Source organism: Chelonoidis abingdonii, chromosome 26 (assembly GCF_003597395.2).
Source record: "Chelonoidis abingdonii isolate Lonesome George chromosome 26, CheloAbing_2.0, whole genome shotgun sequence".
In the NCBI taxonomy this organism is placed as follows: domain Eukaryota; kingdom Metazoa; phylum Chordata; order Testudines; family Testudinidae; genus Chelonoidis; species Chelonoidis abingdonii.
In genome coordinates this window covers 13,264,342-13,403,935 of record NC_133794.1, presented here as the reverse complement: position 1 = coordinate 13,403,935, position 139,594 = coordinate 13,264,342, and the positions used below count along the sequence as shown (strand labels likewise).

The 139,594-nt window shown below is 49.9% G+C and overlaps 2 protein-coding genes across 6 annotated transcripts; one reads left to right on the top strand and one right to left on the bottom strand.

The window, feature by feature from the left end:
- Positions 1-22,222: 22,222 nt before the first annotated feature.
- TMEM106C (transmembrane protein 106C) lies at positions 22,223-40,446 on the top strand. Of its 4 annotated transcripts, none has more exons than XR_004374541.2 (9): positions 22,247-22,288; positions 23,025-23,233; positions 23,900-23,963; positions 25,477-25,636; positions 25,728-25,868; positions 27,984-28,033; positions 28,367-28,420; positions 29,733-29,987; positions 36,918-40,446. XR_004374541.2 is itself a non-coding variant. In XM_032786770.2 (8 exons), exons 2-8 carry the CDS (start codon positions 23,053-23,055, stop codon positions 29,893-29,895), a joined length of 813 nt encoding a protein of 270 aa, XP_032642661.1. In that variant the 5' UTR covers positions 22,223-22,272; positions 23,025-23,052; the 3' UTR covers positions 29,896-31,588. The 4 variants fall into 4 exon arrangements, 2 of the variants coding, with proteins under 2 accessions (XP_032642661.1, XP_032642659.1); XR_004374542.2 differs by having other exon boundaries at positions 36,915-36,954; XM_032786770.2 differs by lacking the exon at positions 36,918-40,446 and having other exon boundaries at positions 22,223-22,272; positions 29,733-31,588.
- On the bottom strand, positions 36,905-101,524 carry COL2A1 (collagen type II alpha 1 chain). Of its 2 annotated transcripts, XM_032786766.1 has the most exons (54): positions 101,262-101,524; positions 97,612-97,818; positions 96,093-96,109; positions 95,539-95,571; positions 95,371-95,403; positions 95,226-95,279; positions 94,436-94,528; positions 92,803-92,880; positions 91,939-91,983; positions 91,770-91,823; positions 87,574-87,627; positions 87,309-87,362; positions 86,492-86,545; positions 86,345-86,398; positions 84,443-84,487; positions 81,423-81,476; positions 74,962-75,006; positions 74,011-74,064; positions 71,879-71,977; positions 70,915-70,959; positions 70,512-70,610; positions 69,393-69,446; positions 68,014-68,121; positions 67,523-67,576; positions 66,649-66,747; positions 64,818-64,871; positions 63,222-63,320; positions 62,669-62,722; positions 61,966-62,019; positions 61,128-61,181; positions 60,406-60,459; positions 59,761-59,805; positions 58,463-58,561; positions 57,898-58,005; positions 57,081-57,134; positions 55,612-55,665; positions 54,082-54,135; positions 53,562-53,615; positions 53,283-53,390; positions 52,365-52,418; positions 51,602-51,655; positions 50,751-50,912; positions 50,543-50,650; positions 47,988-48,095; positions 47,361-47,414; positions 46,696-46,803; positions 44,762-44,815; positions 44,188-44,295; positions 43,467-43,520; positions 42,765-42,872; positions 41,736-42,024; positions 41,097-41,284; positions 38,733-38,975; positions 36,905-37,051 (listed from the first exon to the last, which is right to left on the bottom strand). In XM_032786766.1, exons 1-54 carry the CDS (start codon positions 101,353-101,355, stop codon positions 36,905-36,907), a joined length of 4,464 nt encoding a protein of 1,487 aa, XP_032642657.1. In that variant the 5' UTR covers positions 101,356-101,524. The 2 variants fall into 2 exon arrangements, with proteins under 2 accessions (XP_032642657.1, XP_032642658.1); XM_032786767.1 differs by lacking the exon at positions 97,612-97,818.
- Positions 101,525-139,594: the final 38,070 nt, after the last annotated feature.

Genomic DNA, 139,594 nt, shown 5'->3' with positions numbered 1-139,594 from the left:
CACAGGCAAGGCTCTGTGGTGTCAGAGCTGGGAAGTGGGACACTGAGGAAGGAAACTGGAATCACGCTGAAAGTTCACCCCAATAAACATCTAATTGTTTGCGCCTTTGGACTTCAGGTATTGTTGCTCTCTGTTCATGCGAGGAGGACCAGGGAAGTAAGAGGGTGAAGGAATAAGCCCCCTAACATCCTAAACCAACATAACAATTACATTGTTAAAGGTTACAAAAGTCATATATAGAAAACTATACCTGATCAAACAAGTCAGGGTTAGAAAGTTATACCTGAGGTAGAAAAGAAAACACAGAGAGAGACAGTGATCTCACCACTCCAGGAAGCTTGAACTGGTGGAGGTTCCCAGGTGATAGTGGTAGCTCAGGGTCCTGAGTGCTGGAGACAGGCAGAGTCCCCGGCACAATCAGTCAAGAGAAGATGAAGTCCCTATGGAACTGATGCAGAGTTTGGATCCAGGCATCAGAGCACTTACTGGAGAGTGGGTAGGGCTTTTTGTAGGGAAACAATAATGGTTCAAGGGAGAACACTAGATTTTTTTATGGGTAAACTGATGACTCCAGGGTTTTCCTTAGGCTAGACAATAGGAACTGATCATTCCTGGCCATGGGCGGTGTTCCATCAAGGGAGCGCACAATGTAATTAGGCAGCTTCCGTGTTTTGGATGTCAGTCAAGGATTCATTACTAGAGCTGGTCTGATAACTGCTGAGCTGGGTGTGTGCAGGCAGGTTCATTAACATCTGGATCAGAGATCCCCCATTATGCACTGCTTCCCTGCTTTTCTGGTCCCAGAGTTCCGTGCAGTTCTTGCCTTGGAATCTCTGTTCTCCATTCTGTGTGCTAATGGAGGTGCCTCCCTGGCCCATCTTCGATGCAGACGAGGCTGAGGAGTTGCCTTAATCCTATCACCCTTGTCAGGAGGGGTCTAGGTGTGTCTCCCACTGCCCTTCACTGCTCTCTGCAAGTTTTTTCTCTGATCGGTTTTGGTTCAAGCAGAGGCTGGGGGTGAGGGGTGTCCTTCATGAGTCAGACAGGCTGGATACTGCACCCTGGTTCCCCGAGAACACATTGCTGACTGCTATCAAGAGTGGAAGATAATCTTACCGTTCACCTCCCCCTCCTCAAGCAAAAGTCATTTTCAATATTGGCTATTAACACTGAAACCTCTGTTACTAATCCCACCGCTAACACCATGTTGTGTTGTTCTACTATGGTAGAAGAAAATAAGGTGAAAACTGCTTCCTTCCCAATTTGAAAGAACGTTGTACAGTGTCTCTGAACTCTGTCTCTCGCTGCACTCCTTCTGCAATGACTCTTCTTTCTTCTCTTTGCTCTGCTTCACCCACTCTGCCTACTTTGCGTGGGTGGAGGGCAGAAATAGCAGATGGCAAGAGCAACAGTTGCCATGTTCAGAGGCCTCTTGGTACTGATACTTGGACAATCTTCGGTTAAGCAGAGGCAGTGCATTGTCTCTGACAGGATTCAGGCACACCCCGTAGGGAAGACAGGAGGTTACAATTAAAATTCAGAAGAGCCAAGTCGAGGTCCCATTTTTAAGCATGATATAATTAAATTTACAAACAGCTAGTCATTTGGCAGTGTGGTCTAATGCACAAAGCACCAGACTGGGAGTTAGGAGATCTGGGATCTGTTCATGGCTCTCCTGGTGACCTTAGCCCCATCACTTCCCCATTCCATGCTTCGGTTTCCTCTCCCACCTTTTGCCTATTTAGATTGTCAGTTCTTTAAGGGAGGAACTGTCCCTCATGAAGTATATGTACAGCTCCCAACATACCAGAACCTCAATCGAGGCTGGAACCTCTGTGTGCTCCTTAATATAAAGAATAACTAATAATGTAAATATAAATAATAAGTAATAATGTATTAACTAATAAGCTTGAATGTTCAGTGACAACCTTAACTTGGAACTCACAAGCCTCTTTTTAAAGCATTGTAATCGTAACATTTTTTTTCACAGATGTTTTTGGAAATGGGAATAACTTTGAGTTTCCTGAACAGTTAGTAAAGGTTTTGTTTGGGAATTCACAGTGTTTTAGGTTATTGATGGTTAAGACTGATGCTCATCTATCTTACTTGCATTGGTTTCACAGCCATATTTCAGACGAGTTAGTCCACATTTACATCGGTGCATGTGAGATCACCTAAGTCTTTATAATAGGGTAGAGATTGGAACGCCACTTCAAATGATTCCCCTGATCTAAATTACATAGCTGAGCACAGAGATCCTCATTCATAGTACAATGCGCCTTGCTGCTATCGGGATCATAGAATCATAGAATATCAGGGTCGGAAGAGACCTCAGGGGGTCATCTAGTCCAACCCCATGCTCAAAGCAGGACCAACCCCAACTAAATCATCCCAGCCAGGGCTTTGTCAAGCTGAGCCTTAAAAACCTCTAAGGATGGAGATTCCACCACCTCCCTAGGTAACCCAGCAGATCTTTATCATCTTCCTGTATTTCATGTATTTAAATGCTTTCTAGCCCAGCTCCTGGGCTGCGTCTGAGCTTCAGTCATTGCAGCTTGAGGGAGCGGGGCAAAGAGAGTGGCAAAGGTACCCACAGAGGAACATGGCTGGGCTTTGTTCCTCCTCCGAAATATGACTTCTAATTCTAGATCCTACAATTTCCTTTTGGCAGCTTTCTGTCTTATTTGCTAACTTTAGTTTCGGGTTCCAGACATGGCTGAATTTCTTGTTCAAAATACTTATATTCTGGGAGGGAGTGGACATGGGGGAAATAACTGTGAAAGGCAAATTTGTCCAGACAACCTGCTTCTGTGCATCGTAAATTACACGTTGCCCGCTTATTCTCTGGGGACGATTTTTGTGGTGTCGTGCACCAAGTCAACAATATGCTTCCTACGGAACTGGGCCTGTCTTGGTTTTGTCTATTGTCTGAGCAGCAGAGAAATCCAGTGAACTCAGTTGTTGTATATCAAACAGAAGCAATTTTACCACTTAGAGCCTCTATCCATTTTCTTAAATCCTTGAGGCTTTTTTATTCTCCCAACCTTGTTATTTCCCATAGTGTTCTTTTGGGGGGATACTTTGTCCTCGGGAGATCGTTGCAATTTCCAGCTTGTTGCTCTCTGACGTCACCTGCTTCCTCTCTGTTGCTGGTGTAGCAGTGTGGTTACCTGCTCCTGCCCTTCGGGGCTTGAAACAGCCCAGGAGAGGGCTGTAGCTGGGGCAAGAAGCCTGGGCTGATTGGGGAAAGTAGCCATGCCCCAATCAGGTCCAGCTGGCACCTATAAGAGGCTGTGAGCTAGAAGCCCAAACACTCTCCCTCTGCCTGTAGAGGGAGAAGGGCCTGGCTGCAGGGAACTAGACAAGGTACCTGGAGTGGAGCAGGGCTGGGGAAAGGATGGGGAGCTGGAGAGCTCCTGCCTGGAAAGCCCCAGGCTGTGGCCTAGCATTAGGCCAAGAGGTACTGAGGGTTGCAGGGGCCAGCCCAGGGGTAGGCAAAGGCTGCAGGTCCAAACCCCTTTGCCAATGATGAGTGGCTGTTAGTGAACAGGGGCTAGATGGAGACTGGGCAGTAGCCGATACTGAGGCAAAGTGAGGATAGTGGGGTGGGGGTTCCCCTGGGAGGGGGAGACCCAGTTAAAGGGGCACTGGGGTCATGGGAGGGACATGGGGGCAAGTAGTTGGAAGGTGGATCACAGGCCTGCAGAGGCTGCTCTGGGCTGGATTGAGTTAATTCCCAGGATAACCAGCAGAAGGCACCGCAGAGGTGAGTCTGGCCTGTTTACACTGGTCTTTATTTAATCATGTTTGAAATCAGTGATTATTATTAAAAAGGTTTCCCCATAGCATTGTGAAAAATCTGCTGGACAAATGAGTCTCCTCTTGGAGCTAATAGCTAGAAGACTGTAAGTTCGTTGGGGAAGACAAAGTCTTTTTGTTCTGTATTTATACAGTGCTTAGTACAGAGGGATCCTGATCCACCAATGGGGCTTTGAAGTGTATTGCAATACAAATTACCGTATATACTCATTCATAAGCTGAATATTTTTGGTAAAAAAGTGATGTATCAAAGAGCGAGGGTCGGCTTATAAACAGGTCTACGCCAAAATTTGATGATTTTAAACTCTATGGAATCATTGAATTGAATATCTAATACATTGTAGTTTTGTTTACCTGGACCATCTGCAGGAATGGAGCCCCTCGGCTCCCTGTGGCTGCAGTTCGCCGCTTCCCACAGCTCCTATTGGCTGGGAACGGCAAACTGCGGCCACAGGGAACTGCGGGGCTCCATGCCTGCAGACGCTCCAAGTAAACAAAATGCCCCGCTAGTGACTTACCCTGACAGGCCGGGAGCCAAAGTTTGACAAACCCTGAAATATAGGGTCAGCTTATGAAAGGGTCATACAGTTTTTTTGCTGTTTTTACCTAACCATCTTATAGGTTAGGGGTTGGCTTATAGGGGTTGGCTTATAAACAAATAGGGGACTAATGAATATATGTTGGTTATTATGGGGAACCTCAGGGGAATTTTCAAAAGTGCCAGAAGGTACATCTACATTGAACAGAAAAACCTGTGGAGCAGAGCCTGGGTCAATTGATTCAGGCTCACAGGGCTCAGGCTGTGAGGCTAAAATTAGCAATTTAGATGTGTAGACGTGCCCACTTGGGCTGGAGCCTGGGCTCTGAGACATAGTGATGGGGGAGAATCTCAGAGCCCGGGCTCTGGCCCAAGCAGGCATGTATACACTGCTATTTTTGGCCTGAGCTCTGGAAGCCTGAGTCAGTTGACCTGGGCTCTGAGACTCAGTGTCACAGATTTTATTTTGCAGTGTAGACATACCCTAAGTGGTTTAGCATAAGTCAAAGGGATTTGTGATCCTAAATCATTAGGCACTTTTGAAAACCTCACCCTATGTCATTAAGGGCTTGATCCTGTGATGTGCTGAGTATGAATTTAGGCTGAGATTTTCAGCAGAGCCTAAAAGAGTGAGGTGCCCAAGTCAAAGGGAGATAGGTGGGTGAGATTTTCAAAAGTATTTAAGTGAGTTGGGCACCTAATTGCCATTGAAAGTTAATGGGAGTTAGGTGCCTAACACATGTAAGTGCTTTTGAAAACTGCACTGTGTGCCTAATCCCCTTTGAAAAACCCAGCCTTATGGGCAGGGAGGATAAAAATCAACACATCAAAAAATGTAAATCTTATTTTTTGTATTTCAATTAAATACAGCTTTATTTTTTAAAATAAACCTTTTAAAAATTAAATTTGAAATTGGCAACATTGTGGTAAGACCTAAACTTACCATAATCTATTAAAATAATTTAGATTAAATACAATTTTTACATAGTGTATGTTTGCTGCCAAGTTATAAAGAAAGTCAAGCCACAGAGCTGGTGGTAGTCACTGGCTAAGCACCTGGAACCAGAATTTCCTGACGTGCTAAACCAGCTTGTGAAATCAGTGGCCTCTGCTGAAGGTGCAGGGAAAATATTTTCTTAATTTCAGAGTATTCAACTACTTCAGTGCAATGACAAAGTTAAGAAACCACTTGGGGTTGAAAAGCAGGAAAGCTTGTTTTCCTTTTCCAATCTATGAATAAAAACTAGGCGTGAGAGGATGAGATCTACTAGTTCTAAAATACTGAAGGACATTGTGACCACAATTCACTAACTATAGATAATGCTGCCTCAGTTTAATACACTAGTCAATTTTATATGCAAAAGATTTTCTTATGTAGAAGGCATCCTTTGGTATCAAGATACCGTGTATGCACCCTTGACAGGAAAAGAATTCACTCAGTTGGTTTTATGGCAGCTGCGAATGTGGCTGAAGACACCCCCTTGAGCGAGACAATCTCTGCCGCATCCATCACATTTCACATGTTTCAACCCTTTTGGTTATGCCTTCTGCAAGCTCTTTTCTCCTCTGCTAAGCTGGACAGCTTCCTCTCATAACTCTGGAGACCTTTATTGAGCTCTTGTTTCTAAAGCCTGCAGTCTTGAGTGTGATCTTCCCATTTTTCCACATTCCACATCCATGTCCATTTCTTATGTATCAAGCATATTTTAATGTAGTTTTACTTGATAAAAAAAATTAAAATACTAGTTTTGTACATTTTAATTGAATTTGAATTTCAATCCAAATAGACTTGACACAAATCACAAGTAAAAAAGTTAATCCTCTAGTAAATAAAAAATGCATCCTTCACCATTTTCTCATAAATGTAAAAATTAAACATCTGAATAAATGTAAATGAAGATTATAATTGCTTAAATAAATGTGTACAGATATAGAATATCCTCCTGGTTAGCCAAAAGAAGTACCAAATTTAGTGAAGGCTATATTTAGTTCCAAAGGAACGTGTATTAATGGTTACCAACTGATGGGAATCAAATTGTTTTAAGAAAATAAAAATCACACATTAAAAACACAACTAAAACTGAAGATTTAAATTAAGGTTTCCTGTCTGCCTATTAATCATGATTAAAATTTGGTGATTTAACTCACTTTTGAAGTTAGTGGTGCCTGAAAAATTGTGGCTCTTTTTAACTTCAAAGAGAGCACGTTTTGAGTCATCGCCACTCAAAAAGCGTTTATCTGAAAGCAAATCTTGAAAAAATTCTTCTCTCTTACAGAATCACACAATTTTTCCTATGACTACTCCACCTCCCTATGAAAGTGTAGAAAAGGGATCAAAAATAAGCATTCTAGACTGAAATGTTCAAAGCTGCCTAAGGGACTGAGATGCCCAAATCTATCCATCTCTCTCTCTCTGTTTTATAGTGCCACCCATCACCATAGTGTCTGGGTACCTTCCATATAAAATCAGTGGCAATAGTATCTATTGGACTTCAAATTCCGTTAAAATGAATCACCATTGTGTGCCCCAAACCCCTCTGGCTGGCTTTGAAATGCCACCTACCATGGATATCTGGGTGGACTCTTAAGCTAATTCTGGAATCCACAGATCAATAATGAAAATTGCACCTGATGGATTTCACTTCTGTATAAGGATTATGCACTGCATGTTAAGCCTTCTTTTGAGAGCTGTGTCCGTTCCCACTGACATCAATGGGACAACTCCTGTAGACTCTATGGGAGTAGGTTAATTGGTGCATATGCCACCTCTCTGCACAAGAATGAATTTTGCCCTTAACTCTCCTAATCAATCAGTTTTGATCTGATATTCCCCCATGGTGAAACCTGCTGTACTAGCTGGGGGTTGCTGATAAACTTGATTCATCCATAGCTAATCAAAGATCACATGGGGGTTACAACAAGGACCTCTGTAATACTGAAAAAGAGAATTCAGTATTTCTCCTTTCACCAGTAAATTCAAAGAAGCTCTTGCTCTCCTCCCACTCAGCCTAGGCAAGGTCACCACGACCTGTTCTCAAGTCAAGTGGTTTCTTGAACTGTCGGTACCCTTGGTTTGCTGCAGCGACAGAGTTCATCTACAAACCACCTACCCATTAGCTTGTGTTTCCAGCCAGATGTGCATTGGGAATAAAAAAACCCTGCGTTTAAGGCTCTTTCACTCTGTGGAATCAGCCCCCATTCTATTGATTGTTGGCCAAGCATGTGAAGGCCTTTATGCTCAACTCTGTCTGTCTGCAACGTGATACGATTTGAATGCTGCATCAGATCAATGCCAAAATTCCAGGGAATGTTCTAGGCATCAGTGGCAAAAATGCTGCTAATATTTCTCCCCAAATAAGACAATCAAAAGGGAGAAGATGGGGGGGCATGTGGAGCCCCTATGTTTGATTAGCACAGCGACAGCTTCAAGAGCCTCTGCAGTTGTTTGTAGGCAAAACAACTGGTGGACGGCACCAATGGTTTCTCACGTAACAATATCCCTGCACATCCTCCTAACAGTATTTAACATGTTGATACACTGAATGATTTGCCTCCCAGATAGAAAAATAATGGGAGGAGATCTGGGGGTCAGGAGGAGAAGGGAGTGTGCACACAGCCCATGGGATGTAGGGGGGAGATTGGGGGGACCCTGGTATGAAAGGAGTGGTGGGAAAGGGGGCCCTAGCATGAGGGGATGGTAGAACCCTGGCAAGAGAAGGAAGTGGGGAATAGGGGGAATGAGGTTTCATACAGAGCCTCTGCCGCAGGGGAGCATGGGAAACCCTGGAATGGGGGAAATGGAGGCACACAGACACCTGGTATGTGGAGAAAGGTGGGAATGGGGAGTGGTCAAATGAGGCACACTGAATCCCTGGCAAGGAGAGAGATTGGGAGACCCTAGTAAGGGGGAGAGGAATGGGGGGTATGGAAGGGAAGATGGGAATGGGGGCGCACACAGAGCCCCTGTCATGGAGTGAAGGGGAGAATGTGGGACCCCTGGATTGGGCGGAATCATGGGGCACACAGAACCCCTGGTGTGGGAGATTAGGGGAACATGGTTTTGGTGAAGGTGATAACAGAGGTCACCTGGTATGGTGGGGGTGGAAATTGGAGTGCACACAGAGCTGCCGGAATGGGGGAAGAATTCCACTGTAGGATGTTATTAACCCAAGTTCCAAATCCACAGCCTTGCCTAAGCAGAAGTCAGAAAACGAGTCTGAAAGGAATGCGTGTTTACCTTAATTTGCATTTAAGCAGCAAACAGAATCATCAAGCTGGAAGGGAAAACAAAGAAAGCTCAAACAGGTGAAGAAAAGCCAGCAGGAAACCTCCTTCCACATAGACTCTCTGTCTCATGGTTCTCAGCTGGGATGGTTTCTCAAGAGAGGGACTGAAACTATAAAAAGGAGGGGCAAACAGCCCAAGACGCCCCCTGCCCATGGCATTCTCTGCACCCGAGAAGACAAAAAGAAACAGCAATTGGACTTTGCGAGGGGCGGGGGTGCTGACCTCAAGAGTTTGGTCAGTAACCAAGCAAGAAGCATGTGATGAAAATTTGTTACCTTTTTAGTTAGGCACTAGTCAGAGTTTCATCTTTATTTTTCTTGTAACCATTTCTGACTTGGCATGGGAGAAGTGGGAATGAGGGTGCATGTAGATCTATTGGCTTGGAGGGAAAATGGGGACCTGAGGATACGGGAAACGGGGAGTACACAGACCCCATGACAGGAAGGAGATTGGAGGGACGTGCAGGAAGTCCCTGAAATAGAGGGGGATGGGAGGCTGGCAGAGACCTTGTGGGGGGATGGAGGGATGCAAGGAGTGCCTGGTGTGTACAACAAGCTTGGCTGACAAGCTATGAAATGTGACCCCCCTAGTGGACTTGAGCATAGGTAGTGCTGGGAGGAATGAAAATGGCAGTCTATTTACTGGCAGTTCTGTTGAGGGTTCAGCTTAGGCTGGTGACTGCACATAGGAATTGCCAGCCCAGATCAGACCCCTGGTCCATCTGGCCCAGTCCTCTGTCTCTGACAGTGGCTTGAACTAGCTGCTGTCGAGGAAGCTGGAAGAGCTCCACAGCAGGGAGCTGTTACGAAGCTCTGCAGGTGAAATTCTCAGAGGGTCCACAACCCAGCTCCTAGGTGCTCCCATGACAATAAATACAATTTGCAGACATGGTTTTTGGTTCTCCTGTAAGTACCGGGAGGGAGAATTGTGCAGGGAAAACCAGGTAGGTGTAAAGTAACCAGCAGAGAAAATTTTAACCAGATGATCAGGAACCATTTTTTCAAATAGGAGAGGCTTCTAGGCAGTTGAATAGTTTCCCATAGGAAAGGGAGAAATTGGAAAGCCCATTGTTTGAGTGATTTAAAATGAGATAAGATAAAGTATTCCTATATATGTTGTAAGGAACAATCCTGCACTGTTCCTGATGGTTTTGCTAGCATAGCTAATAGGCAGCATGCAGTGGTGCGGGAACAATTTTTATAGTGGGGGTGCTGAAGATGGAAACCATGTATTTGGGTTGTTATTACTACTTCAAGCCAAGGGATGCAGCAGCACCCCTCATTCCAGCACCTATGGCAGCATGGTCCAGTGGATCAAACACAGGACTGGGACTCAGGACAGATATGCTCTATGCCTGACTGCCAATGTATGACTTTAGGTACAGGCAAGATGAAGTGACTTGCCCGTTTCCCCTTCTCTGGTTTGTCTATCTAGAGTGTATGTTCTCAGAACTTCTGACTGTGTCTGCCCAGCTCCTGACACATGAGGCCCTGATCTTGGTTGGTGCCTCTTGGTGTACTTAGAACATTAATAAGAATATACACTACTGGGAAACAGAGCTAGGCTACTGGCAATACCATAGGTATTAAGTAGCATTCCTGGGTCAGAGTCAGATAGGGACACACATGAGGTCCACAATGTACAGAGCCTAGAGGTACCCATTGCGAGAGTGAGCCATGCAATCTGATGCTGAAGGGCTCTGTGTTTGCTAGGTATAGCATTTCAAATACACGTGCACGTCCTCCGGCAGTTTCTGTTCCATGGACACATGGAGGACATGTACCAGCTGGGAAGACATGGCTGGGGCTTTGTTTTGTTGATGAGGTCACTTTGGAAAGCTAGTCAAGGAGACTTGGATAAGCTGCAATATTGCCAAGGCCAAGCATACAAAAATCATGAATCAGGCTCCCTCCCTTCCCCAAAATCACTAGACTTTTTAAAAAAATAAATGTTGGGTTCTTTTCATTTCTGTTCTGCCTTTGCAGCCTTTAGCTAGTGTTGAGTTCATGTCTTCCAGATTTTCTCTGCAACCATAAAGGCTAGAATTGTAATTTTTATACACTAAATGAAGGCTGAGACTCTCACCTGATCATATGACTCCAGGAGCTGGGACTTTAATAAAAACATCTGGGGGTGCTGCCACAATTGCTCTGAGACCGGCGATATGGGGAGGGCTGAGAACCGCCACCACAGATGCCCTGAGGCCTGCGTGGGAAGGGGGTGGCCTGCTGCTGAGGCTGGTGGGCCCAAAGGGCTCAAATCACAAGAGGGTGCAACCCAGAAGTTGTGTTCTGAGGTGACCCTAGTGTCTGAATTGGTCTGGTTGCAATGTGGCTGTGACTCAGGATGGGGTTCCCAGATTCTCAGCTGGCATAAATCAATCATTGAGTAAATTGAGCTATGCTCATTTACACTAACTGAGACTCTCAGTCTGTCTGTCTCCTGACAGAGTTTGTTTCTTTACAATTCTTCCTGGTCCTCTCCCTGGGCAGGTATCTCTTTTGCTACACCCATCTCGTCTGCTCTCTCCCCACACCACTCCGGTAATGGTGCATACACTCTTGGCACCATGTATAATGCAACAGCACAGGAAACTGGGTATTTAGAAGTATACGTCAAACCCCGGGACGGAAAAAAAAAAAAGGATCCCTATAACCAGCTGGGCAAAAGATAGAATTTTAAGATACACAATGACATCCACTCACCCGCACCAGATAGCTGTATTTATTTCTAGATTGAAGGAGTGCAGGAGCTTGATCTCTTCCATGAGCATCCAGATATAATATGGGGATAACATTGCCATTCTCTCATGCCTCATGAGATTGTGAAACTCACCAGAGGCAGGGACTGTCTCTCTTCGATGTGCTGGTGCACTCCTGGGTGGAGCATCAGTAGCAGGGTTTGAACTGCAGCCATCCGGATTCACAGCATGAGCCGCTAACCGCCTGAGTAACTTGCGCTAAGTTCAAGGCTTGTAGCATCTCACATCTGAATCGGTGGCCCAGTACACTACAAGGCAGCAGCGCCACATGAGGGCATGGATTGCAAGCCATCTATAATTTTAATAGAATCAAAGAATTATCAGGGGAGGGTTGGGGAAAGGAACCTCAGGAGGTTAATCTTTTAGTCAACCCCTGAGCGGACCAATCCCAACTATCATCCGCAGGCTTTGTCAAGCCTGACCTTAAAAACATCTATAGAAGGAATTGTACCACCTCCATAGGTAACCCACAGTCTTCGCCACATCATAGGAAAAGTTTTTCCTAATATCGCACCTAGACCTCCCCAACTGCAACTGAGACATTTGCTCCTTGTTCTGTCATCTGCTACCACTTGAGAACAGTCTAAATCATCCTCTTTGGAACCCCTTTCAGGTGAGTTGAAAAGCAGATATCAATCCCCACTCATCCTTCGCTTCTGCAGACTAAACGAATCCCAGTTCCCCAGCCTCTCCTCATAAGTCATGTGGCTCCAGACCCCTAAAACAATTTTTTTGCCGATGCTGGACCTTCCATATTCACTTCTCTGTAGTGGGGGCCCAAAACTGGACAACGGTACCCCAGAAATGGGCCTACCAATGTTGAATAGAGGGGGAATGATATGTCCTCAATCTGCTCGCATGCCCCTAACTTTGAAAATGCTGTTAGCCCTCTTGCAAAAAGGGCACACTGTTGACTCATATCCAGCTTCTCGTCCACTGTAACCCCTAGGTCCTCTTCTGCAGAACTGCTGCCTAGCCACTCAGTCCCTAGTCTGTAGCAGTGCATGGGATTCTTCCGTCCTAAGTGCAGGGCCTGTCTTTCCTATGGTAGCACAAGTTGGCTGCTACCACCATGGAAATAATAAAGAACATGCACTTAGAGAAGTAAGGTAGGGTTTCTACAGATGCAGCCGGGTTACGGAGGTCAGCACAAGGCACTTGAATCTAACTAGGAGACAAGAACAGCAACTTAAGGAGACTGTTTGTGATTAAAGGGCTGGGGGAGATTGGCTAAGTGGGGATGGATGGATAGTCCTGAGTGGGGAATTACCACTCTGCCCCCGCCAGCATGGGGACACCCCTGCCAGCATGACCTTGCCCATACAGTGTGTGGTAGATGCTGTTTTGAGAACAAAATGGGATCCTCCATCCGGCAAAAGCACCAGTAAGCTGTTCCTGGCGCCGAGCCCCACCGCTACAGCAGTCACCCGCCAACTGATCGAGAAAGGGACCAGGTTTTAAATCACAGAAACCAACAATGGTAAAATAAAAGGTTAATGACTTGATACCAGGCTGTATCTCAGGTAGTTGCTTTTAAAACTTTTGATAGTGTTACCTTTGGCCTAATGAAACATGACAGCTACTACCGTTACCACGGTTACACTAATGACTTGCAAACAGCCAGAGTAGAAATTGCAAGGGTGGCTGCTGTATATAAAACATAGGTGATCCCCCAGACTGCATCAGGCACTTGCTGGATTCCACCTGGTATAGTGCTGGGCACTGTTCCACAAGGAGAGACAATGTTGCTTGGAAGGGATAGATTCTGCTAATGCATAAGGCACTTATCAGGTTTACTGTGTATAGGGCCAGACACAGTCCAGGCCCAGAGATCACTGTGTGGACGGGAGTAATGTGGTGGTAGGTTCTGCAGTAGGTGCTGGGTTAGCCGGACATACCCTCGACAACAGCAGGGAATCTATAGCCTGGCAATACTTGGGTTGCGCAATGCATTTGTAACCCCATCTGGACCACTGTGTGCATGTAACTTGGCACGTTGTTCCAGACCGGATTACGATCATACTGACCTCTGGAACTGAAGCATGATTTTTATCTTAACCCAGTTCTCTGGAACTTAGCAGACTTCAGAGAGGAAAATTTGGGTTTATTTACAGTCTCCCATACACCAGCAGGGAGTGGCTTCCTAAATCCAGCACTTCTACTGGGTCCACCCCTCCCCTCCATTTATTCTACTATTTCTTTTGAGTTTTCTTCTGCAGCTGTTCTTTCTTTGCAAGGTAAACACAGACCCTTTCTCTGCTGTAATAATAACAATCATTAGCTCATTAATAATCCATTTATACTGAATTTTATGAAAACACCCACTTCTTGCTAAATGAAGTGTGCTTTTCATTTGAGCCTTTCCCTGCAGAGAAAATGTTCTTCTGGAAACTACACACCTTATGCCCGTAACCATTTTCAGTGAGCCTAAGGGAATTAGTCACCCAAAGCTTACTGAAAGCCTAAAAGTCCCTTAGAGTCTACTGAAAATGCCAACCTCTCTTTCTAGGTATGTAAAAGAAATAGCAGGTTGTGCAATGTAGCAATTAACACACACATTTTGCTCTAATACAAAACTTGTTTCCAGACATATGCACGTGATTGTTTTATGAACACCTTATATAGATTAGATCATTTGAGACCACTATTGGACACTGTGTCCAGTTCTAGTGACCACATTAGGTCTGGAAATCATGCCTTATAGTCAGAGTCTTAAGAAGCTTGATCTATTTACTTTATCCAAGACCAGGTTAAGAGGTGACTTGGTCACTGTCTACAAGTACCTCCATAGGCAAGAGATTTCTGATACCAGCTGGCTCTTTAATCTAGCAGATGAAGGCATAATGAGATCCAATGGTTGGATGCTGAAACTAGACAAAATCAGACTAGAAATGAGGTCCGGTATTTAACAATGAGGGTAATTAACCACTGGAACACAGTACCGAGGGATGTGGAGTCTCTAGCACTTGAAGTCTTTAAAGCAAAAGACTAGATGTCCATCTAATATATATGCTCTAGCTCAGACGGAAAATATGGGTTTGATGCAGAAGTTATTATAAACTTCTTGCAGCAGTTCTGTGTTTGTATTAGGATTGCCACGTGTCTAGTTTTTGACCAGAATGCCCAGTCAAAAAGGGACCTTGATGGGTCTGGTTAGCACTGCTGACTGGGCTGTTAAAAGTCTAGTTGGTAGCGCAGTGGGGCTAAGGCAGGCTCCCTGTCTGCTGTGGCTCCGTGCCGCTCCCGGAAGCATAGGGGCAGCTAGGGGGCTCCACACGCCGCCCCCGACCCAAGCTCCAGTTCTGCAACTCCCATTGGCTGGGAACTGAGGCCCATGGGAGCTGCGGGGGCGGCGCCTGTGGATGGGGCAGTGCGCAGAGCAGCCTGGCCATGCCTTCGTGTAGGAGCCAGAAGGGGGACATGCTGCTGCTTCCAGAAGCCGCTTGAGCTAAGCACTGCCCGGAGCCTGAACCCCTGACCTCCCCTCATGCCCCAACCCCCTGCCTCAGCCTTGATCCTCCTCCTGCCCTCCAAACCCCTTGATCCCAGCCCAAAGCACCCTCCTGCACCCCAAACCTCTCATCCCCAGCCCCACCCCAGAGCCCTCACCCCCAGCTGGAGCCCTCATCCCTTCCCGCACCCCAATCTCTTGCCTCAGCCCTGATCCCCTTCTCATACGCCAAACTCCTTGGCCCCAGCCTGAAGCCCGCCCCTACACGCCAAACCCCTCATCCTCAGCCCTACCCCAGAGTCTGCACCCCCAGCCAGACCCCTCCCCCATTGTCCAACCCCCTGTCCCAGCCCAGAGCCCCCTCCCACACTCCAAACCCCTCAGCCCCAGCCTGGAGCCCTCTCCTGTACCCCAAATTCCTCATCCCTGGCTCCACACCAGAGCCCACACCCCCAGCCAGAGCCCTCACCCCCACACATACACCCTAACCCCCTGCCCCAGCCCGGAGCCCCCTCTTGCACCCCAAACCCCTCACCCCTGCCACCCCCAGAGCCCGCACCCCCAGTCGGAGCCCTCACCTCCTCCTGAACCCCAAACCCCTGAGGCACCCCAGTGAAAATTAGAGAGTGAGGGTGGGAAGCGCAAGCAACAGAGGGAGGGGGGATGGAGTGGGTGGAGGTCAAGGCCTCGGCGAAGGGTTGGGGTAGGGGGATGAGGCAAGGCTTTCAGTTTTGTGCAAGTAGAAAGTTGGCAACCCTAGTCTGTACAGCCCCTAGCAAGATAGCATGATGGGACTTCTAAGCGCTATGGTAATACAAATAAATACTATTACTAATAATATAATATTGGGTAAGGTTTTTGGTCTGTATTCTACAGGAGGTCAGACTAGATGGTCAAAATGGTCTCTTTTGGCCTTAAAATCTATGAAATGGTGAATCTGTGCAGTTATACAGAGATAATATACATAATTTAATTGACTAATTTGGTAACATCTAGCCCAGTTAACCTGAGACTCTGGCTGGATTAGAACTCAGGTGCCAGGTCTTTTCTGTAACCCCAGATTAGCTGAACTTTTCATATAGAACCACCTGTGGAGGAAGCTCGAGCCATTGGTTAGAATGCTAACCTGGGACTCAGGACACTCAACACAGTTCCCTGTGTGACCTTTGGCAAGTCTCTCTGTCCCTCAGTTCCCCATATGAATACTAGCATGCCCTATCTCCCAGGGGCTCATGATGACACAGATAATAACGACTGAGGCACTCAGATACTTCTCTGGCTCCCATTATGTAACATCATAGATAGGGTATGACCTAGGACAACTACGAACCTGACGGCTTTAAACTTTGCTCCTAGCCTGCGTGCCGCTTGGTTAGCAGCTGGATCTGCTTTTCCACAGAAGCAGCAGTTTGCTCAAACGCATGTGCCATCTAGTGAATTTCTGGGCAACTGCAACGTACATGACCCACAGACATGCGAAACGCAGCAGGAAACTTAATTGTATCGCGGGAGCGCCAATTAAGATGGGTGCCCCATTGCGCTAAGCAGCGTACGAACACATAGTGAGAAAAAGTCCGTGCATCATAGAGCTTACAGTCTAAATAGATTCACATGGGGTCTGCACTTAAGAAGGTTGCTGAATCATACCCCCGATACAGCTGTGTCCACAAAAGCCCTAACATAGATGCAGTTATAATGGCAAAAACATTTTGTTTGCCTATAGTGCTTATTTCATTCGGGGATCTAATATACGCTACACTGGTTACACTTTTGCTGGTATAAACTGCATTTCTACGACAAGGCTTTGCTGGTGCAGCTCTGTTAGCAAACCCCTTCTATTGTAAGCAAGGCCTAACACACAGAGAGTGGGAGAAAGGAATTTGGGGTGCTACACTTTAGGGAAGGTGTGGATAAGCTGGAGAAAGGCCATAGAAGAGCAACAAGAATGATAAAGGGTTAAGGAAACCTGACTTATGAGCAGGGTTGTCCCTGGGGGGAGTGCGGGGCCCGAGACAAATCAGCCTCTATCGGCCCCTCCATAACAGATAAAAAATACAGATGAAATCTGGTTGCAGTGAATTTCAAGGGCAGCTGCAGGCTAAATATTGATCGCGCTCAGCTGTATAATTATAATGTAGTTCTATTATATTGTAGTTCTTATGTAGAATTATAATGAAGTTCATATAATTAAAAAAAATTCTCACCGTGAGGTTGCCCTGCTCCAGGACTGAGCTGTGCATGGACACTCTAGCTGGAAGTCAGTGTCTGAGCTGCCCTGCACCCCTGCAGGGAGCTCATGGGCCAGGACCCAGCAGGCCGGACCAGCCCCCTGCCCTGCACAGAAATAACCAGCCATGAAGGGGCCTCTGACAGGCTTCCGGAGCTGGGGCCTTCATGTGACCCTGTGCTGGCGGGCTGGGCCAGGGACCACAGGAGGGCAGCACTGACCACCACGAGATGCAGCTGGGAGGTCCCGGCCCGTGGGATGCTCCCGCCCAGCTGCGCTCCCCCTCTCCCCCAGCCCTGCACTCATCCCCCACCCCCCAGCACTACCTCCTGCCTCTGATTCTGCTGCCGCTGCAGCCCCCCCGTCTCTGGGGCAGTCGGCCACGACGATCACTGCCGCCTCCAATGTTGCGGGGCAAACTCTATTATACAGAGATATCATTTGATTTAGGCACTGATCCTGTAGCTGATGGTGCACTGTGGTTACTTAGATTGTGAGCTCTTTGGGGCAGGGACTCTCTTTCTGTTCTGTGTTTGTACAGCACCTAGCACAATGGAGTTGTGAGACATGACTGGGGCTCCTAGGTGCTTCCGTCATACAGCTAATAAATAATGTACAGTGCCTAGCACAATGGGATATCCTGGTCTGTTACTGGTGTCCAACATGCTCCCATAACACACCAACTAAATAATAATCATTTTTATGGGCACAGCAGACCACCCAAACCAGGCCAGCTGTAGAACAGGGGCCATAGACACATCAGATGGTGAATGTTATCACTCTGGCTTACATGTATTAAAAAAGTCTTTTCAATGTCCCTTATTAATAGTGTACAGTCAATATGTCCCCAAATAAGCAGGCTAGGAACTGAGGACAATTCTGAAGGCGCTGCCCTCTCAGTCCACCACCAATCTGCCACATAGATGGGGCTTCGTGTCTGTCATGGAAGTCACGGATTCCGTGACTTTCTGTGACTTCTGCAGGGGCCAAGGTGGCTGACCCCAGAGCCACCCAGGGCTGGCCTTACCATGAGGTGAACTGAGACGACCGCCTCAGGTGCCAGACTGTAGGGGGGGCGTGATTAGGATCCAGAGTGTAGAAAATTGTGTCTGCTGCTGGTGCATATGTATTCTCTCTGCTCTAGATGCACAGAGATGGTGGAGTGCTGTCCTGGAGGAAGGAGGGTACAGGAGACATAACAGACAAGCAGAAGAAAAGGTGAGAGGGAATAACACAAAGCAGCAGGAGCTGCAGGGAGAGAGAGGAGGAGGAGCCTCTTATGTACCTCTCCAGCATCCCCAGGAGCCTGGACAGATTAACACCAGCTTCTCAGGGAGCTTCCTGTTTCCTGCTGCTTCCCTGAACCCACTTGAGGAGAAAAGGCAGTCAACTGAAGTAACAGGAGCCAGTTAAGATGCTGATATCTTCCCTCACTCAGGCCCTGCTACCAGCCTGCTTATTTGTCCCTTCAATTGAGTGTTGAGAGCCACTGTAGCTGGCACAGAACACCAGTAATGAGTGAAAGAAGAAAACGTCCCTCCTGGGCAGCATTCAGAAGAAGAAAGAAAGAAAATGAAGCTTTTCTATCTAAGCAGGAAGGAGCTCTCCTGAGATACATAGACACAAATGTTCACGGTGAGCCTTCCGGCCCCAGTGAGGATGTGAGTGGTGAGGAGATGCCTGATCTTCCAGTTAGTAAGAGTGCAGGTGACCTGGCAGCTACTGCAGCTTCCATATCTCCATCTCAAATGGATGTAACCATGCACATTCCTGAAAAAAAGTGTAGATCAGAGAAGAGTGTGATGGAGGTGCAATAGCTATCCAAATGCCCCCTCATTCTTCTCTTCTGCAGACTAAATAATCCAAGTTCCCTCAGGCTCTCCTCATAAATCATGTGCTCCAGACCCCTAATCATTTGGTTGCCTTCTGCTGGACTCTTTCCAATTTTTCCACATCCTTGTAGTATGGGGCCCCAAACTGGACACAGTACTCCAGATGAGGCCTCACCAATGTTGAATAGAGGGAATGATCATGTTCCTCAATCTGCTGGCAATACTCCTCCTTATACAGCCCAAAATGCCGTTAGCCTTCTTGGCACAGGGCACACTGTTTGACTCATATTCAGTTCTCATCCACTGTAACCCCTAGGTCCTTTTCTGCAGAACTGCTGCCTAGCCACTTGGTCCCTAGTCTGTAGCAGTGCATGGAATTCTTCCATCCTAAGTGCAGGACTCTGCACTTGTCCTTGTTGAACCTCATCAGATTTCTTTTGGCCCAATCCTCTAATTTGTCTAGGTCTCTCTGTATCCTATCCCTATCTTGCAGCGTATCTACCACTCCTTCCAGTTTAGTGTCATCTGCAAACTTGCTGAGGGTGCAATCCACGCCATCCTCCAGATCAGTGGTCCCCAACCTTTTCCGAGTGGTGGGTGCCGGATGATGAGCCACTGAGGACCGTGACCGGTGAACAAGCATCTGCCAAAATGTCGCCGAGAAGCGGTGGCATCAAGAGGCGTCGCCGCCGAAAATCAGCGGCATTTCGGCAGCGGTCTGCTTTTCTGAAGTCCAGGGTCTGTATTCTGCTGCTCTCCTTTCTTCCTTTTTTCAGGATCCTGAACTCAACCATCTCAGCCTCCCAGGTTCCCATCCACTTTTGCTTCCCCTACTAATTTTTCCCTGTTTGCGAGCAGCAGGTAAAGACGAGCTCTGCCCCTAGTTGGTTCCACTAGCACTTGCACCAGGAAATTGTCCCCTACACTTTCCAAAAACTTCCTAGATTGTTTGTGCACTGCTGTATTGCATAGGCGCCGACTCCGTGGGTGCTCTGGGGCTGGAGCACCCACGGGGAGAAATTGGTGGGTGGATCCACCAGCAGCCAAGCTCTCCAACCCAGCTCACCTCACCTCCACCTCTGCCTCCTCCCTTCAGTGTGCCGCATCCCCACTTCTCCTCCCAGTCCAATAGGGGCAGGGAGGAGGTGGAGTTGGGGCAGGACTTTGGGGAAGGGGTTGGAATGGGGGCGGGGAAGGGGTGGAGTGGGAGCGGGGCCGGGGGTGGGTCAATCATCCACAGGCACCAGGAGAAGTTGGCGCCTATGCTATATTGCGGTCCCAGCAGATATTGGGGTGATTGAAGTCCCCCGTGAGAACCAGAGCCTGTGATCTAGTAACTTCTGTAAGTTGCCTGAAGAAAGGCTCGTCCACCTCTTCATATCCCTTAAAATAGTTATATCGGTATGAAAATTGTGCGTAGACCAGTATTCGATTCCTCATTTCTTAGTCTGCCCACGTATTCATCATTTTTCTCTGGTTTTCTTTACAACATCTGTGACGTAAACTGAATTCCCTGCTCACAGCTTTTTATGGGCGACAAGAAGCAGAATTGAAAAAGGCCCGTTTCCTGTCCCTGGTTTATTGAAGTTACTGATATTAACCTCAAGAGCCACCATAAAGGCAGGAAAACATCCTTTCAATCTAGATTATTGCTGCTACTGCAGCTCCAGTGAGTCAAACTTTGTGCGTTAACTGTGAGTGTGGGCAGAACCAAGAGAGAGTGATGGGAAACTATTACGCAATTCTGCAACCACAGAGTTTGTCGGAAAGTTCAGTACCTGCCACAGAATTGTGCAGCAAAATTTAAGCTTGCATTAAACGAACGTACACCCGCCCCATGAGGCCTGATTCTCCCCAGCCTTTCACCATGTGCAGTTTTCTATACCTGTGCAAGGTAAGGGTGTGTCTACCCTATGAGCCTATGACAGCCAAGCTCCACAGGTTACACCACCTCCCCACATGCCGTTAGCCACTCGAAAGCAGCCTTCTTCCATCAACATAGCCGCATCCACGCTGGGGTTTTTGTTGGTATATCTATGTCCATCAGGGATGTGCTGATGTAACTTTTTTGTGTAGACCAAACCTAAGGGTAAGGTGTTCTCACGATTTTCTGATTTGGCAGCATCTTACACTCTGCATAGGAATAAACTGCAAAACAGAACCAAGAAGAGCTGCTACTCTGAGGTACAAAAACCAGGGAGAACGGGGATGGTCCTGAGCCCATAAAATGGGGCAGCTGGCAGTGCTATTGGATAGCCTTGCAGATTTCCCAGGCTACCTACCTCATGAAAGAGATAGTCTTGGGAAAACCTGGACAGGTGACAACCCAAGGCCAGTCACTTCTGCACTGCCCAAATCAGAATGGTAGCATTTTCCACTGGTGAAATGGCTGCACCAGGTACTGCTTAACAGAGACTTGGGTCCATAAAAGATCTCCTTTCATTGCTACCTTGCACCTTGACCAGCCATTTACACCATTTAAAATGCTACCAAACCAGAATTTGCACTGGTGTAAATGACTATGTAAGGGGCGGGGTCAATGAACTGTGGTGGGGGTACAAAGCAGAGGAGGATCAGGCCAGGCTCTCCTGCATCTAGCAAACTCATTATGTTAACCCTGGAACCTAATGATGGTAACATGAATTTGCACTCTGCAACCACTATTAGCCGGACAAGTGGGCAGCAGGCAGCTGCAACCCAAGCCCCATCAGTGGGGAGGGCCCTTCGCGTCATAGCAACACCCTCACCACTCACTCGCCAGGGGCCCTTCTGTCGCCCAAACACAGACACACCCTGACTCCCCACAGGGCGCATGCGCAGGAAGACCCTAAGACCACAGGGAGAACACATGCGCAATCACATAGGCCCGGGAGGGAGGCGTCCCGTTTTGGCGCATGCGCAGTGAGAGCGGGGCAGGCTCAAGAGCATGCGTACTGAATGGGGGCCCCTCCCGCAAGATTTTTTTTTTAAGGGCGGAGTCTTCTATACGTGTGTCTCCTCCGCCTCTTGCCCTTCCGCATGCGCACTAGCAAGGATAAACCCGGGTGCGGCTCACCGTCACCGCGCGCTCTTACCTCACCATGGCCCCGCCCTTTTGTCGCGCGTGCGCAGTGTGGGTGCTAGGGGCGGAGAAGAACGGGGCGGGTCAATGGGAGGCGGAGTCTTCCCTCGCCCTCTGCCCCGCCTTTTCGCACTCTCTGCTCATGCGCAGTACGGCTGCCCCGCCTTGTGCCCGGAGGGGCGGAGCTTCCTTTAGCCGTGCACTCCGCCCACCTGCGCGCGTCGCGTTCGGAAGCGCAGTTGTAGGGAGCCGAGCTTGAGCTGGGCATGCGCAGTGCGGGGAGCGGGCTTGTCAGGGTGAGACTCCCGGCAGGTGCGAAGGGCCGCGCTGGGGCCCCTGAGGGGAGGGGGGCGAAGTGGGGTCGTCGTCCCTGGGGCGGGGGCTTTGTCCCTGCGGGGAGTTTGTGAGGGGAGTGGCCGCAGAGGGAGGCGGCTCGGTCCCTGAGGGGGAGAACGCGGGGAGGCGGGGTGTCCGTGGGAGGGGTGTGGGGTGGCCGCTGAGGGAGGAGGCTCGGTCCCTGCGGGGGCGGGGTGTCCGGGGGAGGGGTGTGGGGTGGCCACTGAGGGAGGAGGCTCGGTCCCTGCGGGGGCGGGGTGTCCGTGGGAGGGGTGTGGGGTGGCCACTGAGGCAGGGTGGCCTTGGGAGAAGGGAAGGAAGGGGTGGGGTGGTGGTTGGCCCTGGGGTTTCTGGTTTGATAGAAGCAGAGCGGTGGGGGGGTATCTCGCCTGGAGGTGGGGAGGTTTGGCCCTTTTTGGTGAGGGGGGGAGATATCTGTGGAGAGGAGGTACCTCTCTTGAAAGGGAGGGGGGTTATTTCTCTGGAGTGAGAGGGGTGAATGCCTCAGTGGGGGGGGAGCGCAGGTGGAGGAGGCATTTTTTGCGGGAGGGGGCATTTAAGGAGGGTTTTGGCCCTCAGTGTGGATAGGGGAGATGTATACCTCCTAGATGAAGAGCAGCTTGTCCCTCAGTGAAGGAGGGAGGGGATCAGACAGGCAGATCTAGAAATCCTATCTGATCACGAGCCGTGCTCTTCCCAACTTTCGTTCTAGGACAGCCAGCAACTCTTCATCTGTTGCCATGGGGTGTCTGTTCTCTCTCGGTGGTAATGTGTCTTCCAGGCAGAGAAGAGAGAATGATGAGGACTTGCTAGATAGCAGAGATCGTGAGGAAGACATTGCCAAGTTTCCATATGTTGAGTTCACAGGTCGGGACAGCATCACCTGCCCAACTTGCCAAGGCACTGGCTGTATTCCCACAGGTAAACCTATCTGTATTGCAACTTCAATCCCAAAGCATTTTACACATGGGCTGGAAACCTTCCTTTTTTAGGTAAAACTCTTATCTCAGGATCTGGTTCAAAAATTCCCTCTTTGATTTACAAATCTCTTCTAAAGTGTACTTGCTTGTTTCTCTTTCTGCTACTGTTTTAGTTTCTCCTGTTGTATAGAAAAAGTTATTGAATGAACTTTTTGTGTAGAAAATACTGTGCGGTGAATTAGGTTTGTACTCATCATATATCTCCTAACAAGTTCTCTTTTCAAAGCCTGGTCACTTCCCAAGACCAAAGCTCCTAAATAGTGTTTGAGAATCTTAAGGCACTGGACTAAGAAGAAAAGGTTTCTTGGACTAGATAGTCTCATCATGGGGCCATCAGTCCCATGGTGTTCTTTAACTGTTAAGTCAAGGAAGCAATGAGACTGTTTATCCAAACCCAGCCAGTTGGTAACAGTGATATTTGTATTGTCTGCTACAGTCTAGAAAAGAATGTTCCTTCTCATGTTGAGGGAGCACAATATTAAAATACATACCCAGAAACCCTTGGCAGCTTTTAGTCATTTCCAGTGCCCTCAGTTTTAGGGAGCTTAGTGCATAGTGACCTTGCAAATGGATGGAATTGACAAAGCTTTTTCCTTTTGTCTTCTAGAGCAGGTAAATGAGTTGGTGGCGCTAATACCATACAGTGACCAGAGGCTCCGTCCCCAGAGAACGTAAGTTCAGAGTAAAAGAGTCTAATGCATGTCCACTAATCTTTCTCATGAAGAATAAATGTGGCTGCTCCTCATTTGGTGGCTGGTTGTGCTGCCACAACTAAATATTGCACTGACTCTGCATTTCCTTCTGTGGTGCCTTCCATGCTTTAGTTTAATCTAAGATAATGCCATCAAACACTTCTTTAGCTGTCACTAAATATTTCCCATTAACTCTCACTCTTGGGGTGTGCATGAAAACCCCATAGCTTCATGCCTTTTACAATCTTAAAAGAAACTGGCTTATCAACATCAGAAGCACCAGACTGAAAACAGTAAAGGGGGGAAATGACTCTGAGTGCCATGTTTACATTTTTTGGTACACTCAATCCCTTTCTTTTTGGTAAAATGTCTCCAGTTTTTTATTTGAGCCATTTAGATACATTATCCAATTTAATTTTATTTGTCTAAGAATAGCACTTACTATTTGTGATGTTTCTCCAGGGAAGCTCAGGTGCATTGTCTGATAGCTGGGGGGAGTGGTTTATGTATAGCACTTGATATTTTTTCAGGGAATCCTTTGTTCTTTCAGTCTTTTTTTCGCCTTCTCCTGGTTTTTAGAGTGTTTTGGTACTGCTAGAACTTCATTAGTAACAGCTGGTGATTTAGTCCAGGTGTTGGCAACCTCTGGCACGCGGCTCGCCAGGGTAAGCACCCTGTGGGCCAGGCCACTTTGTTTGTCTGCCGCATCGGCAAGTTCAGCTGATCGCAGCTCCTACTGACCACGGTTCGCCATCCTAGGCCAATGGGGTGGCGGGAAGCCACGGTCAGCACATCCCTCAGCCCGCAGCACTTCCCGCCGCCCCTATTGGCTTGGGACGGTGAACCGCGGCCAGTGGGAGCCGCGGTCCACTGAACCTGCCAACGTGGCAGGTAAACAAACTGGCCTGGCCCGCCAGGGTGCTTACCCTGGTGAGCCGCATGCCAGAGGTTGCCGACCCCTGATCTAGTCTCTCATTGTATGGGAGGAAACCGTGGCCATTGGCTTTAAATAAACAAGCCAGGACTTGATGAGAGAGAGAGAGAGGTTGGTCCGATGGTTTGGGCACTAACCTAAGACTTGGGAGGACTGTGTTCATTTCCTTGCTCTGCCACATATGTTCTGTTTTGTCTTTGGGCATGTCACTTAGCATCTCTGCCTTGGTTCTCCAGATGGAAATGATAGCCCTGCACTATTTTACATCTTATAGGGGTGCTGTGAGGATAAATACATTAAAGATTGTGAGGTGCTCTGATGCTATGGTTATGGGGACCATACAAGTAGCTCAGATCTGTGGTTTCCTCAAGACCGCTCCAAAGACTTACTGGGTTACTGAGTCCCTCTGTGTCTTGGTTCATGCATACATAAAATGGGGATAATATGCTTCCTACCTTCCACGGAACCTTTTAAAATCAGTTCATGTTTGTAAATTGAGACTCCAGTCACAAGTGCAGTCTTAGGGCAAAGTGGGTAAAATGTTCATGTCTGTTGCAGGAAGCTCTATGTGCTGCTGTCTGTGCTGCTCTGCCTTCTGATATCAGGGCTGGTGATTTTCTTCCTGTTTCCACACTCGGTCCTTGTGGATGATGAGGGCATCAAAGGGGTTCAAGTTTGGTTCGACCAGAAAAACTCCATTGTCATTCTTGCAATCACGGTAAAGCTCTGTCTAATCCTTTGCCTGAGTGAGTTTGCTGCTGGACTCTGGAGGACTCGGATTCTGATGTCTTCTCTCTTTCTTGATACAGACCACTCTGAGGATCAGAAACTCCAATTTCTATTCAGTTGCAGTAACCAGCCTAGCCAGCCAGGTGCAGTACATGAACACTGTGGTTGGAACCCAACAGATTACCAATGTGTCCCGCATCCAGCCGCTGAGCGACAAACTGGTATTACAGCCTTTCTTGAGTATTGAACCATGCCCTACTGCTGGTAATACTGGGCTTTGGAAGTGACCCACAGCCAAATGACTTCAACGGAAAAAGTTAGATGACTTATGGCTGAGGCTCCTGTGCTAATGAGCGGGACCTTCTGTATGGAGAGAGACACCCTCCCTTCTTCCTTTCCTCCCAGCTCATACACTAACCAGATGGGACCCATAGCTACATTAGAATGCAAGTGATGAGATATCACTAGTGAAGCTTCACATCTCTGACCAGTTCCTTGTGTGGCTAAACACAGCCTGTACTGGAAATGGAGAATTGGGCTTGGACTAGACAAGAATAAAGATGTTAAGGCTAGCAGGAAAAGAACAAATCTAGCATCCTCTCCCTCCCCGTCTCGTCCCCCCTCTCCACCCAAAAAAGGCAGGATGAGTTAATAGGAATAAGTAGATAGGTAAGGTAAGGGTTAATTTTCTTTTACTGTAAAGGGGTTACACAGGGAACCAAACACCTGACCAGAGGACCAATCAGGAAACAGGATTTTCAAAAGGAAGGGTAGGAACCTCTGCAGGTTTTTGGCTTTTTTCTGTGTCTTTTTGTTTTCCTCGGCTGTGAGAAAACAAGCTTTTCTTCTAACTCCCTCTTCTTTCAAATCTTCACCTAAACATCTGTGAGTACAAAAAGGAAACAAAGTAATTCGGCTGTGAGGAGCTTTGTGTTGTATTTACAGGTGTGTTGATTTGCTGGGTCTTTTTGTTTTCCTCGGCTGTGAGAAAGCAAGCTTTTCTGCTAACCTCCTCTTCTTTCAAATCATCTCCTAAACATCTGTAAGTACAAAAAGGAAACAAAGTAATTCGGCTGTGATGAGCTTTGTGTTCCTTTGTACTCACACTTTGTAGGAAAATTTAGACGGAAATAGGAGTTAGCAGGAAAGCTGTTTGCTCCATTTCTGGGATAAACAAAAAAAGACCAAGAGTACACAATTCCCGCCCCTGACTTTTAAAAAATCCAGTTCTCTGATTGGTCCTCTGGTCAGGTGTTTGGTTCCCTTTGTTCACCCTTTACAGGCAAAAGAAAATTAACCCTTACCTTACCTATCTACTTATGACACTCTCCCTCCCCGTCCCGTCCCCCCTCTCCACCCAAAAAAGGCAGGATGAGTTAATAGGAATGAAGGGTCTACTACATATATTGATGAAAGAAGAAAATGCTGGATAGACACTGGGGAAGTTGATGGGTTTTAATGACTGAACTTTGAACTGTTTTTACAAGAGTTAACCAAGTAAGTTGGATGGGACGAGGTGAGTCTGGACAGTTTAGTCAAGAAGTAATTGGTAAGCGGTTATATTAAAATCTACAAGTCTTAGTGCTTGCCAAGTGATATGACAATTCCCCCTCCCCCCAGCCCCCCAAAAAAGCCAAAACAAAACAGTAAAAAAGAACCTGATGCAGCTTTTGGGACCACTATAAAGAAATGTTATGGTAATCTCCTTCTGTTTAGCTCTGGCAAGGCTGCATCTGGAATGTATTGTTGGGTTCCAGGGGAAAGATGCTGATAAACTGGAGAAATCCAAACAACCGAAATGCTTCTGGGGGTGAAAGAGGCTGACTTGGGAAGAAGGATTAAAAGAAACTGGTTTAAATGTCACTCATGGTGTGTTGGCTAACAAATATCTGAATGCTGTGAATGGCTAGAAGAGGGAAAAATTTATCTAAAGGGGTGAAATGAGAGTATAACTAGAAGTAATAGGATGAAACAAGGGAGAATCTAGGCTAGAAGGAGAACCTTCCTGACACTGAGATGTACAGACTAACCATCTACAGCACACCTGTAACCAAGTCAAGAGACTCAGTTTACAGCATTGTTGGGTCCTGCCCCACAACAAATTTCAGCTGTGGTATTTCTCTGTTTCCTAACTTGGTGATAGTTGTGTGGATTAGGCTTTGAATGGTGAAATAGATGCAAGGAGACTAGAGTCTCTTATAGCTGGATTGGACAAAGCACTGGAGAACATATTGTAGGGAATAACCTGACTTGGTTTAATACTGATGGTCACTAGCATCTCTAACTTCTGATTCATTATACTATTTGCTGAACATGTCTTCTCTTGTCCTTTTCAGGTGAATTTCACTGTGAAATCAGAGATGGGTGGACCTTTCTCCTATGTGTAGTAAGGATTATTTATTATTTATCTCTATATTTCGTGCAAAGAATCTGCTTAAATTGGATATCACTAAGTAAACAGATCTGACTCCTGCAGCTTTATTTAACGAGTTCTTGTTGGTCAGAAATACCAGACCTGATAGGTCATCTGTGCCACACTTTTTAAACATTAAAAAAATTGTTAAATTTTCTGGACAGTTCAGCCAGAGCAGCCCCAAAGCAAAAAGGGAGTTCCAGGATGCCCAAGAAATGTAAAAAATGCCTTTCTAAAGTTTTGTTATGAATCAAACTCTGTTTTAGTCTTTCTTCCAACATGTTTCTCTGTGTTGGTCTCTTACAGTTTCTTTTGCACATTACCCAAGGTCACGGTGCATAACATAGTGATCTTCATGAGGTATGTAATTCTTCTTATGCTCTATTGCACTGGAAATGGAATTGCAGTGACAAAATTACCTCCCTACTTAGACCTGAGTTCCTTCTGTTCTGCTGACACATTGGGCAGTCCACTTCCTTCACTGATTGTGGTCGCTTGCTAGTTGTGGTACTCCTTTCCAGATGTGCAGATTTGGTCATCAGGATTTGATGTCTTGAGATGTCAGCTTCCTTTTGGCCTTCACTGAGATCTGTCATACTTGCGTTTTGAGCTTCATTTTCACCTAACATCTTCAAGTTTTGGTTTAACAGGACTCTTTCGATTGCAGTAAGATTTTGCCTTAGTGGGTCACACACCCAACAGCAGGACCTTTCTCTTTAATCTGGGCTTGGGACTAGCACTGTTGCTAACAGCGTGAGAGTTAAAGCTGTAGCACTGCATACCAATTCCTTCCGGGAAGCATCCCAAGCTAGTTCCATGTATCTGGAAGTCTGGCCAGATGCTAGGAGATATGGCTGTGTAAAGTGTGGGTCACCCTCTGTAGGAGAGGATAGTTGGCGGAAGAACTGGGAGTGGGATGGCAAAGCAGGTGATGGTTGTATCAGAAGAAACTTTCAGTATTTATCATGCCGATTCCCATCACTGTGATCTAGGGGCCTAATCTCTAGCTCTGTTTTCATGAGTATTCTGATTGATTGCAGTAGGGCTAGCCAGGTGAATAAGGGCTACAGAGACAAGCCCTGGCTGCAGGCAAAGAAAAGCTGCGTAATGTGGAAGTTGGGTGGGCCTTTGATCATTTTTTCTCCTCTATTCCATTAGCAGCAGAGGGGAGGGCTATATGTGCCTATTCCTTGTGCCTTCTGTATAGCAGTGATTCCCATTTCAGTCTCAGTTTTTGGCATGGGAAGTTTGATTCCACTTTTAACTAGGGCACAGTCAGATGTGGATAGCTGCCTCTCTTTAAGAGTATGGTGATTGTATTTGCAGCAGGCTGCGGGCCCCAACAGCTGTGAAGAATGCAGAACAGTTAAAGCTTAGTTGCATAAATGTGAAAATCTGATATGCACCTAAGCAAATTCTGATGAAGAAAAATGTCCCACAAACTAACAAACATCCTTTATCTTGGTATCTCTATACCACAGTGATAAGTGCTGTATAAATGCCCAAGATAGTCATCAGTTTTTCAGGGGAAGGAGATTACTAAAAAGCAGAGCCACTCCTATTCCTGTCCTGATATTTTCATAATCTCTTCCCAGATTAGTGTCTTTACATTTAATAAGCCAATTAAATATTACTTGTCCTATCTGAGCTAAACTGAATCTCTCTCTTCCAGAACATCAGTGAAAATCTCATACATCGGCCATGTGACTCAGAGCTCCTTGGAAACATATCACTATGTAGATTGTGGTGCTAATTCCACAGCTGTCCAGGACCCTCGGCCTGTGTCCACCCCACCTACTCTAGATAGTGTAACCAAAGAGAGGAGGATACTCTGAAGACAACTGAGTCAACTAATACTTCTCTTTGGGAAGTGATCATGCAGACTGACTTTTATTATGAATTATGTACCTGTAAGCAGGATCATAAGGTAACTTTTAAATGGAATTAGAGGGATCGTTGATGTCTTTGGAGAAACTTGGGGTGAACAGGAGGTGTCTGAAATCATGTGGCACTTCATGTTAATGCATATGCATCTTGGCTGCACAGCTTACCTTTTGGGCAGTGATTTGAGAGCGTGTCCACTTGTGATCCAATCTGATCCTTCCCAAAACATGCTGAGTTCCCACCCACTTATAACTTTGACATCAATCTGGTATTTAGCTGTTGCAATGAATTTCTTAGAATTGAACCCAGAAGAATTCAAGGAACTGTTTTAAATATATCTTTCAATGGAAAGACTTAATGAAATTCAAAGAAGGCTTCAGACTCTCATTGCCTTGGGATAAATGCTGGGGATTGAATTTTGCTGCTGTTTGGTGGGCTCTGCTCTATTTTTTTTGTCCTTTCTGGACAAACATGGTATTTCAGTGAAACTTTTTGCCCCTCATTCTGCTTAGTGACAGCATACCATTAAAATGTTATGGCATTTTGTTAGTAGGATTTCTACGTGTAGTCATTCCAGGAGAGGTTTGCGCTCGTATTTATTCTCTGTAGCTGGAACTCGTGATGGATGCTGGAAGGGGAAATAATTGGAGCTAACCAGCATATGTTCTATTTGGGGTGGTGGTTTGTTTACTGACCAAGTTATCTGCGGATGTCCCTCTACAATGTATCAAAACCCTATTGTCTTAGCAATGGCTGTGTTTCAATAGGTTCACCGCTCTAAAGGAGTTGTACTGATTTCCTTGTATGGACCATATAGCTCTTGGGCCTTTTTCCTTCATGCAGTGTTTTGAAGTTACTGCTCTAGGTATATGTTGAAATTAAAGTTGTTGGGTGTCACTGAAGCTAGGGAACCTGTCACTGAGCAGTTTGATCTCTGTATTTGCTGCTTTCTTTTAGCAGGAAAACTTTGTACTGATTTGTAAGGGCCAATATTTTAGAATAGCATTTTTGTACTTCTGTATATTTTTGCCAAAGGAAGGGATTTAAAGATTACATATGCAGTATCCTTGTGTAGTTTTTCCAGACATTGGCTCACTTTTGCATGGGGATTTGGCTGAGTGCAGACTTGAACTGATTTCACTTAAGTTAATGAAAGTTGCCTGTCTCAAATGCTCATTTTAGTGATGCAGTTTGTATCTTAGGATGTATAATAGCCACTTAACCCTGGTACAGAAGGCTAAGCACAAGGTATTTTAGTTTTAAACTCCTTACTTCAAGTGATTCTGTAGGCTGCTTCAGAGCCAGACTCTTGCACACCATGATTTCAGGGCTCTTAAATTCACTGTAATTCAACTTAGCTTCCCCATTTCTTTTGGGCTAAATCAACTGGCATCTTTCTCTATCTTGCTTTAGAGGAAATAGCTATGCTAGTGGGGAGGAAAAACCAAACAGTCAGAATCTGAAAAGAAAACTGATAATATCTAACATGTTTCATTGAAGAAATCTTGTTTGTTCATGGTGTGAAGTAGAAAATGAACCTTATTTTAAGAAAATGTTACTATTGTATAGAATTGCACTTTACTGGCAGAATTTCTAGAACTGACTCTTGCTAGACAAATAAAACCTGAGATTATTTACCACTAAGTGTCATTTGAATGGAGTAGACCCTGACTCTTTTCATCTCCGGCATTTCTGCCCTGGACTTTGAATATGTTATACTGCAACTGGCCTGATGCACCCCTCTTAACTTCTTAGCTGGCTAATCCATGTATTATTAATTTGCAATACTTATTGACTTGTATTACGGTAGTATCTGGTGTCCCTAATCATGGATCAGTGCCCCAGCATGCCAGGACCTGTACAAACACACAGAGGGCTTAACATCTGCCTACTTTGGTGTTCTCACACCTTTCTCTGGAGCATCTAGTGTTGGTCCCTGCCAGAAATGGGATACTGTACTAGATGGACCTTGGCTGTGATCCAGTGTGGGAGTTCCTGTGTCCACATAGAGATGGTCTCTGCCTCAAAGAGTTTGCAATATAAGTACTCTAGCATCAAACGTTTTTTTCCTGGATAACATATCCCTTTAATCTGCATTTTGTCCCATTTCTCTGTATGGATCTTACCAAATGTACTAATGTGTTCTGTTCCCTTTGAATTGGTGAATGTTAGAGCCCAAACACTGAACTTCAGAGAACCATCTAAAATGCAGCAGAGTAAAAGCATTAACTTAAATATCATCCATTCTGGGGCAGCATGCAGTATGCCCTGCAGCTCAGGGGCAGTGTAAAGAAGGTACTGGGCATCCAGCTGTTAGGATACCACACTCTGTCTACAGCAGGAAGGGGGAGACTGTCATCCATTCCTGCCACCCACATCTTGAGTCATTGGAAGGCACCTCACAGATGCAGCAGGCTTCTTTCAAGGTCTCCCCTTACCGCATGGATATTTCAGATGTTGTGTGCTCTGAAGGGGGCAATGCATTCTGTGACTCACAACTAAAACCGTGCTTCATTTGTAATGAAAGAGGTGCTGGGGCACAAGCAATTTTTTTTACTTTCCTGACTGACGGGGCAAGCCCAGAGTTACCAGGGCTCAACCCTGGCAAACCCCTGCACAAATCTTAATTTATGTCTAATAATTAGGACTGTCAGTTAATTGCAGTTAACTCAAAAAAATTAATCTTGATTAATCACACTGTTATAAAATAGAATACCAATTGAAATTTACTAAATATTTTTGGATGTTTTTCTACATTCTCAATATTAATTTCTGTTACAAGACTGCTCACTTTATATTTTGTATTACGAATATATGCACTGTAAAAATGATAAAAGAAATTGTATTTTTCAATTCACCTCATACAAGTACTGAAGTGCCATCTCTGTATTGTGAAAGTGTGACTTACAAATGCAGATTTTTTTTTTTGGTTACATAACTGCACTCAAAGAAAACAGTATAAAACTTTAGAGCATACTAGTCCACTCAGTCCTACCTTATTCTGCCAATTGCTAAGACAAGATTGGTTACCGTTTGCAGGAGATAATGCTGTCTGCTTCTTGTTTACAATGTCACCTGAAAATGAGAACAGGCATTCGCATGGCACTTTTAGCAGACGTAACAAAGTATTTGTATGCCAAATATGCTAAACAGTCATGCTTTAGCCACCATTCCAGAGGGCATGTGTCCATGCTGATGATGGTTAAAAAAAAAAAAAAATAATGCGTCAATTAAATTTGACTGTACTTCTTGGGAGGAGAATTGTATGTCTCCTGCTCTGTTTTACCCACATGCTGCATATATTTCATGTTATAGCAGTCTCTGATGACCCAGCACATTTAAGAACACTTTCACAACAGATTTGACAAAAGGCAAAGAAGGTACCAATGTGAGATTTCTAAAAATAGCTACAGCACTTGACCCAAGGTTTAAGAATCTGAAGTGTTGTCCAAAATCGGAGAGGAACAAGGTATGGAGCATGCTTTTAGGAGTCTTACAAGAGCAACACTGATGTGGAAACTACAGAACCCAAACCACCAAAAAAGAGAATTAATCTTCTGCTGCTGGCATCTGACTCAAGTGATGGAAAATGAACATGCGTCAGTCTGGACTGCTTTGCATCGTTATCAAGCAGAACCAATCATCGGCATGGAAGCATGTCCTCTGGAATGGTGGTTGAAGCATGAAGGGACATATGAATCTTTAGTGCATCTGGTATGTAAATATCTTGCAACGCCGGCTACAACAGTAGCACGTGCACGCCTGTTCTCACTTTCAGGTGACGTTGGTTGTGATCGAACGACAATTCCCACTTCCTTGCTGACTGACTCTCTCTATCCCATACCCATGTTACACCTTCCAGCTGGAGAAACCCTTCCAGCTACAATCACGCTGTCCTTTTTCCTCAGGACCCTGATGGAGGCAAGCCAATAATTTTCACCCATTCTCAGTTGTGTACCTACTTGACCCTCACGGTATTGAGGAGTGCCAGTTCTGGGAATTATGCCTCCCAAAAATTGAGGACTGCATTTTCTTTCAGCTGAGCCAGTGGTTACAGACCATGCACTTGTGCAAGGCTAGAATCTGCATCTTGAAAATAAGCTCCATTCTTTTTATTCAGTTTGTGTGTCTCAAGATGAAAAGAACAAGGAAATTGAATGAAAAAAGCCCTAATTGTGAATTCAGCATAACAGATGAAGATTCAAAGGTGTGAGTAACAGGAAATTCCAAAGTTAACGATGATTTTAGTAGCATCATCTTGCCCCCATGTGGGGTAATTGGGGCTGATAAATGCCTACTGCCTGGGCCAAATTCTTCTCTCACTTAGTGTTGCTAAATCTCATGGTTTTTATCAGGAGAAACTCTTGAGTATTTCATGTTTTTTCTTCAAGCATCATTGGGCTTCAAATCAATAAGACTAGCTTAAGCCATGAGATCTTTTAAAAACAGTGAACTTTGGGTTCTTTTTCCTGTATTTGCCTTCTGGTTTCCAAACTTGGGGTTCAGCCTTTAAATTAACATGGGGACTACTTCATAGACCTGAGTTCTTTTCCTGGTTGTGCCCTATGCCTGGAGACCTTGGGCAAGTCATGTACCCTTTGTGCCTCTTTATCCTCATTTTTATGGATGTGGAAAGATGCTGACCTCCTTTGTAACTAACTACTCGTGAGGACATCTTATTACGCTTACTGGTTTCACTAGGAGCTGTTGCGCGTATTTTTTGTCTGGCTGTGCATGTGCATCTCCCTTGATTCCTTCAAACACATTGCAACCAGCATTTGTAAGTGTTGTACAGAGTGCTGCTGGGTAGTGGTTTCCCGCATGGGCCCATGCCAGAGTTATGAGTCCACATTAGAAGCATTTGCAAAGTGTCTCTCTTTAAAACATATATATAAATCTTCCAAGCTGGCTGTTTTAAATTAAATTCTTGTGACAACAAATTAAGGTTCTGATCCTGCAAGGATGTAGTCATCTATTTAACTTGACACAGGACTAGCTCTATTAACAGCTGTGCAGTATCACTAACCCCAACTATTCAACAATCATGAGTCTGGGCTCAAAAAATCATGGGACTTAATAAATTTGGAGGTTTTTATTTGCCTTCTGATTTTTTGAGCCTTTTGGTTTAATTTCAAGTTCTTCTGTACAACTGAGAGTTCTATGTAGTTTTAAAAAAAAGAAAATTGAGTTTCACGTAATGACTGGAGGCCAGGAGCTGGGCCTTTAAGAAAAAAAAAAAAAAAATTCATTAGATGTGTGATTAAAATCATGTGCAGGGACAGCACAATTATGCAGGATGGTTAAGCACAGGGGTAAAGCTGTGCAGAATGAGTAGATGTATTTTTGGAGGGGGCAGGGATTTCAGCTACAGAGATTTTTCTTCCAATTAGCAATTGCATTTTTTGGAAGGAAGCTTGTTTTAATTAAATCATGAAATGAGAGCCATTTTAGTTAAAATATTTTAATTAATTTTTTATTTGTGGTGTTTTGGTTTGTCATGAAAGATCCCAGATATGATAAAACATTATTTATCAAAGATTACATCATTGGGCAGCAATGAATACAAATAAAAACAAATTCAACACCGGTGTCTCTATTTTTTTAAGAGGAAAAGCATTCTATCTTTAGTGTGGGAAAAATCAGAGAGTGGAGTAGGGAGATGGGCTGAGGAAGACAGGGGAACAGAGTTGTTTCACAAATAGTGTGTGTGAACTCTCTACCATGCTTCAAATTGGTCTTGTAAAATACATTTTTTAAAAAAGTCTATTTTACATATATAAAGTAGTACATATTTTTTGATTGGTTTGTTCCAGTCTTCATGTCACCAAAGGGTCATTTGAAAGCAAGGCACTCTTGGGGGGGGGTGTGTGGAGAATTAGCAAGCAGTTTTAGGGGTCAATCCACATGCTTAGATTTGGAAATAAATCTTAAAGTTTCTTCTAAGTAGCTAGCGCCTAAGTCCTTATTACGGCAAATGTTTTCATGTATATCCCATTCATTTGACAGCTACTGCAATACCAAATGTGTAAGACTTAAGGAAGATGTAACAACATGTCAGATCAGAGCCGCTCTCGGCCTCCCTGGGCCATTACTAGGTTCCCCCGCCTGTCTTTAAGTATTCCCACTAAACCTGCCACAGACAAGAGGGAGCATGTGCCCAGAAGTCCCTTGATCAGCACCGTTACCTTGTAGAATTAGTGATTTCCCTTACAGAAATCTCATGGCTTCTGTGTTGTCTGTTCCTGTGATCAGTTTCAAGATTTTTTTTTTCCTTTTTAATTTTTTATTTTTTTATTTTTTTTTTCATATGAGGTAGCTTAAAACCAGGGAAGTTTGAGACTGGACCCTGAAACTTCCTTTATCTTGGTTTGAGGGGGGCAGAGGGGAGGTTAAACTGAGAAAGGGATGAAGGGAAAGCGTCAGAATGCTGGAACTTCCTATGGATAGAGACAAAAAATAAAACCTCAGATCAACTTGTACTTTCCAACAAAGTTTTTTTTTTATATCAATTGATGTTAAAAAATACAGACTTGTTTTACAATAATAGCACCATTTTTGTTGTATTATACACAGTACTCCTGCTGATGATATACACTGGGGGGAGAAGGATTGGTTATACCTGTACTTGGGACATCCATTTTGTAAGGAGGGGCCTTCACACCTGCCAGTTAGATTCCCACCTCCGTCTGACCCCACAAGAGGTCTTACAGGAAGACAATAAATAAATAACACTGTGACTTTATTTCACGGTCTGCCCAGTGATGGCTTTAGAAATAGATAATAGTCCAAAATGTAAGCGTGTGGATGTATGGCAATTGGGGGATTGATTCACCCATCAGTGCAGAAGTCATAAGTGATTGGAAAGTACTCAGGTCCTTGGGGTGGGTGGGGGGTTGGTTTGTTTTGGGCTTAATTAATGGAATTGGACTGGATTTTTTTTTAAAAAGTTTTTTTTTCTTTTTACAAAAAGCAGACTGGCCCAATGTCAACGCCAAACTCCTGATCGGCTCCACCAATGTCCATAGGTGCAACATCGATGATGGGCAGGCGCGAGGTCTTCTGTGATCGGTATTCAATGACTGTCTTGCCCCATTTGCCAGTGTGTTTCTGGGGGAGAGAATGAGACCAGGGATTACTAGATGCTGCAAATGCCATCAAAACTGGCCTCTCTGAAGAACAGATTCCCAGTCTGGGCTGGTTAGAATTTCACACGTGTGTTCTCAGGGGATGCCTATGCTATGGGGACTATCACCATGCCAGCATTACTCCATTGTGTAGATTCAGCGATTCCATGACCAGAAGGGACCATTGTGATAACAGGCGCTGACTTCCCCTCTGCCCTGTGGGTGCTCAACCCCCACCTTCCCACAGCTCCGCCCCTGCACTGCCCCCGCTCTGCCCCAATTCCACCCCTTCCCCAAAGTCCCCACCTTGCCTTTTTCCACCCCCTTCTCCACCTCATCCCCAAAGTGCACTGCATCCCCATTCCTCCCTCTCCCTCCCAGAAAGTCCAAACTCCTGCCAAACAGCTGTTAGGCGGTGGGCAGGAAGTGCTCAGAGGGAGGGGGAGTAGCGGGGATGTGGCGCGCTTGGGAGGGCGAGAGGAGGCGAGGTGGGGGCGAGGGGAGCTTGGCTGTCGGTGGGTGCAGAGCCCCTGCTAATTTTTCCCCGTGGATGCACCAGCCCTGCAGCACCCACAGAGTCAGTGCCTATGAATATAATAATCTGATCAGACCTCCTGTATAACAACACAGGCCCTAAAACTTCCCCCAAAGTAATTCCTAGAGCAGAGCTTCTAGAAAAACAGCCACTCTTGATTTAACAGTTGTCAGTGATGGAGAATCCACCACAACCTTTGGTAAGTTGTTCCAGTGATTAATTATCGTCACTGCTAAAAAGAGGTTTTATACTCACTACGGGAACAATGCCTCCCCAGATGCCAATAGCTAGGTCGATGAAAGCATTATTCTGATTAGCTGGCTGCATCTACCCTGGGGACTAGGTCAGCAAAGCTGCGGCACACAGGAGTGTGGATTTTTCACACCCCAAGTGCGAGAGCTATGTCAACCTGCATTTGAAGTGTAGGCCAGACTTCAGCATGGCACTGGGATAGTGCGAGATGCGCAGGGCTTGACACTTTCAAATGTTCACAGGAATAAACTTCAAGTGGGTTAGTTAAACTGCACTAATATCTGTCTTGACGCTTGGCTTCAGAATGAATTTATTTGAGCTTAATTCACTGTGGAACTGAATTACTCTTCCTCTGACCACAGCAATCGACAGTATAAAGTTGATACCGGCATAGCCTCCCAGCATAGATCAGTTTACGCTGAGAGGAGGAAGAGTTCTGCCGGTGTGGGGGCACCACCTCCCTGAACAATGTTAACTAACTGTGCTGACAAGCCCTCTCTGTTGGTGTAGCTGTGGCACTAGGGAGTGTTTTTTTCACACCCTGACTAATGCTGGTGTACGTTTTAAGTGTAGCTCAGGCCTATTACCCATGTTTAGCACAATGGGGCCCCAATCTCCAAGAGGGGAAATAGGTGCCATGAGGAAGGCCCATGTCTTAATCTCCCAGAAATTGAGGTGCACAAAATCACTGCTTTTGAAAATGCTGACGACCCTAAAAAACACCCTGTGCCTCAGTCTCCCCATGAAATGGGGATAGTGGCACTAGCTGATCAACCAACCTAGTTCATTGTGAGGATTAATTAGCTGATGTGTATAGAGCACTTTGCAGATGCCCTGTTATATAAACCCTAAGCATCAGTAACTTCCATCAGCTTACCGTGCAGCCATCCACCAAGGCACTGTATGTGAATCTGCTATTGCCCTCGGCTCTGATCTCCACGTCATTGGATCCCTGTATCAGGATGGCTTTCTTCAGGTTGCCGGAAACCTCGTCCATGTAGGCAATGCTGTTCTTGCAGTGGTAGGTGATGTTCTGGGAGCCTTCGGTGGACAGGAGGCGCAGGAAGGTCATCTGGATGTTGGCAGTGTTAGGGGCCAGGTTGTCATCTCCATAGCTAAACTGGAAGGACAGATCGAGATGGTTAGTGAGTCTGGGTAGCAATGGGCCTCGAATGTTAGCTAGGAAGGTAAAGGCAATCATGGAAGGCAATCTTAAATACATCTTCTAAGACAACCTCTTTTCCCATTGCCTTCCAAGTGTACTTGGGTGCCTAACTTCCTTGGGCTCCTGTGAAAACCCCACATGGTTAAAAAAATTCAAGAGGAATTTCAGAAAGTTGGCATGAACTGTAGAATCATCACCCTCATCCAACTGTTAACATCTTCTAAATTTCGAAGGCACCCCAGATCTAAAGGCCTTTGTGCTAAACAAGACTAAAAACTAAGTGTGGAAAAGTCAAGGTGTTCTTGTTCAGGGCCGGCTTTAGGCTGATTCGCCCGATTCCCCGGAATCGGGTCCTGCGCCTTAGGTGCCTTTTTAATGTTTTTTACTCACTCTGGTGGCAGTCCGCTCTGCCGGGGTCTTTGGGGCCCCACTACCCTGGCCAGAGCGCAGTGGCCCCACGACCACAGTTGGAGCTCTGGCTGGAGCACGGCAGCCCTGTGACCCCGGCCAGAGCGCGGCGGCCCCACTCTCCTGGCTGGAGCTTCGGCCAGAGCGCTGCAAGCCCTGTGGCCCTGCAACCACGACTGGAGCTCCAGCTGGAGTGCTGCAAGCCCCACGGCCCCGCAACCTGGCTGGAGCTCCGGCCAGAGCACTGCAAGCCCCGCGGCCCTGCGCTCCCGGCTGGAGTTCCAACCAGAGCACAGCAGCCCCACGGCCCCGCAACCCCAGCTGGAGCTCTGGTCGGAGTGCAGCAGTCCCGCAGCCCCAGCCAGAGCATGGCCAGCCCCTTGGCTCCCCTCCCCTAGCTGGCAATCGAAGTGCTGCTGAAGACTGGGCGCGCACCGCCCGGTGAGTACAAGCCCCGCCCCCAGGAATCAGGCTCCGCACTTGCTAGGCCCTGCTCTTGTTACTGAGATGGAAAAGGGTGTTTGGGTAGGGCAGAGTTCATTATAATATATGAGGTGTGATAGTTCTCAGAAGAAGCCAGGGAAAAGCAACACTCAAGTACAGTAAAAAGTTTCTATAAAAAAATTCCCCACGATCACGATCTCATTTTCTAATAGCGGAGATGCCCTATTGCCTCGTTTGGATACAAAGCACCAGCTTGTCAAAGGGATTTAGGTGCCTAGCTCCTACTGAAATACTTTTATTAATCTGGCCTGGCATGTTTTGCTACTACCTGGCATGCTCGAGATTGAGAAGAGATTATAAGAATTCTTATGTCTTTTGCAGATTTCACTCCACTTATGACACATCCCCTCTTTCCCAGGGTCAGTATGTCTGTTTACATCAGTGTGTGAGAGACATATTGACTTCTCAGGAGCAGATCCAATTTTGTCCAAGTTTTTTTTGGGGGGGGGGGGAAAGGGGGGGAAGAGAGTTTGAAATTTTGATTAAAATTTCCATTGAGGTTCAATGACATCAACCAGCTTGAGTCCTGAGCCTGTATTTTCAAAAAGGACTAGTAATTCCAGGGGGTTTTGTAGGGTGCCCAACTTGAGACATCTTAAAGAAAACTGATTTTCAGAGGGCGGTTGCTCAGTATTTCTTGAGAATCAGTCCTCTTTGGAGGGGTTTCATAGACTTATAGACTTTAAGGTCAGAAGGGACCATTCTGATCATCTAGTCTGATCCCCTGCACAATGCAGGCCACAGAATCTCACCCATCCACTTCTACAACAACCCCCTAACCTATGTCTGAATTATTGAAGTCCTCAAATCGTGGTTTGAAGACCTCAAGCTTCAGAGAATCCTCCAACAAGTGACCCGTGCCCTATGCTGCAGAGGAAGGCGAAAAACCTCCAGGGCCTCTGCCAGTCTGCCCTGGAGGAAAATTCCTTCCCGACTCCAAATATTGCGATCAGTTAAACCCTGAGCATGTGGAGCCCCCTTAAATCACCACTCACTTTGGAAAAATGTAGGTCCCACTAAATAAAATGTGAAGCTGGATATAGAGGTAGAGAAGGGCTCTCCCTTCGAATAGACAATAGATCTCTCATCCCACCCCTAAACTCAACTTCTCCTCCAAGAGAGGCCAACTCTAGTTAGTTTGAAACATTAACCACAGGCACTTACGTGGAATCCACCATTGATGGTCTCTCCAAACCAGATATGCTTCTTCTCCTTGGTCTTGCTGGTCCACCAGTTCTTCTTGGGAATGCTGGAGGGGTTGGGATAGACACATGTCTCGCCAGTCTCCATGTTACAGAAAACCTTAATGGCATCCAAGGTACAGCCCTGGTTAGGGTCAATCCAGTAGTCACCTGCAATGGCGGAAACACACAGGAGGTTGGCGTTTTGGTAAAACTAGGACTAACGGGCTTTTTTGGTTTCATTTTGAAACTCAGGAGAGAGGTGGAGGGCTGTGATAGCAGAGGATGGTGCAGGTCAGGAATGAGGTGCATCCACATGAGGTGTTGGAGGGGAGCCCAGGAAGAGCAAGGGGGTGTGTGGGCTGGGACTGAGGGGCATCGGCAGAGCTGTGTGCATGGGAAGCTGAGGGCTGGAATAGCAGGTCAGCAGTGAGGTGCATTGGCAGAACGGCGAGTGGGGAGGGTTGCACAACCCCCCTGTCCATACAATGCCCAAAGGGTCAGTATTGCAGAGGAGGCTGGCAGGGTGGGATTCAGAAGTTCCCTTCTGGCTCTGTGGCTCCTGCAGCCCTTGTGCTGCAAGTGCCCGCACTCAGCACCCAGCTCTGTGTCCAGCACTCACCACTCTTCCACTCGGGGTGGCAGAGTTTAAGATCACGGCAGGTCCGGGCTGGGTTCTTCTTGGAGCCCTCAGGGCTGCGGATGCTTTCGATCTGGTTGTTGAGGGATTTCAGAGTGGCGTCGACCTCGACATCATGCTGGCGCAGGTCGCTAGAGGCCTGGTCAGCTCGCATGTAGCGCATAGGGTCAGGGCCTTTCTCAACCTGGCCCAAACCGGCGAAGGCCGACATGTCAATGCCGGGGCCTGGGGGGCCGGGAGGTCCAGGGGGTCCAGGGTTTCCAGGGGGACCCTGCATTGGGAGGGGAAAGAGATGATCCTTGTTGAGAACTCAGAGCCAATCTCCAAGTTGCTGTGGTTCCCTTTAGCACCCCCCTCTCACCACGTCCTCATGTTCCCCCATGGGGCTCAGCAAAAGGGAAGATGAGGCCGCATCGAGTTGATGAATGGATTTACCAGTCTCCTGGCTGCTCTCTGCTAGGAGATTTAACTGGAAATGACAGCCAGCTGCTGAGGTTAGACTGGGGCGAGGGAGTCACTATGGGGATGGACTGAGGTGACAAAGCCACTTGGGGCGGGTCAGGGTAGTGGAGCCACTGAGGGACAGAGATGGTGGGGGAACGGTGTTGCTGGTTGCAGACTGAAGTGATAAAGCCCATTAGGATGATGGAACCAGCTGGAAATAGAGCTGCTCGGTGTGAATTGGGGTGATAGAGCTGGGGGTGACGGAGTCACTTGGGTCAGATCAGGATGATGGAGCTGCTCAGGGTGGATTGCGGAGATGGAGCTACTTGCGGGAGATTAAGATGATGGAGCAGGTCAGGGTGATGGAACCACTCCGGATGGTTTAGGGTGATGGAGACACAGTACAACTGATTTCAAGGCATGCAAGGGTGCTGCAGCTGCACTTCACAGGGAAGGCCAAGCCTTTGGTGGTGTATGGGGCGATGAGCTACCCCATTAGCTGGTGGGGTTCGAGTCATTAAGGCCCAGGTTGAAAGGCTGCCAGCTTTGCTGGGGCACGGTACTCACAGCAGGTCCGGTTTCGCCACTACGACCGCGAGGACCTGGAGGACCGATCGGACCAGGCATGCCATTTGAACCATCTTTGCCAGAGGGACCAACAGGGCCTGGGGGACCCTAGAAAAGATTCACAAGTGTGGGGAGTTGAGAGCCAGGCTGTGAAAGAATCATGATGTAAAAAGACAACTGCAAACTCAGAGGGCTCCGTGAGCTCATGAGGCAGCCAGGCTAATTCATAACATAATAAATGGGGCACCTCGGACTTCCCCATCCATCCCTCTGCTATATGCCATGGCCACTGAGAACCCGACTGCATCTGCCTATGCTGCTAACAGAGACTGACCTTAGTGCAAATGCCAAGGAGATTCTCCACCAGCTGTTAGCACTATAGGGGCAGTGACACACAGAGCAGCAATTCTTATTCCATCCAGCAAGGGTCACATGTATGTGTTACACACAGCTCACGGCTTTACATTGGAAGTACAGAGGTCTTTATCCAGGTTACTAAAATCTCCCTTGAATTTCCCCTCCTTGAAGCTGGAAAGGGAACTAAAACCCAATGTCCTTTTCGCCAGTAATGCTGTTGATTTATTTTCTGGACTTTGCTTAGCCTGACTAAGCAAGTAACTAGGCCATTTCACCTGAACCTGCACTGTGCTTCTCCTTGGTACATCCCCCGCTACCCTCCCATGCTCCGGGAACTGGACTTACCCTGGGACCAGAAGGACCAGAAGGACCAGTAGCACCTTGATCTCCAGATTGACCCTGAAGGGGGTGGAAACAGAACCACACGGTCATATCTCAGCATCTGGACAGCTTCTCTCTGGGGGTGCGAAACCCTGGCCAGATGGGATTCTGGGTGGGCAAGAGCGGCCCTTACCCAAGATGTACGTTTGGTGTCTCTGAGACATGAGCAGCCCAAAGCTAGGTGAGGCCTGGCCCAGCAGAGGGCCCCCTTTAGCCACGCCAAGAGAGGCTGTCAGCTTCTTGCTTGTCCCTAGGACCTGTATGCCACAGCAAGGCCAACATGGCGGGGTGGTGAGAAGTTCCATTTCGAAGGTGGCCCAGCTGGGCCCAGAGCCCCCTGCGCTCCCCTCTTCCAACCCACTTCCCTCAGAGAATGGAGGAAAGGGGGGACTGGCTTTGTTTGACTCCAAAGGGAGCAGTTGGGGTGGAAGGGCTCCGCGTTGGAGGTGTTGGGATGTCTCAGCTCTTGACAGGCCTGCAGTGAGACAGGCTGCCGAACCTCCCAGGACACACAGATGGCTGGGGCCGTGGTATGAGCAGGATTATGCTCATGGGGCCAAGGCAGGGACGTAGCCCAGCGCCCCAGCATCTGTCCTGGCCAGATCAGTCCTAGCACGGCATGTTCTGTTTCGAGTTCTGCACTGCAAGCTCAGGCCAAGGATGAGGCTCTGATATTGAAACTTACGGGAGGTCCAGGAAGACCCTGCAGACCAGTGAATCCTCGGTGACCCTTGAGACCTCTCTCACCAGCCTCTCCAGCTTCACCCTTGTCACCGCGAGGACCTTGAGGACCCTGAGAGAGGTGAAAGAGAAGAGCTTTCAGCCTGGGCAGGAAAAGTCAAAGGGCAGGACATGGTCCAGCCCTGGGGGCTCGGTACACGACATAGACACACAACACGCCGTAGGGTATCATCGAGCCGAGAGGGCCAGGCACAACGCATGGCAGAGTGCTAGGCACGATGCATGGACGTGCCACACACTGCAGGGCCCAGCGCAGACCAGAGTGCATCCCCTGGAGCTGGATGCAGTGCCAGTCTGTGCACCCCACAGGAGTTCCAGGTGGAAACCTCTTGCAATGACTTCCCAGGATCATGCAGCAGTAGAAGAGCATACAGAACAAAAGGGAAAATTCCCTCTCACAGACATGTATCAGCCAGATTTCCAGAGATGCTGAGCAGCTGCAACTGACGTCAGTGGAAACAGTGGGTGCTCAGCCGCTCGGGGGACCAGGCAGTGTATTCCTCATGAGGATGACTTACCGGCATGCCGCGTGCGCCTGCGGGGCCGGAGGGTCCCATGGGGCCTTGAGGGCCCTGGAAAAAGACAAAGGTTGGTTATAGACATCATAATAACCCTATGAACGAGTCATCCATGCCAAGAGGCAGTCTGTTGTAACATTTGAAGGGTTGGTGTTAATTCCTAGTTTCCAAGACTAGAAGGGTCAACTGTGGTCATTTAGTCTGACCTCCTGTACAGCACAGGCCACAGAACTTACTCCCAAAATATTCCCAGAGCAGGTCTTGCAGAAAAATGCTCAATCTGGATTTCGAATTGCCAGCGACAGAGAATCCATCACGACCCGTGGTAACTTGTTCCCATGGTTAATTACCCTCGCTGTTAAAAATGTGCCTCTTATGGATTTGTCTAGCTTCAGCTTTCAACTGCTGGATCATGTTAGACCTTTCTCTGCTGGACTGAAGAGCCCAGTGTTAAATATTTGTTCCCCGTGAAGGTACTTCTAGCCTGTGATCAAGTCACCCCTTACCTGTCTCTTTGTTAAGCTAAGCCTATTGAGATCCTTGTCACTGTCACTATACAGCAGGTTTTTTAATCCTTTTATCATTCTCGTGGCTCTTCTCTGTACCCTCCCCAATTTATCAACATCCTTCTTGAATTGTGGCCACCACAACTGGACACAGGATTCCAGCAGCGATCACACCAGTGCCAAAACCAGAGGTGATATAACTTCCCTATTCCTATTTGAGATTCCCTGGGTTACACATCCAAGGATCACATTAGCCCTTTTGGGTGAGAACTTCAAAGCTTCCCAGGACATCTGGGCACCCCATTAATTCCCATGGGAAAGTAATGGGAATTGAGCATCCGTATGTGCCCAAGTGGCTTTGATCAGCTCAGCCATAGCTGCAGCCCTCTGAACAGCTGGCTGATGTCGATCATTTCACCTCCTTTTCTGCACGGGGTGAAGGTGATTTTCTCTCATTTATTCAGTATCTGAAATTTTGCAAACAATTCTTGCTTCTGCAGCTGGTGTGAGAGCAGCTCTCGAGGAAGACTCCAAATGTGCTGCTGGAGCTGTTGAAACTGGATGCACCGACTGCCTGGTACTGATTCTGTTCCCTGATTGCACCAGGATCACTCTTGGAATCTGCCTTCTGCTGTGACTGCTCATAACTGAGAATTGGAAACCCATTTTTTGGGCAGATTCTTCTGCTGAGGCAGGTTGTTCCACCCCGCAACAGCCCAGCCAGCAAAGCCATTTGCTGCAATAGTCACAGACAGCAAGTGGAATAGAAGAAGCCATATAGGATGGCCATGTCTCTGGGGCTGAAACCAACCCCCACTGGAGGTAAAATCAGCTCATCTGATCTCCATGAGTCTTCCTAACAGCAAAGCCCTGGGTTCCACGGACTCAAGTTGATTTCAATCTACTGCTTTCTGCTCTGGAGAAATCACCACTGCTCTTGCACAAGCAAAATCAATAGTCAGCTAACTCTGAATGACACCTTTAAATACTCTGAAATCAGGGCACTGATGTTGAATGATAACATTGCCTCTTAATGGTCCTCTCATATACACTTAGAGCATTTCCTCTCGATGGTACTCCTGAATACTCAGGTCCCTTTCTATACTCTAGATGGTACTCTTGAATACTCAAATCCCTTCTGTACTTTGGATGGTACTCTTGAGTACTCAGGGCATTTACTGTACTCTAGATGGGATTCTTGAGTACTCAAATCCCTTTCTGTACTCTGGATGATACTCTTGAGTACTCATAGCCCTGCCTGCACTCTACACAGTACTCATGAATACTCAGAGCTCTTGCAGTACCATGGGTAGTACTCTCAAATACCCAGAGCCTCTTCTGTACTCTGTCTGGTACGCTTACATTCCCCTGGTGAGACCACTGACCCCTTGATGAGCTGCTGCCGTCTGAGCACTAAGGGACACTTACAGAGTCTCCTCTGTCTCCTTGTTTGCCAGTTGGACCAACAGGACCCGGGGAGCCAGGAGCGCCAGGAGCACCAGGAGAACCAACAGCACCAGTCTCACCTCGATCACCCTGCCAGGAGACAAAGACACAGCCATTAATGTCAACGTCTCTCGTCGCTGTGCCCCAGGAGGCCGTGGTGTCACCTAGTGATGTCAGCATTCCCTCGCCTCCCTGATTCCAGAGGTCATCTCTGACTTTTGTTCTGCTGGGGCAGGGGAGTGGCCAAGCACCATGGGAAGGTTTGAACAGGCCAGCGACCGCCTTTGTGGAGCACGAAGCCCCCACCGCTGTCCAGGTCTGCGCGAATCAGCCTGACGGGGGCTCATTCAGCCAACGGCAAAGCACAAGCTCACTTCTATGCAAACACAGGAGCAAGCCAGTGTGCCACGTGGGACGGCTCCCAGCAGCCGCTGCTGCCCAGAACATGGCATCCAGGGCAGGCCTGACCCTGCAGGGCACCATGAGCCCAATGCACGCGGCCACACAAGAAGGGGATGAACCAACATTTGCTGTTTTGCCGAGCACAGGAGCTTCATGGCACCCTATGAGGCCCCCAAGCCCTGGGACCCTGCTGCTGGAGAACAGAGAAGGTTGTAGGGGACAGAAACTCCTTTTGCCAAGCTCACCTTCACTCCAGCTGCCCCATCTCTGCCAGGGGGGCCATCAGATCCAGGGGTGCCCTGGGAATGAGAAGAGAAGGAGAAGGTGATTCCTTGGAGGCCACCCAGGGAGCTCTGCCTGAGGAAGTGGGCAGGATGTGTGCAGACCTGGGCAAAAGAGCTGGCCGCACAGGCAACTGATGAAACAAAGCTTCCTGTGCAAGGCTCCTGTGAGTTCTAGAACTGGAGAACTGGAAACTGGGCTGTCCCAGGGCAACCGGAACTAGTGAGGCCATGTTCCTGGCCCTCCCCTGGGGAACGAGGATCTGGGTTACACCCGGGAAAGGGGACCTTAACGCTGAATTTCCTGGTTTATCTATGTTGAATTGTTTTAAACGACTATCCAAAAAAGGTTCTTTTAGTTTAAATTCCCTCTGATCTCAAATTGACTTTCTTATCCATCTAATGGGTTTTTGACTTGGACATCACAAGCACGTCCGGCCGTCACCATGGAAATGGGATGAGGCCTAAGGCAGAGAAGTGCCACCAATGGCTGATTCACACCCAGGCTTGTGCCTCTTAGAATTTGGCTGTGGAAACGCGTCTCCCTTTGTTTCCAGGCCGTTAACACGTCGAGTCAGTTTTGTTGCTTACCTCGCGCCCAGGTTCACCAGCGGGACCTGTCAGACCTGGGGGACCCACAGGACCAGGTGGCCCTCGGTCGCCGGCACCTCCAGGGGCTCCTTGTTTGCCAGGCTCACCCTAATGCAGAGAGACAAGAACAGAAACAATCCAAGTGAGCAGATCCCCATGCAGTACCTGGGCTGCTTCTGGACAGTCACTCTCCTGACAATTAGCCCCCCATCAAGGTCATAAGATACTTTCCATCATAAAGCCCAAACCTGACCCCACGACCTTCTGACCCAACTCAACAAGAGTCTTTCCACTGACTTTGGATCAGGCCTGAGCATCCTTCCTGCCTGAAAGTTGCAGCGAGGCTCTTCTGATGGAGCAGAATGGTTTTACCTCAGGCTGGCCGCTTATGAAACAGGCTGCTTATGAAACAGGCCGCGTAAGCTAATGGCCGGCATTGCCCTTCCAATGGAGTGTCTCACTTGTGTTGGCCATTGCGTATCTCACCACATGGATTTCAAAGCTGCTGCGTTCAATAGGCCTTGAGAAGCTGCTGTGCTGAGGGGTAGGGTTAATAGGGGCCGTTTGAAAACTGTCCACCAAAACGGGCTTTTTGACTCAAAACTGAGGTTTGCAAAGCAACAGATTCATTCATGAAAATCATCTGCTTTTGGCTGAAATTTTTTAATTGTCCTCGAATGCCCGAAAACCTTGTCAGCTGAAAATGTTCAGTTCCAGTTTTTTTCCTTCAACATTTTCAGTGGGGAAGCAACCAGCTTCCACACTGCCTCTAATAGTGAGCGATGATGGATGGGCAACTGAATTTAATATAGGTCAGACCCTTAGGGGTGCTGACCATTGCCTGGGACATGCTAACTCCCTCCAATGGCTTCTCATGAGGCAGCGCCTCCCTGATCGGACCCTATGGACAAAAGTAATGTGCAGGTGCTATGTGAAATCTCAGTGAAGAATATGGGGCAGATTCTCCATTGACTGGCACCTTGTGTCATCATCAGCGTCCAGGCAAGCTGGAATCATAGAATATTAGGGTTGGAAGAGACCTCAGGAGGTCACTAGTCCAACCCCCTGCTCAAAGCAGGACCAGCACCAACTAAATCATCCCAGTCAGGACTTTGTCAAGCCTGACCTTAAAAACCTCTAAGGAAGGAGATTCCACCACCTCCCTAGGGAACCCATTCCAGTGCTTCACCACCCTCCTAGTGAAACAAAGTGTAACTGTTATGAGTTAGCAGTGTGCTGCACGGGTGTTAGTGACAGCACAAGGTGCCGGGCGATGGAGAATAGGGGCCTATAACATTAGTGATGATCCCGTGCACCTAAAAGCCGGTGAGGTTTGGAAGTGCTGTGAACGGAAGCGCTTCCCAGTCTTAAAATATACACATGCTGTAAACCCAGCCCGAGAGCACTTCTAAGCTCCATGACATGCACAATATAGAGGAGCTGACAAATGCATATAGGATGAAATTCAGCACAAGGTCTAGAGACCTGTCCAGTCACTCACAAGCCTTGCAATGGGATGTAAGTGATGCAAAAATGTTGTGTGGTCCCTCTGCACCAGGGTGAATTTCTTCCCCGGCGTGTTTGTTCTTTAGTTTTTCATTGGCCGTCTTCCCCCAGGGCTTATCTCAGACTTGAAACTCTGTGATTTACAATGGGGTGGGAATGCAGGACAGAGTTAAGGATGTTTGTGGGACCTTAATGCTGAATTTCCTGGTTTCTCGCTGTTGAATTGTTTTAAAAGACACTGTCCAAAAAAGGTTATTTTGGTTTAAATTCCCTCCGATCTCAGATTGTCTTGCTTATCCATCTAATCCATGGGTTCTCGATTGGGCATCATGAGCATGTCCAGGGGTGTCATGATCGACCTCCCTTTCTTTATGGCTAGATAGAAGAGATGTCTGACAGCATTATCTGTTGTCCTGGTGCCCGGCAGCACAGGCTCGCTGCAGGTTTACAGGAAACAGATTAACGCTGAACTCATGATACCCACCCAGGCATTAAAGTCCCTATCATAAACAACAACCTATCACAGAGATCCGAGGCAAACATCACCGAGGTTAGACCCCTGAGGGAGCCAGGTTACTTGGGTTAAGGCAGGGACAGCTTCCCTGTCCTGGCTTCACCCAGAACTGGCCCATAGTAGACACAACCACCCCTTTTATTATGGCCTGCTGAGCCCTGATTGGCCTTCGCCTGCTCCTTGCCCTTCTAGGTGCTGGAGCAGCAACTCTTGCTGGTTTTGCTCATGAGAGGCCTCTCTAGGCCACCCCTGGAGGACTGAACTCGCTGCTCTTCCCCTTCCAGCAGGACGTCTTTTTAGTGCAGGGTGCACCAGGGGGCAGCACATGCCTGGGATGCACCTTCACAGGCTCCCAGTAAGGAAAGAGCCCAGAACCCCGGATCTGCACTGACCCCCTCATTTAAGCTCTCTCAGCACATCCGCTTCATTCCACCTCTGCAGAGAAACAAGCTGTGCACAGCCACTTCCACTATAGGGCACAAGGTATTGTGAGCTGGGTCTGCACCGTCTGACTTCACAAGGTTCAGCTACTTACGGAGGGACCCGGCAGCCCCGGGAAACCTCTCTCACCACGCTGGCCAGGAAGACCGACAATACCTCGCTGGCCTGCCAAACCTTGAGGACCAGGTGGCCCATCGGCACCCTGGAAAAGACAAAGGCAAGAGGTAAAATCCAGCAGAGGCTGCACTAGGTAGTAACTATTGTGCAGTCAGAGACAAGGCAACGTGCATGTGAAAACTTACAGCTGGACCATCTTCCCCGGACTCTCCCTTCTCACCAGGGGGACCGGCAGGTCCTTGGAGACCAGGGTCACCAGCACGGCCTGGTGGGCCCCCATCACCACGAGCGCCCTTGGGACCATCTTTGCCAGAAGCACCTGGTGGGCCAGGTGGGCCTGGGTTACCCTAGAAGAGAAGAACAAGGTTTTGGTGAGAATGGGGGAAGTTCCTCTACTCCAATCCAAAGGCCAGTAATTAATTCTGTCTTCTAATCGATCAATGAAGAGCAGTTCAGTGCCTAGGCCCTCCGCGTCCCAGAGAATCCTTCTCCACATGAAGACTCACCAGCCCCTTCACCTTCCCCTCCCATCTCATCCCAACAGCCAACCATCTCAAGTGAGGTCAATCCATCTCCGAAGCAAAGGACGCCAGTCTAATTCAGACATGGCAACTGGTTTCCTTTTCAGACAAACACTCGCGACGTCCTGTTGTCTAGGACTCTCCAGCTGTCAAGAGCACAAAGTACCAGGGACCCTCATCGGGTCACAGCAGAAATTTATTTGGGGGGAAATAAAAGCCCCCAAAGTTACTGAAAACTACTAAAGGACAGGAACTCCCTGGTTCATCTGTTAGAAATGTGGGGAAGCTCTTTTGGTTCGTCCATCCAGCTCAGTCTCCTTTCTCCTGGAGTGACCACCTGCTTCAGAGGAGGGTGCAGGAAACCCTGCAGTAGGGCATGAGGGACAAACCTATCCCAGAGAATGGACCATCTAACTCTCCCATGGACAGAGGGTGGCTTATGCCCCGTCTCCCTTCCAAAACCCAAACATAGGCCCCGCCAAGGTGGAATCGACGCTGGATGTTCATGAACTTACGTTAGGGCCGGGAGGGCCGACACGTCCTGCAGCGCCGGGGAATCCAGTGGCTCCCTGGATAAAGAGGGGAGAAACAGAAGTGTGAGCAGAGCACCCCAGTCCTTGCCCTTCCTGGAGAGAGGGGTGTGGTTCCCCAGCATTAACAGGTCAACCAGAAGGGTGGATTCTTCCCAGAGAGGAGCAGAGTGCATGGAGTATGGGGCTGGGGGGTAAGCATCCACTCAGTGTGTCGGTGCGAATGACTGGCCAGCTGGGCCCGGGAGGGCAAGTCCTTCAAGCAGACTGAGTGCTTAACCCGGCTGGATACTAGGGGAGAGCAGCAGTCCAGGCACGGCCTTTGCCGTCACCCAGGGCCGAACATTCCAGCATGATTTGAACTCAAGAGATGCAGCAAAGTCCCCTGGCTCGTGGGTTGGCAGGAATCTGGGTCCCACGCCATAGAGCAAAGCCCACTAGCCCACTGGCAGACAGGAGCCTGTATTGCATAGTGTGAATACAGCCACCCATTTCACTGGACCCATTCCGAAATCGTCCCAGTGACAAGGAGGGGGCATTCCGCCTCCTGGCCTGCAATTCACTGAAATGCACAAGGGGGATGGACCGCATTCGGCAGCCATCGCCCTTGAGTGGGCTGTGATGGTCTTTGCTTCCCTGCTGCCTTGCTCAACCAGAACCCCCTGCACAGCCCTCGGGTGGGAGCCGGGCTGGGCTCTGGCACTTGGTGCTCATCTCCGAGGTGTCGAAGGACCCGGATGGTACTTACAGGGGGTCCCTGTGCACCTCGAGCTCCCTTAGGACCAGTCACACCAGTGGGACCCTAAGAAGGAAAAAGAAGCAGGTTAGATCCCAAATGGACCCCAGGAAATCAGCCCTTGGTCTTGGCAAAGGGACTGGTCCTTTGTTGCAATGGGCGGGTGTTTGTCTTACAGCCTGGAGATGAGTAGCAGCCAGACCCTCCCTCTGACCCCGATGTTCTCTAGTGAGACCCACCCTCCTTTGTCCTTGTGGTGCCTTCCCTCTACACCCAGCTCTGTCTGGCGGTGGTTTAGACGGCTGGGTGTGCAGCTGGCTGCAGCTGTGTGTCCCTGAGAGGGCGCCCTTCACAACTGGGGCATTTCATGATGGGGGGCAAAGGGGAAAACTGACCTGGATCAAACATCCCTGGGGACCATGTACAATGGGGAAGAGGGTCCTCACTTGTAGGGGTGCGCAGCAGAGGGAACTCAGATAGGAGGGTATTTTCCAGCCCCCCTAAGCTCCCAGAGGGCTTCAGGGCAGCAATGAAACTGCCGCCCTCGCTCCCTGGTATGCGTGCACCTCAGAATAGGGCCCTGCCATTGCAGAGAGGGGCAACCCTCTGGCAGGAATCCGGCCCCCTTTTTCCTGGGCCAGTTCTGGGGGTTTATTCCAAACTGACCACGGGGCCTTGGCAGGCTCCCCCACAAAAGGTAAAATCGGGGTAGGGGATTGCTGGGCGTCAGCCGTTTCAAAGCCTGTGGCTCAGATCCCTCATCTGGGATAAATCTGTGACCCAGCTCCTAGATGCTGACCCGCTGCAAATGGCCAGAGTATTTTCAAAGCAAAGCACAGTCCTTTTCCCAAGGACAGTTCAGCTCTGGCCAGCCCCCACTCTCCCAGGCTGCCTTCCCAGCGGGGTCATGCGGGGAGGAGCTTTACCAACCTGTGGGCCAGGAGCACCAGAAGAACCCTGTGGACCCGGGGCCCCAGCGTCTCCCTTCTGGCCAGATTCTCCTTGTTCACCTTTGGCTCCGGGTTGGCCGTCAGCACCCTGCATGAGGAAGGGAAGAAAAAGCACCCAGGGTGAGATGTGACCTCCCCGCGAGACGGGTGCCCGGGGCCATGCATGTGGCACCGTCATCGCTACGGGAACATGGATATCGAGGCACAGGATGGAGAGGGAACCTGGACAACAAAGATCAGCAAACGTGGCTGTACTCACGGGAGGTCCAGCAAATCCAGCAGGGCCAGGGGCTCCAGGCTCACCACGATCACCCTGAAACGGAAAGGACTGGGGTTAAATGGGAGGCCCGGGCAGGAAACACCCCAATCTGGACAGCGAGCTCTATGGGGCAGGAGGCATCTTTGTGCTTCCATGTCTGTGTAGCACTTAACACCATGGTTCTCAACCTTGTCCATCTGGGAACACCCCCCCCAGGAGTCTCTCCCATTCAGCTGGGACCCCACCCCTATTTAGTAGGGTGGTCTCGACCTCTTGACACGTGTTTGTGAGCCCCACGCACTGAGGGTCACGACCCCTCTGGCCTAGCACAATAACTAGGGCCTCTGGCGGCTATCCCCATCAATCAGAGCAATGTTGGCAAGAATGGGGAAGCTGATGAATTCCCCGGGGGTGGTCTCTGAATTGAGAGGGGCACAGACCCCTCCACCGTCCCCAAGGGGCTCAGACCCATTGTGTGAACCAAGGTCTGGGGACGTAGGGTTGTTGGCATCATACTTACCGGGGCACCGCGGGCGCCGGCAGCACCAGATGGGCCTGGGGGACCCAATTCACCCTAGACAGGGAGAAAGAAGAAGGAGGAGATGTGACTGGCCAGAGGCTATAGATAACCTGGGATTCTGCCCCTCCCACTTCCACAGCCCACCCTCATCCCTACGGTCTTTCCACACCCCAAAGCCCTGCCCAGATCTCAAGCTCCACCCACAGCCTGAGCTTCCTCTCAAGCCCCTCCTCCAGCTCCAAGCCATGCCCATGCTCCCAAAGCCACTCCCCCAGCCCCCTCAGGTCACCCATTGCCCCATATACCTCCCACACTCCAACCTGAGGACTCCCCCACCCCACCCCCAGGCACAAAGTTCTCCCCATGGCACCAGAGTTGCCATATTTCTGATTGCAGAAAACCGAACACACTTGCCCCGCCCCTTCTCCAAGGCCCCGCCTCCTGCTCACTCCCTCCCCCCATCGCTCACTTTCCCCCATATGGGCTCACTTTCACCGGGCTGGGGCAGGGGGTTGGGGTGCGAGAGGGGTGAGGGCTCCAGCTGAGGGTGTGGGCTCTGGCGTGGGGCTGGGAATGAGGGGTCTGAGGTGCGGGAGGGGGCTCAGGGGTGGGGCAGGGGGTTGTGGTGTGTGTGGGGGTGAGGGCTCCAGCTGGGGATGCAGGGGTTCTGTGATGGGGCCAGGATGAAGGGGTTGGGGTGCAAGAGGGGGCTCAGGGCTAGGGCCAAGGGGTTGAGGTGTGGGGGGAGTGAGGTGGGGTGACAGCTCTGCCTGGGGAATGCGGGCTCTAGGGTGGGGCTGGGGATGAGTGGTTTCACGTGCAGGAGGAGGCTCCAGGCTGGAGGGTGGGGCTGAGGGGTTTGGAGTGTGGAAGAGGGTGAGGGGTGCAGGCTCTAGGCAGCGCTTACCTCAGGTGGGTCCTGGAAGCAGCCAGCATGTCTGGCTCCTAGACAGAGGCACCAGGTAGCTCTGCGTGCTGCCCCTGCCCGCAGACACTGCCTCTGCAACTCCCAATGGCCGCTCTTCCTGGCCAATGGAAGCTGCTGAGACGGTGCTTGGGGCGGGGCAGCATGTGGAGCCACCTGTCCACGCCTCTGCCTAGGGGCCGCAGGGGCACAATGCCATTTCCAGGAGCCGTGTGGAGCCGGGTAGAGATGGGAATTTCCCTGCCCCACTGCACTGCTGACCGGAGCCACCAGGGTCCCTTTTCAACCAGGCATTCTAGTCGAAAACCAGATGCCTGGCAACCCTACATGGCACTGGCTCGGCTTGTGCCCTGAAGCCCCACCCACATGCCAAGGCCCCTCTCAAAGCCCAGTGACCCTCCCCACTGGGTCATGGCTCTTGCAGTATCTCTGGCTCCGGCAGCCTGTGCTATGTACACCTGGAGAGAGTCACTGAGGAGCACAGACACCGAGAGGCTGGGAAATCCATGCGGTCTCAGCCGTGAATGTTGCTCTTGACCCTTCCCCGCTTTCACTGAGCCCCACTTCCCCCAGCCAGGCATCATGCAGAGTTCCTGGGTTCTTACCTTCTCGCCGTTGGGGCCAGCAGGGCCAGGGGGACCGATCGGACCTGTCAAACCCTGGGAGAGGGAAGAGGGAGAGGATAGTGAGCAGATGGCAGTGAAGAGCAACTGCTGCCTGTGTGTGCCAGGCAGAGCCCAGCGTGGGGCTAGGTTAGTTTCAGAGACTGAGCCCAGCTTTTCTGGGTTCGTTGGCTTATCTGCGGCACAAAGCTCCACGCCTCAAAACCCTGGGGATCGGTTTTAAGACAGCAAGGGAGTAATAACCCTCTGCCTGCTACAGCCTAGAAAACACCACTACAGCCTGAATGCTACCTAGCTATGGCTCTGACTGACTGCTATGCAGCTACAACTGTGCTAGGCTGCTACATGGCTACTCCTACCCTGCTACAACTCTCTGCCTGCTATGCTGCTCCAGCCTGTCTGCTTTGCAGCTACCGCTCTGCCTGACTGCTACCGCCTGACTCCTATAGTGCTCCAGCTCTCTGCATGCTATGTGAGTACAGCTCTGCCTGACTGCTACCGCCTGATTCCTCCACTGCTCCAGCTCTCTGCATGCTATGTGGCTACAGCTCCGCCTGACTGCTACCGCCTGACTCCTCCACTGCTCCAGCTCTGTGCGTGCTGTGTGGCTACAGCTCTGCCTGACTGCTACCGCCTGACTCCTCCACTGCTCCAGCTCTGTGCGTGCTGTGTGGCTACAGCTCCCCCTGACGGCTACCGCCTGATTCCTACACTGCTCCAGCTCTCTGCGTGCTGTGTGGCTACAGCTCCCCCTGACGGCTACCGCCTGATTCCTACACTGCTCCAGCTCTCTGCATGCTGTGTGGCTACAGCTCCCCCTGACGGCTACCGCCTGATTCCTACACTGCTCCAGCTCTCTGCATGCTATGTGACTACAGCTCCCCCTGACGGCTACCGCCTGATTCCTACACTGCTCCAGCTCTCTGCGTGCTGTGTGGCTACAGCTCCCCCTGACGGCTACCGCCTGATTCCTACACTGCTCCAGCTCTCTGCGTGCTATGTGGCTACAGCTCCACCTGACTGCTACCCAGCTTCAGCCTGACTGCTACCCAGCTACAGCTCTCTGCCAGCTATGCAACTACAGTCTGACTCCTACAGTGCTACAGCTCTGTGTGACTACTACAACTCTCTGCCTTCTACTCTGCTACTGCCTGCCTCCCTGCAACATTGCTACAACTCTACCTGATTGCTACAGCTCCCTGACAATTTCTAAGCTGCAGCTACTCTGCCTGACCAGTAGGGCTTTCTGAATATTACACCATGACAGCTTGTAGTGCTCTGCCTGGCCTCTGCGCAGTCGCAGCTCTCTGCCTGACCTTTATGCTACCCTCTCCAGCATGTGTCCCCAGTGTCAGCTACTCGCATAACTAGACAGGCAGACGGCTGGGATGTAGCATGTTAACTCAGTCCCCGTGACAATCTGAGCAAGTGACGCCTTCCCCTCTACTTACCCTTCCGCCGTCCTTGCCGGGAGCTCCTTCTGGGCCTTTCTCACCAACATCACCCTGTGGGAGGAGATCAGAGGGAAGTTACCACCCAGCCACCAGTACCGCTGAACCATCCCAAGGCAACAATGGACCATGAGCCTCTCCCCCACCCCATCAGCTCAGAGAGGGCAGCAAAGAGATCCCAGGATCCAAGCGATCCCAGAGATCGATCAAGAACCAATGGGGGCCTGGACTGCTTGATTGGCAGATGGTCTTTCATCTGCTACAGGGGATAGAAATGCTTAGAGTCAGGAACTACAGATCATCTAGCCCGATTTCCCGTGTGTTACAGGCCACCCACAGCATCCGACGCAACAACCGAAAGTAGACCCAGATATCACAGCCCACTGGAGACCAAGCTATTGCATCCCACAGGTTGGGGGTAGGTGGGACTGAGGTGCACCAATGCCCCTGCCATGGCCAGAAATTGCTTTGAGCTTCCAAAGCTCTGATGGAAGCAGCTGATCTTGTGTCCTCCGGTCCATGGGTCTGAACTCTCTGCATTAAGGTCGACATTCCCAAGGCCTAATATATTCATTGCCGGGCAGGGTCCCCTTCCCATATCCCCCCAGCCAGCCCCTTCTTTGCATGAATGTGGCTAGATCCCCTAGCTCCACTGAAGTCAATGGGGCCAGGTCCCAGCATCTATAAATCAGCAGCACTACTTTGAAATCATTACGTCTTCCATAGCTCTCACCCGCTGGGAATCCAGCCCTGCATGTGCACCTGTCTGCCCTGTGCAGAGCCTGACCCCTGAAGTCCCAGGGAAGGTGCAACTTACCCTGTCTCCCTTTGGGCCGGAAATACCAGCTGCTCCCCTCTCACCGGGCATCCCTTGCAGACCAGGGGGACCTTGGGCACCAGTAGGGCCGGATGGACCAGTCGCACCCTAGAGCCAAGGAACACAGCGAGGTCACTGGGTGATGCAGACGGGGCAGGATTGGCCACTACTTCCCGTGCACTGAGCTGCACTAGGATAGCAATCAAGGGAGGCTGAGTAGTCAGCCTGGCCTGCTCTGTCCCGGGCCATATGAGGCTCTGCCCTGGTGGAATGTTCTCCCAGTGGGCAGACTGGATACTTCTGGGGCCCAGCCCTTTTAAACATGATGCCCACAAAGCCTGCAGCTGCTAAGGTCAGTTTCCTGCCCCCTTCCCAGGGCAAGAGCTCATCCTGGCGATCGGTATGATGCCACCTCGGGTGGGGCTTGAACCGTGGCCCTCTAGAGCAGAAAGCCTGAGCCTTGCATGCCAGAGCTAAAGGACCGGCTCTCTTCACCAGGATGCAGCAGCAAGGACCGAATCCTTTTCCATGCTCCAGCTACTACAGAGAGACAAAGGGAACCTACCTTGGGTCCATCAGTACCAGGAGTTCCAGGGAGCCCTCGAGGGCCCTGCAGACCTTGTGAACCTGGAGAGCCACGTTCACCCGGGAAGCCACGTTCACCCTGGCGTGGAAAGAGACACCATTAGGGAGAGGTTACAGCTGGGGACTGGCCAGGACAATTAAAGGGCCCAGGTGGTTTTATCACACTGCGCATCTCAGCAATCGTGCCCCATTGCAACAGGGTCACTCAAGGCTGCCCTGCTGTGGCAGGTGGCTGCCATGCTCCACCCCAGAGGTGGTGGCATATCAGCGCTGGGTGAATGTTCCCTAGCGGCTGCCTGTTAGATGCTCGGGGATCGCCTGAAAGATGCTGTAGAAATACCAGGGGGTTAAACAGGGCACCCAAAAGTGGAGGGACCAAAACTGAAAGGTGGCTTTTGACCATTTTGCTGCCAGTGCCCTGGTGGGGATGGTTAGTGGTAGAGGGGGTGCTGAGACCATGAACAGGCAGATACATGGCCAAGAATGACAGCACAATCTTCTTGTTCTGGGTTTGAACAGCACCTAGCGCGATGGGCTCCTGGCCCATGACTAGGGCTCCTGGGCAGTACCGTAATACACCTAATAATTAATGTACAGCACTTAGCACCATGCAGCCCTTGTTCCATGACTAGGGCTCCTGGACAGTACCGTAATACACCTAATAATTAATGTACAGCACCAAGCACCATGCAGCCCTGTTCCATGACTAGGGCTCCTGGGCAGTACCGTAATACACCTAATAATTAATGTACAGCACTTAGCACCATGCAGCCCTGTTCCATGACTAGGGCTCCTGGGCAGTACCGTAATACACCTAAAATTAATGTAGAGCACCCAGCGCGATGGGCTCCTGGCCCATGACTAGGGCTCCTGGGCAGTACCGTAATACACCTAAAATTAATGTACAGCACCCAGCGCGATGGGCTCCTGGCCCATGACTAGGGCTCCTGGGCAGTACCGTAATACACCTAAAATTAATGTACAGCACCGAGCACCATGAGGCCCTGGTCCATGACTAAAGCTACTCAGTGATACCATAATACATAGGGTATGTAGCAATAATAATATACAGCACCTAGCACAGCAGGGTCCCGATTCATGACAAGGGTTCCAGGACACTACTGTAATATGACTAATAAATGCCGTACAGCACCTAGCGCGATGGGCTCCTGGTCCAGGACAGGGGCTCCTAGGCGCATCCATAACACACCTAATAAATAACCATAACCCGGAGGCTGAGCTTCCCGCTCTGCGACCCGGAGGATGAATAGTACTTACTCGGGGACCCACGAGGCCTGGGGTGCCAGCTTCGCCGGGGACGCCCTATGGAGAGCAAGAAGGGGGAGAAGGCAGTTACACTCCGAGAGGGAGGCTCTCGGGCAAGAGAGCTCCTTCCCTAGCCAGAGACGCACCATCCCGTGCAGAGAGAAGATGAGGTTAGGGAACAGACCTACTGCAGGACCCGCTCTCCTCACTTGTGGTAGGGCCAGTTTGCCCTGGGAGGGGCTCTGGCTGTCATTTGGTTCGGAGCGGGCGGACGTGCAAATCGGCAGCACTGGGTGAGCGATGGTTGTTTCCGACTAGCAGCTTTCGGACGGTGCAAGGGGACCAGTCTGGCCCTGGTGCACCACACACGCTGTTTCGCTCCCGAGGCAGCCCAGGAAACCATAGATCAGGCTGGCTGCGGAAGCGGGGCATGTGGAGCCTGACAGAGCCCCAAGTTTAGCGACCATCAGGCTTCTTCAGTGACTCAGGCTTTTCCACACATGGTGGCTTGAGGCCAGTGGGCTGAACCCCCCTGATCCAGCGCCCGCCCCCGGGCTAAACCTTGCAATGGGGACTCAGCTGCCAGCTTGCATGGCAGCTCTGTTCATGGCCTGCAGTGAGATGCTAAGGAGGCTCCGGGATGGGGTCTGAACTCACCTGATCTCCTGGCTTGCCACCTTCGCCTGGAGGACCTGGGGGGCCGGGGAGTCCCTGAAAGGAAGCAGTGCAGAGAAGTTAGCCATGATCGCAGGTGTCTCATGTCCTCACTGCATGGTAAACCGGGTCTGTGAGCCCCGGGCCTGTGGACTCAGTGTTTCCAAGCCCGCGCTTGAGCGTCCACACTGCACTGTATAACCTGGGTTTGCAATCGCTGGGGCTTGGTCTCAGAGCCATGCTAACGCGTCCACGCTACAGAGACCTTCTGACTTAGGTCTGTGGCTTGAGCTGCATCCAGACAGGAAAATGACAGGGTCTGGATTCACAGCGGGACTTGGGTTCTGACACACACACACACACACACGCTCTCTCTCTCTCCCCCAAGATCCAGGTGCTTGCTGCTTTGTGTGTAGACGGAATGGGGGCTTCCTGAGTCACTGCCCCGGCTTAGTGTGCAGTGCAGACACATCCTCAGTCTCTGGGCTGTGTGGGGCATGTTCAGAGCACGTGTTGGGTGACACAGAGCCCGGCTGGGACATGTGACATTGGCTCCTGGAAGCAGACATCCTGCTGGCACTAGGGCTGATGGATGCAGGTACAGACCCCAACAGAGATACACTGAGCAGCCCAGAGCTCCTGGGAATGGAGCTAGGGGGCAGGTATTTACAGGACTGCCCTGACCCCACAATGCAAAAGGGTTAAAAGGCGCCGCTCCTACTCACCTGGAAGCCAGAAGGACCAGGCGAGCCCTGTTCACCCCTCTCGCCAGCAGGCCCCTGCAGAAGGAAAGGAGAACTGTGAGTGTGAACGACACCCGGTCCCGACCCCAGATTTAGGGCCCAATGGGGCGATGACACCTGTGATAGGACAGAGCTATGGTGCCCGTGATGGGACAGGACACATCATCCATAGAATCATAGAATATCAGGGTTGGAAGGGACCTCAGGAGGTATCTAGTCCAACCCCCTGCTCAAAGCAGGACCAATCCCCAACCAGTCCAGGACACCCACCCTGTGTGTTAGCCCTTGAAGTTGGAGCTCTGTGATCTGGTTTGTTTTACTTTGATTTGTTCTCTAAACCAGGTTCCCCCTATGTTAGAGCAGCCAAAATAAAAATTTAAACTCAGAGCACCCTCTGGTGGCCACATGTGGGTTCTACATTGCAACCAGGTTCCACTCAGCATCCATCCACCCCTGTTATTGGGTGAAGTGTGGACTGACAACTCACTGACCAGGTGTGGTAGAGGGTCCCAGTGTGAGAAACTGGGAAAGGATCCTCCAGTCTGGTACAGGAACAGTACCCCAGTCTGGGGTAACTGGGCAAGGGGCAGGGTCTCCTAGCTTGGAACTGGGAAAGGGGCAGATCCCCCAATCTAGTGTAATGGGGTCTCCCAGTCTGGGTTGCTCTACAGGAAAGAAATCCCAGTTTCTGTGACCAGCAGGCCTATGGGTCAGTCATCCTGCCCAAGTCCATCTCTGTATTGTGGCTAGAGACTGGCCTCGCTGATTTCCTTCTGCTCCCCACCCCCTCTTTCTCACGCTGGAAGCAGCAAATACTCACAGCAGGTCCAGGGGGACCAGAAGCTCCTGTCTCACCATCTTTGCCAGGAAGACCCTAGAGAGAAAAGAAACCCCCAAGACATTGATCAATGACCCCTTTTTAGCTACCAGACTGTTGTACTTTTAAAATTCCCTCCCGGGACCTCGCATTCTTTCTCTTCTGCTGTAGCAATGGAATAGGCACCAGTAGATTTCTCTATGTGTCCATCTATCCAGCTGTTTGTCCATCCAGCTGGGCTCTCACCTTGGTCCCATATCACTAGGGCTTTGCGGAGCACCCACCGAATTCTGAAAAAATCAGACCGCAGCTCCTTGAGAGAGGAAGATGCTGAGTTCAAGTCCTGGCTTGGCCTGGCTCAGTCACGGAATCGATCCGGCCCTGTTTCCATCTGTACGATGGGGCTCCCAATGCTGCCCTTGTCAGACATTGATTAAGTGACCCTCCTAAAACAAGATCTCTGCCAGCCAGGGGCAGAACTGGGAGGGAATCTCCCAGGAGCAGTGCAGGGGACCCTGGAGTGGGGGATATTTGAAGCTAGACTGGGCAGCCCCACATTAAAGGGGCAAAGGGGAGCAATACTGCCCTGCCTCCTGGGAAATGGACTGGCTGGAGTCTGATTCTGGGTGTGGCTGCCTGCAGGGAGGGGCTGGGGGTGTCAGCCTGTGTTGTAATAGAGGGGAGAGGGGAAGATAAACCCACTTACTCTCAGACCAGGCGCGCCAGGCAATCCCTTCTCTCCAGCTTTACCAGGCTCGCCCTAGGAGGAGAGAGAACACACGGTGCAATGAACGAGGCCCTGATGTCACCAGAACAGGCTCGGGGATGCAGCAGGTCACCTCCGCTAGCCAGCCCCTGCTTCTCCGCAGCAGCTGCCCAGTCTGACATCAGCGGGAGTGACACAAATGGGGTCCGTGGAGCTCGGGTTAGACCAGTCCTGGCTCCGCTCCGGCCGATCTGAAGAAACGGCAGCTCCACGGGGCACCTGGCCATGTTGGCACCAACTGGGGCATTTCCCAGGGTCCTTTGCTTTGGGCCTCTCATCCCTCCTTTGTCCGATGCCTGACTCAGTGGCGAAGCTCACGACAAGCTGCCCAGGGCTGTACATGTGTATATGGACTGGAGAGATGGACTGCCGGGGTGCCCATTGCCACTGCAAGAGTCTCCATCCCCCGCAGCCTCACTGGTGCTGTCCCTGGGCCCAGGCTGCCTGGCAGGAGGGGGGCACGCGGGGTGGGGTCCCACTTCAGTGTACTTACATTAGCACCTTTTGGCCCTGGGAAACCCATGACACCAGGCTGCCCACGAGCACCTTGTGGACCCGGTGGGCCCGGGCGACCATCCTCACCAGGGGCACCCTGCAGGGAGGCACAGAGGTTGGCACGTTAGTGGACGATCTCCCTCTTGCGCTCTGAGCAGCCCCCACATGCAGCCTTTAGGAACCTGCGGCTTAATTTGGGCAAGATTGCTGGAGGTCTCATCAACTGTTGGCACAGGTGCCAACGGTGCCAAGGGCTGGGGGCTTTCTTCACCCCTGGCAAAGCGCTGAGTTGAGGCTGTTCTGTTTTCTGCGCTACGAGACCCTGCCCGTCCCAGGAGGGGAGCACATTGCCAGGGGGCATTCAGAAAGTCCCATGATCACCCACCACTCAGCCACGTTTCCTGTAACACACGGCTTAAGTGCTTCTCACCCCAAAAAAACTGTGCCCCCCAGCACCCCAAAGCACAGCACCCACCCAATATCTCCACCCCAATCACAGCCCCAACCCAGCACCCCCAAAGCACATCCCCACCCAAGATCCCCTCCCCAATCACAGCCCCCACCCAGCACCCCCCCAACAACCACACCACCCACCCTAATATCCCACCCCAATCACAGCCCCCACCCAGCACCCCCAAAGCACAGCACCCACCCAATATCCCCACCCCAATCACAGCCCCCACCCAGCACCCCCAAAGCACAGCCCCCACCCAATATCCCCTCCCCAATCACAGTCCCACCTAGCACCCCCCAAAGCACAGCACCCACCCAATATCCCCTCCCCAATCACAGCCCCCACCCAGCACCCCCAAAGCACAGCACCCACCCAATATCCCCTCCCCAATCACAGCCCCCACCCAGCACTCCGAAAGCACAGCCCTCACCCAATATCCCCACCCCAAAACACAGCCCCACCAAATATCCTCTCCCCAATCAAAGCACCCACCCAGCACCCCCAAAGCACATCCCCCACCCAAGATCCCCTCCCCAATCACAGCCTCCACTCAGCACTCCCAAAGCACAGCCCCCACCCAAGATCCCCTCCCCAATCACAGCCCCCACCCAATATCCCCACCCCAATCACAGCACCCACCCTAATATCCTTCCCCAATCACAGCCCCCACCCAGTACCCCCAAAGCACAGCATCTCCTCAATATTCCCACCCCAATCACAGCCCCCACCCAGCACCCCCAAAGCACAGCACCCATCCAAGATCCCCTCCCCAATCACAGTCCCACCTAGCACCCCCCAAAGCACAGCACCCACCTTATATCCCCTCCTCAATCACAGCCCCCACCCAGCACCCCCAAAGCACAGCACCCACCCAATATCTCCTCCCCAATGACAGCCCCCATCCCGCACCCCAAAAGCACAGCACTCACCCAATATCCCCACCCCAATCACAGCACCCACCCAGCACCCCCCAAAGCACAGCACCTCCCCAAAATCCCCTCCCCAATCACAGCCCCAACCCAGCACCCCCAAGATCCCCTCCCAAATCTCAATGCCCACCCAATATCCCCCCAAATCACAGCCACTCTCTGTCAGTGCCCCTCCGAGCCCAACCCAGGAAGGAACAAGAGTCTCACTTACACTCGGACCAACTTTGCCTTGAGGACCAGCATCACCAGGGCGCCCAGTGAGACCCTGGTGGAAAGAAGGAGGCAGGGAGTTAGGACTTTCCCGTGGGTCCCTGCTCTAGCTCTGCTCTGTGCTGGTTGCTCCTACTTGTTTGCTAGCACTCAGGAGACATTGAAACAGCTGGTCAGTTTCCCCATGTCTTTGGAGGAGAGGATGCCTCTGCTGCACCCTACACAACAGGGCCCTGATCTCAGCTGGGGCAGGGACCCTCTCTCCCTGTGTGTCTGTGCAGCGCCTGGCACCATGGGGGCCCTGATCTCAGCTAGGACAGAGACCATCTCTCGCTGTGTGTCTGTGCAGCGCCTGGCACCATGGGGCCCCTGATCTCAGCTAGGACAGAGACCATCTCTCGCTGTGGTCTGTGCGGCCTGACAATGGGCCCTGATTCAGCTAAGACAAGACGGCTTCCCACTGGTCTCTGTTGCAGCGCCTGGACACCATGGGGCCCTGATCTCAGCTAGGACAGAGACTCATCTCTCGCTGTGTGTCTGTGCAGCGCCTGGGCACAATGGGGCCCTGATCTCAGCTAGGACAGAGACCGTCTCCCACTGTGTCTCTGTGCAGCACCTGGCACCATGGGGACCCTGATCTCAGCTAGGACAGAGACCATCTCTCGCTGTGTGTGCAGCACCTGGCACAATGGGGCCCTGATCTCAGCTAGGACAGAGACCGTCTCCCACTGTGTCTCTGTGCAGCGCCTGGCACCATGGGGGCGCCTGGCACCATGGGGGCCCTGATCTCAGCTAGGACAGAGACCATCTCTCGCGGTGTGTCTGTGCAGCGCCTGGCACAATGGGGCCCTGATCTCAGCTAGGACAGAGACCGTCTCTCACTGTGTCTCTGTGCAGCGCCTGGCACCATGGGAGCCCTGATCTGTTAGGGCCTCTGGGTGCTACTGGAATACAAAAAAAAAGAAGGGAGCCTTTGTCATGCCTAGAGGAGCCCAGGCACAGGAATTATTCTCACTGCAGGGAAGGGGAGGCATGTGAGAGTATTCTCACTGCAGGGAAGGGGAGTGGGAATTCCTCACTGGGGCTGGATGCTTTGAATACAGTGAATATTCAGCGTCCAAAGATCTGCCCCTATATGGTTCAGCCTCGCTGGGTCGCATCACCAGCCGGGGGACTCCAGCAGCCGCCACTTACACTGGAGTCTGGCAGGGAGGGCACAGCGCTGTTTGAGCGCCCCCTATCGCTGGGCTGCAGGGCTGCACATGGACGGGGAGCAGTGGCACCCAGGTTGCTGTGGTTGGTGCCACCTGCTGGCGCCGTGGGAGAGCTACATGTGCAGAAGATGGGATATTGGTGATAAACTGCTGGCTAACAAAGCTCTGGGATTTCAGTGACAGGCTCCTCCTGGTTTTGACAATACCTGCAATACCCAACACTGGGAAATGTGGCTGTGTATCTGCAAGGGGCAGGGGGCCGGCACCAAAACCCAGCTCTCGACATCCCCCCCACCCAAAGTCTTTTTCAGGCCCACTGACAGCCAGTGCTTCCCCTCACTGGTACCCACGTGGCATCTCCTGCTTAGACTCTGGCTGAAGGGCACACAGCTGGCATTCCTTGCAGCACCGCATGCCACCCCTGTGGGTGGGTCACTCGCAGAGTGATGCCTTGGGTTCTCTGGAGGCAGGTGAGATGCACTGGAAGTCAGAGTTCCATTTCTGCTCCCCCCACCCCCCAAAAAAACACGTTGCTTTCTCTAAACATCTTAACCCTTTCAGTCCGTTGTCAAGGCCAAGCTTGGCTGGGAGCCGATGCCATCTCCCCTTCATTCTCACCCTAGCGCCAGGCAGGCCAGGTTCTCCAGGACGTCCAGGATCACCAGTGGCTCCTTTAGGCCCCCCAAGGCCAGCGGGACCACGCTCACCAGGGGCACCCTGTCCGGAGATAAGGAAGACATGCACGTTAGCCGACCCAGTTCTAGAGGGCACCCAGGGGCAAGAGGCTGCTCCACAACCAGTCTGGCTAGGGACAGGTGAGGCTGACGTGTCATTGCTAAGAGCCCCAATCTGGCTCACACTGAAATCAACGTGACTAAGGCTGCTGAGCATTGGGTTGACCCCCGTAAAAAGGTGCACCAGCTCTTTAAGGACTAGGGTGGGAACACCTCTGAGCCAGCCCAATCCAGCCTCAAAAGATACCTAGGAGACAGAAGACACCGGCAATGGACAGATCTCACACTAGTCTCCAACCCCCTCTCCTCTCAGCCTCTACTTCAGAACCAGGAGAACAGGGCAGGCTGGGAAATGCAGTCCACTGGGACAGCCCTGTGGCAATCCCACCTGGGGGCAAGGCATGCTGGGAAAGAAGGAACATATATAAACCACAGCTGAGAGAGGGCAGGAAGTTGGCTCTCTCCCAACAGAGCCCAGTGCCTTATATTAGGGTCACCTTATTTTTACTCAGGAACGGCTCTGGGGGCAGATCTTGCCGAGCTGACCCAAGGGTCATGCAGACAGTCGAGCAGGCCTCCTCCTGGGTGGATTGCACCAGACCCCAGGGCAGGAGCTGTTCTTCTGTCAATAGATTCCACCCAGGCGCAGCCTCTCCCAGGACAGTAAGATGCCTAGGCTGAGTCTATGGCAGGCGACCTCTAGATCATTTGCTACCCCCATGGTCCGCTCACGGAACAGGGGCAGTGGTTTCACTCACCTTGGGCCCAGCGAGACCATCCTGACCTGGGAAGCCACGGTTTCCAGGAGAGCCCTAGGAAGGAGGAGACGACAAGGGTGGCATCAAGGTATTAGGTACCACTAGCCTCCCTCAGCTAGTTTCCCGGCACTGTACAGGCCAAGGAGATGGATGACCTCAGCAGTCCCCACCCCAAGCCAAAGACCTGTAGCTGAGGTCACTCTGAATTGGGAGTCCAGGGCTCGCACTGGGGTGGGTGTTAGACTGCGAGCAAGTCCCACATGGCAGACACGCCATGAATGCCAGGGGCTCACATCATGGGGCTGCCGATCCTGCAACTCCCCCCTTGGTGGCGTTTACACCCTGGGTCCCAGGGATCCTGCCACCCGGGCCATTGCCCCATGTATCCCAGGGCTCGTGCCGTGGTGGCCATCACCGGCTTTCTGTCCCATGCCAGGCTGCCAAGTGTGGTAATGCCACCAGTGTGGAAGCATGATGCTGACGGCACTTACTCTCTCTCCAGGGGGTCCGACAGGCCCAGCAGCACCGGGCTCACCACGGCCACCTCTCTTGCCTTCTTCGCCAGCTGGGCCGGGTGCTCCCTGTGGCCCTGCGGGGCCCTGTGGGGGGACACAAGGAGAGCATGCATTAGGCTTCCCCATCCTCTCACCCACAGCCTAGGAAAGTGCAAGGGGCCTTCCTGGGCCAGCCACTGAGGTGCATGGCCTCTATTACCTACCTGCTGAGGCATGTGCCTTGCAGGCAGGCAGTGTGGTCTAGTGGGTAGGGTCTAGCCCTTGGAGCCAAGTGATGAGGGTTCTATTCCCAGCTCTGCTGTGTGACTTTGGGCAAGTTGCATCCATTTCCTCTACTAACCTCTGTCTGGGTCGTTCTGACTGCTAGCTCCTGCAGGGCAGGAACTGCCTGTACAGCCCCTAGCACCATGAGGTTCTGATCTCAGACAGAGCCTCTCAGAGTTTTTTAATAATAGCGACGTTGAAGGAACCCTGGCCAGATCCACCCTTCAGAACACTGTCCCCCTCTGGGAGATGTAAATAGGGACACAACACAGTTCTGAACTGTTTGTGACAGCCCATCAGCACAAGGGTCCTGCATGGGGGGGCAGATCAGCTGTAGCTCCTCAAAAGTCAGCGCTGAGCTGATTTACACCAGTGGAAGATCTGGCCCCATTGTATTCAGGCTGGTTAATGGAGTGGTGAGAGAATGTTCTGGGAGGCAGAGGCTAAATGCAACAGGGGGGCTATTCTTTGCCTTCCGTGAGCTCAGCGAGAGAGCCCTGCAGGGCTTGCTAGCCAAGGGGCCAGTTAGGGGAAAAGGCTCATTAACTGTGGGAGAGACCGTCTTCTGCAAAGTGTGCCGTGAAGCAGGGAACAGGTGCAAGAAGGAATGAGGGTTACTCCAGCGTGGCCAACAGATGGGATTCAAACTACAACCTGGGGAGGCAGTGCAGCCTAGTGGCTAGAGCGCTGGACTGGAACTCAGGAGACTGGATTCTGTTCCGGGCTCTGCCGGTGACTTTAGGCAACACCTTTCCTCTCTGTTTCTTGCTGCACTGGTTAGGCCATTGGTTCTTTGCGGCAGTATCTGTCACTCACTATGTTAACCGAGTGTCTACAGGCGAGACTAGGTCAGGACGTATGCTGTACATTGCTGCTCAGGGCTTGGGAGGAGAAGGTTGTCATTCTGTGCTCAGCGCCTGAGAGTCCTGCCCAGAGGACCCTCAGGGCGTGTGCTGGAGGGTGACATCCAAGGGGCATCTGCGCAGGCACAACTGCCCACTGCTGGGTTCGCGCTGGATGGCCCATGACTGTAAATCATAAGAATTCTTCAGACCATAGATCACATTCGAGCTGGTTTGCTGGATACTCACAGTTTCACCTTTGGGACCTTGTTCGCCTTTGAAGCCTGCAATGCCAGGGTCTCCCTACAGAGAAAGAGAGATCTCGTCACTAATCATCCCACACACCCGTCCAGGTACGAACGCTGCTCAAGTGCAGATTTCCAAGGGAGCGGTGTTTGCACACCCTGAAATATCCGATGGCGTATGCTGACCCCTCTCCCCAGGGCACATGGCAGGGGGAGGGGGCTTTGGGACACATGGCCTGGGAGAGCAGCCCAGGGCAGAATTTGTGTAATAGGCATCGTGTGCAGTGTCTGGCATGGAGGATAGGAGACCACATCAGGTGGAATCTGCGGTACGTGAGAGGGGAAGGCAGCAGTGGTAGGAGAATGTGGCCCGGGGGGAGGTTGTGGCAGGGCTGCCCAGAGGATTGAGCGGGCCTGGGGCAAAGCAATTTCGGGGGGCCCTTCCATAAAAAAAAAGTTGCAATACTATAGAATACTATATTTTTGTGGGGGCCCCTGTGGGGCCTGGGGTCTGGGGCAAATCGCCCCACTTGCCCCCCCCCCCCCGGGCGGCCCTGGGTTGTGGCATGTGTGTGGGGGTCAACACCAGGGAGAGGCTATGGTGTTGGTGGGAGGGGTTAGCACTGGGGGGAGGCAGCACTGGGAGGAGGCTGTGGTGTGTGTGTGTGGGGTCAGCATCAGGGGGAGGCTGAGGTGTCCGGGGGGTGGGGGTCAGCACCAGAGGGAGGCTGTGGCATTGGGGGAATTGGCACGGGGGGGAGGCTGTGGCATCATGGGGAGGGAGTCGGCACTGGGGGGAGGCGGTGGTGTCTGGGGGTTGGCACAAGGGGAGGCGGTGGTGTCAGGGGAGTCGGCACCTGGGGGGAGGCTGTGGCATCGGATGGCACCGGGGGAGAGGCTGTGGTGTCGGGACGGGGGTCGGCATGGGGGGGAGGCTGTGGCGTCAGGGCAGGGGTTGGCACCGGGGGGAGGCTGTGGCGTCGGGGCAGGGGCAGGCTGTTGGGTCAGGGCGGGGGTCAGCACTGCTGGGGGGACACTGTGGTGTATGGAAGGGGAACGCGGCATTTCTTTGCGCTCTGTGAACACGTTCCCCCGCGACTGACCTGCTCCCCCAGGTTCTTACCGTCTGACCTTTGGGACCTAGAGGCCCCGTTGCACCTTGAGGCCCGGGAGGCCCACGTGGCCCAGGGAAGCCGGGGGCACCAGCAATTCCAGGAGCGCCCTGTTGACAGCACAGAGGAGGCTGCGGTCAGGAAGTACAAGCAAAGGGTCTGGCCATCCCCTCACCCCCCCTTTGCTGGAAAATCCACCACCTCCCTTGGCTCAGCACATCCATGTGGCATTAATTCCCACGGCAGGGGGCGGATGTACCTGCTGAGCTGGGCCAAGGTAACTCGTAACCCGCCCCCCACTTTGCTCCGTCCACCCCACTGAATTCAGGCTCTGTCCACCCCACTGAATTCAAGCTCCGTCCACCCCACTGAATTCCCACTTCTCCTTGGGCGTCAAGGCCAAGTCCTACTCACAGCTGATCCTTTAGCGCCAGGGATGCCATCAGTTCCAGGGTTACCCTAGAAGCAAGGAGAAGATCAATGAGCAAGTAGCAAATCCCCTTCCAGTGGGCCAGGGAGATCCTATGGGGTGTCCGGGGGAGCTGTTGTAGGTTCCACCAAAGAAACAGGAGCGAACTCAGCAAGGGGAGAATTACTCGACAAATTCCCCTCTGGGGAAACGCTAAGAGGGGTGTGACTAAGGCTAACGCCCTGCAGGGACTGGTGTCAATCGGACTAACAGCTGGAGGGGGGCCATAGCAAGCCCTGCTAGGCTGCAGCTGCAGCAGGGGAAGGGCAGGGTTAAATATATACTGAGGGACAGTTCAGGTAATGGAACCCACTAGGAAAGGAAGCTGGATCTAGATTCCAGTTGATCAGGCACGGTTGATGGTGGGAGGGGTGGCTCTTGCCACAATGCAGGGGGAAGAGATCAGGGATGCTAACGGAGGAAGGATGGCCTGGTGGATAGTGTTCTTCCAGTGTCACCTTGTGCCAGCCAGCTAGGCCCAGATCCTCAAAGGTATTTAGGCCCCTAACTCCCTTTGATCTGGGTGGGAATTAGGGATCTAAACATCTTTGAGGATCTGGGCCTTCAAATCCAGCGTGCCTCAGTTTCCCCACTGGTAAAATGAGGTTAATACTCCCCGAAGTATCACTCATGGTGGGAGTGGGTGTGAGGCCGAATTAGACTGGCTGACTGGGGCAGGAGAAGAGATACCACACCAGAAGGGGGTCGTGTTTGGAGGCATTAAACTGGGCAGGGACCCTGTGCTCCTGAGGGACAGGAATTCTTCAGGTAACTCATCACCTGGGTGGGTTTCTCCTTCCTCTGTGACTATAGCCCTCCCCCCCCTTTGAAGGCTTGGGGGCAATTAAGCACAAGAGCCCCCCAGTTAGGACCCTCCTCTACCGTGGCAGAAAGGGGCAAGTTACTTACGGGTGCCCCTGAAGGTCCGGGGGAGCCGGGAGTGCCAGATTCACCTCTGGGGCCTTGGGCACCCTCAGGGCCTCGAGCACCAGTGGGGCCAGCTTCCCCCTGTGAAGGGAAAAGGAAAAGAGATGAAGAGAGCAGACTCCCACAGTGGGGAGGCAATGCCTACATGCCATCCTGTTTGAACCACCCTGGCCCGGGAGGCTTCCATGTGGATGGGGCTAGATGCTCTGTCCAGTTAAAAAGTAGAACAGCCTGTAAGCGGGAGTGATAGCGTGGTTTGGCGGGTGATGCCTCTATGCCTGACCCCTGCCAGTGATGGGTTACGTGACCTTGTGCAAGTCACTTTCCCCTCCTACCTCGGTCTACGTAGAATGTGAGCTCATCTGGGCAGGGTCTGTCTGTCCAGTGCCCAGCACAGGGTGGCTCTGATCTCAGTGGGGTGTCTACATACTTCCCAGCCTTGTCTCTCCGGTCACTCACGATACAGCAGCCCAGGGGGCGGTGAGTGTCGGTGAACCTTTCTAAGGAGATGCCAATGCAGGAAGGAATCCTCCTCCCAGCACCAGTACTTATGAGTGTCTTTCTTCTGTCTCTTTGGGAGGATTTGGGGCCACGATTTTCCAAATTGGCTGGTGATTTCGGGGACCCCAACTGGAGACCCTGTTGATGAAACCTGATTTCCAGCAAGTGCTGAGGGACCCGCCCTCGGAAACCCAGGCCTCTTTAGGGTATCTCACACCAAGAAGCCAAAATCGCTACATTTCTGGAAAAGATTGCTAAGATTTTGGAAAATCGCAGCCTTCCTTCACACATCCCTTGAGTCTGCACTAGCCCCTGTCCCAACCTGCCACCGGGGCAGCTTTGCTTTTACTTGGGGATTTACTGATTTTTTTCAATAAATTCTCTCCTCTTGGGATTAAAAGACCCAGAACTGAATAAACAAACTTCAAACGCAGCTCTCCGCTCTCATCCGCCCCCCAGCTGCATCAAGGAGGGGGAGATCATATGTCTTTAAATCTCCGTCGACGATCCCGCGCTGCTGGTCATAATGAGGATGATTATTACTGAACTGCCATTGTGTGCCTCTCCGCGACTGCATAGCCATGGTGCCCTGTGCTGTCTGGTAACTGAGGAAACCAGCTCTTGGTGAGAATAGCAGCCAGGAGCCAAATGCCACATCTCCCAGCCAGACTCCTGCAGGGGGCATTCCCAGGGAAATATCCCTCTTGATCTCCCAGGTCTCCCATGCATCTGATTAAAGAAATCACCAGGCTGGGACATGTGGGAGAAGGAGATAGGACTTACGGGGGTGCCCCTGAACTGGATGGAGCTGGCATTGGGAAATCTGGAGGGCGGGGGCTGCCTCCTTTCAGATTGTCCTGGCCCTCTGGATGGTCATTTTTCAGCTGGATGTTTTGCCCCAGTTTTGCCAACTCTTTATTTGTTTAACCAGGGGCTCGATCCTGAGCCAGCAAAGCCGTTAAACACGAGATTCACTACTGGGTCCCGTTGGAGTTAATGCGATCGCCACACGTGCTCAAAGCAAAGTGCGAATTCTGCTGGTTCGGGGCCGGAGCGCTCAGCATTTTCCAGGGTCGAGCCCCCGGGGCTGCCCTGTTTACTCCCTAGCCTCACCTGCCCTTTTTCTCACCCTCACTCTGTTTTTTCTTCTGCTCTTTCTCTTGCTCCCTCTCCTTATCTCTCTTTTTCCCCCTCTTTCTTCTTCCTTTTTTCTCCTTTTCCCATTTTTTTCTCTCCCTTTCTTTGTCTCTTTTTTCACTCATTCTTTCTTTTCCATACAGTTTCTCTTCCATTTTTTCTTTCTCTCTTCTCACTCTTCCTTCCTTTCTTTCTGACATTTCCCCCATCTTTTCTCTCTCTTTCTCACTCTTTCTGTCATTCACTCTCCTCCCATTCTTTCTTTCCTTCCTTTCACATTCACTCCTTCTCATCCCATCTTTGCTCACTGCTCCAGCAGGTGACCCTGAAAATACATGTCAGGCTGGAGGTGAGCGAGGGAACTGAAGCACTCAGTGGATTTTCACTGATGTTTGCAAAAAGGCCAGGGAAGGGCATTTCTGGCCAGCTCCGTGCTCAGCTACATGAGAAGTGTTTGCTGGAGACTTATCCCCTACCTTAGAGCCTGGGCCGCCAGGGAATCCAGGAGCTCCGGAGGGGCCGACAGGTCCCTGGGCAGAGAGAAACAGAAGTTAGAGTCGGCCCACAAGGAAGAGCAGCAAAGTCCAAATTCAAAGATCAGGCAGGATGCAGCCATTTGGGGACGGTGGGTGTACTGAAGCCCACAAAGGCACAGACAAAAGGGTTCCTTATCAGGTTGAGAGAGGTGGGACGTGTTGCATGGTCCCCAGAGGGTTAAAATCTAAACCAGAGGGTCCATGAACGGGGAGCTCCAGGGGAAGGAGTCAGAACAGCTGAGTTGCATGGTCTAGACAGGTGGGCCTCGCAGGGGCCCTACCAAGGTAAGTGTGCCAGACATGGGGTATGCACCAGCCCAGAGCTAGCTGCAATCAATCCCTACCCCTTAGCAGCACAAGTGCAGCAGACTAGTGACTATCTCCCAGCGAGGGAACTGTCATAGGGGGCTCTCATCCTATAGATCACGTGCACACATTGATGGGGACCCGCACATAACACGGTGAGCACCACTGGAGGGCTCACTAACTATTTAAGGGGATACCATCCAATTCGTGTACTCTGCTGGGGGAAAGAGGGGTGGGCAATTGCTGGAGGGAGTGCATGTGTGTGATGTTTTCTGTCTTATCAGGGACGGGTGAGTTCTTTGGGACAGGCCCCAGTGTTTTGTTCTGTGTCTGTCCAGTGCCTGGCACAATGGGGCCCTGGGGCAGGGGCTGAGAGGTGCTACCACAATACAAACAATAAATAATAACTAGCGCTCCCACACTTAGGATGTGATGTGGAGGGAGCCCAGGATACACGGGCCAGGGCCCATTTTAAAAAATATTTCCGACCATCTAAAACCACACACGAGACGGTTTTCAGCAAAACCTTCCTGTGCAAAGACTGTCGTTTTAGAAGACGTCATATACAGAAAACAAAGTACTTACAGGGGGGCCAGCGGGGCCAGGGAGACCGTCGTTGCCACGAGCACCCTGTGGAAGCAAGGGAACCAGAAGTTAAGAGAGAGAGCCTCCTTAAGAAGTGACATGACACGGACTAGCTAACAGGTAAGACAGTGTGGTCTAGTGGGTAATGCACTAGACTGGGACTCGGGAGACCCGGCTTTTGTCCTCACCTCTGCCAGTAACCTTGGGCCAGTCATTTCTCCTCGATTTTTTCTTTTTCTGCTTAGATAGTTAGTTCTTTGGGGCAAGGAGTGTCTCTTGCTATATGCTTGTACAGCACCCAGCAGGGTGGGGCCCTGATCTCAGCTGGGTCCTTCCTAATAAGAGGGTGACAGCAACCAGCGTCATGTTACTCTGCTGGTCCGGACAATATCTGCTTAGGGGATGTGGACGCAAAGAGGGCAGGGGTTAGCCAACGGGCCGCACAAGTTCCTAAGCCAAGTTCCCCTCTAGTGTCAATCTGTCGATTTAAATGGCGCAGGACTGAATCTGGCTCTTTAGATTTTAAAAGAAGGGTGGTGATAGGCTGTGACTCCTTTCCAGGTAAAGCTCTGAGGGCAGATGCAGAAAGCAGGAGGGATTTTTGCAAGCCACTGGGAGCTGTTGCATTGGTGCAGCGAGGACAGTATAGGTTTAACATTGTCTCCATGTGGGCTGGCATCCTAAGCTACGGCCCCTAGGAGGCGCTGTGTAGGAACTCCCACTGGCAAAGCATTGCTTCCTTTACCAGTATATTATAAATATGGACTAGAAGTCAGCGGGGCCAGTTAACACCGTTCCATTGAAGTCTGTGGACCAGATGCCCAGCTTGTGTAAATCCGCTGTAGTTCCATCAAAGGCAGTGGAGACGCACCAGTTTACACCAGCTGAGGATTTGGAGTTGCTCTTTGACACTCAAAGGGCCTGATTCTGGTTTCACCTTGACCAGTGTTGGCACACTGGAGTCACTCCACTGACTTCTGTAGAATTACTCCTGATTCTCAGCATCTGGCCCGTCTAGCTCAAACAGGGCTAGACCGAGCAGGGATTTCAGCATCCCCCTGCAAGCCGCTAGTCCGCAGTGAAGCACATGACCGAGTAGCCGAGCAGCCATTGTTCCTCTCCTGCACCAGGCAGCCACTGAGAAACCGCCAGACATACTACAGGGGAGCAGTAAAGGGAGCCGTCCTGATCTTGGAGGAAATCCACTGCCGCTGATGGCTTGATACCAGCGCGCACGGAGAGCGGAATCAGGCTTTTGATGTGTCTGGGTAGCAGCTGTGCTGTGCTTAAATAGGCAGCTGAAAAAGTATCCGCGCAGCCTTGCAGTGAGGAATTCATTACCCAGAAGAAAGGGGGGCATGAGAAGGAAATGAGATGAAAGCCTGCAACGCCAGGAAACAGTTCTTCAGACTTAGATCTGCTTTACTAGGCCACGGAGCGAAGTCCCAGGGGAAGCAGGAGGAGCCCTGGGCTGGACAAAAGCCCTTTATTGTGAAAAATATCCCCGTGTTAGCTGGGTGCTGGGGACTGGACTGCAGATGTGGGCCCAGGTAGCTCTTTCCAGTCTGGCTCTGTGGGTCTGTAGATGTAGCAAACCAACCCCCCTGAGGATCTAGAATTGCCAGCCTGAAACATTGAGCTGTCGAGAGTCAGGCCTCAAAAAGATGAAATTGGCTTAAAAATATTAATTCTGGGCCTTTTTCTTTGTCTTCCAGTTTATTTTGCACTGGGATCATGTTTTTAAGCTTTTCTTTGCAACCATGCTGGCTAGAATCTTGCTGCTTTTGTTAAAGTGAAAGCTGAGCTTCTCTCATATTCCCATGACTCCAGTAGCTGAGGCTTTCAGAAAACCACAAAATATCGCAATGAAATCGCCAGAGTTGGCAACACAGAGATTGTCAGCGAAGGCTGACGCAGCCCGGGCTGTGTCCTGGGTACCAAAGTCTCAGTTCACACTGATGCTGAATTCCACACCAGCCTGGACTGGCCATGCTTGGATGGTTTATGTTACAGACCTCGTTGTAACGTTGACACTAACAGATGCTAGCAACAGCTGTTTCAAAGATGCATGTGGACAGCCAGGAGGCAGCTGCCCTCAGGGAAACTCTGGCCCAGGCCCTCAAAGGTATTTAGGCACTTAACTCCCATCGGGCTGGGGCTATCAGGGGGATGGCAGGGCCCCAGGTCTCCACCAAGTTCACCCACCCTTATCAGTATGATACTACAAGTATCTTCCCTGGCTCTTCATCGGCTTCAAGGCGCTCAGCAGGTGCCTTGCAAGAATCAGGGGTTGGGGCCAAAATGTCTTGCCGAACTTCCCAGCCATTCCAGGAGTTTTCATGTGCTGCTTAGCGAATGGGCTGGGGGGATTTTATGCTACACTATGTTACCAGCTGACAGCTGGAAGCCCTGGAGACTTATGAGAAAATGTAGAAAACTTGTCCCGGCACGACGGGCCTACCAGGTATTGCACTGAGCGCCTGAACCCCACACAGATCGCCTGAACCTACACGGATCGCCTGTAGCTACGCCTCTTCCATGTGACACAGAGAGCACCTGTATCTGCAGCTTTGCTAAGCAACACACCAATCTGCTAAACAATCCACAGAGCACCTGTACCTCCAGTTTTTCTATGCAGCACAGAGAGCTCCTGTATCGGCCTTTGATAAGCACTGCACAGGGTGCCTGTCCCTAAACGTTTCCTAATTAGGCAGAGTTTTTCCAAAGCCAGGTTCCTGTGTCTGACCCTTCCACTGCAGATCAAGGGCCTGCTTCCCTCTCGTATTGATCGTACTGCGATAGCTCTCGAGCACATTTAATTACCTAAGGGACAGAACTTTACTCTTCTTACCATGCTGAAAATGGAGCTCGACGTTGCCGTGTTGCTCAGGAGAGAATTCACACCCCCCAAGTGCCATAGTTAAGCTCACTTAGCTTCCCAGGGCTTTGCTGGGTGTCTAGGCCTGGCCCTGGGACCTCTGCCCAGGGCGGAGATTCATACTGCAGGCAGGGATCCGCTCCACATGGCACAATATACCCACAACCTTGAAGAAGACAGCACCTCCCTGTAGCCTGCAAGCAGAGGGCCTGCATCAGGTGCCCAGGGAGATGTCAGGGTCAGTCATGTCAGGCAGACATGGTGCTCGGCCAGGAGCTGAAGCATTGGAAGGGCTCATTAGCAGCTCTCAGTGGAGCCAGGGCAGAGTTACCCACGACTGAGGGATGTTAGAGGCCTATCTTGCAGCGGCTTTTAATGAGATTTGGGTGCATGATCTCTTAGGCCCATTGAAAACTCCAGTTTATGTGGCTCTGAAGGACATTCATAGAATCATAGACTATCAGGGTTGGAAGGGACCTCAGGAGGTCATCTAGTCCCCTGCTCAAAGCAGAACGAACCGCAACTAAATCATCCCAGCCAGGGCTTTGTCAAGCCAGGCCTTAAAAACCTCTAAGGATGGAGATTCCACCACCTCCCTAGGGAACCCATTCCAGTGCTTCACCACCCTCCTAGTGAAAAAGTGTTTACTAATATCCAACCTAAACCTCCCCCACTGCAACCTGAGACCATTGCTCCTTGTTCTGTCATCTGCCACCACTGAGAACAATTTAGATCAGAGGTCCCCAATGCGGTGCCCACAGGCGCCATGGCACCCGCCGGGGCATCTATGTGCACCCGCCTACTGGCCGCCAGACAAGCAGCCACAGAAATGCTGCCGAGAAGCAGCAATGGAAAGAAGCGCTGCTGCCAAAATGCTTCTGATTTTTGGTGGCATTTCAGCGGCCGCTTGTCTGGTGGCCACGGTCCTCGGCAGCTAGTCGTCCGGTGCCCACCACACGGAAAGGTTGGGGACCACTGGTCTAGAGCCATCCTCTTTTGAACCCCCTTTCAGGAAGCTGAAAGCAGCTATCTAATCCCCCCTCATTCTTCTCTTCTGCAGACTAAACAATCCCAGTTCCCTCAGCCTCTCCTCATAAGTCATGTGCTCCAGCCCCCCAATCATTTTCAATGCCCTCCTCTTGACTCTTTCCAATTTTTCCACATCCTTCTTGTAGTGTGAGGCCCCTCCAGTCAGTTGTAATCTAATGGGAGTCGCTTTGGTGAAGCACACGCAGCCTGGGGCAATCCAGTGCATCTTGTTGTTGCAAACCAGGAGGCCCGACACAATCTGACACTACACAGGGCACTGCTGCCAGCTGTGCAGCAAGGTGCTTCGCACTGCATGTCCCAGCACTACCTTCTGCACCTTACTGCACCACAATGCATATGTCCCTGCGCTGACTCCTGCACCTCACTGCACCACAATGCATATGTCCCTGTGTTGATTCCTGCAGCTCACTGCACCACAGTGCATATGTCCCTGTGCTGATTCCTGCACCTCACTGCAGCACAATGCATATGTCCCTGTGCTGACTCCTGCACCACAATGCATGTCCCTGCGCTGACTGCTGCAGCTCAGTGTAGCACAATGCAGGCTCCTCCACTGATTCCTGTAGCCTGATGCACCCCCCCAGCACTCAGTCCTGCAGCCAGATGCAGCCTGATGAACTCTAATTTCTGCAGCCCAGTGCATGTCCCTGCACTCTCTCCTGCAGCCCTTGCAGCCTAGTTCTGATCACTGTGAGGCAGGAAGGCCAATGCCACACAACTCGTTGCCCCGCTGTAATACAATCTGAGGCAATGCAGCACATGCCTTCACCGGGCGGCCTGAACCCAGCACAGCAAACAAGCAAAGCAAGCAGTGGGATGCAACTCACTGCAGGACAGCATGATTCACGGGGCAATGCACTGCACAAAGCCCACACTCATCGCTAGTCCACAGAAGACAGTTTCCCTCCCTGCTGTAAATTGGTCTCTGCCAGGACAAATCCTTGCAACAGGATTGTCCTTACTATTTGCAAAGCCCCAAGCTGCCAGAAGGGGGTGGAAATTCACCAATGAATTGCCTGAGATGAGAGAGAAACCATCCCTTGGGAGGGAGATCAGGCCAGCCAGCTGTTTGCAGATCCTGCTTAGGGGGCCTGACTCCCACTGGCTACAAGCTTGCACAACCCTGTTGCTCCAATTGCCTGTGAATTTTAATGGGAACCAGCCATCCAAATCCCCACTAAGTGACTGAAAATCTCAGCCTTAACATCTTAGGACCAAGATGCGAGCTGTGTAACTGGACTTTACTGGGAATCCTCTCACTCTTGAGCAGGGGTGGGCAAACTACGACCCATGGGCTGGATCCGGCCCATAAACCGTTTTAAGCTGGCCTCCGAGCTCCCACTGGGGAGCTGGGTCGGGGGCTGCACCATGCAGCTCGGTCCTGCTTTGGTGCTCCTGCTGGGGAGCTAGGTTGGGGGCTGCTCCACGTGGCTGCCAGAAGCCGCGGCATGGCTCTGCTCCGGCTCCTACGCACTCCAGTGTTCCCCTCTGGCGCTCCAATGGGAGCTGTGTTCAGGGTACTTGCGGGTGGGGCAGCGTGCAGAGCCGCCTGGCCACACCTTCGTGAAGGAGATGGAGAAAGGACGTGCCCCTGTATCTGGGAGCCACTTGAGGTAAGCGCCACTCAGAGCCTGCACCCCTGAGCCTCTCCCCATGGCCCAACCTCCTGCCACAGCCTGATCCCCCTCCTGCTCTCCGAACCCCTTGATCCCAGCCCGGAGCACCCTCCTGCACCCCAAACTCCTCAGCCCCACCCCAACACCCACACCCCAGCTGGAGCCCTCTCCCCCTCCCGCACCCCAACCCCAATTTTGTGAGCATTCATGGCCTGTCATACAATTTCTGTTCCCCGATGTGGACCTCAGGCCAAAATGTTTGCCCACCCCTGCTCTAGAGGGATGCCTGTGGTAGTCCCTTATTCAATGGACACCTTCGCGGATGTTATCCGAGTAGAACAATGAGAGCTAAAGACTAAAGATAAAAATGGCTGAAGCACCTCAGTGCTTTAGGCACTTATGAGCCTAAATCCCACCAACTTCCAATATAACTTGGGCTCCTAAGTGTCGACATCACTTCTGAAAATGAAACTTAAGCGTCCAGGTGACCTAAGCACCTAAATCACTTGGGCTCCTTTGAACATTTTACCCGGAGGCGCCCAAATCCCATTGATTTTCAAGGAGACAGAGGCTCCTAAGCACCTCGGTGACTCATGAAAAAAAGGATTTAAGCTCCCAAATCACCTTGGCGCCTTTGAAAATTTTACCCTGTAATCTATAGTGTTGTCAAAGAAACTGATAACAGCAGAAGCCATTTAATTCCAATGTGCTCCCACTGTCAGCAATGTCTTTCGCTTTATGCAGAACAAGAAACAACCCCCCCCCCCCACAAATCAGCACTTATATATATATATATATATTCTCTCTCTTGGAATATCTGTGTTGCCTCTTTCTGGGATTTCAACATGACAACAAGATGGCAGTGTGGCTAAATGGAGTAATTAACAGGCAGTATGGAAGGAAACTTTAATACTCACAGCAGCACCGGATGGGCCAGGACGTCCTCTTTCGCCTGGGAGACCACGGGGCCCCTGAAAAACAGCAGTGAAGATGATGAGGTTTGTCTTATTACCGTCCTCTCATCGCAAACCTTTTGTGTGCTCCCAATCTCCATGGCGCAGCGCCATTTTAGTTACATCAGAATGAACTACAATGGGTGCTTCAAAGAAATCCAGCTAAGCCTCATTCTCAGTTCCTACACCTCAAAGCACCCTTTGCACTCCTTGTATTCTGGAGCTGTGATCCTGGTATAAGTTCAAGCAGCCCTGGGGTTGCTCTAGCTTTCCACTGGCATGGAAAGCTGACAGTAGCCATAATGCAGGGTTCTCCAGCCACATCCCCCGCTTCAGCCCCTATTCTGTGGGGCTGGGAGCAGGGCTGGTGCAGAGCATTTACATCAGCTTTACATTGGCCTGTGCAGGGGGTGCTCTCAGAATGTCCACACGTTAAGCCTGGGGTCTATCTAAGGATTTGAGCCCAAGCCCCACTTCCGTCCACACATGCATCAGCCTGATTCGGGTTGACGAGCACTCAGGACCTAGGTCCCAAGATACTGTTAGGAGGGTGAGTTAGAGCCCGAGAAGCTTAGTTCCAAGGCCAGTCATTTTGCAGTGGGGATGCAGGTCAAGCTGCAAAGCTCAGTCTGAAGGTTTGTGTAGCGCAGGGTGGACCCATTCTCCCAGCTTTGAGATCTGGGTCCAGCCATTATAAACCCCAGTTTACAATGCAGCCATAACCTACATGAAAATCAGCCCATGGCCCACCCTTCGTGTTGTGACTCTGGCAGCACAACAGGCTGCTATCCTGCACCTGCCCTTGGCCTGAGGTGCGAGAACGCTTTAACCAGCCAGATGTGCTTCATATCTAGTGAGTGCCAAAGCTCCTGTCGACAGGGACAGCTGGGCTGGGGCTGTTTTTCTGTGATGCGAGAGACACTGGGAGGGACTGAAGAGGTTTGGGTCCTGCCCCCTGCCCTTCTCAGCACAGGATTGTTACAAATATCCAGGCAAATATTAACAGAGCCAGGCTTGTCCAGTGGCTAGATCACTGGCCAGGGAATCGAGACACCTGGGTTCTATTTCTGGGCCTGCCATGTGACCGTGGGCAAGTCAGCTCTGTGCCTCAGTTTCCCCTCTTGTCTAGACCTTAAGGCCCAGATTTTTTCCTAAGTGCCTAAATTCCTTTTAAAAATGAGATTTAGGCTTCTAAATCATTTAGGCATTGGGACGCTGAGTGCAGCAACAGCTAAATACTTTTAAAAATCTAGGCCTAAGGTCTTTGAGCATGGACTATCTCACTCTGCGTTTATACAGCACCCGCCTGACGGGGGCCCTGATCTCAGCTGAGTCCAGTAGGTGATAAATAATAATAAGATAAGAACGGCCATACTGGGTCAGAGCAGTGGTCCATCTAGCCCAGTGTCTTGTCTTGTGACAGCAGCCAATGCCTGACAGGTCAGGGGGAATAAACAGAACAGGGCAAATCTGAGTGATCCATTCCCTGTCGTCCTGTCTCAGCTTCTGGCAGCTGGAGTTTTAAGGACACCTAGAGCATGAGGTTGTGTCCCTGACCATCTTGGCTAATAGCCATTGATGGACCTTTCCTCCAGGAACTTATCTAATTCTTTTTGAACTGTTATATTTTTAGGCTTCACAACATCCACTGGCAAGGAGTTCCACAGGTTGACTGGGCGTTGAGTGAAGAAGTACTTCCTTTGGTTTGTTTTCAACCTGCTGCCTGATAATTTCATTGGGAGACCCCTGGTTCTTGTGTTATGTGAAGGGGTAAATAACACTTCCCAGTCACTTTTTTCTAAACCATTCATGATTTCATAGACCTCTATCATATCACCCCCGTGCTGTCTCTTTTCTAAGATGAACAGACCCAGGTTTTTTTTAATCTCCCCTCATGCGGAAGCTACTTCAGCCCCCTAATCATTTTTGTTGCCCTTCTCTGCACCTTTTCCAATTCTGACATATCTTTTTTGAAGTGAGGAGACCAGAACTGCACACAGTATTCAAGGCATGGGTGTGCCATGGATTTCTATAGTGGCATTATGACATTTTCTGTTTTATCATCTGTCCTTTTCCTAATGGTTCCCTACATTCTGTTCACTTTTTTGATGGCCGCTGCCCACTGAGCGGATGTTTTCAGAGAACTATCCACGACTTCAAGATCTCTTTCTTGAATGGTAACAACTAATTTAGACCCCATCATTTGGTATGTACAGTTGGGATTATGTTTTATCCAATGTGCATCAAATTGCACTTATCCACATCGAATTTCATCTGCCATTTTGTTGCCCAAATAGACAATATCAATCAGAGCAGAGTTACCCGAAAGAGAAACATCCGGTGTTTGGGAATGTCGGGATTAGAGGGTTATCCTGGGAAAGTCCTTACCATTCCCTCCATTGTCTGTCTGGTCAATTTAGACAATAAGCTCTTTGGGACAGGACCTGTCTCGCACTCTGTGTTTGTACAGCCCCCAGCGCAATGGGGCCCTGATCTCGGCTGAGGTCCGTACAGCGCCCAGCGCAACAGGGACCCCAATCTCGGCTGAGGTCCATACAGCACCCAGTGTGACAGGGCCCCAATCTCAGCTTAGGTCCATACAGCGCCCAGCACGATGGGGCCCCAATCTCAGCTGAGGTCCATACAGCGCCCGGCGCGACGGAGCCCCAATCTCAGCTGAGGTCCGTACAGCGCCCGGCGCAACGGGGGCCCAAATCTCGGCTGAGGTCCGTACAATGCCCGGCACGACGGGGTCCCAATCTCAGCTTAGGTCCATACAGCGCCCAGCGCGACAGGGCCCCGATCTCGTCTGAGGTCCGTACAGTGCCCGGCGCGACAGGGCCCCGATCTCAGCTGAGGTCCGTACAGCGCCCGGCGCGACGGGGCCCCGATCTCAGCTGAGGTCAGTACAGCGCCTGGCACAACAGGCCCACCGTCAGGCATTGCTGAATATAAATAATAATAATGGAAAGGCTTGTACTCACCATGGGACCAGGAGAACCATTCTCACCCGGTGATCCAGCTTCGCCCTAGAATGTAAGAGACAAAGAGAATTAAGTCCCCTCTTGCCCTTGTCCCCGGTTCCTATAAAGAGGCAGAGTCAGTGCTACAGTGCTACAAACACCCACCCTGATTCCCATGGCATGGGAATGCAGGCAAAAGAAATCCCATGAAATGACCACTGGGGTCCTCATGCGCATCCATAGCTATAAACAGGGTGGACATACACACCCTGTCAGCGCCAGCTCTCGCTGCGGGAGTGGGGGTGGGTGATTCTGCCAGGAGGGGTGGGATGTTCTAGGGGGTGCTGGTGAAGGGGGAGGGCATGGAAATGGAATACGGGGCATCTATTAGGGAGGAGATGGGTTAGATGCTACTGCTGGGGTGGGGCACTTCTAGGAGAGCTATAAATGGGAACAACCTTGGGGGGAAACAGAGACGCTGCATTGAAGCCCCATGGACACTGAGGCGGCTAAGGGAGATGCTTAGTGGGAAAGTGGAAGCAGGGTACACGACTGTGGAGACAGCTTTCCGGCAGGGCCGGCGAGGAAGGGCAGACACTGAGCACCAGCAGGTGGCGATAGTCACATTTCTCTCTGCTTCTAATATTGGCCCCTGCCCATTTCATATTCCTGCCACCATCTGGTAAGGCTGAAAGGAGCTGATCTCTAGTACTGAGTATTTACCAGATCAAAGGCCTCAGATCGATCGATCGATCGATCTATCTCTCCATCCCCATACATTCCCTCTAGCTATCTACCCCCATACTCCCCCCTCTATCTATCCCCAAACACCCCATCTATCTATCTATCCATCCATTCCCATACACCCCTCTATTTATCTATCCATCCATCCCCATCCCCTCTATCTATCTATCTATCTATCTATCTATCTATCCCCATCCACCCCCTCTATCTATCTATCCCCAAACACCCCATCTATCTATCCATCCATCCTCATACACCCCCTCTATCTATCTATCCCCAAACACCCCATCTATCTATCCATCCATTCCCATACACCTCCTCTATTTATCTAATCTACCCATCCATCCCCATACACTCCCTCTGTCTAATCTATCTCTCCATCCCCATACACCCCCTCTAGCTATCTACCTCCAGAGACCCCCTCTATCTATCCCCAAACACCCCGTCTATCTATCTATATATCCATCCATTCCCATTCACAAGACCCACATCTTTCTACCTATATCTATCCCCATACACAGAGTCATAGATTTGTAGCATTTAAAGCCAGAAGGGACCGTTAGATTATCTAGTCTGACCTGGAAATCACAGGCATTTCACCCATTTACCCCTGTGTTGAGAGCAATAACTTGTGTTTGGCTAACGCACGTCTTTCAGGAAGGCATCTGCTCTTGAGTTAAAGACATACTCGTCCATCTGTCCAATCTCAGGATCTATATCGATGTAGCTACTTGATTCCAGGTCTCTCATCTATCTATTCTATTCTGTCTAACCTGCCTTGAATTATCTATCTAGGTTTCTACACCGGGCCTATCACCCCAGCACCTGGCTGCCTCACAAAAAGACGTTTGCCAGAAATGGGCTGACCACCAGGTACACTAGCTGAGTCACTCAGCCAACCTGAGTTCAAATCCTGTTTCTGCTACTGCCTTCCTGTGTGACCTTGGGCAAGCACCTTTATCCCACCTCCTATTCAGACTGTGAGCTCCTTGGGGCAGGTACTATCTTTCACTATGTTTTTATGCAGCGCCTAGCACAACAGCTAGGGGCTCTGATCTCAAGTTTCCCCTTCTAGTCGCTACCGTAATGCATGTAATAAATACCCACACTAATAACTTCCCAGTGATCGGTTTCGTTTCAGATGATAAAAACCGGAATCCTGTTGGCTAAATGCCTCACCTTAGCACCTGCAGCTCCTGCTTCTCCTTTGGCGCCGTCTAACCCAGGGTAACCCTAGGGAGAGAAGCAAAGTCGTGGTTACCCTCCCAGCGAGCTTGAGTAAAAGGAAGAGCCAATTCTGCGCAAGTCATAACCACACGTGCTTACTCTGTGACCTTTGACTCCTGGGAGACCTGGGGTTCCTGGGAAGCCTCGCGCACCCTAAAACGAAAGAAACGGGGGTCAGTCTGAACGAAAGGCAGGGAATAGAGAAGTGGGCAAAACCGGATCAAGTTTCTCCAGTATGCTCACATATATTATTATTAACAAGCTCCAGAAACAGGAAGTAAAGGATTCTTACTGTGCTTTGTTCATCAGGGTAACATATAGGGCCAGATTAGACTAACATATAGAATCAGATTATGGGGTAATATACAGAGCCATATAACAGTAATATATAGGGCCGTGTAGAGTAATATAGAGAGCCATATTAGGGTAACATATAAGGCCATGTAGTGTAATAGAGAGAGCCACATTAGGGTAACATATAGGGCCAGATCAGGGTCACATATGGACCATACCAGGGCAGTCTATAGGGCTAGATCCTCAGCAGGGGTCAATCAAGGGAGCTATGCTAACTTACACCATGGAGAACTGTCTGTGACGGGCTTGAACCAAAGCCCTGCATCTGAATTGCTGTGAACACTGGGAAGTTCTAGACGCCCACTGTGCCGCTCATTAGTGGGCAGGGATTAAATCCGAGCCTAGCCTTCGGTCTGAGCCCTGAGCCCCTCTCTGGTGGTAACAACCTGACGTCTCTTTGGCAAAAATCATAAGTTTTTAATGGTTCATTTCCCCAGCTTCTCCTGGTTAAATAACAAAGGAGATAAGAGAGCTGGGCTGGTGACTGTGGCCTTCCTGCCATCCAGCCATGCCCCTGGGACACATCGGGATCTACTGGACTTCAGAGCCTGGAGCCCTATACCTGAGGGCCAGGGGTTCCGCGTTCACCAGATTTGCCGGGTTTGCCTGCTTCGCCCTGAGAGAGAGAGAGAAGAAAATCTCTTAGCTTCCTTCAGAGAGATCTTGGCGCAAGGCACAGCCAAGCAAGAAGCAGGGGGCAAACCCCCTCTGCTCTGATCACTGATGCATCCCGTTTTGCATGCTGGCAGCTTGCCTTCCGGACAGCTTTGATGTCAGTTGCTGGCAGAAGCTGCCCTGCAAGAAATGAGTGGCTACAGAATACTTACGTCATCACCGGGTTTTCCAGGTGGTCCGGCAGGCCCTCGGGGACCCATTGGACCCTAGAAGGATAGACAGAGCGAATGTGACATGTGCAAGGCAGGCAGGGCATTCCGAGAGAATCAGAACCTTTTTTAATTGAGTTACAACAATCTATGTCATCAAGGGGGTCTGGGGGCTTGGGGTCGTCACAGTATGGGGCAAGAGGTAATTCAGCTAATGGGCTTTGAAGGCAACATTATTGCAAAGGGGAACTACAAACCCTTGCATTGTCACCTGCCTTTTTGCTGGGTCTGTGGGTTGGGGACCCCAATATTCCGCACTGGGGCTAGGCAAAGAGTTATGGGGGAAGCTCATGAACCATTCCAAAAAAGACCGAATCATTTGGGCCCAGCTAAAACCAGCCTTCCTGGGAGCATGCATATGGCTGACTCCAACATCACTCTCCATCTCAGAAGAGCCTGGGCTCTAGGAGTCCATACCTGGGTTCAGGTGGCCAGAGAAAGCTGGCAAGGGAAGAAATTGGCCAGTAAGGCAGAGGAAGAGAGAGAAGTCCAGCTACTTTCCCAAGCAGCCTGTGCTCTGTGCCAGCCTGGGATGGTGTCGTGCTGTCATGTTTACATCACACTGCTGCATGGTGACATCACGCACGGGAAATATCAGGGTCGGGCTTTGCTGAACTGGGCCACTGAGCTCAGGAGCAGGTGAGCCCTGTTCCTCCCACTGCTCCGGCCATGAGCTGGAAATTTTCTCTGGAAATCTATAGCAGCCGAGTGGCTTCTCCCACACACCCTCTGCTTCCCTGGGCGGTGTGCAATAAACAGCTGTAAAACCTCTAGCTGTGAGCTTGGCAGCTCTGAAAGACTATGTGGCGTTGGCCTGGAGGGGAGACCTCCAGGAAAGCTCTGACTTCTATAGGAAGCAGGATCAGTGAACCAGCAGATGAGGCTCTTCTCTCTGCACCAGCACAGAACCAACGGCGGGGTACCGTGTTCCCAGAAGTGCCCTGACGGGACACATGAGCAAAGTTCTCCTCATTAAAGACACTGCCATGTCTTTTGTTAGAGCAAGATTGTAGACTGCAAATGGCAGCTCAGACTGCTTGCCTAAAGCCAAGCTCCTCTTGGAATGGATATTCCTTGATCCCAGTTTTCGATTCTACCCCATAGCATTACCCCACTTAGCACCAACTTGTTAGGGGTTTACATAACCTAGCTTCCAAAGACCCACCCCTGCCCTTGGAAGAAGATGCCGCCGCCTGACCCATCTTACTGTCAGGAAGTTTCTCCTGACATTCATCCAAATTCTAACTCCCTCGTTAACTTCCTCGCATTGCTCCCTGTGGGGATAACCCCCTGGAGCAAGCTAAACGGGCCCGATCCTCGGCTGGGGTAACTCAAAGTTGGCATCCATGGAGATACATCAATATAAACTAGCTGTGGATTTGACCTCCGCGGTCGCTGCTCTGAGGAGGACACCTGCTCCCGCTTATGGAGTGTCTGAGTCAGAAGAAACAATAGGACTATACTCAAGGGGCTGTTTTTATCTTCCTCTCCTTCTTGGCTCTTGCTCAGCAAAGCTCTTTGAATCCTTTCTCTTAACCCAACGCCCCCAACACCCAACTGATCTTCTTTGAACTCCCTCCAATTTGCTGATAACTCTCAGCCCCCAACTGGGTAAAGTCATACCAGAGCACCGGTTCTCCTCTATTTCCATACCCTCCCCCACACACACACACAGAGCCGGGATCTAGCTAGACACCCCCACAATGAGGAATGGTTTGGTTTCAACGCTTTGACCTGGCATAGAGCCCCTGGGCAAGTCACTCAGTCCAGAATCCTCAAAGGTGGGAAATCAATGGGAATCTGGTGACTAAATACCTTTGAGGATCTGAGCCTTAGTTCTCAGTTCCTCAGCCGTAAAATGGGATTGACACCACTTGCCGACCTCAGAAGCTCAGAAGCTACCATGATGGGGGCTGGATAAGCACCATGGATAGATCCACCTACTCCCTGCATTTAGCAAGGCCCGGGTGGGTTGTGACCCCCAGGTCAAGAACCACTGTGCGGAAGCATTCGAGAAGCGTTCTAATTTCCCTGCCCTGGGATGCCTCTGCAGATGCAGCTCCAAACTGCATGGCCTGTTTGCATTGCAAACGCCTGTCCAAATGGCCAATTATCTTGCCTCTCTGTGTCTTTTAATGTGGTCGGTTCCTCCCTCCCCTTAGTTGGCTGGGAGGAGGACTAAGGACGGATGGGATGAAACTGAACAAAAGGAAAAATTCTGGTTGGAACACTGGAGGGGAGGAAATGTCCTGATAGTGAGATCTGCTATAGGATGCTTCCAGGGTAAGCAGTCGAAGCCCCACTGCTTGGCAGGACTGGAAAAAACCCGTTAGCGTAAAGAATGACCCAAAACAGGCTAGGGCGAGGAATGGATTAGATGATCCTTTACTGTAGTCCTTTGGATCATTCCCATCCCATCCTCGCCCACTGGATTAGCATTTGTTCACGCTGCATCTTATATTGCTATTTTCCAGCTCCCTGGGGCTCCTTCACAAATTTTTCCCATTCCTGACTGTTGTTTGCAACTCTCCCTAATGTAGTCTCATCTCCCAGCCTCATTAATGGGCTGTTTGCCTCCCAGACCATTAATGCAGAGATTATACAGGACTGAATCTAACACCAAGCCCTGTGGTGCCCCACTGTATAAATTATGCTGGGTCATAGGTGCATGGGTAGGAAGGATAGTCTCGTGGGTAGGCAGGGCCGTCCCCTAAAGAAGAGTGCCTAACTTTTTAATTTTTACCCATCCTGCGGTGGTCAAGGTCTTCAGTGGCACTTTGGTGGCAGGTCCTTCACTCGCTCCAGGTTTTCGGCTGCATTTTGGCAGCATTTTGGCGGCGGGTCCTTCAGAAAACCCGGAGCGAGTGAAAGACCCGCCGCCGAAGTGCCACTGAAGACCCGGAGCAAGTGAAGGACCCACTGCCAAAGTGCAACCGAAGACCCGGACCGCCGCCGGGTATTCAAATCGGGCTCCGTACTTCCTAAGGCCGGCCCTGTGGGTAGGGCACTGAGCCAGGACTCAGCCATCCTGGAGGCAGGGGGTATCTATTCCCATCTCTGCTACAGACTCCCTGGGTGGCCTTGAGAAAGCCACTTAATCAACCCAGTGCCTCAGTTTCCCTGTCTTTAAATGGGGAGTTATTTTTCTCTACCTGTTTTAGAAGAACATCCATTAGTGTCTGTTGGGCTCCCAGGTGCTACAGCGATAGCAGCACAGAGCCACATTGAACCACGCCTTGCAGTCAGTTGTGCCTCTCCAAACCAATGTGAGACAGACACAGGATCAAATCCCTAATTCCAGCATCTACGTATATTACGTTGACTGGGCTCCCCTGCTTCCTAGCTCCTTGCCCCTGTCTCCTTCACCATCGGAGCTGAGCTCCTTTGTCCTTTTTTCATCCTACCCTGCAAAGCGACCAGCTATGTCTGGACTTACAATTTGCCCTCCCACACCATCACTGCCACCAACCATGCAGCTTCTCCAGCGTACAGTGTCAGAGCACGTTCTTGTCATGCCCTGTGCACCTAAGATACACACACTGAGCCTGATTCTCATGGGCACTAAGACCTGAGCAGTCCAAAGAAGCCTTAAAATAGGAGTGAGCTAAACGGGCACCCACTTTATTGGCACCTTACATGGCCAGGGCAGTGTACACAGTCTTTGAGTCTGAATCTGTCTCATTAATTCTGTTTCCTTTCTATTCGTCACATTGTTCATCAGCCTCCTGTGCCTAAAGCCAAGGCCTGAGATTTTTCAAATCCACCGCCAGGAATTAGAAGCCCAGTCCTCATTAGTTATACTGGGAACTGCGTGTCCAAATCTCTTAGGCCCCTTTGAACATCTCAGCCTACATCTCTAATCTAAGCACTTCCTCGGTCATTCACCTCAGCTTTGATTATCAGTGATATCACAGCGGAGACTCAGAGAAGGGTGAATTCTGCTCAGAGAAATTGGCATCGGAGGTCTCCTGGTGGAGAGGCTTTTTGGAATTCCTCAGGGCAGCTCTAATGTGGGGTTCACGTTTCTGGGACGTTTGCGGGTGCAGCTGGGGTGTTGGCCGTTTGCATGGGTAACTGAGGTGTCAATTTGTGCCATGTCACGGCTTCTTTGGCCAAAAGCGAAGCTGCTGGTTACTCACAGAAGCTCCAGGTTCCCCAGGCTCTCCAGGGTTGCCTTGAAATCCTTGAGGGCCCTGCAACATACAGCAAAGGAGCCTCATTAGCCATCTCAACAATGGCGCTCAATATATTCACTATGTTATTTTACCCCCAACGAGACAGATCGCTCCTGAAAGAGCAAGTACTTACAGGAGTTCCCGCTGGTCCTGGAGGTCCTCGCGGTCCCATAGGTCCCTACATTGGGAAACAAAAATCACTATCATTAAGAAAATCTCTAAGCCCCCCGCAGTGAAAGGGGGCGAGCGGTTTCAGTTGATGGCTCACAAAGAACAAGGAACTTTACCCCTCGGCAAGAGAATATTCTGAAATTGTCCCTTTTGTTTTCAGCCCCTCTGGAGATATCGCCGAGAATTATTTTTCCTTTAGAAGCTACTTGGAAGGGGGAAAAAAAAAAAAAAAGCAGCACGCTTTCTCCTGGACCGTAGCCATGTTTACTAAGCCCTACTTTTCATTTACTGCTTGCCAAGAAAGGCTGGAGAGCAGAAATTTCCTGCTGGAAATCTTGTGGGATCTTGAAGAACAGTAGCTGCTGTCATGCATTCCTCAGCCCACGGTCCAAAAGTTACAGAGACCAACCCCTAAACAAAACGTTCTATAACTTTCCCTCCCAGGAGAGTCTATTTAAACAATTTGGCGTGTGACTTGGGATGCCCTGGCGAGCAGAGCAGAAGCAGAAGCAATTAAGTCATCTTGGTGCTAAGTAAATCCTTGGTTATGCAACCATTTTATAGTAATTTTAGTGTGTCGTGACTAGGACGAAATGGACAGAATCTCAGTGAGTGAAATTCAGCATCGACTCTGATAGAGCTGTGCTGAATTCCTACAGCTGAGGATCTGGCTCATAGATAATATCAAGCTGAGTTTTAATGGCCAGATTTTTCAAGCTGCTGAGCAACCCCCAGCTCCTGTCAACTTCAACCCTAAATATCAGGCCTCCCACAAAGAAGTCGCATAGTGTCCCAGTTGCTAAAAGGAAGCAGAGAGCTATCTTACCATAGGTCCCTGCATCACACCCAACTGAGCGCCACCAGCCTTCTCATCGAATCCTCCCGCCATCTGAGCAGCAAAGTTCTGCAAACAACACCAAAACACAGACGCATTTGAGTGGGATTCTTTTTCATGATCAGTCAAGCCATGCAATGGGCATGCAGGCTGCAAAGGGATCACAACTACTGATATCCTAAAGTTTTTGGTGAAGTATTAATATTGGTAAAGTATTTGGATCCATTAGGATAAACAGACAAGCCAGTGTAACGTGAAAAGCAATAACCCAGTGAAAAACGTTCCCTGTAGCTGATAAGCAACCATTTCCACATCTCAGAAAAAAACAAAATGAGGCTTTTTAGACCTGTTATTTGCTAGACACTGATTTGCAGTAAATATGCAAAATGTTCCGACATTTCATTTTAAATTTCCTCAGTGTTATTACTTCAGGGTCAGCCTTTCTATCTGGTGATAGTTCGAGGAGAGAAATTTCTTTGAAGAGTAAGAAAAAAATCATTTAAAATGGCCAAATGATTTCAGTACCGTCATTTGCTCCGATTATGTTTTGCTTCTACCAGAGACCACGAAGGGCGCTTTCCAAAACCAGAAATCATTCAGTGTTTTTTATTTTTTTAAAGAAACTGCCCAACAGTTCCTCACAAATCTAGAGTGATTCATTCATCTGAAAGACTAGGAGATTAGAAAACTCAGACGCAGTGACTCTAAACATAGTGCATAGCATTTGGGGTAATTAAAATGCGCCTTTCAATCACTGAGTTATATTTGCACCAAACAATAAGCTTGGTCTTGCACAAGGTAAGACCAACAGAAATGTTTCCTTGGATTTTTTTTTAAGCTATCACCATGTGGTGTCTACCTGCCCCACTACCCCTCCCCACACACACACACACCAGTCACTGCAGGGTTGGGCTAGTGCATGGGAATAGGGTGACCAGATGTCCCGATTTTATAGGGACAGTCCCAATTTTGGGGTCTTTTTCTTACATAGGTTCCTATTAACCCCCACCCACTGTCCCAATTTTTCACATTTGCTGTCTGGTCACCCTACATGGGAATCACAGAGTAAAACTGACCAGGAACAGAAGGGAAGTACTAAAAGATTCCTCTTGTGGTATTTGTAGCCTTGGGCTACCTCATGAAAGCAACAGACTACGAACATTAGTGAAACTTTAAATATTCCCATGAAATGTTTGTTCACACTCACTGCAGCTGTGGGCTAGTGCAAAGGGCACCCTAGAGTGAAACTGACCAGGGACAGTGGTGAAATTGACTTGCGAGCCAGTGAAATGCTAGAGCAATAAAGGCCTTTATTACTGGGTGTCTGCATGGCATCTAACAGCGGGGCTGGGGGATCAGTAGCTGCAAAACAAATAACAACTAAAGGGGAGGAAGCAAGTTAGATGATAAAAAGTCTTGCATTCGGAATAATCGAAAATGTTATTTAATTTTTCATAGGAGCCCTAAAATGACATAAATAGACCTATTGAATCAGTGACTCCAGCTGAATTATACAGTATCGGGACACACTCAAAAGACCCTTTCAATCAGTCTGTGCAGCCGCATGTCCTGGATGTGAAGGTTCAAACGAACAAACAAAAAAAAAACCCCTGAGGATACTCACTCCACCAAGCCCAGGGGGCCCTGGGGGACCCGGGGGTCCGGGGTTTCCAGGGGTACCAGGTTCGCCATCTCTACCCCGAGGGCCAGGAGCACCCTACAAGGAACAAAGAAGAAAGGTGACGACAGACACCCAGAAAAAACTCATTACAGTCTGCACCCTGATGTGCCATGAGTCCTTGGACTGCAAAAGGCTCACGGTGTATATTATTAATTCCATCCCATTTAATTATTTGTAATCAATTATTCTATATGCTCCATTATTCTCATGCATTAAGTATAATTATGAATACAGAGTGGCACCGTATTCATCGGGATGTCAACAGACCACAGTATGTGTTAATAACACATCATTAATTATTATTAATAACTTATTATCAATGACAGATTACCAGTCATTAAGGACTGAGCATCCTTATTATTCATACAGGGTGGTGCTTTAGTCATCTGAACGTAGGCAACTCACAGCAGACATTAATCATTTTACACATTAATGACATTAATGAATACCACTGTCATAGAGCTTAGTTATTGTTAATAATGGAACCATGGTGCTTTAGATATATAGGGTCCTGGTCCACGACTGAGCACCCTAGACATCATCCTCATCACAGATGGCAAGTTCTCTGCCCCGATGAGATTACAGTTTAATCTGACAGACTATTAGTCAGGTGTGAAGTGGCAGTAATATTAAGATGGAGATGTGTCACACTGATGCTTTTCCAAGTATTTTAACCGCTGGTTTCTTGCGTTTTGTTTTTTGCTCTGTGTTGGTTGTTTAGTCTTAAACTCACTTTTTCTCCTTTATCCCCACGGTCGCCCCGTGGTCCTTGTTCCCCTGCAGGTCCCTGAAACAGGTGAGACAAGAGGAGGTCAATAGTCTCCAATGTTTTGTTCACAAACATTCCAACAATGTGATAGAGAAAGGAAGCTCCTCACCTGTGGTCCAGGTGGTCCTCTTGGTCCTACGACCTGGGTGGGGGAGAGAAACATAGGAAAACTCAGCTGAGAAGGAAGCTCACACAGGATTCTCTCACCGCACCCTAAACGCCACTATGGGAAAGAAATGAATGGAGGACATGCAGAAAACTCAAGATTCAAACTTACATCTTTAATATCACCGGGTTCCCCTTTTTGTCCCTGCAATGCAAAGCAGCTGGAATTAGGAACACTGACAATTCTGCACACAATTGATGTATGCGATTCTACACCCACCCCCTGCCTAGCCCACTGCTAGACCCATCACAGAAATGCAGATAATCCCCAACCTGTGTGTCTGCCCAATCCTGCAACGAACTGAGCAGAGCCGCTTTAAGCACATGAGTAACTGTCCCACTGAAGTTTTCCCTGTCCATAAGGGAATAAGCTATACCGTATAAGCACCGTATAACTGCATCCACACTGCTGGGTGGTACCGCTTTAACTAGACTGGTGTAATTAAAAGGGTACAACTTGTGTGTCTATCTGGAGTCTGATTTTGTTTCACTTCCACCAGCCTTACACTGGTGTAACTCCACTGACTCCACTGGAGTCACTCCTCATTGACAACAGTGTAAACTGAGACCAGAATCCGGAATGCTACACCCATGGAAGTGTAATAAAGGCCAAAGAAGAAAAAATGTCCCGGTGGTCGTGATGAATAATACTAATAATGATCTCACCTTGGGGCCAGGTTGCCCTGTTGAAATGAGAGAGAGAAAGTGTCAGCATCATGAGGAAACCCATTATTTAAGCACACAAAGATGTACACGACAAGGCATTGGACAAGACGCCAGGGAGGGATGTGGTTGGGGGTAACATCAGTTTCTCCTCTATATCCAACTGCCTGAGTATTGCTGTCACTGCTCTGCTGGAGGGGTGGTAAATTGGCCAGCATTTCACACAGACAGGCAAGGCTTCATGCAAAGCATTGTGGGATAATAGGCTTCCAAATGGCTAATGGCAGGTGGCGAAAATTTCAGATCTTTGGTGGGCTAATCACTTTGCCCTCCCAGAAGTTACCGGGACATGGTTATGAAGCAGCCAAAGAATAATGCGCTTAGACAAAAAAGTAGGTTAAATAAAAAAACCCACCAAAAATAAGGAAAAGACCAAAACAGGCAGGCGTTAAAAGCTACGTTCAGCACAGGTCCAAATCAACATGATTGCCTTTCAGGGGAAAATGTAGACATTTGCTCTCAACCCTTCGCTGACACTTGCAGGCTGGAAAGCATTTCCTAATAAAAGAGGGAGGTGCAAGGGGGGCATTGGAAAGGTAGCCTGTATCAGCAAAGGGTTAAAAAAGGCGACTTCTGCTTTTGATGGAACTAGGACAGAGAAGGTCCTCGAAACAGTGGCACTGAACTAGCTCCTGGGCTCAGCTGAGGATCTCAAAACACTTCACAAATGGCAGTGAATTATGCCCCAGTTCTGGGAGAGTTTTGCAGCTAAGGAAACTGAACATTGCCCAGTGAGTGTTTTTTACTAAGCCAGGCACAGGACTCTGAACGACCTGGAGGCCTGGCCTCTCCTTTGACTCTCAGGACCAGCTATGACTCCTTTGAACTTGGGAATTCTTACAAAACTTGGGCTCAAGGTCATTTTGGAGGTAGCATTAAAATTAAAAGAAAAAGAGCTTTGATCTTTGCTAGTTTTTATTCACAGCAAGGTTTCCAAAGCCTTTATTCTAGGGGCTATTCCTATTCAGCTCACCCTGCAATTCTGACCCTAGTGTAGTGGTTAAATACTAAGAAACCAAACCAAAAAAAAAAAAAAATCTCATGCACTACGTACTTAGCACAGTTCAGTTTCCGCCTTCATGGCTTAGAAATCTGCGGGCTGTGGATTTAAATAAGGCATCTCTGGTACAGAGAGACTTGATTCACCATCAGGGCAGAGACAGATTTGGTGTTGTCTTGCCGCCTTGGTAATTACTACAATATCTTTAAAATCAGGGTTGTTAGATAATTGATTATGTTCATTATCTTTCTTCTCATCTGTGATTTGATCAAACTGTTATTTCAGACCTTCTACAGCCTAGGCAAAGAGACAGACCCAGCTGAGTCCATGAGAAGTGACCTTTCCCAGCGAGGTCCCATGGATGTCCCCGTCTTTTGTTGGGTGCTCATCCATTGGGGGCTATCGATCTTTGCAATAATTTCAAGTAATTTATTTATGGAAGGGAAATAAATAAATTACGACCGCTGACAGCAGGTTGGTGAGTTGGGCAGATAGGGCAGCATTCTCCGAAGGGGATCTCGGGCCTGGGACAGTCTCTCATTTCTTCGCAGATTATCTCGTCGCAGAGGATAGTCCCAGTGTCACAGACACAGATCCGGCAGGACTCGGGTTTCCACACATCCTTATCACTATACCTTTGCCCATCCTGCACACAGCTGCCTGCCTCCTCTGTGCCGAAGGGAAAGGAAGGGAAGGGGGGAAACGAGACGCGGTGGGAGGGGAGGCAAAAGGGAGAAAACCAAAAAGGAGAAAGAGAGAAACAGGGTCATACCATCAGCATCAGTTACAGCAATCCCACACCAATTGCAATAGGGCATAGAAATAACCTCCCACGTTCACAGTCCAAGCCAGCTCCCAGGTGGGATGGTTCTGGTTCCCCCATCTTCCTTAGACATCTCACAGATTAGTACATGGAGCTCTTGGCCACTCCAGAAGCAGACAAAACAAAGAGGCCTGATGATAGCTCTTTGGCCTCCGCAAGAGGATAATGAGAGGAAGACCTGTCCTCAAGGCCCAGGGCCCTTCTGCTGTTGACACTGCTGTAAGGTTCAAGGCTTCCCACCGGGCACCTTCTTAATTTCCCATCACTTTCACTGAGTGAAACTGATGACACAGCTGTGCCCATGAGTCTGGTAGAGTTTGTAGCAGCCACAAGCCATGTCCACTTTGGTCACACTCAGCTCAGCCCTCTTGTGCCTCCTTCACGAACCCCCTGTGTCTCTTTTCCACAGGGGCCTGTGTGCTTTTCCAGCACACCAGGCCTGAACTGGGTTTCACGCTAGTTCTACACTGGTGTCATTCCATTGGCTCCAGTAGAGTTACTCTGGATTTACACCAGCGTAGCTAGGCAGGAGAATCAAGTCTGGATTCCCTTTCTTGGTGCTGCTAGAAGGGGCAGGGTTATACCGGTCCGCTTTGTTTAACCTCATCCCACCAGAAAAAAAATATAAACAGGGAAAAGGTGGAGAGAGAAGTAACAAAGAAGGTTCTTTAAATGCCCCCTGGCCGCTTCTGGAATGCACACTCCAGACCGAACCCTGTGAGGAACAAAGAGCAACAGCCCTGGCTCGTTCTCTCCAGGCAAAGGCCGTTTTTCTAATCAAACCACCAGAAAAGAAAAACAAACTGAATCAAAGTGAAACCTATGAATGGATCAAGGAGCCCGGGAGGGCAGCGGGTGAGAATGGCTGCAGCCATGGAGGGTGCTTGGGCGGGGAGCCATGAAAAATGCAAAAGGAACAAGCATCTAACTGCCCTTGGGAAAGTTCATTATAATATTATCCCAATTATAACAGCTCGATAGAAAGGGTCCTTGATAAGGGGAGCCCCATAAAAAATATCAGTGCCTCTTTGCCATCTGTTTCTCTCCCCCATCCAAGTGAATGTCTGAAGCCCGGATGGCAGCAGTTGAGATGACAGGGGGGGCCTTTGTAGAGGGAGCTGGGGCACCTTGGGGACCCCAGGGGACCCTTCCTCTCATGAATGGGCCTTTTCTCGAGCGTACACAGAGCTCAATTCACGTTGCGCTGTTAGGAACCAGTTTAAATAAATAAGGGCAGCATTTCAACTCCATCTGGAAGCCATTGCTGCCAATCTCCCCTATGCAAACAAACTGCTCACAATGGAGAATTGAGTTCCCTCCATGACCTGGAGAAAACTTTTGCAGATGAGCCTCCCAAAAGAGCTAAAGCCATCTGAGCAGAAAATAAGTCCCTCTCCTGGGAAACCGGGTGCGATTCTTTGCTTTAGAGGAGACTGAAGCACAAGGCATGCTCGGTTATGCCCATTCCTTGTGCTGCACACCTGAGGAATCCAAGCACATGATGAAGGATGCGAAACATACTTTAACCTATACTAGAGATGGCAGCTTAAAGGAACCGCTCTGCCAAGTTTTGGTGTACAATCAATATTCCTGCGGGGAGATCATCCTTTTACAGCAGACGTAAGGCAGAATTAATTAACCGATCAGCATCATTTTACCAGGAATAGGAAAAGGAAACAGAATCACCTGTTGCTACAAATAGACTGATTCCCAAAGTGCGGCCTTCCGCTTCTGAGTTCTCTTGGGATGTATGTGGCACAGGTGCCGGATCTAGGGGTGCTGCCGCCCCACCTGGCTTGAAGTGGTTTCCATCCTATCCAGGGTTTACAGTTTGGTTCAATGGGTCTCAGCACCCCCACCATACAAACTGTTCCAGCATCCCTGGTATGTGGTCGGATGGAGGTGTCTCCCTGGGAAATCTTACAAATCCAATCCTTTTTTTATGAACTAAGCAAACTGAAAACGGCCTAGCAACTCCTTTGCGCTTGAATGGGAGGAATTCCAGCTCCTTTTTGCTGGAATCTCAGGCTGGGTGGGGAAGACAGCATGGCCCAGAAGCAGGCGCGCAAGGAGGCATTTTCAGGCACTTCTCCCCCTGCAATTGATTTACAGTCTGGAGCATATGGAGACAGGGATGGAATTCAAGCAATAGGAAACCTGCCCAAACAAGTGAAAAAAAAATCCTTTCTACCTAATAAAGTTTCCAGCTTCCAGGCTGAATAATATGCCAGACCAGAATTTTTTCTGGGGTAGGGGGAAGGGCTGGCTGTGCATAGGACTTTAATGTCACATCCTGCAGCTATTGCACAAGATAATCATTTTTTTTTAAATGGTAAAATATTGGGGGGCAGGGAGTGGGAATGAACTCCCCCACGTGTCTCCTTGCTTTCCTCTTTGGGTTCAGATTTGGGGGAGGGGGTTGGAAGGTGAAGGAGAAGCTGGACAATCTGCCTAGTGTGTCTGGAATGCATCTCATCCTCCAGGTGGTCTCCTCTGGGGGGGAGAATTTCCTTTCTGATCCTTAAACAAAAAGTCTGTTGGCGATCAATTTCTTCTGCACCTTACTCACCAGCCCCAACTGAGAAGTGGGTTGGGGGGGGGGGGGAGTTAAAGGCTGTACAAAGGTCTTTCTTTGTAAGTCTCAGACTCTGGCTTGTCTGTCTCGGAATGTCCTCTTTGTCTGGCTCCCCGTGAGCCCCCCCAGCCCACTCAGCTTTGTTGCATTAACTCTTTCACCGCTGCAGGAGGCGGAGAGGTATTTTGTTCTCCCTTGGGTGGGCTCTGATCCGACTGGGTTATATTTGCCTCTGAAAGCCCTTTCCAGGGTGGAAATCAACTCAAGGAGGGGGGATGGAAGCCGAAATAATACACAGGCAGGGGATTCATGACTGCCAGGCTCTTCCAAAGCAACCAAGCACTACAACAAATCGGAACAAGGTTCTTCACCCATCAGTATTTTGTCACTGCTCAGCAGTGAGCCTCATCCAGCGTCCAGAATCCAGAGAAGGTACAAAGTGGGAGAAAGGCAGATCTAAAGAGGAGCAACGGAAAACACTAAGCTCAGGATCAAATACAGGGAGCACCTTAGGCCAGTTTTCCAGACCTTAAGGGACTTATTTTTTCAAGCCACTTCTCCCAGGTCTGCAACACTTGCTCCTACCACCCCATCTTTCCCTTCCAAGTGCAGCGATTTCTCTCTGTGTGTCGCTCTGTCTTCCATAGCCTTTGTGTCGAACCCCCACCTCCCCCTTTCAGGATCAATTTTAAAGAAGAAAAAGGTGCAACTTACGGATATCCTCATCCTGACATCTGACAACGGCTAGTAAAATGACCTGGGTGGCTGCGAGCAGCACTACAGTCCTTGAAGCCACAAAGCTGAACATGTCTAAATGTTAGACATGCAGGACCTTTGTGTGTGGAGGAGAGAAGAGGGAGGAGGTTGGTTTCCCCAGTGACTACCGAGCCTTCATGCAGCCGATTCCCCCTTATTTTTTGGAACCAGCAGGAGAATCCAAGGTACCTAGGCCCCAGCAGAATCTGGGCGCCGTCTGCTCTGGGCTGAGGCACCGCAGTTAGATGGCCCCTCTGTCTTCCAGGAGCCGGTGTATATGCCCAGATCTCAGTCCTCCCCCTGCCCCCCAGCTGCGCTGTAACCTGAGCCCCGAGCCCCGTCCCCAAGGCTGGAGACCCCTCCTCCTGCCAGCGCTTCAGTGCAGCCCTGGAGCCAAAAGGGGCACGAAGTTAGGGAGGGAAAGGGAAGGGAGGGGAGGGTCCTACCTACCCCACCTCCTCCCCGAGGAGGCGCGGCGGGCAGCGCTGTGTCTCTCCAGACGCACGCAGGGATGGGGCAGGGAGAGCGGCTTCCAAAGCGCCGCGCCGCGGATGAAGTTTTCCCAAGCTTCCCAAAAGCGCCCGGCGCGCCGCGCTCCCCGGGAAAGGCGCGGGGGAGGCAGCGGGAGGGAGGGCAGGAAAAGCCCAGCTCCGGGAAAGACGCGCAGCTGGGAGAGGAGAAGTTTGGGGAAGTTTCCGCCGAGGTTTCCCGGGCCCGTGGGGTGCAGCCACGGGGGCGCGGCTGGAGATCGGAGGGGTCTTTGGCTTCCCTCCCGGCTCCGGCATCTTCACCGGGGCGCGGTGTATCCTTCCGGGGGAACGTTCAGCTCTCCAGCACCCCCGCCCCACTGCCAGTCAATCCGGTGTCACTCCGTTCGTTCCAAGGCAGAGGCTCCGGAGTGACACCGGTGCAACTAAGTTCACAGCCAGGCCTTTTTGTCCCGCTATGTCCCAGCCCCCGCGCTCTTCCGTCCCAGCCCAGACTCCGGCTCCCTCTGCTCTCCCCTTCGAGCCCGGCTCCCGGACCTTCTGCCCTCCCCGGCGCTCCTGCTCCTCCACTCCCCTGCCCGGTACTCCGCAGGTGGCGTGGTTTCTGGAGGTGATTTGCAAACGGAGGCGGGGAAATAAAGAAAGGGGATTAACCCGAAATCCCTGGTATCAGGCTCCAGGAATCCCCGTTTCCGCCCCGCAAAGCTAAGACACCCAAGCTGCAGGGTTTGGGAATCCTGCCCCCTACCCCTGCTTGTCCCTAGCCTAGTAAACTCTGGTCCCATCGGCTGGAAAAAGGGGAGGGGGAGCGAGGAAAGAAGATCCCCGCATGCCCCCGGTTCAGGTCTGGGCATCTCCCTCTCCAGCCCCGGGGAAGCTGAGCATCCAGGGCTGGGACAGCCGCAGGGGCCGTGGTCCTGCAGGTGAGAGGGCGGAAAAGGCTATGGAAAGGGATGGGGGGGGGGCGCCTTTCCCCTTACTCCACAGCCCCTGCCTGCGCCGTTCTCTTGATCGGATGGCGCGGATCCCAAAGCTTTAATTCTGGGGGAGCGAGGGTGACTGCGAGGGCTTTTGCAATCCTTGGCAGCGCTGGAGAGGGATGGGGTTGCGCTGTGCTTTGCAAAGCAGTACAGCGGGGGCGGGGGGGAATCCCTCTGATTTGCAACCCCTAGCACAACCTGGAGGAGTTCCCCGGTCTGCAGACCCTTGGGGCTGAGGGACAGAGAGGTGCTGGGCTCTTCCTGGCCGCCAGTCAGCAGCATCCAGGCCCCGACTCAGCAACCGACGGAAGCACGTGCTGCTTCTCAGTTCGCTCGCAGGCTCCCCCGTAAAGCACCTGCCTCACCGGATGGGCGGGGGCTTCTCCCCAAGCCCCTCCCTGAGGTGCAACGAGAGGCCGAGCCTCCAGCACGCCCTTGCCCCTGTCCCACCGCCCCTGCTACTGCAGCGCCTCTGCCACGTGCGCACAGGCCGCGTCCCCCTGCCCGGCGCTGTACGTGCGCGCGTGGGTGTCCCGGGACGTCTCCAGGCTGCTGCAGGGACACAGCTGGGCGCACGCTGCCACTTGGGGGAGGGCGAGGGGGGAGTTGCACCCCTCCCCAGCCAATAGCAAGCTGAGCCTCAGAGCGCCCACTGGCGAAGGCTCCCATGGTGGGTGGAGCTTGGCGCACGAGCCCTCGAGCCAGGCCACCTTTAAAAGGCGGTCCACGCGCCCCGGGCTCTGAGTCCTCCGGGAAAAGCCACCGAAGCTGGTCACTCAGCTCCTGGGATTCCTCTCTTACCAGGGACCCTGGCAACGTAGCAGGGCGGCCAAGCTTTGCCCCTCTCCATGGATGGCATTTTTGCAGATTATCCGCTGCTCTGATTTGCATATCGTTTGCATAGGTCCACAAAACTTCCCTTTGCAAATAGTGTGCATTCAGCTGTGTTGAATGAGGTCCTCTGTTTGTTTCCAGGCCAGCAGCTAGGTAAGCTACCCACACACACTGCAATGACTTTGAAATCCTGCAGGCTGCACATCCCCAAGCTTCACCTCTGAACACCAGTTAATGTCAAAGGCTGTGGCCCTACCTTTATACAAAGATTTTCCTAGAACAGCTTTCAGAGTGGTAGCCGGGTAAGTCTGTATCAGCAAAAACAACGAGGAGTCCTCATGGCACCTTAGAGACTAACAAATTTATTTGGGGATACATTTGTTAGTCTCTAAGGGGCCACAAGGACTCCTCATTTTTCCAAGAACAGTTCCTCTTGGTTAATCAGAATGAGCTGGGTGTTTGCCTTTAAGCTATGCAACATGGCTGTTGTCCTTGGTCTTAGTTTTTTTTCTAGGCGTCTTTTGTGTGTGGAATGGAAATAATTACAGGATTGCTTACCTCTGGAAAATAAATTAGGCCGTGAAAAGATCAGCAATTGTGCATTTGTGCTCTACAGGGAAAGTGCAAAGGCAAAAGGGCTAGAAGCCACTTTTTTACTCAGGTGGCCCTGCCAGATCATTCAAGGAGCTATTTCTCCTGGATGCTCTCTTGCTGCACCACAGTTAAGGTTAAAACAATTTATGGTGAAATCTGAATTCCCAAAGAGCTCGCAAATCCAAATGCGTCATCATATTGGCTTGAAAATTGCTATGCCATTTGAGGGCCTGAGGGGGAGTTGATGGGGCAGATTAACCTGAGGATTCCCAGACCCTCCAAAAATGACCATAATCATTTTTTTCACATAGCTAGGAAAAGGATTGGGGGCTCAGTCATATGAAAGGGAGGTTGCTGGACTCATCTAGTGCCTGACACCAGTGCCATCCCCAAAACCCAATAACTGAAAAGATCAATCACATGCAACTCGGATTTCCTTTAGCTTCCAACATGGAGGCTTCACATTGTTAGCTTGGAGTTAACAGTAACTCCAGAATCAACGTGGCAATGAGCTGCTTTTCTAAAGTTATTCTTAACTAAGCCCTTTATTTTAATACATTGAGAGAGTTTCCACCATCTCTATCTCTGCATTGCTTTGGGGGTGCCCCCTCCGACAAGCAATAACTGGTAGATTTACGGAATTTAGACCTGAATTATTTCACAATAAAGGAGCATGGGTGAATCTTCGAAGGTGGCCAGATGTCATTTAGGGTGCTGTGAAAATGGGGACTTGTCAAAGCAATGCTAGATGGATGCAAAAACTCCATTATGAGCATCCCTGGCATAACGACAAAGCCCATTAAGCTGCTTAAAAATGTCACAGCTTCCTTTCTCTCAGTCAAGACACTCTAGAAATCTTTGCATAGGACAACAGCCACATCAGCCCCTGAATGGAGAGAACAGGCTCATAAATAGGAGTAGGAGAGAGAGGTATGTTTCCAAGATCAATGGCTGCAGAATAGGGTTTGCCTTGGCAAGAATCACAGCATAGTTCTTGCTCTCTGCTCAGTGATGTTCCAAGGTATCAAAGCAGCTCATAGTGATCAACCCTCCTTCCAGACTCCTCTTGCACAGGCAATCTCACTACATCCACATGATAATTATTACAGTATTTCTCTGACAGTGTTGTCTAAAGGGCCCTCCATTCTGCTGGGCACACTAAAGAGACAGTTCCCACCCTGAAGAGCTGTGACATGTTTTGATGCATTTGTCTTTTGTAGCTTGTGCAGTCCCTTGGGCCTGATCTAATCAATGCCTATTGGGATCATTGCTTAAGGAGGCTTTAAATTAGGTGGTGCATAAATGTAGCGCTGCCTCCTGTCTTCACAGGGTAGAATTGCAATATTCTCAGTGCAGGTTTATCACAATTACTGCTGAGAAGCTGGATAACCAGAGAGGGGTTAAAAATAAATCAAGGCTACTTCTTCCTTATGCAGAGCTGCTGGAGACGGGGTCACTTGCCGTGAAACAATATATCTGTGCTCTGTGCCTTATAATCAAAGTCCCAGGGGATATTCAATGAAACTGAAAGGTGGCAGATTTAACATCGATCAAAGGAAAAAGAGATAAGTTTATGAATGATAAAATGATGGAGTTCTCTGCCTTAGCAGCCAACTGTACTCAACATCCCTTCCAGTCCTATGCACAGTGAAATACTTATAGATACAATGCATAATTAGACTGCAGAACTCATTGCCACGGGCTGTCACTCAGGCTGGGTTCCCAGAGGGACTGAACATTTACAGCGCTCACAGGAAAACCCAGCATTTTAATAGTTAATGCTAACGAACTGCTTCAGGGCTTAAAATGTACTCTATTAGCCATGTTTGCCGAATTGAAGTGTTTAAAAAATCATGGTTGGACCATCCAAAATCAAGCAGCTAGCTTATAAATCATGATTTCTCTCTTTTTTTTTTAAAATTGCATTATTTTTATTCATCGGTTGGTTTCTCAACCTTTAGGAGGCTCTCACATCATGTTTGCAAGCCTGCAACCATGAGGGCTAGAAACATGCTAGTTTAAAAAAAAAAAAAAAAGAAAGCCGAGAGTCTCATCTAATCCCATGCATCCAGCAGCTGGGACTTTAAACTGCACACTCCTCATAATAGCATGAAATAAGGAACTGGTTAAAAGGGAGACCACAATGGGTCATACTGAAAGGTGAACTGTCAGACAAGAGGGACATTACTAGTGGAGTTCCTCAGGGATTGGTCTTGGGTCCCATCTCATTTAACATTTTTATTAGTGACCTTGGCACACAAAGTCTGAGTGTGCTAATAAAATTTACAGATGACAGAAAGTTGGGAGATATTGCCAGTACAGAAGAAGACTGGAATATCATGCAAGAAGACTAGCAGTGCTGTATTTAAGGTGAGGACAAGACCTTTAGGTAGGTTCTTTGGGGCAGGTCTTTCTGGTCTGTTTGAACAGTGCTTCACACAATGGTCCATGAATATGCACTACCATGAAAGAAGTAATAGTGTCTAGTTTTTTTCATCAGTAGATCTCAAAGCAGGTCAGTAGCATTAGCCCCATTTTGCAGATGGGGAAACTGAGGCACAGAGAGGCAAAATGACTTGCACACAGTCACCCAGCTGCAGAACCAGGAATAGAATGCAGGTATGCTGGATCCCAGGCCAGTACTCTAGCTACTAGGCCATGCTGCCTTCCCAATAATAATAATGTGGAGGCAGATCACCCCACATCTGCTTTCCGAGGGGTTTCTTGCTCTTTTCTCAGAAGCCTCTGTTGGAGGCAGGATACAGGGCTAGATGGACCATGGTTCTGATCCAGTCTGGCAGTTTCTACGATCCTTATGGAAATGACGCATTTCTTTCAGATCACTTCTCAGTATTGCAGTGGAGACAGGAGTGTGTGACTTTGCCCAAAGTATCTCAGCTATGATAGGAGACTCCAAGGCAGGATACTGCATCCTTAAAAGCCCAGAAAAAAAACAAAACCTATGTTGTTGCTGCTGGGAACGTCTGCCAAAAATAACCTGGGAGGATCTGTCATTAAAAATGCCGGCGCGCACTGCCCATGTTTGCTCAGTGTTGCTAAAACAGCCCTATCAATAAACCAGCGAAGCTGTTTCATTAGCTTTCACAGGGCCACATGTGCTCCCAGCCCAGAGCTCCGAGGTCCACCCAAGCCGAGAATAGCCGTGGCTCTCAGCTCGGCGGAGCAGCCTTTGATAACGCACCAGGCTGCATGGTTTCGTTTGCTATTTTTAGACCCCTCCAGCCTGTCATTAGGACGTATCCAGATCCTCTTGGATCTTTGGGACAGGGACTTGCAGCAACAGAGGGTTGCTGGGAGAGGCTGGTTTCTTAATGGATTTGCAGTGCTCCCCGTCACCGTCAGCCTCAATCTCTCACGCCTGTGGGCCAAGCTAGCCTGGCTCTGGCTGCACTAGGCAGGCTTTAGAAATGGCCTGCTGCTTCATTTTACAGTGGGAGAGAAGAAAACAGCCTTTGTGAGAACGGGGGTGGGGGGGTGAGAGGGTTCACACAAGGCTTGTAGAAAGGATCCAGACCAGCAGATATAACTTGCAAAGTGTTTCTTTGCTGCCTGCGTTGCACAGGCAGAAGGGTGGGTGGTCTTATGGCCAAGCACTGGACAGGGCACCACAAACCTAGTTCAAAGCCTATCTCCTGAGGTGACCTCGAGCAAAACACTAGTGGTATGTCCACACTGCAGTGAGGCATCCGCAGCTGACCCGGGCCAGCTGACTTGGGCTCGCGGCGCTCAGGCTGCGGGGCTATTTCATTGCAGTGTAGACTTCTGGGCTTGGGCTTGCCCTAAGGGTTGGATTTTCAAAGTGCTGTCAATCACGTACCTAAATCTCCTAGGCAGCATTGCAAATCACATCCTTAAGGTATGTCCATGTGTGACTGCAGCTCTTTGATGTTTTGGGGAGCAGTACGGGGTCCTCTCACCGCCTGCCCTGTAACCTAGGGGGCCTTTGCGCTGGGCAGCTATGCCTCAATTCCCTGACATCAGTAGCTTGATCACAAGCACAAAGTCTCACCCTGGCTTCCACCAGCCTTGTTACTCCAGGCAGGGTGACCGCAACAGCTCTTCCAGTGCCCAGTCTCCCCAAATCCTTCCATCCTGAGTTGTTAAGTACCAGACATTTGGACCATTCCCCTCTGGTTTGTCAGCCCTGAAGGTGTGAAACCAGCCCCCCAGTTATCAGCTCTCTTTGGTGCACAACAGAGACCTGCTTGGGGTAAAAATAAACCAAAGGCTTATTGACTAGAACGCCACAAATTCAAATGGGCCCCGTAGTGGTAGCAGGATGGGCCAGGCGGTCAAACTATTACCCAGGATTCCTGGCAGGCTGGTACGGCCCATAGTACTATAACTTCACTGCTTTGGGACTTAAACTCGCTACATTAAAGCTGGCTCAAGTATGTCTACATGAGCCGCAAATCGCCACCGTGATTGCAGCATAGACCTACCTTTCGGCTCTCTGGGCCCGTTTCCTCAGAATCCTTCTATTGCCTCTTCTCATCCCTCGTACCTAGATATTATTTTGCAAGGTTTCATTGGTCATTTTCACCTCAGCAGTGCAGAAAAACCATGGGGCGTTAAGTGGCCGGACGAGATCAGCAATGAGGATATTTGTAGCCAAATCCACCAGCCATCTCCACCAACCCTTGTTTGGTTGCATGGTGCAGCCATATTATTAGCATGGAAGACCAACTCATTACAAAGCACATTTATCAAGGAATGCCACCACATGGCTGGCGATCATCTGGGAAAAATCTTCAATGGTGCAACATGACCACCTAGGACAGACATAGACTGAACATCCAGACGGACTGTCTGAAGGACCTAGCTAGAGATCAGGGTAGACAGAGCTTGATCTGCAAGGAAGCTGTGTCCCTTTGGCATCTCCCATGATGATGCTGACATCTTGCATAAGGTATGAGCCAAAAGCAAGTAACCTCTCTGATCCCATCCTGGCTCAGAGACCACTGAACTGCAGGAGAAGGTTTCCAAAAACCAGGCAGGCTCCAGCTTGCAAACCCCTTTCTCTTAACCCTCAGGATGGGATTAAAAGATTTGGCAGCCCTGCACCTGGAGCCCTTTGTCAGATAAAATGATCCTCAACACCTCTGCCTGCCTTTGTGCTTCTGATGGACAGGTAGTTTCTCCGGAGTGTTACATTCTGGAGGGGCTAAGCGTCATGCACCTGGGCCATGCATTCCTGATCCATTGCCTTCAAGAGGGGATTTACCCTGAGCCCAAAAGAGGACAAGAAAGGAATGGGAGAACGAAGCATTGAGCCACCCTCCCACACAGTTATTCCTCTTTTGTGAGGAATACACCATGCACCCAACGAGAGTGCAGCTCCTGTCAACTCCAGAGGTCTGCGTGGGATCAGAGCAGACCCACGACCAGAAGGAACAGGGAGAAATGCATTCCTTTCACTGTCCGGACAAAGATCCAAGGTGCATGCATTTTCCCACGGCGGTTTGGAGCTGTGGGGTCTTGCAATGGAATTCTTTAGCTAGATGAATTGGTCTGGGCAGGTGTGAGATTGAGGAAAGTAACAGCACTGCCGCATTTAAGTTAAATCCATCAGTTTGTAATCAGACTTTGGAAGAGAATCAAGTTTTGCGTATAAACACACACACACACACACCCTGACATTATCAGAAGTGCTCAGCACCCAGTAGCTCCCAGTGAAATCCACAGAGACCCTCCCCTAACCCCTTTTCCCATAGAGAATCCAGTCTCTACCTCCACCATTCTGAAAGGACAATTCCAGTGATGGTACTTCAGTCACGTATTCTAGAGTCTATAGATATTAAGCACATAGATTTCTCTCTAATGCAGTGGTCTCCAAACTGTGGGGTGGGCCCCACTAAGGGGAGTGTGGCAGAGCTGGGATAGCCGCCATGGGGGCTGAAGAGGGAGTGCCACCCAGCCCCACCCCCAGCTCTGCTCAGGCCCCTCTCCCAGCCATGGGCCTGGTTCCCGGCTCCATACCCAGTCACGCTTCCACACTTGGCTGTCAGCCCCAGCCTCAGTCCCCAGCCACAGCACAGCTCCCGGCCCCCAGCTGCAGCTGTGCTCCCAGCCCTAGCTCCAGCCCCCCTCCTCCCAGGATGTGTGGGGGACAAGGGTAAGGGGGGGTGTGACTGTGAAAAGTTTGGGGACCACTGATCTAATATGTATGAGGCAGCGTGGCCTAGTGGCCTGGAAGCCAATTCATGGTTCTGCCAGTGACCTATTTGGGCAAGTCACTTCTCTTTGTCCCTCTGTTTCCTCTCTCACCCTTTGTCTGCTCCTCTGGGCAGGGGCTCTCTCTCCCTGGGCAGCTGTACAGCCCAATGGAGCCCCCGTCTCCTTAGGACTCTGTACAAATGACTAGCAATTGTTTTTCTCGTATTAAGTTTCAGTGTCCCTTTTCTCCCCTCCCTGGGGTTTATAAACTTCAAATGCACCTAGATGGCTCATACCAGTGGCTGGCCAAGAGATACGTTCAAGGTGTGTCTCCCTTGGCTTCAGAGGGCTCTGAATCAGGCATTAAGAGAAATAATTCTCTTTCCTCAAAAGCGATGGTTGGGGTGATTCAACAGCAAGTAAGCAATGGTCATGCCCCCCACTCTCTCAGGAGCCAGAACCGCATGCATCCCCATGCCCAAGGCCATGCATGCAGCCTGCACTGGGGAAGGCATATGCCTATCCAGGCTAACGGGGAGACCGTATGCAATCTTAGAAGTGCCATCCAAATTCTGGGCTATCATGGCAAGTGTCTATTCCTGTCTTCACCCCAGAGATGTATCAGGTACAACAGAGACCTCTAAGAGGTGTGAGACAAATTTCCTCCTCTGCGTTGGAAGTTCCTGCGCTAATTGGCGGATTTGCTTACCTCAGAGATTCATGGCAACCCTCAGTTGGCCACTTGTGCTAGTGGCTCAGACCTGCCATCCACTCAGCTCACCTCATCACTGGCCAGCATGGGGGAAACTGAGTACAATCCCTGCAGTCTCTGTGTCCCACCTAGTGGGCCAGGAACAGGCCAGATCCCTTTCCAATTTAGACCTTCCGTTCTGATGTTTCTGACAGACCAGGCCAACTCCTCCTGTGTCCAATCAGGAGTTGGGGGAATGGGGGGAACCCAGGCCCACCCTCTACACCAGGTTCCAGCCCAGGGCCCTGTGGATAGCAGCTGTCTACAACGTTCTCTGAATCAGCTGCGTGACAGCTACAACTCCCTGGGCTATTTCCCCATGGCCTTCCCCCAGCACCTTCTTTATCCTCAATGCAGGATCTTCCTCCTGAAGCCTGATCACGCTTGAGCTCTTCACTCTTCCAGCAGCACCTTCTCACTCCTTGCACACCTCCCTTACTAACTGATGGGAGGTCCTTTTTAAACCAGGTGTCCTGATTAGCCTCTCTGCCATAATTGATTCTAGAAAGTTCTTAATTGGCTCCAGGTGTCTTGATTAGTTTGCCTGTCTTAATTGGTTCTAGCAGGTTTCTGATTGCTCTAGGGCAGCCCCTGCTCTGGTCACTCAGGGAACAGAAAACTGTTCACCCAGTGGTCAGTATATCTCCCTTCTACCAGACTCCTGGACCCCACTGGTCTGGATCTGTCACAGGTGGAAATTGCTACTAGCGATGGCCACAGTGTGCGGCTCTGGGGGCATTTGGCTGTTGCTAGCCTAGCCCCATCAACCGACCAAGGGACAGACCAGAGGATGGGATGCTGTAGCAGTGGTATCCTATATGCCAAGGCGGCAGCTTTTCACCAGGGCATCTAAGAATTGCCACCTCAGATCAGAACAGTGACCCAGAGGAAGTGGAAGAAAGCCCAAGGTTGACAGTTATGGGGCATCCTAGATGGCAGCCCTGCAGCAGTGTGCCCCACAATGACAGTAGTGTGCTGCACTTGTGGTTTGGGGGGTGATGCCTGCCTCACTTGTGTGATCCTCTCCTAGGTACTGTGATTGAGAACTGAGTCCTGGAGGTTTCAGAGGACTGCCCAGCTGCTGGGGAGCGGATGTCATTTGTCAAGCAGTGGGACTCTTGGAAACATTCTGGAGGGTAGGGAGTCAGCAGAAAAGACAACCAACTGGATCCACAGCTGTTTAAATTAATGCAGATCCATTGCCTCACGCACCAGCAGTGAATCTGGCCTGAAGATGTGTCGCTGGTAACATGGACAACCCCAGATTATTATTAGAATTGCAGTAGCCTCTAGAGGTGCCAAACTGGATGAGGTTCCCCATTCTTGTCAGGCACTTGCTCCGAAACACAGCTGCTGCCTGGAAGGGAGAACAATCTAGGCAAGACATGCAAATGTTGGAGGGGAAATGACTTGCCCAAGGTCACACAGCAGAACCAAGACTAGAACTCAGGGCCCCTAAGTCAACTATCCAGTAGCCACTAGCCTTTTTCCTTCAAAGCAAAGCTGGGTTCAGGCATATCACACAGGGCCCTCGGTTTCTGGAGAAAGGCAACTGCTTGAGTCCTTCCAATTTAGCTAGAAGGCCACAGGACTGGGTGTGGAGAATAAATGAAGCGCAGCCATGCAGAAGGTCAGGCATTCCTTAAGTGTTTAAAGAATATGGTCACATTAAAGCAACAGACAAAGCCATAAACGCCCTACAGCAATGACTGACAAGGCAGCGCCAGGCTTTCCTTCCGTTAAGAAGAACTTCTTGTTTGGTCCTCAGAGTTATTTCTCTCTGTGGTCCCTCTCTGGTGCAATGGAACCTCTAGGCCAGATTTTCAACAGGTGTAAATCAGCATAGCTCCACCAAAGCTTTGCTAATCATAGAATCAGAATATCAGGGTTGGAAGGGACCTCAGGAGATATCTAGTCCAACCCCCTGCTCAAAGCAGGACCAGTCCCCAAATAAATCATCCCAGCCAGGGCTTTGTCAAACCTGACCTTAAAAACCTCTAAGGAAGGAGATTCCACCACCTCCCTAGGTAACCCATTCCAGTGCTTCACCACCCTCCTAGTGAAAAAGTTCTTCCTAATATCCAAAATGATGGTGCGGGGAGCCTTGACTTCTACATGATAGGGCTTAATGAGAGCTCGGTGAGTATGCAAAGAATCACTAAAAAATGACCGTTTGGCAGAATTGGTTGCGAAATTTACACTGGAAATTTTTGGAGCGGGGGGGCCGAAAGTGCCCTTTCGGATGAGATGGATCTTTTCATGAGAAAAGATGTTTTTCATCAAAATCTTTCAGGCTTTCATCGAAACCCTCCAATTTTTATTTGTTTAATTTTTTTTTTCTGACAGCCAAAACTGTACATTTATGGTTGTCAAAAACAGGAAAAAAAAATCCGTTTTTCCCATTTGTGGCGGAAAAAAAACCAACCCTATGAAAAATTTAGACAAAAATCAAAAATTTTCAGCTGGGTGGGAATTTTTATTAGAAAATAAAATATATTCCCCAGCCAGCTCTGCTGTTTGGTCCTTTAAAAAAAAAAAGAAAGAAAGAAATAATTTTGAATCTAAGCAGATGCCTTTTGGGTAAAATTCAAAGCCATGCAGCCAGCCAGCACAGGTTCATGCATCACTTAAAACCTAATTAGGTGGGGCCTAGTCCTGAGTGGGGCCTAATCCATGCACTAACTTCTCTGCACATGGTGAATTTCCTTGTATGTGTCTGGTCGATGGAGCTATGATCATGGACTAGCAGAAATGCATCCAGATGAACTCCCGTGACATAATCTTTGTCTCTGCTTATATAGTACTGAAGGGGAAAGAGCTGATTAATGGGTGACTCTCATCATCATAATTTTTGCAAAGGCTAAGCAGATATTAAAGGCTCTATCTATCGCAACATTAGCCAGCAAGGAGGGGAAAGGTCAAGACTCATTTAGAGGTAACTCCACTTGGGGTGTGGAATTTAGCTGTGCCTTAGGGTGATGTCATTTAAAGGGCCAGGTGATGATAACCCACAAGTGGCTCTGTCCCCTGAGTCTGTTTCTTTGCATCCCGACTGTTAAATACCTTGGACTGTTTACCATTGAAAGGTCACACAACCAGTCACTTGACAGATGCAGAGATGAGCAGCACCTTTCATATGGGCCGCCCGCAGCTGCATACAGTCATTCTTACCAAGCCTGATGCCGTGTGTTCCTGAAAAGGAGACAAAATGTTCACTCTGCTTCTCATTTGGCCCTGAGGCTCATGAGGTGGGGTTGTGTTTTGCAGGGGGTTGGTACTCTAAGTTGGCTCCAGTCACAGAAGTCTAGCTCAGCCTGTTACATAAAAAAGTCAGCACGAGTTAAAAGACAAAAAGTCTGAATTAGCCCAAACAAAAAACCTTCCTGTTTTAACCCGGGACCGTGCCAAGAGCAAGTCTAGCGAACAAGAGGAACATGGGACCGAAAATCAATAGATCAAAACTGCTGTGTCAAAAATTCATTCTGAGTGGTGGAGAAAATTGCGAGGGGCTAGATTATTCTGCCCTCCACTCCCACTTGAGGGCCTTAAAAAAATAAGACTTCAGGGGAAGAATCAAGTTGGCTAGCTGGGAGACAAGTGGGCTAAGAGGAGAAAGCTTCACAATAATAGTTGCCACCCCCACGATCTTCTGGGCCCCTAGGATCCATAGTGATGATGTGGGTCTTTCACTGCTCTGATCCTCAGAGACGGCCTGACAAATAAAAAATAACTAAGAGCTGAGCAAATAATTGGTGTTTCAGATTTGGGGCTGAAACAGATTTTTTGCTGAGAGTTATTTTCAGGTGCCTTTAACCTATTTTTTGTCATAAGCAGATCTCAAAGTGCTTTACAGTGTCATCATCCCCATTTTACAGATGGGGAAACTGAGGCACCAAGCAGGGATGTGATATGTGCAAGGCTGCAGGCTGAGCTAGGACTAGAGTGTGTGGACAGGTACTTGCACAGGGGGTGGGCCTGGTTTAAGGGTTCTAGCCACCCCATGACCCCTTCCTCTCTTTTGTGAGGGGGGATAGCTCAGTGGTTTGAGCATTGGCCTGCTAAACCCAGGGTTGTGAGTTCAGTCCTTGAGGGGGCCACTTAGGGATCTGGGGCAAAAATCTGACTGGGGATTGGTTCTGCTTTGAGCAAGGGCTTAACCCTCCTGATGTCCCTTCCAACCCTGATATTCCATGATTCTAGAACCCAGGTCTCCTGACCCCCAGCACATTGGTTTTCCCACTAGACTGTACTGCCAGCATGGCTCAGGCTTGTGGGGGATTCTAAATCAGAGCAGTCCAGAACTCAGTCACTGTTGCCTCCCAATTCCTGTGGGCTTCTCCTCCAAAGAGGCCCAGCACGGCGTCTACCCCCCGTGTCTCTATCTCTTGTTCTTATCTCTCGTTAAAGAAAAGGCTCCAGCAGTTCTGCGCTGATGAACGACGCTCAAGTTAACAAGCTCCCGTCCATCGTTGAGACGAAATGCAGCAAAAGCTAATCTAAAGCCGGGCGTTTGTTGAGACTGGAACATGTCACCCTAAGAGGCTACGCAATCAAGGAGGCATTGGAAGGCGAGGAGTAAGAGCCCTGATAGCTTCTGAACAGCTGACATTCCTCAGCATTGGCACGAGAGCTGGTTGACATTTTTCCCTCAAAACCTTTTTTTTTCCCCAACGGAAAATTGGGGTTTTGACCAAATGAAAATGTCACAGAAAGTTACTGAGCCTCAAACTTTTTCAGTTTTTTGTTGGGGAAAAAAACCTGGTTTTGGCCAAAAATGATCCTTTTTTTCTCTTTTGGATAAAAAAGTTGAAATTTTCCACAGGAAAAACCCCACCCTGGTTTTCTAACCAACTCTAGTCAGGATACTTTTGTCTTTCACTACAAAGCATCTAAGGATGAGGGGCTCATCGCTGGCCAAATCCCAACCATCAAGAGTGTTATTGTAATAAGAGACCATGGTAAAAAGAGCTTCAGTCACTCCTTGACCTGAGAAAAACATGCCCCCAACATGTCCACACCAGTAAATGCCCTCCACAAGCCACAGCAGCTATCAGAAGTGGCTTAAGGATCCATTTTTTTGATATACAGAATATTTAAAGTTTCAGAGTGGTAGCCATGTTAGTCTGTATCAGCAAAAAGAAGGAGGCGTCCTTGTGGCACCGTAGAGACGAACAAATTTATTTGGGCATAAGCTTTCGTGGGCTAAAACCCACTTCATCGGATGAATGCAGTGGAAAATACAGTAGGACCTTCCACCGCCTAGGACACCAAAAAAGCTGGCAGCACTCCTAGCAGAGGGGCATTACTGGCACATGATGGCATATATCACATTGATAGATGTGCAGGTGAACGAGCCCCTGATGGCGTGGCTGATGTGATTAGGTCCTATGTTGGTGTCCCTTGAATAGATATGTGGACAGAGTTGGCAACAGGCTTTGTTGCAAGGATAGGTTCCTGGCTGGTGTTTTTGTTGTGTGGTCTGTGGTTGCTGGTGAGTATTTGCAGCATCTATTCAGACACCAAAGTCAGCAGCTGGATTTTCAGAAGAACACAATACGTTGAATTGAGTGCTGAGTTGGAAATCCGGCTCTTAATAAACCCATGAATCATGCTTTTGAGGTGTCTTGGGAGTAGGAACAGTTCTCTCCCTGAGTAGCCAGTTATCTGCATTACTACATGGGTACCAAGTTCCTGTCTTAAAGGATTGCACAGTAAAGTCTATGGGGATGTTAGCACTAGCATGAAAATAGCTCAGGTCAACAAATTTCCTGCCCCAGTCGACCAAATCCACCAGGCTGATTTACACCAGCGGAGGATCTGGCCCTACTGACTCCAGTGAACGCTGGCTGATTTACACCAGCTTGGAACCTGGCCCCACTGCCTGTACATTAAATGGATCGTGAGACAACTATGAAATTACTTAGGAGATGGGACTTTATATCTGCAGGGCCAAGTTTTACTTAGTTCTCACTCAGTCCCTGCTCAAAGGAAATTTGCCCAAGTGAAAACTGGGTTTGATCCTTAGGAAATCTGAACCTTCAGCAGGGGACAAACCATTTTTCTGGATAAATAACATCATTAGGTATTAAAAGAACCAGCTCTTCCTCCAGACATCATAGCCCAAATCCTCAAAGATATATAGGTGCCTAACTCTCTTTGACATCAATGGGAATCAGGTACCTAAATATCTTTAAGGATCTGGGCCCATGTGCCTATCAACTCTGTTTTGCTGTAGCCTGGTTACTTGCAAAAGTTGCCAATGCCTTGGGTTGTCCTGATGACAAAAGGAACTGAGGAACAAAAGTCCTTGCAGCTCATAACTCCAGCCTCACAGAAGGGAAACCATACCAGCACCTTCTGATATAAGAATGGTGTCACGGAGTGTGGGGGAGTCAGGACCCGGCACCTCACACTTCCTGTGATTCACTGTGACTCTCAACCAGCCACTAAAACAGAAGGTTTATTAGATGACAGGAGCATGGTCTAAAATAGAGCTTGTAGGAACAGAGAACAGGACCCCTCAGTCAGGTCCATCATGTGCAGTGGGAGCCCAAACACAGGTTCTGGGCCTCTCCCCATCTCCCCAACCAGCTCCAAACTGAAACTCCCTCCAGCCCCTCCTCTGGCCTTTGTCTCTTTCCCAGGCAAGGAGGCCACCAGATCGTTTTGTTCTCCAACACTCTCAGCTGGCACCTTGTAGGGGAGGGGTCAAGGCCATCAGATGCCAGGAGACAGGATGTCGCCCATTCTCTGTGCAGACAGCATCACACCTGCCCTCTAGGCTCTGCAACAATCACACACCCTTATCCCACCACCTAGCTACTTAAGAAATGCATAGGGGAAACTGAGGCACCCACACAGTATTCAGAGAAAACATTAAGAACAGTCCCACTTCATCACAAACATACAAAGGCCATTTAAATTATAGAGGTTGCCAGATAGCACCACAAGAAACACAAACTAAGATCCTTGTGATACAAAACCAATTCCTCTGTCAGTGCAAACATCCGCTGGTCTGAGACTGCTAAATGACCTCCCCCAGGAACTGAAGGACCATCACAAACCACCGTACCTTCCACTCCAAGTGCAAGGTGCATTTTTCTGACCTGCCTTCTCTAACATGAAGACAGTAATGCGTAAAGGTGGCCGTAAATGCGTAGGTACTTAATGTCTGGACAGTGTTTTAACACAATAAGCTCCATTTATAGTCCAGTGGCTGAGCTCTGATGTGGGACTCAGGAGGCCTGGCTCTGCACTGGCCTGCTGGGTAACCTTGGGCACCTCTCTGTGCATTAGTTTCCCCCATCTGTAAAATGGGAATAATGATACAGCCATCCTGTCTACAGTGCTTTGAGATCTAAAGATGAAGCTCTACCTATAGTTATTGTTAGTTGTAGAGCTGGTTGGAAAATGACAAGACAAAGAACATCTAAATTATGGGGTTGCCAGGTCCCACCAATAGAAACGCAACCAAAGATCTTGTTTATTTTTTTTTCCAAAACTTTTCCCCCCAGTTTTTTGATGAGAAATAAAATCTGTTTGGTGTTTTTCAGGTTTTAGTTTCTGGTTTTAACGTTTCAACCAATATGAAACATTTTATTTTGTCTGAAATGCCTTTTTTTGGTCAAAAAATATTCAACCATTATTATTAATTATTAATTATTATTATTTTGAGGCCCTCACATGTAATCAGGGGCTGGTCTGAAGGTCTGAAACAGTCCAAAAATCTTTTATGCCATAAACCCACAAGCACGGGTAAATTTGGCAGTTGGAGTTGAGGCTGGTCCTGCTCTGAGCAGGAGGTTGGACAAAATGACTTCCTGAGATCTTTTCCAACCCTGATATTCTATGATTCTATGGTGTTCTGCCAAAAATAAAAAAAAATGACCTCCTTGATCGTTAATGTGACAAAGAGATTTCTATCATGAGCCACTATTTTTCATCGCTTGCCTAAGATGGCCCCGTGGGCTGAGAGCTGACATGGTTGGTCCAAGTTCATGGGTAACATTCTGGGGGACAGTTTGAGCCAAATGAGTTGAGCTGGTTTTGAGTGATGTGATTACAGAATCTTTCCACTAAAAGAAAATTCCATTTTTTTGGTACCTAAATGGTCCCCTCCTCCCTCCCCCTATGTGTACACTCCTCCCCTCCTGAAACACAATCTCCCCTCCCATTCTGCCTGTTTCCTAATGAAACACAATTCCCATACTGCCCTTATGTGGCCGAACTGCCTCCAGCTTATTAGTACGGATCCCCCCCGCCACCACACACACACACACTCACTCTCTCTCTCTCTCTCTCTGCCCTTTGTCGGCCAGCGCCTCCCCTTCCCGCAGCAAAGTACAGGAGGACTCTAAAAAGAGAACAGGGTTGATGGACGACCCAGGATCCCTCTGCATGTTGCTGCCTATCACATGGGCTGGCCCAACCTCTCTAAGACATCCAGCAGCACATCCCAGCACATGGCTGGGCATCTCCCAAGCTCCTTTACCCTTGCTGTCCACATCAATGCGCCTTTGTTTGTTGTGCTGAGACCAGCCGCTTCAAGTTCCACCATGACGCCACCCAGATTGACCCTGAACCTGCCCAGCAACATGGCCCGGGAGATGGGGCTGGGTGGCGGGGGAAGGGATCTTGCCTTCAGACCCACGTTCCCCAGCCTCCCTGAGGGCATCGGTCAGTGCTGCTGGCTCCTTGTCAGCCCAGATGTCAGCACCAGGCTTTGTACGTCCAAACAATCAGCTTATTTCAGGGCTTAATAATGACCCTTGCTGACTCAAGCCTTGCCGCTCTCTCTTCTGGGAAGGGAAGGGAGGGGGAATGGTTTTAAAAGGCCGTTGGGCTGATTTATTGATGTTTTAAATGGGAGCGTGCCTTGGTCTGCTGCAAAAATAACCTGCCAGGGGGGAAAAAAACCAACACATCGTCTCAGAGGGGAAAGAAGCAGCTTTTTGTGTCCAACCAAACCACTGTCCATCTTCCCCCAGTTGGGAGGGGAAGATCTAGACTGGGAATCAGCCCCAGTTGGGTGACAGGCACAGAACTGCTTTCAGGAGAGTTATACACCCAGGCTGGAATTTGCAATGGGGACAATGGAAGAAATGACATCAAACCAGGCTTCTCTCTAGGGAGCCCAGCTCTGGCTGGATAACACGGGATACCCTGCCTCTGCTTCTCAGACTAGCTCCTTGGCTCATGTAAATTGGCACAGGCCAGTGAAATCTATGGGCTACACCAGTCCAGCAGAAGGGAGTCTCATTAATTTACACCAGCTGAAGATCTGGCCCCATTGACTCCAAAGGAGCCATGGTGATGCTGGCTGGTGGGAATCACAATAGTGTCACTGAAGCGCAGCTTACGCCAGCTGGGGAATCTGACCCCGCTGACTGCAGTGAATTTACACCAGCCAGGAACCTGCCTCAACAATTTCAGTGGCATGCTGGTTATTTACACCAGCTGGGTATCTGGCCCACTGACTTCCACAGAGCTGTGACCAATATACACCAAGTGAGGATTTACATCGGTGTAGAGGGCAAAAATTTGGCATAATGGGCCTGATTCTTCTCTTACACCAGTTTTATCCCAGCAACTCCATTATGCCAGTTTCCCCAGCTTGTATGACTTGGCCATAGCTCCATTGCATTCAGTGGGCCAGAGCCCCAGTGGTTGCAAATCTGCCAAGCCCCATTGCATTCAATAGACTAGATTCCAAACTGGTGTAAATCACTGATGAAGCTCAGTGATTTACACCAGCTGAGGCCCTGGCCTATTAATGTCAGCAGCATTACTGCTGATTCACCCCCGTGTGACAGCAGAATCAAGACCAAGATCCGTCCACAGAGCACAAACTCGTTTCAGAGAACTCCGTAATAAAAGCCTGCGTGGGTTGAGCCCTCATGCAGAGAGGGCAGGAAACGGGCTTTATTCCTCCAGGTCTCTGATACTCAGGGAATCAAGGAAACAGGTTGTCTGGCTGCTAGCAGTAATTTAGTCAGACAGAAGCTATTGGACTCAATATAGGAGTAACTGGATGAAATTCACAAGCCCCACATTATGCAACATGTCAGACTAGAATAGATGATACAATGATCCCTTCTGGCCCTAAAAGTTATGAATCTATCAATCCGATTGTGTTATCAGTGGGTCCTTCCCTGAGTTAATCTCTCTAGTATAATCGCTATGGGTTCTATTACAGAAATATGCACAGGCCCTGACCGAGATCAGAGCCCCATTCTGCCAGGCTTGGGACATACACTTAGTGAAAAACAGTCACTACCCAGGAGATCACGCAGTCTAAATAAACAGAGGCACGGGAAGTGGCGGTAACTTGCCCAAAGTCATATAGGAGCCCAGTGGCAGAGCCAGAGATAAACCCCAGTCCACACCTGCTGCTCTATTCGCTACACTATGCTGCCTCTCCCCATATGGCAGAGGACCTTATACTCTCTGAGGACTCCACACATTGGGACCTGTGGATGGAGTTGGAGTTGATGTAGCAGAGAGTTTGGAAGATCAGGGAACCCCAAAAAGTGGCCCTGTGCTCCCACGTTCCCATCTCAGGAGCCCAGCAAGGGAAGGAAAGGACCTGCAGTGGCACTTCCCAACATGGTCTTCTGAAAAGCACATCCTGCATCACAGTGAGGAAAGAGCCGACTGCATCCCCTGCAGCTTGCACAGACATGTGATCACCCTCCAGTAGCCACCCATCATCTCTCTGCCCCTCCAATGACAAGAACTGCAGCCCAGGGCCGGCACCTAGATACCATGGGAACTGGAACCATCTGAACACCCAGACTAGACAAAGGGAGGCTCTATCTATCCATCCAACCACCCATCCCCATGTACACCCCTCTATCCACTGTGACAAAGTTCCTCCTCTACCTGGGTGGGTCCTGCGCTTATTGGTGCATTTGCTGGCCTCACAGATTCACCCTGTGGGTTGGGAAACAGCCCAGAGACGTTCCCCTCTGGTAGAAGCCACAGTCCAAGTCAATTCCTCCTGTGTTTGATCAGGAGTTGGGAGGTTTGGGGGGAACCTGGCATGCCCTCTACTCCGGGTTCCAGCCCAGGGCCCTGTGAACTGCAACTGTCTATAGTGCCTCCTGGTACAGTTGCGCAACAGCTACAACTCCCTGGGCTACTTCCCCATGGCCTCCTCCAAACACCTTCTTTGTCCTCACCACAGGACCTTCCTCCTGGTGTCTGATAACACTTGTACTCCTTGGTCCTCCAGCAGTGTGCCTACTCACTCTCAGCTTCTTGCACACCTCTTGCTCCCAGTTCCTTGCATGCACTTCCTCTCCTCTGGCTCTCCTGGCCTGACTGGAGTGAGCCCTTTTATAGCATCAGAGGGGCCTTAATTAGAGTCAGGTGCTTAACAGCCTCACTTGACTCTTAGCAGGTTAATTGGAGTCAGGTGTTCTCATTAGCCTGAAGCAGCCCCTGCTCTGGTCACTCAGGGAACAGAAACTGCTTATCTAGTGGCCAGTGTATCTCCCTTTGACTACTCTGCTGTTCCCAACTGGCCTGTGTCTATCACACAGTCCATCCTCATACATGCACCCATCCATCCACCCATTCCCAATCACAGCCCTCCATATACCCATCTATGAATCCATGGTAACTGGCACCATATAAATACCCAGACTAGACAAAGAGAGGATCTATCCGTTCATCCCCAAACACTCCACTCCATATACTATCTATCACACCCCTTACACACCCCTTCATCTATCCATCCCCTTACACATCTATCAATCTGTGTTCTCATTTCCACACTATCTCTCTGGATGTTATGCTTTTCCATAATGAGCTTTACACAGAATCCAGAGTTCCTATATTTGACACTTCGCCCCAGAAAAGAATCCAATCACTTTCTAAAGAACGTTAACAAAAATAGACCCATGCACTGATTCTCCCTGAAGGGTAACGTGCTGAACAAATGATCAATCACTAGCCCAAGATGTTTATGAGTTCTGGGTGTGTGTGAAGCTTTTCAACAAGTGAAAATCCAGACATTTTTCTCCCCAAAGCCATGTCAGTCCAACACGGCATGTTCGGTTAACCTCAGACTTTCCCCAGAAACATTTCCTCTGGCCTAAAAGGCAAGCCTGAGAAACGTCAGGCAGAAAGGAGCCTTGTTAAAAAAAAAAAAAGCTTCTAATGAAAAGCGTCTCACGACCCCCACCGTGGAGGGACCAGCATGGCTCCGTAAATACAGGCACTTGGAAAAAACTCAGCTCTCCAAGAAATCCTGTTCCAACATTACTTCAGCAGCAGAATGGAATGTGCCTCTGGATCAGCAGAGCGTGCTTCTGAGCAAGCTGTATACAATGAGGAAATGGAGCGAGAAATAGGCTCCCTAGCGATGCAACTATCTCCAGGGCCACAGAAGTGGAAACTAAATTGCTGTAATTTACAATTCAACAGTATTTTCTGCAGCAGTGTGGTCTGCCAGACAGGGCACTGGATGGGGAGACATATCCCAAGGTTTGAATCCCAAGTCTGCTACTAACATTGAGCAAGTCACTTCCCTCTCTCTTTCTTTGTATATTTATATATCCATTGTCGTACACACCTCTCCATCTATCCATCCCCATACGCATCCAAGCTGTTTGGGCAGGGACGGGCTCTCTCTGTGTTGGGGGTGGCCAACCTGTGGCTCTGGAGCTACATGCGGCTCTTCAGAAGTTAATATACGGCTCCTTGTATAGGCACCGACTTGGGGCTGCAGCGACAGGCGCCAACTTTCCAATGTGCCGGGGGAGGGGGAGTGCTCACTGCTCAACACCTGGCTCTGCCACAGACCCTGCCCCCACTGCACCCCTGCCCGACCCCTCCCCTGAGCCTGCAGTGCCCTCGCTCCTCCCCCCACCCCAAACCTCCAGCACACCACAAAACAGCTGACAGAGAGGCAGGGGGAGGTGCTGAGCAGTGGTGGGTGGGAGGCGCTGGGAACGGGGTGGGGGAGCTGATGGGGGGGAGCTGACGTATTACTGTGGCTCTTTGGAAAAGTCCATTGGCAAATTCTCGCTATCTCAGGCTCAGGTTGGCCACTTCTGCTCTATGTGGTCATGCGTGAGGCCTGGTCTCAGTTGCGGCACCCAGAACCAAAAGCGTGCGCATCTACAGCTTGCACTGAAGTCCAGGGCCTATAAGAGGGAGCTGTAATAGATCACTGTGTGGATCAGGCCCAGCAAGGAATCAAGTGACACACAGACGAACAACAGCGGGCTAATGAAAGTACTTCCGCCCTTCCTGCAACAGCGGAGCCATTGCTCATTTTCTGTGTTCGCAACTGGATTTTCCTTGCACGCTGGGAGCCCGACTCTCCCCTTACATTACTCAAGTTTTATGCTGGTGGAACTCCCTTGAATTTAAGAGAGTTACACCCATCAGCGCTTCAGTGGGTGTAAATCAGCATTGCTCCATTGACTTTAATGGAGTAATATTGATTCACGCCAGCAGGCTACACTCATTTGCGCCAGCTGGCGAGCTGGCTTGTTGATTTCAGTGGAGCTCATTCCATTTGCACCTGCTGGGGAGGGGAATTTGCCCATTGACTTCAATGGACCTATCCCCATTTGTACTAGCTAGGGACCTGCCCCAGTGATTAATCAGACAGGGCCAGATCTTAGCTGGTTTATATCTCTGTGATGCAGCTGAAGTCCTTGGAGCTACACCAATCGATACCAGCAGAGGATCTGGTCCACCCTTTCCCAAACGCTTGGATTGTAGAAGCTGTCACATTGTCAGCGAACGCTACGGTGAGAAAAGTCACCGCTTACAGTTCTGGAGAGCGGTTGGCTTGTGGGCCGGGCAGAATTTCTATAAAGCTAGTCAGAACGCTGCGATGCAGAGACTGTATTTTAACCTGGGGAGGTCAACGCTAGCTGTGCAAAACAGGCCCACGCTTGCTCAGTCTGCCTTTGAACTTGGGAAGGTTCGGATCCAGACCCAGATACGGCTCAGCTCTTATGTCAGCTGCATTCTTCTCCTTTCCAGCCTTGCTCCGTCCTCATCAAGATTCATCCAGACGTTTAGCCTTTCCTCCGGGCTCCTTAACAATCTGCCACCAGATGCCTGCTCTCCTGCTGACTGACTTTCTGACCTTTCATAAGCTTCCTAAATATTTCACTAAAGTGCTGTCGATTTTGTCAGTTTCCTTGGGAGGGGAGGGGGGAATATTCAAACAAGGGGGTCATGTGGCCGGAAAAGGGCAATTTCATTGGCTAGCTCTTTTGTTTTTGTAACCCAGTGCCTCTGGGGTCAAACTATCCGTGGATTTCTCTCCATTCAATCCAGTGGCTTTACACCAGGGCTGAACTTGGCTCAGATGCAACAGATTCTGGAAAGATGGTCGGCTCACTCCTGCAATTTATGTGGTTCATCTCCCTCCTCCTCCCCTCCCCCAGGATCCTCCTAGGTGGGAATCCGACAGGACCTAATTTAACACAGTCTTGGCCACTTTTGCTTTGGAAAATTGATAAGTGGCACTAGCTCTGGAAATGAGTGCCCTGTAGAAATGGGGAGATTGCAGTGGCAATAGGATCTACATACAATTCCCGACTGCATAGTTACTGCCATCCTCAAAGATTCAAACACCAAAAGCCCCCCAGATCATCAGATGGGCTTAAAATCTGTGAGATTTTTAAACATGCTCAGCTTTGGGTCTTTTTATTTGCCTGCTGGCTTGTAAGCCTTTAAGGGTTAAAAGTTCCAAGCTTTTCTCTAAAAGCAGCAAAGAATCCTGTGGCACCTTATAGACTAACAGACGTTTTGGAGCATGAGCTTTCGTGGGTGAATACCCACTTCGTCAGATCCCACGAAAGCTCATGCTCCAAAACATCTGTTAGTCTATAAGATGCCACAGGATTCTTTGCTGCTTTTACAGATCCAGACTAACATGGCTGTCCCTCTGAAGCTTTTCTCTGCAACTTTGAGGGCTAGAAACTTTCTTTAAATGAAAATGATTCTCATGTAATCAACTGACTCCAGGAGCTGGGGCTTTGAGAGATGGCAATCTCGTGGAAGAAATTCATGTCTGTGGGACAGGTTGGGATACACACTGAATGGGATTTTCGAGAGGAGCCAAAGGCAGTTGGGTGCCCAAATCTATTGCAATCCTGTGGGAATTGGGCATCAGACATCTTTTGAAAATGCCAGCCACTGAGCCTTGGCTTATTCCATGAGCTGTCTCAGGCTGTGTCTACATGGCCCCGCAGTTCGGACTACAGAAGTGTGCAATGTGCTACTCTTTAACTGCCCCATTGGACGCTGCTGGCATGAACTAAAAGGTACCTCATTCGCGTTAACATTTAAACAGGACTATGTTAATGTGCACTAGGTTCCTTCTAGTTTGTGCCTAGAGCGTACACCAGTGAGCACTGCAATGTGTGCCCAAGTCCAAACCACAAGGGCGCGTAGACAAACCGTATGGGCTTGTCTACATGGCAAATTACTGCGTGGCAAGCCAGCGTGTGAAACAGAGTGCAAGTTGGCGCATGATACTTCCCCGCTGTAGTAGGGCAAGCCGCACTCTGCAAATTCCATTATGCTGAAGCAGGAGCCACATGTCACAATACTGTGTGGCAAGCTGGTGCACCAGAGATTCAAACTCTAGCTTGTCACGCAGTATCTTGCTTGTAGAGGAGCCCTCGTTGGACCTCTGTGGGGGTGTCCACCCGCCAGAATTTGCTCAAGTCATTTTACGGTGCGTTATTTGCTTCCCTTGAGTCAGCCAGTCACTAGGGGGCGCTGGCGCTGCAGCTGGGTGGGAACTTTTTGACAAAACTCTTTTGCCAGAAAATGCCAATGGATCAAAAGGCCAAAGTTGTTTGCGGGAAAGAATCAGATTCAATGAAATTTCCTGACTCGAAAATACATGGGGGGGAGGGGGATAACGTTCAAACTGTGACATTTTTCAGACAAAAAGTTTTCAGTTTTTTGGGTCAAAATTTCTTTTCATTTCGAAATTTAACTTGATTTATACCTAAAAAAGAGGTCAAACAAATTTAAAAATAAAAGATTAAAACCAACATAAAATGTCTTGAAATTGAAAGAAAACATTCTGATTGACTGAAATTGATTTTGTCTCACTTCATCAATTCGCAAGAGTAGCGGAATCTGACCCTGCATTAGCACTTCCTGCAAAGTTCCACTGAGAACTGCCGGTCTGTTCTGTGACTATTGTGATATTCTGGAGTGCAATCCAGACCAGCAAGTGGTTGTGTCAGCGGCTGCCCTTTAAGCCTGAGTACACCTCTACCCTGATATAATGCTGTCCTTGGGAGCCAAAAAATCTTACCGCGTTATAGGTGAAACTGCATTATATCGAACTTGCTTTGATCCGCTGGAGTGCGCAGCCCCCCTACCCTCCTGGAGCACTGCTTTACCGCGTTATATCTGAATTTGTGTTATATCAGGTCACGTTATATCGAGGTAGAGGTGAACCTCAAAATGCTCTGCTGCTCTTGAGGTTCTCTTGTCTGGATGCTTCCAACCAGCAGACAAGCATGCGTTATCCCGAGTGTGTACCACGCAGCCCTGGTTCAGCGCTCTGACCCCAGCAGCTGGCTACAACGCAGCAGCCCCGCCCTGCTACCCACCACTCCTTGGTTACGACTTGCCAAGGTGATCCCCCACACACACCTGGTCCTAAGCGTCCCCCAAACCGTCTGATCTGAAGTGTCCATCCCTCTCCTGGAACATGCAGAGAAAGAGAAACGTTTTCTCCTTTAAAGAGATAAAAGCACACAACAGCTTATTAACTTAACCGGGGTAAATACCCCCTGCCCTTCAAGCACGCCACTGAGTTGGTTTATTGTAAAAATAAAACAAGCTCATTAACAAAAGGACATGATTGAAGTGATACCACTTGGAAAGATACAGTTAGAAAGGGTCACAAACAAACAAAGGCAAAAATATGCTTCTAACGGCCAAGACCTAATGTAGCAAGCTACCAAACTTCCATTCCCAGAGACTTCAACTTCCATGGCTGAAGAACCCATCTTTCCCAGCGTGCAAGACGTCTGGCTCCTTGCGTCTGTCCAGTGATGGCTTCTCCTCTGTCTTGATATCATCCCAAACTTACTGCTGTGCCCCCATCAGACACAGGATGACCTCATGCTATTCCTTCCTTCCTGTGGACTTCCCATCCCTCTGCTGAATGGGGTTTCTGCTGGTTTTGGTCCACCTTTGGAGACAGGTAGGTCGTTGCCTTCCCAACTGTGTGGGAGAAAACCTGTTTCTTCTTGAGTTTGGTCACAGACTTTAAAGCATGATCTCATTAAGTATCCATATTTCCTCATATAGTTGTAACACAGCCGTTTTACAATGATATTAATCACCAGTGTGTCATTAGCTTTCAGAAAAGACCCTGCTTGATACACTTATAACCCAGGAACACTGTACACAAGCAGTTCATTCAATTACTTATCATGTGAGCTTCCGAACCCCTGTCTTTATAGCCCAGACAAAGTTTCTCTCTCTTGCTAGGGTGAAGACGCCAAGCTGTTTTCTCCCCCACTTGATAGCTTTGATCACTTTATATTTAAATGTCGCTTCATTGTCTCTGTCTGACAACCAAGCTGGACAGCCAAACAAATACACATTCCTTTGTCTAGAGCAGACTGGGCTTATGCATTCATAGGCGCAGGAACTAGTTGTGTGTGAGGGGGATGCTGCAGCACCCCCAGGTTTTACGGGGGACTCTGCTCCTGGCCCTGCACCTGGGGTCCCAGCTGCTAGCCCCATGCTTGGGGCTTGGCACCCACCCCCAGGTATGGCCCCAGCCTCGGCCCCCCCCTTATCCCTGTCCAAGTCCCCCACTCCCAGATCCATGGCCCTGCTCCTGGCCCCACCTCTTGGGGGCAGCAGGAGGAACAGACAGGAGTAAAGGGGGGTGCGCAGCTCCCCCACTATAAAAAGTGTTCCAGCATCACTGTATGCATTGCTTGCCAAACGCATTAAGAACATAATTCCAGCACATATTCCTAACTTGTGCACACATCATGCAAGAATATTAGTGATCAGTGAGTTGTTCATTTTCCAATGATGTCTTACATGCCGCTTTTTTAGATACAGTTGTGACATTAATGGCTGGTAGGGTCCCAACTATCTGAACCCCTGATCCATCTTGCTCATCAACCAGCCCACACCTGTACTTTGAGCTGGAAAAAAAAGTCCCATCTGCAAAAGAAACCCCAGTTATATTTATTCACAGGTCCTCCAGGCCAGCCACAACGCTTGAGCTCAGCTGCATGGTGCATTGTGACAATCCCCACAGAGTAAACTCAAACGGCCTCGGAAGATGGAGGCACTGGCATGTCTGAGAGTAGCACAGAGACCCCTGATGCCGTCAGGGGCCAGTTCAGGAAGCCCCATGGAGAAAAGGTGGAGCCAGGCCAATGGGTATAACTCCTGACTGACGAGTTCTTTCTGGCCATGTACACGGTACCGCCCCAGCTTGGGTGCTGGATATGGCTGTTACAGCTGAGTTTGGACAGGATTTTTACTGCTGAATTAGCCCATTATTCTCTGTGCTTGCCTAATGCAGAAAGAAATGCTGCAGTAAAACCAAGGGAATTAAGCACTGCCCCTACTCCCCTCCCAGCGTCCATGGCTGTTTGTAGCTCGGCCTCGATTTGGGGCTTGATTTTTCTCTGCTCTGTAAAGCAGCAGAGGGACTATTATTTGGCAATGGGAAACCTTAGATTTGTTACAGGAAAGCAGTTGATAGAGGTACAAGGAATCAAATACAGCCCATCCTGGAGTGCAGCTGGGGCGGGAGCTGCAAGTTGGTCATTTACAGGAGAAGTCCATTGGAAATATGGAGCCAAATCCCTAGCGGGTGTAATCAGCATCGCTCCATTGAGGTGCAAGGAAGTTAATGGGACAATGCTGATTTGCATCAGCTGGGGAAGTGGCCCATTGGCTATGACCAGCTCACATCAGCTGCGGATCTGGCTTGACATTTTCCGAATGTCCATCTATAAAGAGTTAGTGGGTTGGGCAGCGTTTGGGGTTTTTTTGCTGAGTGTATTTGCAAAGCTTCAATTTGCTTCTTTGTCCCATCGACATATTTTCTCTCACTCAGCTGGCTCTGGCTTTTCGCAAAGGGGGACGCTGTCATTTTTTAATTTTGCTTTTTTTACGGATGTAAAATAAGTCTCCGGTTGATTGACTTAAATAAGAACAGCTGGTTAAGGCAACTCGGCCAGAGCTCTGTGTGGCTGCTGCGCAGGACAGACAGGGGCTATTATTTTCATTCAGTCTGTGGACAGCAAGGATCCCAACCCCCTTAGTCCCCTCTGGGAGGTGGGGTATGAAAAGGCAAGTCTTTGGAAGAGGTAGCTCCAAACAAAGAGGCCCATTGAGCTGCCGAGCTGGAGTTCACGGGACAGACTGCAAAGCCCAGGCAGTAACCTGCCTTCCCCCCACCTGAGGCAAGCGAATTCAGACTGAAAATAACCTGAACATTCCACCGGGATAGAAAGAATAAACAATGTGAAAAGCAGGAGCGTCCCCCCTTATCCCACAGCCAATCCACTTCAGTCTCCTTCCTCCTCCTCTCCCCCCACCTTCATTCCTTGGGCCCCTCACTTCTCATGGTGACCGTAGCCAGCATGGTGAGGTTTGCACTGAACCGACGCCGGGGCAGAGATTAGAACATGTGGGATCATGCCAAGGGGGCAGGGGAGACACCCTAAATCACAGCGAGGTGCTTGGAAAGGCTGTTCAGAACACACAGAGGTTTGAGTGTGGTCAGTGAACAGTACCCCGGCCTGATGAGACTAGACAGGCCCTCACCCATCTCTAGTTTAAATGTATCGATTCGACATCATTTATTCTGCTGGGCTGTCATGTCACTATCACATAGGCAAGCTTGACTCGTGCACTGCCTTCTGCAGTCATGTAGCGTGACAAAGTTCCTCCTCTACCTTGGTGGGTCTTGCGCTTATTGGCGGATTTGCTCACCTCAGAGATCTTCCCCTCTGGTGGGAGCCACAGTCCGGGTCAACTCCTCGTGTGTCTGATCAGGAGTTGGGAGGTTTGGGGGAACCCGGGCCCGCCCTCTACTCCGGGTTCCAGCCCAGGGCCCTGTGGATCGCAGCTGTCTAGAGTGCCTCCTGGTACAGCTGCATGACAGCTACAACTCCCTGGGCTACTTCCCCATGGCCTCCTCCAAACACCTTCTTTATCCTCACCCCAGGACCTTCCTCCTGGTGTCTGATAACGCTTGTCCTTCTCAATCCTCCAGCAGCACACCCTCTCCCTCTCCCTCTCCCTCTCCCTCTCACTCTCAGCTCCTTGGCCTCTTGCTCCCTGCCCCTTCACACATGCACCACACAAACTGAACGTGAGCAAACTGAAGTGAGCTCCTTTTTAAACCCAGGTGCCCTGATTAGCCTGCCTTAATTGATTCTAGCAGCTTCTTGATTGGCTGCAAGTGTTCTAATTGACCTGTCTGCCTTAATTGTTTCCAGAAAGCTCCTGATTGTTCTGGAACCTTCCCTATTACCTTACCCAGGGAAAGGGAACCTGCTTAACCTGGGGCTAATATATCTGCTTTCTATCACTGTCCTGTAGCCCTCTGGCCTGACCCTGTCACAGTAGTTAATCAGGAACGGTGCTGCCATCCCCTTGTGTTCTACAATCATAAAGTCAGGCCCACCAAAAATCACAAGATTGGCTTTTTCTGGTTATACGATGCAGAGCACAATGGGACCCAGCCTCTTGGCGCTACCCGCAATACCAATAATCAATAATAATAAGTGGGGAGAGTTGAGGCTTCCATTAATCTGGAATGTTTCAAATCAGAGGAACAGGAGCATCAGGAAGGGCCTGATTCAGATCTTGCTCCCACTGGTGTAAATCAGGAGCAACTTCCTTCAAGCCAGGGTAGTTACAGCAGCGGCAGAGAGAAGAGAATCAGGCCAGCTCAAAAATAGCCTGAGACAATCAAGCCCAGATCCTCAAAGGTATTTAGAATTCCTGACTTCCCCTTGCCTGGGGATAAACACAGCCAGAATTTGTACAACAAAGCCCTGGAGGCCAATGCCAGAGGTTACAGAGTTGCTCAGGATGGGGAATGACAGAAACAGTGCTGCTAATGAGAGAAAAGATTATCCCAAATTAATGAATTTCATACAGTCTAGCCCAGCTGGCAGAAACTGACTAGCTTGGGCTGACACGGTTGGAGAGCAGGTACATTGGGCACCATTGTCAGGGAACTTCCCTGTCTCAGACTAGGTGAGTTTTGGTTTACAAAATCTTCACACTAGCTATTGAGGGGCAGCACGGTCTAGTGGTTAGGGCGGGATGGTCCAATGGGTTCTAATTCTGGCTGTGCGACCATCCCCGTTATATGCCCTTCCCTTTGCGGGTTCCTCTTTGTCTATTTAGACTGTAAGTTGTTTGGGACACTGTCCCTCTCTCTGTCCTTTGCAGCATGGGTTTGATTCCTCTGATACTGCACAGACCCTTGGGCAAGTCACTTAACTTTTTTCTGTGCCTCAGGTCCCCATCTGCAAGATAGGGATTGCCGTTCGTCTTGTCTATTCAGACTGAAGGCTCTTTGGAGCAGGGACTCTCTTTCACCACAGGCAACGGGCAAGTCTACAGTGCAATCAGAGGTGTGACTGTGCGTGCCCCAGATAGCTTTGATCTGTGTAGCTTGGGTAACAACAGCATTGAAGTCATGACAGCATGAGCTAGCTGCTCGCACATGGACCTAGGATCCTGGGCAGGGTTGTACAGCCCACACTGCCGCAGCTTTGCTGCTCTCATTTTGGGGTCACTCAAGAAATTAATAGGCAGCGGCATAGATGCCAATTTCTCCTGGTGCCAGTGGGTGCTCAACCCCCGCACCCCGGCCCGACTCCACCCCTGCCCCCGCCCCCATTCCAACCCCCCAACCCTTCCCCAAAGTTCCCAACCCAAACTCCACCCACTCCCTGCCTCTATTGACTCGCTTCCTCAAATCCCTGCCCCAGTCCGCGCCTCCTCCCTTGAGCACGCCATTGTTCCCGCTCCTCCCCCATCCCTCAACAGCTTGTTTACATCCACAAAACAGCTGTTCTTTTCAGCGGGCAAGCGCTGGTGAGGGAGAACAGGGATCGCAGTGAGGCTTCAGGGGAGAGGCGGAGGCAGTAGATGGAAGCGCAAGTGTGGGTGGGGCAGGGGAGGCGGCTTGGCGAGCTTTGCTGACCGTGGTGCAGAGCACCCAACCAATTTTTCCCTATGGGTGCCTCCAGCTCCCAGAGCACCCACGAGTTGGCACCTATGGGCAGCAGGTTTTAAAACACTATAACAAGGAATTAATTTTTCCCCGACAACGGCGCACGTCAACCTGTGGAACTTCTTTGCCAGAGGATGTATTTGTGGAAAGCCAAGATTATAACAGAGTTTAAAACAGAACTAGATTAACATTTCAATGCGAGGACAGGTACCATCCATGGCTATTAGCCAGGTTATGGGCAGGGAAGGTTGTCCCTAGCCTCTAGTTTTACCAGAAACTCGGAGACATGGGTGAACAGGGGATGGATCATTGAATGATTCACCTGTTCTGTTCATTCCTCTGGGACACCTGGCATTGGGCCACTGTCAGAAGACGGGATACTGGGGCTTAGATGGACCTTTGGTCTGACCCAGGTCTGGCTGTTCTTATGTTATGTTCTCATAGTTAGTCAGGTTGGCTAACTCAGGCCTGTCTACACATGCTGCAATCATGCCTCCAACTGCAGTGTAGACAGATCCCTACATGTCTGTATAGTCTCTAATCCAATTGGGCTTGTAGGTCCTGCTGTAAATAAACACAATCACACCCCTGTGCAGAGGGTTAACACAAGCCTTAAGCAATGTGCTGGCCATGCATTGGCTGTCTGCACACGGGTGGATTTCACCGAAACGTTTCCGAAAACCCTTCTGCGTTCTCAAACATTCTTGGGGACAAGGAGGCAAACAGAAAACAGGCGCAGGCAGCAAAGCCCGGTGCTAACACTCGAACATTTCTTTTGGGCCAGCTCCTTTGCTCCATCACCCACTGCCGTCAAAGGGAGTTTTGTCTGAGTCAGGCGGGCAGGATCAGGCCCTTGCTGCTGAGCCACCAACATAAACACCACCGAAACAGGCCGTTTTTTCATGTTTCGTTTATCATCAAATTCCAATGGCAACAGAAAGCAAGAGCCAGATCCCAGGTCTCCCCACCTCGGTGAGCAAGACCAGCCAGGGAAAAGTGAATGAGAGAGATGGAGACTCCCAAACTTGGGTCGCTACAGTGAGACAGCAAGGGCGGCCCTGTGATTAGGGGCTGGACTGGGACTCAGGAGATCTACTTTAGCCAGGCTTTTAGTGTGTGACCATAATCTCCCTTTGTGTGTCAGTCTGTAACATGGGGCTCACGTGACTTGTTCACCCCTCTTATCTGTTCAGATTGCAGGCTTTGTGGAGCAGGGGCTCTCTGTCTGTGCAGCGCCTGGCACATTGAGACCCCAGTCTCTAAGTGACACTATAATATAAAAAACAATAAATCATTTGCCTGGCCCCAGCCACCTACCCCTTTCCTCTCACCCCTTTCCCACCCATGCTGGGTCTTCCTCAGAGACTTCAATGCCACAAGGGACCCTTGTGATAATCTACTCTTATCTTCTGCACATTGGAGGCCTATCCACTCCTGTATAGAACCCTAACCTCTGGCTGAGTCACTGACATCCTCAAATCATGACTGAAAGACTCCAAGTTACAAAGAATCCACTACGTACAGTAGTTTAAAACGGAAAGTGACTCCTGCCCCATGCTGCAGAGGAAGGCAAAAAAAAAAAATCCCAGGGTCTCTGCCAATGTGATCCAGGAGAAAATTCCTTCCTGACCCCAAAATCTGGCAATCAGTTAGACCTTTTGCGTGTAGGTAAGACCAACCAGCCAGACACTCGGGAAAGAATTATCTGCAGTAGCTCAGAGCCCCCCTCCATCCAGTGTCCCATCACCGACAATTAGAGATATTTGCTGCCAGTAGTCACAGATCATCTATGTGCCAGCAGAGGCAGTCTATCACAGACAATCCTCCTTATCATGCTCCATCTTTGAAACAGCGAGGTGAGTTCCGAGGGCGAATTAGATCATGAATGCTCCCCGCGGTCCATTAGTGTCGACAAGCTACGGAATAGCGATGGATGTGTCTAGCCACCCGGGCCATGTTCCAGCAGCTCCTGTTTCAAATGTGAGGTTTGCACTAAAATGGGGACAAGGAGAGCTATTTTCGGGGCAGAACAACAAGCAAAGCATTAAAGGCCAGGGTTTCAGGTGCCTAGTTTTATGGGGGAAATCCACCCCTTGCAGATGGGCAGCACACAGTCCATGCATCACTTAAGCCCTATTTTGAAGGCTTACACAGTGCAGAGACCTTATCCTGAGCCCTGCAGTAGGCAGAGATATCTATTTGGTAACATACTGTCAACCTTTTGCGAAGCAGTGGCATGTGTCAGCACCCTGCAAATAGGCTTCTTGTTGGAGGAGAAATCAGTGATGTGAAGCATGAGTATTTTCTGAGTTTAATTTGTTTATATATATATATATATAACACTGGAAGTCAACTCAAGGCAGCTTGCACAAGTGGCCATCAAGTGCGGCATATACCAAGGTGATGCACTGTCCCCGCTGCTGTTCTGCATAGGCTTAAACCCCCTCAGCCAGATAATCACAAGGACTGGATACGGGTACAGGTTCAGGAGTGGAACTACCATCAGCCACCTCCTCTACATGGATGACATCAAGCTGTATGCTAAGAATGAACGAGACATCGACTCGCTAACCCACCTGACGCGGATCTACAGTGAGGATATCGGGATGTCATTCGGACTGGAGAAGTGTGGCCGGATGGTAGTGAAGAGAGGGAAGGTAGTCAAGACTGATGGGGTGGAACTACCAGCGGGCCACATAGCAGACATACAGACCAGCTACAAGTACCTTGGCATCCCACAGTCACATGGAAACCACGATGAGGAGGCAAGGAAGACAGCAACATCCAAGTATCACCAAAGGATAAGACAGGTCCTGAAGAGCCAGCTCAGTGGGAAGAACAAGATCCACGCCATCAACGGATACGCCCTGCCGGTCATCAGATACCCTGCCGGTATAGTGAGCTGGCCAAAGGAGGACATGGAGGCTGCCGATGTGAAAACCCGGAAGCTCCTCACAATGCACGGAGGTTTCCACCCCAAGTCCAACACCCAGAGACTGTATACCAGCCGGAAAGAAGGCGGGCTGGGCTTGGTGAGCGTCAAGGCCACTATCCTGGATGAAACCCGGAACATCCAGGAGTACATCAGTAAGATGGCCCCCAAAGATGAGCTGCTGAGAGAATGCCTGAGGCAGCAGCAGACATGGGAGGAAGACCAAGCAGAAGAAGTGCCATGGCAAGACAAGACCCTTCATGGGATGTACCATCGACAGATAGCTGAGGTGGCTGACATTGGGAAATCCTACCAGTGGCTGGAAAGGGCTGGACTAAAAGACAGCACTGAGGCACTGATCATAGCAGCACAGGAACAGGCACTGAGCACCAGATCCATTGAAGCAGGGGTCTACCACACTAGAGAGGACCCAAGGTGCAGACTGTGCAGAGAGGCCTCAGAGACAGTCCAACACATAGTGGCAGGATGTAAGATGCAGGCAGGAACAGCATACACTGAACGGCACAACCAAGTGGCTGGCATTGTGTACAGGAACATCTGCACAGCGTATGGGCTAGACCCTCCCAAGACCAGATGGGAGATTCCACAGAAGGTTGTGGAGAATAGCAGGGCTAAGATTCTGTGGGACTTCCAGATCCAGACGGACAGGCAGGTACTGGCCAATCAACCAGACATCGTGGTAATAGACAAGGTGCAGAAGACAGCAGTGGTGATAGATATAGCAGTGCCAAGTGACAGCAACATCAGGAAGAAGGAATATGAGAAGCTGGAGAAGTACCAGGGCCTGAAAGAGGAACTAGAGAGGATGTGGAAAGTGAAGGCCAAAGTGGTCCCAGTGGTGGTAGGAGCACTCGGGGCTGTGACTCCTAAGCTGGGTGAGTGGCTCCAACAGATCCCAGGAACAACATCAGAGCTCTCTGTCCAGAAGAGTGCAGTGCTAGGAACAGCTAAGATACTGCGCAGAACCCTCAAACTCCCAGGCCTCTGGTAGAGGACCCGAGGTTGAGGAAGACACATACCACCCATAGGGGTGAGAGGGGAATTTTTTTTTTATATATATATAATCAGTCCTGGAACAGAGGTGGTCATGAACAGCATGCAGGCAATCCACTCTTTCAGAAATCTCAGCCCAGCGACCAATGCCTGCTTCCCAGGGAGCATTTCTGATGCCAATTTGACTCTAGTTACAGGAATTAAGGCAGAGAGCAAACTATCTTGCTACTTGCTACTTGCAACACCCCCCCACCCACCCTCAAAAAACCCAACCCATCATCACCAAACTCAACAACCATGCAGCATTTCTTCTAAAACAGAGCACTGCTCATGTGCTCATAAAAAGAACTGATTATGTGACACAGTGTCACCTGGTGACTCTGGCCATAACAATCATAACTCAATAATCTATCATACCAATGGAACCGAAAGACAGTTCTTCTACTGAGAAAGCAATTCCAACGGACACAGTCTTTGCGCCATGGACGTCCATGACAGAACTCATTTAGATTTCAATGGGAGCTGACTTTCTATAGCACTTTCTATATACTTGTGTGTATAACAAAACCGAATAGCAGAAAATATACTTATCTTGATATCATTTAGCTAATGCATACAGATGATACGGTCATTAACTCTTTTAAAATTCACAGTGACAGATAAAGAGAAACAGATTATCCATCAAAACATGCTTATATTTCTTCTTGTTACAATAGCAACTAGAGTCCCCAATCAAGATCAGGGCCACTATGCGCTAGGTACTGTACAAAGGGGACAGGCTATGCTCCGAAGGCTTTATAATCCAAGTAGACAAAGGGTAGCAGGGGAAACAGGGGCTCAGAGATGGGGAGTGATTTGCCCAAGGTCACAGAGCAGTTGAGAGGCTAGGACAAGACGCCAGGCTTCCTGAGAATTTGTCTACACTTTGAAGGGTTTGCTCATATGGAAATACCAGTATAGTTATACATTATGTTCACTGCATACAAACAGAGAAGTTAGAGTAGTTTATAGTTTTATCTTTACGGAAGGTTGCAACGTCACACTACTTTATTTCTTAATAACCAGAACCTTAACACAAGAAACCAAAAACCAGAGAGAGACAAAACAGGCTGCTCCCTAAAGCAGCGAGGCCCAACTCACCCCACCTTGCTATCCCGACTCTTTGCAGACTGACAGCTGAGGAGCCAGATTGCATGTTGCCCTACAGAGCCTTCTATCCTGCAAGCAGGACCAGGAAATCAATCACACTTCAAGTTATAGTTTGTAATTTTATCAGTTTCCAGGATACCACATTACACTGGCAAACCCGCCTAATGGAAGATTTTCTGTAGTAAATTTGGATGAAAATTAACTTTTTTCTGTTTTTGCCAAAATTTTCTCCAAATCCTCCCTTCCCATCACCACTCCTACCCCATTTTCTAGCCAGGTTCTTCTCAGCACCCTCCACGAATGCCCTGTGCCCTGCGCTTCTGAAAATCTGGTCATATACTCTGGTGTCATTTAGGAGACCACTTGTGAAAATCTGTCTCTCATTATGTGAGCTGAACTTTTTGGAAAATCTGGCCTCATAAGGACCAAGAAGTCGTAGGCCATTTGTGGGAAGAGGCCAGAATGCGATGGGTGAGTCTTATTGTTTGGTGATAACATTGTCTTGGTTGGGTGGAATACACAGAAAATCCCTTGCCCAGACCAGGTTGTCATGTGAGTGCACCTCTGTCTGCAGCTTGATGGCACGGCTTGTTAATATCTTTCTTTAGAATGAGCTAATATGATCCAAAGACAGTTCTGCCTCATTAACCAAGGCCTAAGCTGTCTGCAAGATAAAACGAGGCCTCGTCCATCGGGAACTGCTGCTGACTCTCTCTCTCTCTCTCTACCTAGAAATTATGAGTGATTGCAATGGAAGTATGAACCCAGCCTCGTGAGGAATGATAAGGAATTAAAATTGATTCTTTAATTGAGGAGTCAAATATCGAGTGCTTGGAGCTGGAATTTTCCGAAGGGCCCAGCGCTCGCACCCAGGGCCAGATTTCCAAACAAGCTCGGTGCATTGAGTGCTGTTGCCATGTGTGGCCGATGGGAGGCTGATCTGTAATAATGTTCTGAAGACTGAGCTGTGACGGGGTTATTAGAATTTCCTGGGTGACCTAACTTACACTGGGGATGCGGGAATGTTTATTATATGCCTAGAATGCTCCAATTCAATGAGGTCTGTGCAGGACAGCGACATTATGGTCCCAGCTAAGCAACCTCCCAGCGGACACCCGGGGCAATTACAAGA

What these genes read in the sequence shown, in the direction of transcription:
- TMEM106C (XM_032786770.2), top strand. Translation starts at nt 23,053, where the DNA reads ATGGGGTGTCTGTTCTCTCTCGGTGGTAATGTGTCTTCCAGGCAGAGA. An exon ending in TTGTCATTCTTGCAATCACG is followed by an intron (nt 25,637 to 25,727) that starts GTAAAGCTCTGT and finishes TTCTTGATACAG; the next exon opens with ACCACTCTGAGGATCAGAAA. An exon ending in AGCCGCTGAGCGACAAACTG is followed by an intron (nt 25,869 to 27,983) that starts GTATTACAGCCT and finishes TGTCCTTTTCAG; the next exon opens with GTGAATTTCACTGTGAAATC.
- COL2A1 (XM_032786766.1), bottom strand. Translation starts at nt 101,355, where the DNA reads ATGTTCAGCTTTGTGGCTTCAAGGACTGTAGTGCTGCTCGCAGCCACC. An exon ending in CTGGCGGCCCAGGCTCTAAG is followed by an intron (nt 71,978 to 74,010) that starts GTAGGGGATAAG and finishes TTCCCTTCACAG; the next exon opens with GGGGAAGCTGGCCCCACTGG. An exon ending in CAGGGCCAAAAGGTGCTAAT is followed by an intron (nt 62,723 to 63,221) that starts GTAAGTACACTG and finishes CTCTCCTCCTAG; the next exon opens with GGCGAGCCTGGTAAAGCTGG.